The sequence below is a fragment of the Pristis pectinata genome, chromosome 25 (assembly GCF_009764475.1).
Source record: "Pristis pectinata isolate sPriPec2 chromosome 25, sPriPec2.1.pri, whole genome shotgun sequence".
NCBI classification, from domain to species: domain Eukaryota; kingdom Metazoa; phylum Chordata; class Chondrichthyes; order Rhinopristiformes; family Pristidae; genus Pristis; species Pristis pectinata.
Genome location: NC_067429.1, coordinates 12,169,594 through 12,313,772, shown reverse-complemented (window position 1 = coordinate 12,313,772; position 144,179 = coordinate 12,169,594). Strand labels below are relative to the sequence as shown.

At 39.4% G+C, this 144,179-nt stretch overlaps 2 protein-coding genes across 2 annotated transcripts; one reads left to right on the top strand and one right to left on the bottom strand.

Moving 5' to 3' along the window:
* Positions 1–10,457: 10,457 nt before the first annotated feature.
* On the bottom strand, positions 10,458–15,427 carry LOC127582818 (trafficking protein particle complex subunit 6b-like). The gene is made up of 2 exons (XM_052038384.1): positions 15,352–15,427; positions 10,458–10,885 (listed from the first exon to the last, which is right to left on the bottom strand). Exons 1-2 carry the CDS (start codon positions 15,425–15,427, stop codon positions 10,458–10,460), a joined length of 504 nt encoding a protein of 167 aa, XP_051894344.1.
* A 21,496-nt stretch (positions 15,428–36,923) lies between these two features.
* On the top strand, positions 36,924–143,975 carry LOC127582961 (signal transducer and activator of transcription 5B-like). The gene is given in 22 exon segments (XM_052038619.1): positions 36,924–37,086; positions 84,281–84,336; positions 102,884–103,021; positions 110,691–110,847; positions 111,549–111,573; positions 111,576–111,637; positions 114,251–114,422; positions 116,601–116,659; positions 116,661–116,738; positions 119,332–119,483; positions 123,207–123,362; positions 123,827–124,006; positions 126,077–126,164; positions 127,032–127,154; positions 127,253–127,345; positions 128,254–128,460; positions 130,041–130,135; positions 130,475–130,617; positions 131,296–131,451; positions 131,824–131,875; positions 133,938–134,045; positions 136,948–143,975. Coding segments are annotated over 20 exon segments (2,361 nt in total). The 5' UTR covers positions 36,924–37,086; positions 84,281–84,336; positions 102,884–102,893; the 3' UTR covers positions 137,075–143,975.
* The last annotated feature ends 204 nt before the right edge of the window (positions 143,976–144,179 follow it).

Genomic DNA, 144,179 nt, shown 5'->3' with positions numbered 1-144,179 from the left:
AGTTTTGCTGTGGGAACATTTCATTACACCTGAAGGACAAGGGTTCTGGAACACACAAAGGAATGTTTGTTTGCATTATAAGTAAAGTCAGCTTTATGATAGCTAAAGGGAAGTAGAAGAAAAATACCTACATCAATTTTGAACTTTGAAAAGTTCTCTTTTTATCTCCAGACAGTTTTGTGGTTGATGGCTGCATTGAAGAACTAAATTGAATACTCTGAAAAGAGCTCAATTAGATTGTTTTGAAGGTTTTGTTATTTTCATCTTGTCAATTGATAACATTTTCCACTGACAGTTCACCTGTTTTGTGAGCTCAATTCAAACGGTTTTTCCAACAGCAGAGACCTTTTGTTTGTCGTTTGTGAATTGGTGATTGGTGGAAACCAACCATCCCAGAACTGCTTGCAACTTTGTCATTTATAAACAAAGGGAAACAGGACTGTAAATGGGTGAAAGCATTTCACGATCTCGAAAAGTCGTAAAGCATTTAATAGCCAATAGAGGTAGTACTGAGGAGACACAGGAGACTGCAGATGCTGGGATCTGGAGCAAAAGTAAAACTGTTGGAGGAACTCAGCGGGTCAGGCAGCATCTAGGGAGGGAGATGGACAGTCGACGGTTCAGGTCAAGATCCTTCATCTGGACATCAGAGGTGGTATTGTGGTTATTGCTAGACTAGTGTCCAGAAGTCTGGACTGTGGGTCCTTAATCAGGAAATCAAATCCCACCTTGGTTGCTGGGAAATTTTGATTCTGGTAATTAAATAAATTGACATTTATTGACAATACCATGTAAGTCAAAAAGTTGGATGGGATGGTTGGAGTCATAAGACTCAAAGCAAGCAGTTTGTAATATAGCAGACAAAGCCAATTTACTCAAAAACCTGATGCTGTTAGAGACTGGAGAAAACTGAAATCTGGGGGTATTTTCTTATTGGGAGTAATTTCTCCCAATAAAAGCAGATTTATTTTGCCAATAAACAAAGGTAATTTTTGTTACATATAAATAATGTGTGTAGAATCACTCAGTCACTCACAGAAGTATGCTCACCATAACTTAATGGACATGGGAGTTACATAGTCATCTCCAGTCTGCCTATAGTGTTGCAACCACATCCAACCTTAAACAAAACTTGCTGGAATTAGATGACAGCCATGAAAGTTCCTGATTGTTGTAAAATCCCTTCTAGTTCAGTAATATCCTTCAGTGAAGGAAATCTGCCATCCTTACCCAGATTGGCCAAAGTAAGTAAATGAGTGTTCACCAATGTGGTCGACTCTTAGCTCTCCTCTGAAATGGCCAAGCAGCCTTTCATTTCAAGACTATTAAGGAGAGGACAACAAATCCTGGCCTTTCCAAGGACATCAACACACTTTGTATGAATTAAAAAATAAATAGCGTTTTGAACAGTTGTAATGTAGGAACTGTACCAGTGAGTTTATTCACAGTATGCTCCTACAAACAGCAATGTGATAATGACTAGATAATAACTGAAGAACCATAATGAAACATCCCTCAATGCACCTAATGCTTTGTAGCTTGCCAATGCTCATGTGGTCAGTCCCAGTGCTCCAGTTAGGGTTACACTTTTGACAACTTCTTCACGTCTTCCAGGCTTCAGCACAGTTGCACCGGCTTTTGTGTTGTCTCAGATGCTCTTTTCTTTCACCCAGTGATATACTGAGCTGCCTTAGCGGCGGCTATCCTTACAGCCAACTGCCTGCAACTTTGCCTAGAGTTAAACAAAGAGAGGGGAAAGCCAGGAAGAAAGTGAAGCAGATGATGGTGAGGAAGGTAGGGGAGTGAAAAGTGAGACACTGAAAGCAACAGAGAGAGAGAGTCAAAAAAGACATGAATGAAAAGGCAGAACGAAGAGACGTGGCGATGGAGATAGAGGGAAAAGAGATGGTGAGGGGGAACATGCCATAGGTAGAGACACAGAAAGGATGGAAGTGCCTGAGACAGAAGGGAAAGACTAAAGGTGGAATGGAAGGAAACAAGACCTACCAGTTGTGGATGTCAGACCCCACTTGGAGTACTGTGCTCAGCTCTGGTTGCCTCACTACAGGAAAGATGTGGAAGCCTAGAGAGGGTGCAGAGGAGATTTACAAGGATGCTGCCTGGAATGCAGAGCATGCCTTATGAAAGCAGACTGAGGGAACTTGGCCTTTTCTCCTTGGAGAGACGGAGGATGAGGGGGGATCTGATAGAGGTGTATAAGATGATGAGAGGTATTGATCGGGTAGATAGTCAGAGGCTTTTCACCAGGGCTGAAATGGTGGCCACAAGAGGACATAGGTTTAAGGTGCTGGGGAGTAGATATAGAGGAGATGTCAGGGGTAAGTTTTTTACTCAGAATGGTGAGTGCGTGGAATGGGCTGCCGGAAACGGTGGTGAAGGCGGATACGATAGGGTCTTTCAAGAGACTGTTAGATAGGTACATGGAGCTGAATAAAATAGAGGGTTATGGGTAAGCCTAGCCATTTCTAGGGTAGGGACATGTTCGGCACAGCTTTGTGGGCCAAAGGTCCTGAATTGTGCTGTAGTTTTTCTATGTTCTTTCTATGTTCTCTGACGTCCTTGGTTACAGAGTTTAGTAGTTTCTCTTTTGTGAAGGTGAATTAGTGAGTCCAGTACTGCATTACTGGACATTTTAACATTTCCAGCAGTCAACTTCTTCACTATCTCCTGCTCTTTTATATCATTAATAGCAAATTACCATATAAATTTCACTAGTTAAAAAATTCAAATGCAAGTGTTTACATGACACTGTACAGAGAATCTGACCCAAAATCTTTACTGACTTTTCTTCTTGAGCCAGGTCAACCACATCTGCTTTTCTGGGTCCTTATGTATCCCTTATCTTGTCTTCCCACTCCCATTGCAAGTCTTCTGAGGAACTCCCCCTTTCCAGAACAAGGTTTTCCTACCACGCTTCATTTCAAATGCAAATGCCAAGCAATGACTCCTTGGCTTTGGACAACGATCAGATTGCGGTTAGATTGACAAGGTCTAAAGGCAGTTTACAATTTCAGTAGTCCATCCTTATTGGCAACCATCCCTGAAAGTGTGAACCAGTGGCTGAGCAGCCATACACAGCATTACAGCACAACAGCATTGACATGATGAGAGTATATCGGCAGTGTTAGTAAGCGTATATTAATGGCAGCTCGTATTAATATCAGACTTCATTGTGTGGAAGTTAATGAAAGTGATAAGGAAACTGGTGCATTTAATGTGCATGCTGCAAGTATGGAAAGTGAATATAGGGTAAATCAAGATTTTAAGGCACAAATTTAAATCAACAAGCACTTCATGATAATGACTGGTACTGCTGTAAACTGATTTATTATGAGCTAAGATACCTATTTACTGAATTTCAGCAGTATCCCTATAATAGAAAATTCAGTCCAGTTGATGTATTTAACAGAAAATCTCCAGACAATGGGACAAATGAAATGCTTAGTCAAATACATTACTCACTGCAGGTTGCTGCACATTATTATGGCAAAGTATGATGAGAAAGGATTGGATACATCAACTGAAAGTGAATTGGGTTATCTGTAGACTCTATAAGCAGGTGCACATTCACATTAAACCAAGTGTGAAACCTGTCTATCACTGTCTATCACTGTCTGTCACTGTCACAAGTCACAGTTTGTTATGCATTGAAAAGCCAGTTTGAATAGAAATTGAGTAAATTGGAAAGAAATGGAGTTTGGTGAAGATGTTTTGAGGTGATTTGACCGCAATAATTGTAGTGGTACAAAATGATGATAAAACAGTGAGATTCTGGCTATCCTTAAAACGATATCTACAGGTATATTTCTGATAAAAGGGACATGACTAATGTATAGTCCACATATATACAACTGTATCTAACCAAGAATGTTCTGAATCTGCTCCTATAGAGAGATCATTTTGGGTCAACAATCATATTCAAGTTTTGGATCCCCTGAACATGTTCAGTAACAGGCATGAAGTGGGGTTATTGTACTGCAGTTTTGAATCAGGACAGTACAGTATTTAGCAGCGTGTTTTAACCAGTATTTGACTGAAAACAGTGGATATTTTTCACTTAATGAGCAGAGTTCACAAATAATTTTTTCTGGAAAATTACACAATCTCTTCTTTCTCTGTGCTCCCTTATGGATGTCTTACTTTGAACTGTTACAAAGCGAGAAAACTTCCAAAAACTTCCTGAAACTGGTGAATACGGGGAACCTGAGCATAACCACAGCAATAAACCTTTTCATCTCTCCGTTGTTCCCTTTGGAAAAAATGTTTGTTATCAATGCCACCCATTATGTAACCCAGAAACACAGCTTGCCAATGCATACTGCTACAATAACAATTGTTGGAATACTGTGCTGCATTGTGCACTCCTTTACACAACTCATTTGTCAGTGAAAAATCCTCTCTGCTTATTTTGTACAGTTCTTTTTCACCTGAATATAGATTCATAGAGTAATACAGCACAGAAGCAGGCCCTTTGGCCTAACTCATCCATTCCAACTAAACTCGTCCCATTTGTTCACATTTAGCTTATATCTTAGAGTTCTCTGACAATGATAAGTCACCTGAACTCAAGGTTTACCTTCCTGCCAAGCCTGCATTTAAACTGAGGGCTCTCCCAGGGACTTCTTTCTTGTAAAGGCCATTTCCATCCTCATCTGAAAGGACTTGTAGCATATATTTATTTATTATTTGGAACTGACAGCTATAAAAGTATAAGAGCTGCCACTGTTAATGAAGAAGTGTTCTTTTACCACAAAGTGCTTTACAGAAAATTTGATTTACTCCAGAAATGGTAAACTCTTGCAAATAAAATACAGAGATTTATATGAACAGATTAGATTGCAAGCTGATCCTGATTTAGTATCCTTTCATATAAATAACCTTTAATAAATATGATAAATCTTTCAAACATACATAATTTGACCTGTTTTCTGCCAAGGTCAGTCGTACAATCCCAAGCAATCTGCTCTGTTAGATTACCATTCAGGTGGCTGGGACAAAAATATACCCAGGCATATTTGAACTAACCACTGTTCAGTGGGTAACATCTGTCATAGCCTTATATATGTGTACCTTTGTCCTACAGGCAACAACCTTCCTGAACTGCAAATAAAAGGTTTACATTTTCTACATAATTCATCCCTGTTTATGGATTATTGCAGGTCCAAAATGTCAGCTGACATTTCACTTCAACAGTAATTGTCGAGTACTTCAGAACATCAATGTGACAAATGGTCAGGTAAATTTAAGTATTTCATCTTTTTTACTGATGCCAATTGTGCAGCAGTAAGGAGCATTAATTGATACTTTTCCATGTTCACTAACACAACAAAGGAACCTGCAAACTACTTTTCTTCTTCTTAGGCTGCCCCTTAGGATTGAAAAAGACTCTCTTCAATCCCAGAGCAAAAAGCAAACTGCTGGAGGAGCTCAACGGGTCAGACAGCATCTGAGAAGGCAGAGAGGTGGTCAATGTTTCAGGTCAACCATCAGTCCTGATGCAGATCAACCATCTCTCTGCCTCCACAGGTGCTGCCTCACCTACTGAATTCCTCCAGCAGTTTGTTTTTTGCTCCAGACTACAGAATCTGCACTCTCTTGTGTCTGTCTTCAATTCCAGTTCTGTGGGTTCCGACGTAGATGATGAGGCCAATGTGGTGCCCTGTGTCAGGATCAATGTGGGACTCTGCCATAGGGAGGCCAGGAGGTGTTAGATAGGTTGGGAGGATGGGTAGTATAGCAAGTGCTGCATTCTTTCTACCATTTTTGCTAGCTCTACTCCAGCTGAGGTAATGTTGTGGTGAGAAAGACTGAGAACAGTGTTAAAGCGATAACGCAGCCTTACCTGACATCAGTCTGCACTTACACTGGATCTGCAGTGCACCTGTTGGTTAGGATCACAGTTTGCATGCCTTCACACAGTACTTGTGGGATGGAGGTGACTTCCCTGGGGCAGCCAAACATGCTGAGGATGCTCTTTGACTAACTGTCAAAGCCTTTAGTGAGGTTGAAAAAGGCCATGTACAGTTATTGATGCTGCTCCCTGTATTTTTCTTGGAGTTGTCCATTATGCTTCTTAATGAATGGAGTCCAGGCTGCTACACAAAGATATACTCCCCACCACTGGGAATCGATAACTGAGAAAGAACCAGATGATTATTTTCCCAGTGGCAAATAGCAGGGAGACCACTTGGTAGTTACTGCAGTCAGATTGGTCTCCTTTCCACCCAGCCATATTGTAGTTCTCTCATCAGAACACGGGCTGAAATCAATAAACAACACAGGAAAGCAACCGTGGTCTCCCTATTTTGCAAGTAGCTCATTCCATATTAGGCAATTCATGTGAAACAATCCTTACAACAGCATACAAACAGCATAGTGGTGCAGTCGGTACAGATGCTGCCTCACCGCTCCAGTGACCCAGGTTCAATCCTGACTTCCAGTGTTGTCTATGTGGAGTTGACACGTTCTCCCTTTGACCATGTGGGTTTCCTCTGGATGCTACGGTTTTCTCCCACGTCCCAAAGATGTGTGTGTTAGTAGATTAATTGGAGACTGTAAATTGTCCCTAGTGTGTAGGTGAGTGGTAGAATCAAGGGGAAGTGAGGGGAATGTGGGGAGAATAAAACAAAATTAGTGTAGGATTCATGCAGTTGGATTTTCGATGGTCGGTACAGTCTCAGGCCAAAGGGTCTGTTTCCATGCTGAAAGACTCTATAAGATATCTTTATTAGTCACATGTACATCGAAACACACAGTGAAATGTACCTTTTTGTGTCGAGCGTTCTGGGGGCAGCCGCAAGTGTCACCATACTTCCTGCGCCAACGTAGCATACCCACAACTTCCTAACCTGTATGTCTTTGGAATGTGGGAGGAAACTGGAGCACCCAGAGGAAACCCGTGCAGACATGGGGAGAATATACAAGCTCCTTACAGACAGCGGCCAGAATTGAACCCAGGTCATTGGCGCTGTAATAGCGCTACGCTAACCACTACACTACTGTGCCTGCTCTATGACACTCTACTTGTGAACTAATAAAGCAAAGTCTAATGGAACAATGAGAACATGGTAAAATGCCCCAAAGAGCTTCATAAGAGCACTATCGAGCAAAAATTAACACTCAGCCACAGAAGGGGATATTAAGGCTTTGCTAAAGAGAAATGATTGAAGGAATATCTTGAAGGATGAAAGAAAAATAGAAATTTGGAGAGATTTTGAGACGTAATTCAAGTGATACGGGCCTTGACATTTGAAGACACAGCTAACAATAGTGGAGCAATTGTTTGTGATTGATGAATTGACTGGAGTGGGAGGAGCACAGACATCTCAAAGGGGAATTGCAGATTATAGAGGCATGGGAACATTTTAACATCAAGACTTGTCTTAACCAAGAGCCACTTTAGATCACCAAGCATGCAAGTCATGGATGATTTGAGTTTCAGAATTTTGGATAACTTTTCATTTATGGACAGCAAAATGAAGGAGGTCAGTCAAGAGTGAGCTGAAAAATTCTGAGTAAACCATGGAAGTTTCAGAAGAAAAGCAAAGATAGCTGGTTAAAGTGTTCACTGACTGGAGGTTAATTTAAATTTTAAATTAAATCCAAATTAAATTTCATAGCTCACAAAGCATTTCTGTTTTCACCGACATCTGAAATCTGTCTTCAGCAGTTAATGAAAGTTGTGTTTGAACTGATGTATGTAAATATTATAAAATAAATAACTAATTAATAAGTAGATTAAACAAATAATTGACTGATTTCTGCTGAAAGCAGGAATCTTAAGCGTGGTGAATGTCTGCAATAATAAAGTGCTTGTTATCTGCTAATGACTGTAAAGAATGTTCTTGTGTGTCTTCTAGTGGCTTGGAGGGCTTTTAGCTGATCAAGGCACAGTATGCAGCCTTGCACTTTAATCATCACTGAGTCCCCATTTGAGCTCAGATAAGTAGTGGAAGATTAACTATTTCTGCTCCATCTTTTATTCCCTACTCTTTTGAATTAGCCACCTGATCCCCTCTATATTTTATAGTGAGAGACATTACAAGCAACTGGCTTCAAAGCCAAATCATTAGTCCAGGTTTTTGTGCACAGTTACTGGTTTTCCAGCTTCACTTACTTACCAATTCCTACATCAATTTATAGAGATAATTTAGATCCACAAGCTATGTAAAACCTCCTGTTACAGAGTCATCATTGAGATGTGTTCCCAGTTCCATGCACAATCCATGCATTTCTCACTTGGCCTATTTTAAAGTATCAATTTAAAATTTCTTGAGGAAAAGCCATTTCTCACTGTGCACATATGTCCGTACCAAAAATAGCACATTCTACTTCATGACATCACTAGAATGAATCTTATAAGTTTAGTGTATTAAATAGGCACCATGTGGAATCACTATTCTGCAAAGCTGCCCAGCACCAATATTCTATTATGCCCTCAGTGTCATGGGAGACGCATGAAAATGCATACAAAGGTCTTTCCTACACCAACTCCACCACTGCAGGAGAAAGGTCACTGAGGGAAGCAGTAACACTGGGGCAAAAGGACGGCATCAGTGAAAAGTACATTGGGATGGAGCATCAAGGAGTAGATAAACAATCAAATGGTCAAGGGCTGAACATGCGAATGAGGTAAAGGGAGTTATTGAAGATGTAATGGGAGATGCAAAGAATATTAGCAGTAAGGATGAAACTAAATACCAAGTAAAATTCACAACTTTCAAATGAGCAATTATTTTTCCAAAAACATACTTTATTTGTAATACATACAGTAACTACAATCTGGACATGCCTTTATCTACATTCATTGCACCAGCAATTCAATTCCCTCTCTTACAATGTGTCAATGAAAATTACTTTTGCAGCAGTGACATCCAAATATGTGATGCTCAGGCATTTGATGACATTGTGGATGCATGGATATATTCACACAGAGGGCCTGAAAAATGTTTTTGAAAGTGCCTGAATCAGGCACGAAGAACATTATTTAACAATGGGGTTTTAGAATAACTTCCTCTGCATAGTATGCAAAAGCATTGTATAATTGATAAGAGTTTCTAGCTCTGCATGGTTCCATGAAAAACTATGGTAGTTGGTGATATGGCTGTTTATTGGCAAATTCACTCGAGTTTGTGCCAACTTGAAGCTACAAGTTGAGAGAAACTGAATCGGTAAATTTTGTTTCCTGTCCTTCAAAACCTATTTTTATTCCTGGTGTCTGCCTTCTTCCAATTCATTGGCAAGGAACTTGTCAATTTATTCACAAATAAGACAATAGATGCTTTACTCACCATACTTTCTGACATGATCGTTCTAGCATCGTCTTTTCTTCAAATGTTATGTTAGTGCTTTGTGTTGTTTTTGAAAGAAGTTGTCACTGCAATAAAGAAGTGACCTAAAATAAATATTGCTCTTATTATTCTGGTTGATTTGCATAGCTAAATTCATAAATTCTATATAAATCACAGATGATGACATAGAAATGTTGTATTTTTGGCACTGAAACAGTGGTGTAGATTCCCCTAAAGCTGTTTTTTGAAAGTCACATGAGGAGTGAGAAATTTAAATGTGTGATTTTCCGGAAGAGTATTATCGAGCTTCCCTATGCAATGTTACACTGCAACAACATTGTCAGTGTATTACAAGTTCTCACAGGTGCTACAACATAACAATGCAGGTGGAATCCTTGGACCCTACTCTTAAAGAGATGTAATACTATATGAACAAAACTCTTCCAGCTAGTGGAGAGTGTTGCCAAGAATGAATGGGTGCTGCAGTGCTGGGAGAGAGTTGGAAGAGAGTTGGAAGAGTACCAGGACAGGCTAGTGAAGAATACTCCCCACTGGAAGCGTGTTCTTTGTGCATGGAATCACATTCTGACTGCCAATTCTGATGCCAGTCTGACGCTCCTGCCAGAATTTACCAGGGAGGTCTCCGTAAATGCCTACATTTTGAGAAGACTGCAATGGAGGCAAATACCAATGCTCACTCCGCCTATTCCTGAGGCCCAAACAAAACAAAGTCCCTTTTGCTTGAAAATGAAGTTTGGGTAATTTTCTCAAGGAACTCAGAAATGTTAACCCAGTTTTCATCTGCACAACACCTTTGTTTTGGGTGCTTTGTGAACAGATGTTATATAAGTGGAAATTGTATTAATCAAAATTGTGTTTAGAGTAGGGATATTAGTTATCATAGAATCATAGAAAGTACAGCACAATACAGGCTCTTTGGCCCACAATGTTGTGCCGACCTTTAAACCTCACCTAAAAACTATCTAGCCCCTTCCCCCCACATATCCCCCTCTATTTTAAATTCCTCCATATGCTTATCTAGCAATCTCTTGAATTTGACCAATGTACCTGCCTCCACCACCGCCCCAGTTTTCTTTAATAAGCTTCATTACTCCCTCTTTGGTCCTTGTCCAGCCACACAGAGTCCTAGGATGTCTGGATCACAACGTGAAATTTACATGGTGGCATCACAGAAACCTCCGCTGTGACTGTGCTGTCAATTCCCAGGTTGGACAAAGCACCTCTCAACAGTCCACAGGTGAATGCCAAGAACTCTGGCACTTCTTCCAAGTATTGTTTCCCACTGGACACTGGAGTAAGGAGACGAAATCGGTTATCCTGAAGCACATAGGTTCCCCGGTGATTTGTCCGCAGGTTGTCAATCTGTTTTTGGAAGAGGTTTGTCCAGAATTCCTTACAAATAAATTTCATGATGTCCAGCTCATCTTTGAACAAAGGTGTTTCTTTAGTGAATCTTTCGATCAGACCTTGTCCTGCACGGAAACCCATTCCTTCCAACGTGGAAATGCATTTTCCATGGCCTCGGTCTCCAGGCTCGGCCTCGCAATTTTTCCCTCAAATTGATATCCTACCCTTGTGAAAACATTCTTTTCTATGTAGTAGCAATCTGACTTAACCTTGAGTAAAGAAATTTTGGGCACTTTTCTAGATGCCTTAATACTCATGAAGACATTTTTGGCAGGATTTTTATTCCCCCCAGCACTTTTATTCCAGTATAAAACTCCCCTGAACAATATCGACAGTAGTGCAACATGTAAAATTCACTTGCAGTTAAATTTTCAACCTCGCTGGTTTAAAATACCACTAGCACTTCTCATCTCCAGTATCACTCCAAACTGAATATTATGCGGTATTGAATCCAGACAGGAAAGTCATTCCACAGTATTCAAACCTGGAGTGAGAAGAGGGTTAACATCAAGCCCAGAACCAGGCGTTATCCAACATGTGCATTTCTGGAAGGGATTGCTGGAAGAGATTATAAAATGTAGGAATTTTAGCTGCTGTTCCTTTCCTTTTCCGGGGAGTGTGTTGGCACATTTGACTTCACAGAGGCTGTGTTCCTTCTCTGCACAAATCTAACATATATGAATTGAATTCAACTGAGCCAACGTAGACTTGAGAAAATTGGTGTAAGAAATCTTGGTGGTGGTAACTATTATGCTCTTGAAGTATATTTTACAGATTAGAAGGCTGAAATTACAAAATTATAACTTAATCCAATCCTAAAAATTTACAACCAATAAATATAGTTCAAATTAAATAAACCACAATGCAATTATGTACTCTTTAAACCAGTACTAACACATGGCAGACCTCAAACTTTTGGATTAATTTTAATTTCTTCTATTCTTAATGGAAGTTTCTCCTCTAAAGGGTATAATTTTGTAATGAGTTATTTCAGCCAAATGATTTCTTATTTTTCAACGTGATGCAATAGCTAATGCATTGTAGAAAACCTACATTCTGACAATATTGAAGAACTTCTTTCTTCTTTCTGTACAGCTGCTGCTGTTGTAAAAAACCCAGTGATTCTATTATGGGGCAAGTTCTACAACAATTAAAATATCTTTAAGACAATACCCTTAATATTTCTACTGAGACTGCAGAGAAAACACCACTAGTGGTCACAGAAAATCCTCCATGTGACTTCTCTTTTACATTTGTATAGCAAACTTCAGTAAAATACATCCCACTTGAAAAACTTGATAATAAATTCAAGGCTAACTGATGAAGTACCAAGGCATGATACACTATCAGAGGCACTGACCTTTAGATCAAATGTAAATAATCTCATGGAATGCTCCTATAGTATATGAAGTTTACCCAGTGCCCAAGCAAACATTTATCCCTCAGTGAATATTTTTGAAAACCAGTTATCTAGTCATTTAACACCTTGCTGTTGTAGAACTTTTGTAAAATATCCTTTTCCAGTGATCGCAGATTACCCAAAAGGCTAAGGAATAGACTGGTGTGTTAGTCTGTGAGGAAATGACAGTTTCACAAATCAGAATACAATTATATTAAATATACATGTGACCTTTAAAAGGTAGAATAAGGTGGTTGACAGTAGTAGGGTAGCCCAATCTTGGCAGCTGCTTCTTAACTGGTTATCTTCTTAAGCTAATCGAGGTGTTAAATCAAGGAAAGCTAAGACATACACGGATTGACTCCAAAAAAACTCTTTCTCCTCTGCGCCCTTCTCTTTTCTCCTTTTTCACTAATTCCCTTGTCCTGTATTGTGCTACATGTCACATACAATGCAAGCCATTCTTTAGTTTTCAGGTAATCTTCAAAACTGCATCAGAGGAAAAGGGCAGTTCTCTTAAAATATTCATAGACAAAGATATAAAATCCTCCAAGGAAAAAGTAATTGATAAATATTCTTAGCTATACCTTTCCTAACTTAAAATGAATATTGATTTCTGTGAGTGAATTATGGCCAAGTATTTTAACCCAACTCAGAAATAATTATGGAAAATTTCTCATTGTTGGTGTAATTTCTATGTTTGTGATTGAGGATATAAGTTAAATCCTCTTAATCTGAAGTTCTGGAATAATCTTCCAGCCCTATAAATTATTTTTATTACACCTTTAAAACATTGATCAGATATTCCTACTTGGTCCCAGTTGTTCTGTTGGATAGTGTCATGTCCTGATATAATGTGCCTTTTTCAATTTTTTTCTTTCAACATCCAAACCTAAACATTGTTGATAGGTTTTGTCAAGACTTACTTTTGTTTCCTTTATTAAAAATATGCTTCATCATACAGAGCAATGTTTCCACTCTCCCCTCCAAAGTGAAATTTTATCAATCAAGATTTTGTCATTCCCCTCAACCTCTGATAAACTCCTAGGTGTAGTTTAATTTGGAAAAGTAACAAATAACCCTAACTGGTTAAGTTCAAACCCTCAACAGGCAAAATCCTAAACACAGGATGTCACCATACTGTGCCATTTGATGCTTGCAGTCAAGTTCCCAGGTTTCCAGAAATGGGTCTCCAGTTATACCTCCTGTGGTTCAAAAGTGTTAACAATACATGTATTTTTTTAAAACGCTATTATGGCTTTACTTGGGATCCCAAAGGGTTAAGCTGTCCAGTTAGGGAAGTAGACATTCCTTGTAACTACCAAAGTCTGATTAAATGTTTCCATAGAATCAAGGATTAGTCAGGGCAACAAAATCACCTCAAAAATCCCAAAATGCCAATTCCTATTATTCAATTGATGCCTTTTTTTATTTTGTGGAAACTTCATTTACAGATATTTTAATTGCAATTGCTCATGGCGATTGTGGTATCCAGGTCCTTATCTTCCATAGTTCAGGTTACTGTTTTATAAGAGGTAAAACAATACATGGAAAAGGGACAAAAGAAGCTTATGCTTGTAAACATCCCAGTGATTGCAACATGGTGTTATTCTTTCCTTGGGCAGCTTTGGGTTTCTGAAGATAACTAAAAAAATTGAACATAACTGGGCAAAATTAATTGTCACTCATTTATTGTAATTGACACTGAGTGAAACAAAATCAATTTCCAGCTACAGCCCAATTACTTTAAAACCAAATACCACAGCTTAGAATTGAGACTTCAGGGCCAAAATTTATCTCTGGATAATAAACCCTAAACATCATGGAACACTCACACGTGTTAAATCAGTTCCAAACCAAATAATGACTCAAGATCTCATAAGTAAAAATGAATGCTGAATCTTTCCCACAGCAAATGTAATACTACAATCTGAAGTGACTGATACTGAACACAAGGAGTAGGCACATTTTAAAGACGTAATTTCAAACAAGGAAAGACAAGGCAAACTTCAGACATACTTTTATGCAAATAGAATCTCGCTTGCTTTTACTCATGCATCTTCATGTTATCCTCTCCTTACATCAATAGTTCATCGCCTGTTGCAACTTTAAATATCTTTTAGGGACTCCTCTTCTGGGTCATGGGAGTGTTTAGGCTCTCACTTCAGCTTGGTATTGGTCAGGACTTGGTGCAGGTCAATCCTCTCTATTCTCAGTGCTTTGAACAAGACAGCTTTGATGTTTACTATCAGGCCCTTGGTCAGGACTCCCTTGTCCATCTCTCGTTTTAAATCTGAGGAATATGCAGCCAAAAAGGGTCTGGTGTCCACTGTCAGTTCACCTTTCAGAACCTGACCTTCAATGAGGGGCTACATGTGGTGGTATTTGGTATTAGTGGCCTCATTGGCCACTGTGGTCACTTAGGGTGTAGTCTTCATCTTGGCCTCAGGCTGCTTCTTCCTGTTGTTGGCATTTTGCCTCATCATGGGTGACCAGGCACAATGGGATGAGCACATCTGCTTTACTTCCACATAGGAGGTATTCTTTGTCATTCATGCTACCTCAGCAAGAGCCTGGAGTCTCTTGCATCCATTCTGGAGAAGGTGGTCACAACTGTTAGATGTTGATTTACTTGTTGGAGTTTGAATTTTGGATCTACCTTTGGGAATCGCTTCACCCAAAGCCCTCCCCATCCCCAACTCCCATGCCTTTGAATTTCCCTGTGGTACACAGCATTCACTGTTGTTTACTTAGACAAGCTACGTGCTCTTTCAAGAGCTGTTTGCTGCAAATGTAATAAATTCTGTGAAATATCCACACACCCAATTGCACCTTCTGGATGTCGTCCTCTGTTTTTTTAACTTAAATGTAGCGCACATATGTTAGCTCTGAATATCAGCTTATCTCAGCCTTGCTTTAACTTAATTATTTACTGCTGAATGTACTCAGCAAGTTTAAAAGACACACATTCAAAATTCTCACTATATCTGTCTACAAGTTTTAGTGTGTCTTTAACCCCAATTTCACCAGTCTTTTTCTGCAAGCTCTCTATTAGCTGCTCCCTGTGATATGCCAATGCTGCAGTATCTGATTTCACTTTTTTCCAGACTCAGGCACCAGTCCTCTCTTTCAGGGTCTACTTGAAACCAAACACCCAACTTTTGGGATCTTTACACGTGCATCTCATTCTCCTCTCAGGAGCTGATAACTAACCAGTAAAACCTTGCCTCTTTTCCAGGAAGGACATTTCAACAGTCACACCAGCATCTAGTATGGAAATCTCTCTCATTGTGTAACTTCTAATCCTATCATTCTGGACAATTGGTCAGCTTTCATGCACCAGCTAATATTCCAGTCCTTTTACTGTGAATCACCAACTACAAGATGTCATCCTTTTCTGAAGACCACAGGTTACCAAGAGAGTTAAGAAATAGAGCAGTTTATTGTTCTGTAAATAAATTACTGTTGCCGTAACTGCAACTACAAAGAATATGTATACTATGATCCATAACAGATGGAACTAAGTGGTTAACAAACAGTGAGCCAGTTTAGTCTTGGTAGATGCTTCTTCTTGGGCACCTTCTTAAACTGGCATTAAGCCAAGACTCGCACGGATGGACTTTGAAAAACTTTCTCTTTGTCTTCGGGTACCTAAATACAAAAAGAGCTTTTCAAGGTGTGGCGACTCACCGTTTAGTCGGGCGAACCGGCTCGGCAGTCGGGTCGCGCGGCGTCGGAGCGACGAGGCCCAAGATGGCGGCGGGCCTTGTCTTTCCGAGCGATGGGGAGAACCCGCGCACGGGAAAGTCTTGATGACGTAGTACTTACGTCATTGCCGGTTGTTTTGGGTGGGAACTTTCTCCCTTAAAGGGCCCATGCAAGGCGGGAAAATAAACCAGTTCTTGTTTGGCAATCCTCCGACTAGTGTCTTGTTTTATTCCGCGGTAGCAACTGCTACATTGGTGACCCCGACGGTCTAAACGGCTTTTGGACCCGCGCAATGGACGACAGCGCAACAGCCAACGCAGTGGCCCTCAAGCTGCCCACCTTTTGGACACTTCGGCCCAGCATCTGGTTTGACCAGGCCGAAGCGCAATTCCACCTTCGGCAGATCACCTCCGACTCCACGAAGTACTACCATGTGGTTAGCTCTCTGGACCAAGAGACAGCTGCCCAGGTTGGAGACTTCATCCAGTCGCCTCCGGAGGAAGATAAGTACCCGGCTTTCAAAGACCTTTTGATTAGGACCTTCGGCCTCTCCTGTCGTGAGCGCGCCGCCCGCCTGCTTCATCTGGATGGCCTGGGGGACAGATCCCCATCCGCCCTAATGAATGAGATGCTGGCATTGGCCAAGGGACACAAGCCATGCCTGATGTTCGAACAGGCCTTCCTCCAACAGCTCCCCAATGACATCCACTTGTTGTTAGCTGATGCCGACTTCAGCAACCCCCGTGAGGTGGCCGCCCGGGCAGATGTCCTGTGGAGGGCCAAGCGCGAGAGCGGTTCGTCCGTCAGTCAAATCACCAGGCCGCGAGCCCAACGCCTGCCTCGCCCAGCCCCAGCAACCGAGCAGCCACACCCCAGGAACGCAGACGACGACACGGGTGACCAGCTGTGCTTCTACCATCAGAGGTGGGGTGTGGAGGCCCGTCGATGCCGCCCACCCTGCAAGTTTCAGGGAAACGCCAGGGCCAGCCGCCGCTGATGGCTACGGCGGCTGGCCGCCGACAGAGCCTCCTCTTCGTTCAGGACAAGAAATCTGGACGGCATTTCCTCGTTGATACTGGAGCGGAGGTCAGTATTTTGCCCCCGACCGGCCGCGACACTCGTGACAGGCCACCAGGTCCTCTACTCAATGCCGCCAACGGTACAACGATACGGTCTTTCGGCACCCGTACACTTCAATTACAATTTGGCGGCAGCCGTTTTACCTGGACCTTTACCCTTGCCACCGTCACCTGACCACTCCTAGGAGCCGATTTCCTTCGGGCCCACAACCTGTTAGTCGACCTGCAAAGGAAGCGGTTAGTCCACTCTAGCACTCTCCAGACCTATCCCCTGGGAGAAATCAGCCCACCAGCCCCGCGCCTGGACTCCATTTCCCTTTCTGGCGACGATTTTGCCAAGCTCCTAGCCGAATTCCCATCAATTTTGGCACCTTCATTTACAAATTCTAGGCCCAAACACGGGGTACGACACCACATCATTACTACAGGGTCACCCCTTCATGCCCGAGCACGACGATTACCTCCAGACAAGCTCCGCCTGGCAAAGGAAGAGTTCCGTCACATGGAGGAGCTGGGGATTGTTCGCAGGTCAGACAGCCCCTGGGCCTCCCCCCTGCACATGGTCCCCAAAGCCACCAGAGGGTGGAGGCCCTGTGGCGACTACCGCAGGCTGAATGACGCCACCACCCCGGACCGCTATCCCATCCCGCACATCCAGGACTTCGCAGCAAACTTACACAGGGCCCGCATCTTTTCCAAAGTGGACCTCGTTAGGGGATACCACCAAATCCCGGTCCATCTGGATAACGTCCCCAAAACTGCGATTATCACCCCATTCGGCCTGTTCGAATTCCTTCGGATGCTGTTCGGCCTTAAGAACGCCGCGCAGACCTTCCAGCGGCTGATGGACACGGTAGGCCGAGACCTGGACTTCGTGTTCATTTACTTAGACGACATACTGATCGCCAGCCGTAACCGCCAGGAACACCTTTCCCACCTCCGCCAGCTGTATTCCCGCCTCCGCGATTTCGGCCTCACGATCAACCTGTCCAAGTGCCAATTCGGACTTGACTCTATCGATTTCCTCGGCCACAATATCACCAGCGACGGGGCAACATCCCTACCCGCCAAGGTGGACGCTATCCGCCATTTTGCCCGCCCCAACACAGTCAAAGGCCTACAGGAATTCCTTGGGATGGTCAACTTTTACCATCGGTTCATCCCTGCAGCAGCCCGTATCATGCGCCCTCTGTTCTCGCTGCTGGCTGGTAAGGGCAAGGACATCACCTGGACTGACGAGGCTGTGGCTGCTTTCGTTAAGGCCAAAGACGCCCTGGCAGACGCCACGATGCTTGTACACCCCAGGACTGACGTCCCGACTGCCCTCACGGTAGACGCGTCCAACACCGCGGTGGGTGGGGTACTGGAACAGCTACTCGAAGGCCGCTGGCAACCCTTGGCATTTTTCAGCAAGCACCTTAGACCGCCCGAACTGAAGTACAGCGCTTTTGATCGGGAACTTCTAGCGCTGTATCTGGCGGTCCGGCATTTCCGATACTTTCTAGAAGGCAGGCCTTTCACCGCTTTCACCGATCATAAGCCTCTGTCCTTTGCCTTCTCCAAAGTCTCCGATCCCTGGTCAGCTCGTCAGCAGAGACATTTATCCTACATTTCCGAATTCACAACTGACATCCAACATGTCTCCGGAAAGGATAATGTCGTTGCTGATGCCCTTTCCAGACCAACCATCCACAACCTATCCTGGGGTGTCGACTACATGGCCCTAGCTGACGACGAACTGCCCAGCTACAGAACTGCAGTCTCGGGTCTGCAGCTCCGAGATTTCTTGGTTGGTCCAGGTCAGCGGACCCTACTTTGCGACGTTGCGACGGGTCAGCCCCGCCCTATAGTCCCTGCAGCCTGGCGGAGATGCGTTTTTGACTCGGTACATGGGTTGGCGCACCCGTCCGTCAGATCTACTGTCCGACTGGTCGCCAGCAAATTTGTCTGACATGGCCTGCGCAAACAGGTCAGTGAGTGGGCCAGGACTTGTCCGCACTGCCAGACGTCAAAAATCCAGCGACACACCAAGGTCCCACCACAGCAGTTCGAGCCTACCCGTAGGAGGTTCGACCACATACACGTCGACCTCGTGGGCCCTCTGCCGGTTTCAAGAGGAGCCCGGTACCTCCTTACCATCGTGGATCGGTTCACGAGGTGGCCTGAGGCAACCCCCCTGACTGACATCACAACTGATTCCTGCGCCCGGGCGCTGCTCACAACTTGGGTCTCACGTTTTGGTGTTCCGGCCCACATCACTTCAGACAGAGGCACCCAATTCACTTCCAGTCTCTGGGCTGCATTAGCGAACCTGCTAGGGACGCAGCTGCACACCACCACGGCCTACCATCCTCAATCAAACGGGTTGGTGGAACGTTTTCACCGCCATCTGAAATCAGCCTTGATGGCCCGCCTGAAGGGTCCTGACTGGGTTGACAAGCTGCCTTGGGTCCTGCTCGGCATACGCACTGCCCCCAAAGAAGACCTCCGCACTTCGTCAGCTGAGCTTGTGTACGGGGCGCCCCTAGTTGTCCCCGGGGATTTCATACCTGCCCTTCGGGACCAAGGGGAACAACCCCCAGCAGTCCTACAAAGACTGTGCGAGAAGCTTGGCAACTTGGCCCCGATTCCCACCTCACGGCACGGTCAAGCCCCATCCTGCCAGCCCAAGGAACTACGGGACTGTAAGTTTGTTTTCGTTCGCAGGGGCATACCTCGGGCGCCATTGCAACGACCATATGAGGGACCGTTCCGAGTCATACGGAATAATGGATCCACCTTTATTTTGGACATTGGAGGCAGCGAACAGGTTTTCACGGCGGACCGCCTCAAACCGGCCCATTTGGATCTGCAACAACCTGTCGAGGTTGCAACGCCGCGACGCAGAGGCCGGCCCCCTAAGCGGCAGCTGGCACAGCCCACGGACCTTGGGGACTGTATCGCCGGTTCTGGGGGGGGTTGTGTGGCGACTCACCGTTTAGTCGGGTGAACCGGCTCGGCAGTCGAGTCGTGCGGCGTCGGAGCAACGAGGCCCAAGATGGCGGCGGGCCTCGTCTTTCCAAGCGACAGGGAGAACCCGCGCGCGGGAAAGTCTTGATGATGTAGTACTTACGTCATTGCCGGTTGTTTTGGGCGGGAACTTTCTCCCTTAAAGGGCCCGCGCAAGACGGGAAAATAAACCAGTTCTTGTTTGGCAATCCTCCGATTCGTGTCTTGTTTTATTCCGCGGTAGCAACCGCTACAAAGGTCTCTTAATCTGGGGACCCACACTGGAATACTTAATTTTTTGTTTTTGTTTCTGAAGGTCACCAGCACCAACCCTTAATCAAAACTGCTGTGCTGTACCAAGGTTTGCTTCTAGTTCATGTTGGTGTTCCATTGAAGTCTTGTGTAGATATTTGCACTATAGCTGCCAAGACCACAGTGACGTAGCACAAACAGCATTGTTATCCATTGTGTCTATGTAATATGTAAAAAGGAACTGGCCTCCTCATAAACTATGAACTTTCAACGAACCTCTAATGATTTTGCTAGTTTTATGAATAATTAACCATTTTATCTTAATTGCTCTGATACAATTTTTTCCACCTTGGGGTGCAACAGGTGGCAGATTCAACTCCTGACATGACAGCAGTGGCTACACTTCAAAAGCATTTCATTGGCTATGAGGCACTACAGGACAGCTGAGGTTGTGAAAGATGCAATAAAATTACAAATTCTTTTTTATTCCATAAATTTATTTGAAAAAATATGCAACTTAAAAATACTAAATATCATTACATTATTGATTTTAGATTTTAGGGGCATTCTAACACACATTATAAGTTAAAGTGAATGATGAGCAATATTTAACAAATTAATTTTCAAAAGTATGGACAGTTTTTGCATGTAGATTTTGAGAAAGTCCAGGAGCAGAAAATAAATGAACATTTGATGTGCCAAAATACTAGAAACTGAAAGTCAGGGCATGGGGATATCTTGCGACATGACTTCAGCACTTTAAAAAATAGTATTGGAGGAAGAACTTGAATGCAGAAGTTACAATAAAAAGGTTTAATTCAGCAGCCTTCATGAAATTTTTTAAAAATTGCAACTTTACATGGTTAAAAAGACCAGCACATTAATTCACATTTAGGTAGATGTGGGAGGCAAAATGACCAAGAGAGGGAGAAACAAGAGTTGCAAGAGAATGAGGTCCCAGTTCAGGGCTAAAAGTAGGCTGCTGGTCATCCAATGCAGAGGTCAATTCCTCCTTCAGGCTTCTTCCTGGCAGAACAGTTTCTCCAAAAATGGAGGACTCAGCAGCACCAGGCTTGTACATTCCTGACAGCTCTCACAGGGCTGTGATATTTAAATGCCAGCTTTCCCTCAACCCAGGCGTCCATGGCTGATTTAAGTGCAAGGCCAGCCCATTGAGATGGATGTAGGGAGAGGAGATTTAAAAACAGCAGCTGGAGCCGAGGTTGAAGCAGGATGGGCAATCTGCCATTTACATATCAGTATCGGAGGAGTAGAATAACAGCTGATTGGACTACGGTGTTGGAAATGCAGAACAGACAACATGCATGAATGCCAGATGACATGAGGGTGAGAATCATTGCTGGATAGAAATATTGTACTGTGAGCTTGATTACAACAGCACCAACAACAACTTTCAATTGATTTGCCACAATAATGTTGAAAGCTGATTGCAGATGCTTTCACAGACTTTATTAGGAATATCTAAAAAATTGGTCCAAGGTGTGGAATTTAAGGAGGCAGTGAAAGGGAGGTAAAGGAATGAGACGGGGGGTAGAGGGTTCTCATTGGCAGAAGGCACTGAATGGTTCACTGAACAAGGAGTGGTGCACAGCAGATCATACAGTGTCATTGATTTGGCAACCTAGTATTAGGAATGGGCAGGAAAGATACAGGAATGGGCACTCCACTTCTGATGCTCAATTAGACACCATGTGCCAGAGATAGATATTCAGGACAACAATTGGAGTGATCAGTCTTGCCTGTTGTCACCCAATAAAGGATATAGAAATCCCTCTTGCAAAGTACCGATACACCTGCTCCATCTAGTCCTATGCAAAAAATCCATCGCTGACTTCCACAGTGGACTCCCTAAGACTGACTTTTAATGACTGTCTGAGCAAGTCTTCTTACTTCAATTAAGACTTGCCTTGCTGATCATGCTTTTTCCCAGTCAACTATTCACACTCTAACATTGCGACAGTGACATCAAACTTGTGTTGTATTTTGATTACCTTATGTACTCCAAGTCTGAATCTTCCATGCATTGGTTTGTATGCACATGAAAACATAAGTTTCAATTTTCCATTATGTGAAAACACGATGGATTTTATGCTTTACTTCAATGGTATAGAGCATAAAAATGTAGAAGATAGAATTTCTAAGCTTTTAATTTCAACTCCAATATATTAGTAGGCTTTACTAATTAAATGTGTAATTTATTGAAGCAAATCCACTGATGGAGACTTCCAGATGGTCAATTCAGTTAGCACACAATCTCACAGCAGAACACAAGAGAAATACTTACCACAATCCAAGAAAGTTGCCCATCTGTATTTTATTGACATTTTAATCTGGATGGCACAGGGAGCTTCTTTCCACTGTGAAGAAGAACAAAATCAATATAAGATAGTCAAGAAGAAGTTGAATTCAAATGAAGCATCCTTGCCTTCAGAGTGAATGTGGAACTTGCTACCTCAGAGGGTAGTTGAATAAATAGGACAGATGCATTTAAGAGAAGTTAGATAACCACGTGAGGGAATAGAAGATTATGAGAGTGAGATGAGGAAGGATGACACAGGCTTTAGTGGCCCATAAGTGGACTGGTTGAGCTGAATGATCTGTTTCCAAAGTGCTTATTCCAGGTAATCTTTATGATTCTATGTAACAAAAAAATAGGAAGTGGATCATTCCTTCCAGTAAGAGCCAGCCTACAAATGCAAGGAAAAAGTAACAGCATCAGAATATTCCCTGAAGCACTCAAATGGCATGAAGCAAGTTCTGGAATGTCCCAATCAACAGAGAGGGCAAACTGTGGTCAAACTGCTCATCTAACTATGCCTGGATTCCTTAAGCATTCAGGTAGTTCAGGGGTGGTTTTAACTGAATCTGAAGTGAATTAAGTCTAATGACAATCTTCTGCTTCTCCCAAAGGAGAACAGAGAAGAGAACTCTGGACATCTAATGAGATTTGCAAACTATTTTTATAAGCTTTCACTCCAAATTTAGATACACTTCACTAATTCATTAAATCTGTTTGAAATTCTCCCTCATATGTTGGCATGCTGATGTTAATCTACCTATTACTTTGAATTGCTTTTACTCTGTTTCCTTGTCTTTAAACCTGATTATGAGGTTTATATCTAAGATATTAACTGACACTTCAGAATAATGAATCATCATTAAAGGTTATCACCACAAATCTTCTTGGGGTGGGTGGTGGGGGGGTTCTCCCAATCAACCACTAGAACTTCAGAGGAAGACAAGGGGAAACCCCACTGGTGATGATTTTAGGATTTCCTCCAAAATTACATCAGCAAGTCTGTGGGTGCCCCAAGAAAATTCCTGGCCACATGCTGCTTTGAGTCAGTTGAATTGACTGAAGTTCTGATCGTGCATCTAAACCAACTTATTTCCAGTTTGTACCCAAAGAGCAGATTTATTCAGCAATGTTCTGCCTCTCCTCAATAACCAGTGTCATTGTTGCCTTTTTCAGGAACTAGCTACATAATTTCAGATGAAAGAAAAGCATTTAAAAGGATAGAGGAAACACTCTAAAAAGCTCCACAAATCATCGATCAAGTCCTTCAGTGGCATTTTAGGTACATTATGTGCAAAAACTATGCCTTTCAGTGCATGCAAGTAATGAAAAGGCTTTTCTAAAACTAACAGGCTGGGATGGAAGGACACAATCCAGAAACGTTCTCGTCAAGAAGCAAAGAAATAGAAAAATTAGTTTTGTGAAATATATTACCTCCATATTTATGTGAAGGGAAACAAATGCTTAAAAATATCATCAGAAGATGATGAGATTCACAGTTGGAAATTGATTCAGGAAGCAACACAGAGTTCCAACCACTACTAAATTAAAAGAGAAAATTAGGGTTAACTGTAGAATCTAGTATGTCCTTGTTCATCTGCACCACGGAACCATACCAGAGTGCTGGAGGAAATGGTCCGTATTTGTGGCTCAAATCGCAATAACTTTTTTTTAGTAGCAGCACAAGTCTAAACATCATCAAAAGCTATTAATGGATATAGCAGGGCAGATAAACACTGTCTATCAGGTTTTGGCAAAGTGACTAAATTATTATTCAGCATTAGTCCATACTCCTCTTGATATGCTATTATTCCACATGCTACTTATGGACAAGCCTTATGAGTAGTAATATCATCTTGGTCAAGTTAGTGAAGTTCAAAATTGATAGGGGTTCAGAGGCATATAGGTACCCATGGTGATTAAAAAGATGTAATTGACTTTGAGTGAGCTTCTTGCCTGCATCTTTCAGTCCAAAGGGATCAGCCATGATCATAGTGAATAGCAGAGCAGGCTTGAGAGCCTGGTGGCCTACTCCGGTTCCTATTTTCTTATTTCCTTGTATACTTTTTAATTTATTCATTTTTCTGCAATCTGGACATAGCTGCCACAGCAGGCTTTTATTGCTCATATTTAATTGCCCTTGAGAAGATGATAGTGAGCTTCCTTCTTCAACTAGTACAATTGTTCTTGGGAAGGGAGTTCCAGGATTTTGGCCCAGTGATGATGAAGGACCAGCGACAAATTCCAGATCAGGATGGTGTGCGACTTGGAGGGAAGCCTGCAGTAGTGATGTTCCCATGCACCTACTGCCCTTGCTCTTCTGAGCAGTAGAGGTTGTGTGTTTGAGGGGTACTGTGAGGATGGCCTGGGCAACTGTGGTGCATTTTGTAGATGATTCATGTTGCAGTGCTATAGTGGAATGAATTGATCAGATTGATTGACGAGGTACCAAGAAAATGGATGGATTTGTCTTGGATGGCATTGATCTTTTTGGGAGTATTAGAGCTGGACTCATTCAGGCAAGTTGAGAATATTCCATCACGCTTCTGATGGAACTGGTGGAACTGGGTCCTGGTGATATCTAGAATTGAGACACTAAACATTTGCCTTGCTTTTGTAGCCTTGTTATTTATGTGGCTCATCCAGTTGAGCTTCTGTTCAATGGTGACCACCCCCCCTCCCACCCCCCAGGTTGGAAGTTGGCAATGGCAGTGCCATTGAATGTCATAGATGGATGCTTTGACTCCCTCTTCTTGGAGAAGATGATTGTATGGCATTTTAGTGATACAAATGTAACCTGCTGCTTATTAGACCAATCACCTAGGTTTGGTTGCATTCAGGCATAGATGGCTTAATTTGCTGAGGGTTTGCAAATAAAGTGAGTATCCCCACTTCTGACCTTATGATGGAAGGACGGTAAATCAGGAAAAACCTGAAGATGGTTCGACCCAGGACACTGCCCTGAGGAACTTTTGCAAAGTCACCACAGTAGTGGATGATGGGAATCCAAAGGGTATTATCTAGCTGGACCTTCAGAAAGTGTTTGCTAAGATACCTCACACTAAATTATTTCACAGCCTGAAATTCTGAGGTAACTGGGCAAATCTGAAATGTTGAATTAGGAATTCACTATAATCTGGTTGCATGAAATTTGCTGGGATTCAGTTTGGAGGAGTGATACAAGTGGCATTGTGTGTTTTTCACAGTCTTTATTAATGATGTAAACAACAGCATTAGGAAAATGGAAAGTAAGTTTGCAGATGGCTCTGGGTTCTGTACAACAGTCAAAATGGTGGAGAAGTCCAATCAAGTGCAAGGATATTTAAAGAACAGACAAAGTGTTGGAGGAACTCAGCAGGTCAGGCAGCATCTGTGAAGAGAAGTGGACAGTTGAAGTTTTGGGTCAAGACCCTTCATTAGGACTGGAAAGTAAGAGGGAGATAGCTAGCACAAAAAGGTGGGGGGAAGGAGTGGAGCAAGAGCTGGCGGGTGATAGGTAGATCCAGGTGAGAGGGGGATGACAGGCGGGTGAGGGAGGGGGAGAGTGAGAATGATGTAAGAAGCTGGGAGGTGATGGGTGGAAGTGACAAAGGGCTGAAGGGGATGGAATCTGACAGGAGAGGACAGTGGACCATGGAATAAAGGGAAAGAGGTGAGGAGGGAAACCGGAGGGAGGAATGTGTGGGTGAGAGGCAGATCGAGAGGGTGGGGTAGGTGAAAGGGAAGGAGAGATGGGGCCGATGGGATAGGAAAAACAAAGGGGGGGGGGGACAGAGGGCAGTGGTTCCTGGAAATTAGAGAAATCAATGTTCATACCATCAGATTGGAGACTACCAAGGAGGAATATGAGGTGCTGTTCCTCTAATCTGCATCTAGCCTCAACTTGACAATAAAGGAGGCCGTGGATAGATATGTCGGTTTGGGAATGGGAAGTGGGATTAAAATGGCTGGCCACCAGGAGATCTGGGCTGTACGGCAAGGATATTTAAATATGCTAGGGATTTGGGCCAAATTGGCAAATGAAACTTAATGTGTGGTATCATACAGGTTCTTAAGACCAACACACAATCCTGTGCTTGAGGTCAGTCCCTGTGCTCTCTCTGCAAATGCAGTGACATTTTGTATCTGTAAGCATCTAAACAAGTTCAGGGCCTCATTGCTGCAGTCATCCCATAAAGTGGAATTATCCATTGCCAGCAACTAGGCCTCAGTCCCAAAGTGCCAATGGCTTTAAATGTCTCTCAAATTCAAACAGATCTAATAAACAAAATGTTGCAAATATTAATTAAAATGATAAATTTCATGTGAATTAATTAATATTAATTAAAATAGAGAAAAACACAGACCACTTACCATCACTTATCTTTTCATACAGGTCAGCAACCTCATTTAGATGAACTAAGCAGTGCTACAAATGCCCGAGTCAAGAGAGGCAAAAATTGAAGTGTATCTGGCCTCTTGGGTCACGGCAATCCAGTTGTGAATCTAGATGTGGAGTAAGAATTCAGAAGTACTAACTCGTTCCTTAGCTTCCACATCCAGCCATTCTGCACAGAGTTGCCAGTAAGCCATGAGTATGATCCAATCCAATACCCTGCAGGTAATCATGCTGATTAAGGTTAAAATAATGTTTTTGATGTTACTGAACAAACATCATTGGAAGTTTGTGACCAGTGTAGGGAATGTGTAGCTAAAGCTCACGGGATATTGGTTGAATTAATAGAATCTCTCACTATAAACCATTTTATCACTGCCCTGGTCTAGATTATTTTGCTCAGTTACCCAGTTTTAGCCGCCCGAAGTGTTAGATAATATAGCAGCCCTGGGAAAAGCCAAGTGGAGAGAGGAAACATTAATCTCTATCTTAAAGAATCTCAATTTTAAAAAGCCTCAAGGAGCTTGGTTGGCTCTACAAAATAAATAAAAGGCTAGATAACATCCTGGTTACTAGATTAATAGACTTTAACTAGAACATAATTTTAAGCAATATAAGGTTAGGAATGAGCGAGATATTATTAGCTAGTTCTTAATTTCCCAGAGAATTGTGAATCCTTGTACTATTTTGCCAGCTGGCTGTCTACATGCTGCTAAAAGAGATTTGGACCAGTTCCTGATTATGCCTGAGATTGCATAATAGAGAAGTTAAGTTTCTTTCTGGAGAACGCTTGACCCATGTGATCTCCTGGACCGATTTCAATTTTCTGATGTATTGGAAATAAATTTTGCAGAGTAATATTTCCCTCGTCAGCCCCAGAATTTTTTGGTCTGTTTTCCTGTCTTCAGCAGAAAGAAACCCGACTACAAGTTTGGGTATGAGGTGGGGAAGGAACGGGAAGACTGAGAACAGAATAATGTTGCAAGAAGATTTAGGATGCACTTGATTGAACATCTGGCATGTTTCTGCAGTCTTCATGCAACATCATGATAAAATAAGGAATGAGGTAATTTCTTTAACAACTAAAGTGATTGTTTCATTCCTGTAGATATATGAAAGACTGAAGAGGAAAGCAAACAACTTTTGTTGATTGTGCATTTTCTTAACAGGCATCTGTTTGTTAGCTCATTGGGGAAAAAATTAACCTTAAGCACTTTTAGACCTTACTATGAATACATTTATAATCTAAAAAGAAAAAGAACAGCAAAGTGACATGTGGTTTCAAAGCAGATTAATCAAACCATCCCACGTTTAAAAAAAACACTTCAACAACTATTATGTTCAGGTTTAAATGATGCTCTCAATTTGCTGGTGAATTCCTTTAGTGGATTTTGTAATCCTTACAACTTGTATAGTGCAATTTAGCATTTAGTCACTTAATGCATGCCCCAGGGCCATAACCATGGAACCTTCTGAATGCAGTCATTCAGAACATCTTCCCAAACAAGTTTTTCTAGCCTATCAAAAGACGGGCGATGAAACACTCTAATACAGTTAAGTCAAGTGCAAACTAAGAAAATGGCTTCTTTCAAGCAACAAGAAAGGCAGCATAGTGATTAACCTGCTGAACAAGTAATCCAGAATCAGGAGTTTAAACCCCACTATGGCACCTGATGAATTTAAATTCAGAAAATTAAATGATCTGGAATTTTCTTTTAAAGGAAGTTAGCATCAGTAATGGAGACCAGGACACTACTGATGCAGGATTTCGACCCGAACCATCAACAATTCCTTTCCTCCCATAGATCCATTTCGATCCACTGAGTTCTTCCAGAAGATTGTTTGTTGCTCATATTCCAGCATCTGCAGTCTCTTATGTCTCCAAGACACTACTGGATTGTGTCCTTCAGGGAAGAACACCTACAGCTCTTCCCTAGTCTAGTCTTTGCAGAAATAAAGACTCGCTTCAATATAATTCAATTACTCTAAACTGCCTCTAATAACCAAATAAATACAGTTAATAAATAATCTAATAATCTAGTAATTATAATTAATAAATAATCTAATACCTATGATCCAGTAAGCCACTGGGTCAAACTGTTATATCAACAAGGTGACTAGCCATCATTTACTTAGTGGTAATTAGGAATGGGCAGTAAACAGTGGCCTTTCCAGTAATGCCTTTGTCTTCTGACTGAATAAAGAAAGATGTAAAATTCTGAACCCTGTAATTTTTGGTCAAATTTTATCTCTTTTGCTTCTTGCAACAAGGTAAATTACATAGGAAGATAATATGGAAAATCTGCTTCACAGACTTCTGATTTCTGAATTAATTGACATTAACCTTAGGAAGAAAATGCTCTGCACTTTTCAAACTTGCTTATCGTTCCCTTCTTCCCCAGCCCAAGAATATATGGATTACTTGCCCCCTTTTGGCTCCCTCAGCTCCATGTGTGGTTTACTGCATTGCCACCTAAAGCCAGTATTTTGAATCAGAAAGTTTCACCCATGGAAACAACATGGCCGTTTTAATTAGACTCTTCTCTGCTCAACGATGAAAGGCTGTTCTTCCTTTGCCAATACAGATAATAGCCCCCTCACTGCCTCCAAGTAATGTGGCATGCAAGAAATACATGTTAATAAACTTTGGTACTGATTTTAGCTACTGACAGTGAGAAAAAAAAATGAATGATAGTGATCTAGTGTTTTCCTGAGATCTTCTGTTTCAATTTTCCCTTATTCATTCAAAGGATGTGGACAGCCTTGGCCCAGTTAACATTTGTTGCCTGTTCCTAAATACCCCTTGAATTGACTGGTTTGCTGGGCTATTTAAGAGTCAACCATATCGGTAGGTTTGGAGTCATCTATAGATCAAACAAGGTGGAGAAAGCATATTTCCTTCCCTGAAGGAAATGAGTAAACCTGATGGAATTTTTATGACAGTCCAGTAGTTTCATAGTTGCTGTAATACATTCTTGTTTTTTTAATAAATTCCAGAGTTATAGCATGGCTGAAACCATCAAATATTTTAATAATATTTCTATTCTCACATCTGCTTAGTCACATTCTCTTCAGATTTATAACCTTCTACAAATGATGCAAGCATGCTGCATATGAACATAGAACGTGCAAGTTAGGAGCAGAAGTAGACCACACTGCTCCTTGAGCCTGCTACACCATTGATTAAGCTGGGAGGGCACAAAAATGACTCACAAAGATGTTGCCAGGATTTGAGAACTGGAGTTATAGTGAGAGACTGGATAGGTTGAGACTGTTTTCCCTGGAGTGAAGGAGGCTAAGAGGTGACCTTACAGAAGTTTTTAAAACCATGAAGGGCATAGATAGGGTAGATAGTCACAGTTTTTTCCCCAGAGAGTGGAGTCTAAAACTAGAAGGCATAGGTTTAAGGTGAGAGGGGAAAGATTTAAAGGGAACCTCAGGGCAAGGTTTTCACATAGAGGGTGGGGGGTATATGGAACAAGCTGCTGGAGCAGGTGGTAGAGGCAGGTACAATTACAAAGTTTAAAAGATATTTGGACAGGTATATGGATAGGAAATTTTAGAGGGATATGGGCAAAACTCAGGCAAGTGGGATAAGCTTAGGTAGGCACCTTGGGCCTGTTTCCGAGCTCTGTAACTCTATGACTCTATGAATAAGATCATGGATGATCTAATAATCTCAACTCTGCATTCCCACCTACCCCAGCAATGGAGTTCGCACTATAATCTTACACTTGTTCCTTCCACTTTTCAGGTAGGCAGAGTGGTGAAGAAGGTGTCTGGCATGGTAGCCTTCATTGGTCAACACATTGAGTGCAGGAGTTGGGACGTCATGTTGCAACTGTACAAGTCAGTGGTGAGATCACATTTGGAGTATTGTGCTCAACTCTGGTCGCCCAGCTATAGGAGGGATGTCATTAGGCTGGAAAGGCTGCAGAAAAGATTCACAAAGATGTTACCGGGACTGGAGGGCTTGAGCTGTAAGCAGAGGCTGAATAGGCAGGGTTTTTTTTCCCTGGAGCATAGGAAGCTGGGGGGGGGGGGGGGGGCGGTGGGAGGGGGTAGTTGACCCTATAGAGGTATATAAAATCATGAGGGGCATAGATAAGGTGGATGGTCACAGTCATTATCCCAGGGTAGAGGAGTCTAAAACTAGAGGACGTAGATTTAAGGTGAGAGGAGAAAGATTTAAAAAGGACCTGAAGGGCAACAACTTCCTGCAGAGGGTGGTATATAAATGCAACAAGCTGCCAAAGGAAGTGGTTAATAACGAATTAAAAGTCATTTGGAAAGGTACATGGGTAGAAAAGGCCTCGAGGGATATGGGCCAAACAGAGGCAACTGGGACTAGCTTAGATAGACATCTTGGTCAGCATGGGTGAGTTTAGCCAAGGGGCCTGTGTCCGTGCTGTATAATTCTATGACTCAATGATTACCCCAAGAAGTCAATCTGGTCAGATTGTGTGGTATGAAAAAAGCAGAGATGATGAATGCACTTTGTCTACTGGCTTTATGTTCACACCCAGTGGCTCAGATATTGACAGTACATAACTTTGAGAATAGCATGAAGGTGTGATCTGCTGCTGTTGCATAGGAATGCTGGAGTAGACAAAAAGATGTGGAAAATAGGCAATAAGTGATGCACAGGGGGAATTAGTTTAATTTACTGTGCAACATGGCATGATTTCATTCATAAAGTTGATTTGGAATGTTTATTTTCTGGTAGCTTTTATTCTTGCATTGTGGCCAGTGACATGCTATGATGCTCAGAGACAAAGGAGAGATAATATGTGGAACTGTTGGTGAATGGGAATTGGGATGAAGTTACTCCTACTGCACTCGGATGGGTTATTCACAGACCACTGGGCAAAAAGTGGCTGTCTCTGTAGCTTGTACTCTTTCCCATCCTCTTCTACTTCATCCTGCTTTTTCTTCTCCTTAATTGCTTGCAGTACAGCTAACGGTGAGGGCTATTCCCTTATGATACCATAAGATAAAGGAGCAGAAGTCGGCCGTTCGGCCCATCAAGTCTGCTCCGCCATTCTATCATGAGCTGATCCATTCTCCCATTTAGCCCCACTCCCCCGCCTTCTTACCATAACCTTTGATGCCCTGGCTGCTCAGATACCTATCAGCTCTGCCTTAAATATACCCAATGACTTTGCCTCCACAAATTCCACAGATTCACCACTCCCTGGCTAAAGAAATTTCTCTGCATCTCTGTTCTGAGTGGGTGCCCTTCAATCCTGAAATCGTGCCCTCTTGTACTAGACTCCCCTACCATGGGAAACAACTTTGCCAGATCTACTCTGTCCAGGCCTTTTAACATTCAAAATGTTTCTATGAGGTCCCCCCCTCATTCTTCTGAACTCCAAGGAGTACAGCCCAAGAGCCGTCAAACGTTCCTCATATGTTAACCCTCTCATTCCTGGAATCATTCTAGTGAATCTACTCTGAACCACCTCCAACGTCAGCACATCCTTTCTTAAATAAGGAGCCCAATATAGTATTGGGATACTGTATAGTTTGCAACAAACTTCGACAATCTTAACCGCCATGCAGCCAAGTACGGTCGAGGCAGCAGAAGCATTGTTTTAGCATGCAAATAACCTGCTCTATCACATTGTCTGTGGAAGAATGACTTTTATTGTATCTACACTGCATATACGTTTGTGTATTATGCCCTAGAGTCATCAGGCATGCCATCTGCATGTAGCCCTTGTGATCCAGCAGGCAACCTTTGATCTTCAGTAGCAACAAACAATTGACTGGAGGAAGTCAGCGGATTGAGCAGCATCTGTGAGCCTTTTCCAAGGGCCATTTGGCACATTACAGACCCAGGGAGTCAAGGGAAGTGGTTGTGTTACAGTCTGAGGAAGCATGTCTAAAATTCAGTGATGTCCTGGTCTACTGGCTGCAGTATCCATGAAATCCATGGCTTCCATCAGGGGAGTACTGGACAGTGCAAGAGGAATAACGTCCTGGGATAACACTCAGGCAAAAATGGATTGAAAGACTTTCTTGTTCATACACGCTACCTTAAATTATACACCCTAACAAAGATGCAGTTATTGGAAAATATGTGGTGAGGAAGGGAACTCAGAAACGAAGTCTGGTTATGTAAGGCTTCAGTTGCGAGGATTGTAGCAAATAATGCATAAAAATAAGTAGATTCAGTTATCTGCAAAACAAAAAATACTTTTGTTGCTGCAAGAAACTATTGATGTCAATTTCAAAATCAAACTTTGAAAAAGCAGTGCAAAAAATTTAAATAGTAAAAATTGTAATAGTGCATAAAGTTTTAAAAGGTGGAAAAACATCCAGTGGTTTAAACATGGAACTAAAATCAAGATGTGTATTGTGTGAACCTTCCAAAGATTTGGAACATTTTTCTTTTGTTTGGTGAATGGGGGACTCTACACATTGAGCCATGGGCATTTACTGCAAATGTGTGGTTTTGTTAGTATGCCATCAATTAACCTTAAAATTTTTGTCTGCTATATAAAATGATATTGACATCAGTGTTAATGTATGTTATTTTTTGCTTTGCTTTATTATTTGTACCTGATATAGTGTGTTCATTTATGTTTGTTTACCAAAATCTGAAATGTCAGTTCTTGTGGTGACTCCACCCTTCTTATTTAACTGTAGTTTATTTACCTGGGACCACAGACCCACCGTTGCTCTGCTCTTGAATTTTGTTACAAAGCAGCCTTTTCAGATCATTGAGTCAGGTGTGCACTCCTTAATATCTTTAAAACGCAGCATGCTTTGCATTCCTGTGAATTTTAATCGTTAGCTGAGCCTCGGACCCTTCAAGTTTTTGGACCCAGCTAGGTGGATACATTATGGTGTCAATCCCCATGCATCACCAAGCTGTTGAATGTGTGCATATGGCCCCATGGGGCAGGTGGGGGCGGGGGTTGATTGGTATGGAGAGCGCAGACCTTTCTCCCATGGTGATCTGAAGTTTGCTTTGATGCCTTTGAATTCCACTAACTTTCAGAGTTATTGGAGAGTTTGCTAATTTTGTTGACTTGTTTTTTTTGTAAAACAAAATAATTTTGATGCTTAGCTTACACTAGTTATTTTTGCTGTGAGCACAAAATGCCCTTTTGTTACTTTATGAGGTATCTCCATGTGTCCACGTTTTCCTGGTATGGTGTGCAAGTTATTTATGGTTGCATATGTTTCGCGTGATCCATTACGTGCAGAGAGTAATGTAAGCAGCACTAAGATAGGAAAATATCCGAAGGTACTTACTTTCCAGAAGCAAAATAAGACAACAGGATTGAGACTGACAAACAGTTGTTACCTAAAAGCTTGGACACATTTTTAACTTTCTTAATAAACTGAAGAATTAGTGAGTCTGAAAGGTTAAAGGAAGTCACTGCAGACGCTAAAATCTAATGGTGGAGCAAAAAGAGGGTTGAAACTGAGCTGGCATTCAAAGAAAATTAGGTGGCATTCAGAGCAAATTAGACAAAATATAATTAGACAACTTAAACATGAAAACATAGAACATTGAACAGTACATGGAAAAGATATTTTTTAGATAGAATGTTCAAAACGTTAAAGCCTATAAGCTCTTTGGCACCAATACAGGTGCATTAATTCACCGAACTGCAGCCCCAGAGCTTGAATGTTCAGGAACGCCTGAGGCCCAACACCTTGGTGATACTGCAGTGACCTTTTCTTTTTCCCTTCCTTTGTCGTACCAGTGCACAGCGCATAAAAGAAAACAGCTAAGTTCAAGGCTTGGGCTGTTCAGAGGGTTTGAGGCACAGAGGTCCAGGGATGGAAGAGAGGGTAAGCTTTGGAGGCGAGTTGCAGGGAGGGCCCACCTTGTGGGAGAGAGGAGGGGTGGGGCGTGTGGTGATTGATTAGGGCTTGTGATGTTGAGTCAGACTGGTCGATGGCTGATCAGTGACTTGCATCAGATTGGTGGGTAAATGGGGTTTTGGTACCATGGTGGAGGAGGGTGAGTTGGGGGAAGGATAATGAAGGAGAGGAGATAAATTGGGCAAACAATCTGTAGTACTAGTTTGGCTGACAACAATAATGTTTTAGAATTATGTTGACTAGTTTCTTGTGGCAATAAACACTTTTTATTCATGCAATACTGATAATAGCAGTACCATGCAAATGAATTAATAGGGCTATCTGTTTTTAATTGGAAACAAAAACTGTCTTAAATATGATGGATCTTATTGGAATTCTATCTCTTTTAACTATCTGCACATACGAAAGTTGCTTATAAGAATGAGCAATAGATTTACTGGATGAAATCTTTTATTTTAAGATAAATACAGCAATGCTATCTTTTGCAAAGCAAATTGCACAATTTGCCTGTATTGAAGACTGGGGAAAGGGTGGAGAAGTTCAGGCTAAGGTTGTTATTTACCCAAGGGCAGAAGGTGGTGAGGGGAAATGGGGTAGGCACAAGGATGAGAACAACAATAAGCCAATAGGTGTATAATATTTGCTTTTCTGACTAAAGCCAGCCTTCAAAAATGCTTAGATAAGAAAAAAAACAATTGTGATCATTATGCTCTGTGTAGCTGGTGAGATGCAAGAGATCACCACGTTATTATGAAGGTAACTGTAATTTGTATCCATTTTCAGACACAATGTTGATTTTGTTTCTAAGGACAGAAATAAGGAAACATCTGGGAATGAAAGAAATAACGGAGCATGCGCTAAATAGCTTGTCTTAGTGATTCTAGTCTTTCTACTGAGCTAGAAAGTTATGGGTTTTGTCTCCACTCTGGGAATTGAGCTCATAGTCTATTCTATTACTTCAGTACTGTATTATATACTATAATGGGAAGAAGATGTAAATATATGAGGCAAACAAGTGATGAATGAGTAGTTAGTGAGAATTTCATTAAAGAAGGGAGAGTTAGACATTAGGGTCTGTTTCCTTTTTCTTTACATTTCGTTCTTCCCAAAAAGATGATATTTTGATTTATTTGGAGTGCCTCATCATAACCTCTGACCAATCGTTAAACTGCTTCAGCCTGTGAGAAGGATGCAATAGTTTCACCGATCAGGCCATGGTTAAAATGCCATCCGAGTTCTTTTCATACCACAGGAGTCCAATTAGCTCCTATGCACGAGGTTCCTAGCTTTGCTAACATCCAGTAGCACAAAAACCAGAACCTGATGTGCATAGACTAAGAGATGGAGCTCATCAGATTTAATTTTATAGTTCAGTGCAGTGCAAAAGGAGTGTTGCATTGTTAAAGGAACTGCCAACTTGTGATGATGCCTTAAATCAAGATTCTATTTACAATTTTGAACCTAAAAGATCCAGTGCTAAGCACACTTTGTAGTTGCAGCAGAATTTGCATTCTACCTCCAAGATTAATTTCATTGGTTGTCAAAAGAATTGAATTTCTGAGGCAGGGTGCAACAAACTGACATATCTTAATTGCACATATAGTACTATTGACCAAGGTTGAACTTGGAGTTACTGATGTTGATATATATAAGGACAAGAGATTTTTCCCAATAACCTGGACAGCATACTTTCTCAATCAACAATTCTGTGCTCTTGGTGAGATTTTTCCATATACAATGTGACTACTTTTCAAATGCAATCCAACTCCTGTGAAGTTCTAGGGAAATATGTCAAATTCTATTTGCCTTCTTTCTTTTGAATATCGTTAACTGACGTCTTCAAAAAGCCATAATAGTTTTAGAAAGATGAATGCTGGAAGAAGTCAGCCAGCCAATCAGCATTTGTGGAAAGTGAAACTAGTAAACGTTTCAGGTTGAAGACCCTTCCTCATCTCTACCCCTCGGTCCTTGAAACATCTGCAAATGGTAACTTTTTATGTCAGACGGTTTTCAGCAATCCAAGTACAAAGAAATGCTTTCGATGCTGCAAATGACTAATAACTATTTCAGAGGGTTAATTTGCATCATTGCCTTTGGACTAACTGCTTTGCCGTGGTGGATTTGGGGACGCTCTTTGCGCGGCCCTGAGGAAGCGTGTGTCAATCAAGCAGCCCCGGCGCTGAGGGGCGGAAGTGGAGCGGAAGTGGGAGGGAGGCGGCCGGGCTGCGTCAGCGTGAGTGGGGCCGAGGGCTGGAGCGAGCAGCCGAGAGAGAGAGAGAGAGAGAGAGAGGAAAATAAAACATTTAAACCCCAGCAAGAAAAATAAAAGTAAAACTCCAAGCAAAACCCGGGCGCAGACCAGAGCCGGCGGCTTTTTACCCAGCCAGGTAGGAGGCAGCGCAGCCGCCCGGCCTGTTTACTTGATGCGTGAGCTTTCGGGGCCGTTTTTTCAAGTCAGGTTTCCCTCCCCTTAAATATCTTTAATTTTCTTCTTGAAAAAGTGAGGTAAAAATTTACCCGGGTGACAGTGAAAAGCTGAGGGAAGCCCAAGTCCGTTAGCAGCACGCTGGCCGCACGCTTCGAGTTTCAGTTTTGCATTCGGTGGCTCTCCTTTTTCTAAAAAAATATTCGGACTAATTGCGGATCAAACTCCCCTTTCTGCCCGGAGTCCGGTTTTGTTTCTTGTTTCTGGTGGAGTTGACGACTTTTTGTGTTTGGAAAGGGGGGGGGGGGTAAAAGTTCTGCTGTGCGGAGAGGTTGAGTTGTGTGTTTTTCTCCTCAGGAAGGTCTGACTGCTTTCCTCTGGCGGGAGGGAGGGAGGGCGGTCGGGGTTGTGTGGAGCCTCCGGTCGGCCGTGGTGTCCCGGCGCCGAGCCCCTGTGGGCTGGGGTGGGTGGTGAGGTTGGTTAAAACTTGACTGGAGGGAGGTGGGTGGAGTGGAATTGGAAGGGCAGGGAAGTGGGATTGTAAAGGGACGGGGTGGGATGGAGGAGGTCTGGTTGGAGAGAAGGGTTGGAGGGAATGGTGGAGGGGAAGGGAGTGTGGGGATTTAAGAGGGGGAGGGACGTTGGGGTGGGATGAGGATGGAAGAGGAGGGTTGATGGAGGGAGTCAAGGATTGGAGGAAATGATGGAGGGGGTCAGGGGAGGAGGAGGGGGTTGGAAAGGGAGGGATGTTGGGGTTGGAAAGGGAGGGATGTTGGGGTTGGATAGAGGAGGGGTGGAGGGAGTCACAGGTTGCAGGGAATGATTGAGGGGGTCGGGAGGAGGAGGCGGATGGAGGAGAGGATGGAGGGTCTGGGGATATAGGGGCAGGGAAAGGAGGATGGAGAAGAGAGAAGGGTTGGAGGGGATGGGGATATAAGGGGGCAGGGGAGGGGGGATAGAGGAGGAGAGGGTCTGTATGAGGCGGGGTGGAGGGACGGACAGAGTGAGATGGAGTGCTGGATGTGGAGGGTGAGGTGGGATGAAGGGAGGGATGGGGAGGAGGAGCAGGGAGTGTAGAGGCAGAGGGGGGAGGTGGAGCTGGTGGATGGGGAGAGGATGCAGAAAGAGGTGGAATGTGGGGCGGATGGGTGGGGAGGCAGTGAATGGGGGTGGGGCGGAGGGTGCAAGGCAGAGCAGGGTTTGAGGGTGATAGGCACAAAATGGAGTAGCAGGGTAGAGGGGAACGAGACGGAGTGTGCTGGGTTGTGGAGTGGGGCGAGATGAAAGGTGATTTGCATTGTGGCAAATTTGAAAAGGAGCAGGTGATTGAGGAGGGGGTGCTGCTGATTTGTGAAATTGGGGAAGGTGACGTGAGTAGATCTCGTGCTATTAGGGCCCGCTTTTCCTTTCCTGCTTTTCCTGAAAACATGCTGAAGAATGAGTCTGAGAAGTAACGAAGAATTGGGTTAAAGCAAGTTTTGTCCTTTAATGCAGGGAATGGGATGGTAATGTTTATGCCTTTATGTCTTGCACTGTGCTGCTGCCTCAAACAACACATTTATTATACGTCAGTGATAATAAACCTGATTCTAATTTGGGGCTAACAGACTGTCTTTACTGCTGTAGAAAAGCTATGGAGCTAAGTTAGCTTTGGATATTTTCTTTATTATAGTTTAGAGTCCAAGTGGTGTGCAAGGGTTGGATATGCAGTTTTGTCTTGTGTAATTGTCCATTAAGTGTGTTAATTGGTTGTTAAATTCATTGTAGCTAGGTTTTGGTATGTGATTTATAGTGGCATGTGTTACTTCTGTAAACAAGGATTTGCATTCATTATTAAAGTATTTGTCTTTGGAAAGTAATGATTTTAATTACTGAAATTAAGGAAATTATTTAGAGTAAACATTTTCATATTGTTTAAAAATCAAAATTTGTAGGAATACTGAATTGACTACTATGCTGTCTTTTAAAGAAATGCTTTCACTACTTGACTAAAATTGTGTGACTACAGAGATACATGCACATCATGTGATATGTGATGGCTTTGTGTAAGGAGCTCATTCAATGGTGTCCTCATTACTCACCCACAAACTTTTGGAAGTGTAATCCTCAATTAAAATTATGTAGACTCTGCATCATAGAAAGCAGCTTCTTTGTCTCTCGGGTCTACTACTAGCAATGTACACAAGCCCCACTCTTGCTATGATCTCCTCTTCCCACTGTGTATCTGTTAAGCTTCCCTTTAAATGTGTCAGGACTGCCTCTGCAGCCTTTTTATGTGGCATGGAGTTCTAAGTTTTCATTCCTGTGTAAAGAAATTCCTCATTTCTTTATTTGATATTTCACAAAAGCAATTCTCAATTCGTACACAAGTTAAAAATGATTCTCTCCATCTGTCCTTTTGAACTTAATATTTTTAAAGATCCCTCTTGAGTCCTGATTCAGGATTTTGACCTGAAATGTTGATTATCCCTTTTACTCCCACAGATGCTGCTTGACCTGCTGAGTTCCTCCAGCAGTTTTTGTGCTCCAGATTCCAGCACCTGCAGCATCTCTTGTCTTCTATTAGATCCTGCATCTTCTGTTTTACTGATGAAGAATCCAGGCTGCTGGATATTTTTTGGTTGCTGCATCCCCTTGCTTCTGGCATTATCCATGTAATTTGAGTAGTTCATTAAGTATGTTGAAGAGCTTGAAAGCCACTGTTTCATATCTTGCTCTCCTGACCTGTGTTTCCTAAAAGAAAATGAAAGTGACATTCAAAGAGACTCAAAGTGGGAAAGATTCTGATTAGTGACTTCCTAAAGATCAATGTGAACCTGGAGACACGAGACAGCAAATGCTGGAATTGGGAGCAAAAAAAGAACTGTTGGAGGAACTCAGCAGGTCAGGCAGAATCTTTGGAGGGAAATGGACAGTCCATGTTTCATGTTGAGACCCTTCAGCTAGACTGAAAAAGTAGAGGGGAGATAGCAAATATAAAGATGTGAGGGGGAGGGGTGTGGCAACAGCTGGCAAGCGACAGGTGGATCCAAGTTAGGAGGGGTTGATTAGCAGATGGAGTCAGATGGGGAGGCAACAAAGGGCTGAAGATCATGGAATCTGATAAGGAAGGTGAAGAGTAACCAAATCAGGGAGGTACAGTTGGGAACATTGGGGGGATGGTATAGAGGACCCTGTGGGAGGAGAGTGGGTAACGTGTAAGTGGGGGAGGGGAAAGGTACTGGGTGATCAGGAGCTGGGGGGTTGTTGTGGAAGGGTGTGTATGAGAGGGCCAGGGTAGATCAGAAGGAGAGAGAAATGGAAAGAAGGGGTGTGGGTTACCTGAAATTAGAGAATTAATTGTTCATGTTGTCAGGTTGTAGCCTATCCAGGTGGAATATGAGGTGCTGTTTTTCTAGTTTGCGTTTGGCCTCACCCTGGCAAGGGAAGAGGCTGAGAAAAGACTGGCATGGGAACGGGAATTAAAATGACTTGCAACTGGGAGCTCCAGGTGGCTGTGGTGGACTGAGTGCAGGTGCTCAGCAAAGTGGTCACCTAGTCTGCACTTAGGCTCACTGACCACTGAAATACATGACTTGTCAAAACCCAGGGCCAACTTGAGCTAAATAAGCAGATTTATAGTTTCTAGTAGGCCAGGAACAAGAATGTACAACAGCATGAATACCCATTAAATGCTCTGTGAAAGTGATATCCTCCGAAGCAGAATGTCACAAGGTGGAATATAATGGAAGTACAAGTTAAAATGCAAGCATTATATTCAAAGATCACTATATAATCAGAATGCAAACTGCTAAATTATATTTAAACATCAACCATTAATGCTAAATCTTCTGTTAAAAATTGTTTTTGCCTCAAGATATTCTAAGGATGTATGGATACTCATATACTGCATTTCAGAAATTAAAAATACTGACCTCCATTTTCTTATTTTGGGTTGCAGCCTTCACGCAACATTCTCCATGTTTTAAGGTTTAAAAATAAGCTAAAAACAATACAAATTGACTTTGAAGGCCATGGCTGTTCTACCTCTTGGTGGAAAATGCTTTTAAAAGCTATCCGTAAAGACTAATAGAAAAGATTAACTCCTTGCATTTGTTTAAGAGGAGATAACAATATGATTCATTATTTGATATTCCCACTCAAAATCATGATGGAGAATGTTATGGAAAATATTTATGACAACATATCTCCTCTGAGACAGTATTGAAGTAATGCCATGGGAAATATGTGACTTATGGTACAAGATGGAATGAAAACTGAAGAGCACTGGAATTGTCTTTTTTTCCCTAAGTAAGTGAACTACAGACAGTGAAGTCGTACCAAATCCAAAACGTACAAGTTACTTTTGCTGTTCTTTGTCTCTGCATAGAACCCTAATCCATTAACATAATTTGTGTATTAATGCTCAGTATTTTACCACCCATTAGATGGATTGGGTGTGAGCTTATTATCTGCTGTTCATTTCTGTGTATGTTGGGGGGGGGGGGGGAGGTGGAGATGGAGATAATTGTGTACAAGTCACACATTTGCTATGGCATTGCTTACGTACTGCCTCAAAGGGAACGTACTATCATAAGTATGGCACTATTCCACATCTAAGCGATAATAGAAGACGTGCTTAATGAAATTTATTGTTGGAAACTCCATTATATCCGCACGTCCTACAGACTTGGGATTTTCTAGGTATGCTTTGATCCATATTGTTGCTAAATTAAGAAAGAGATGTGTATGTAGAGGATGAGGGGAAGTAAATTCTATGGCATGAAACCTGAAAATTGGAAATGAGATCAGGCCTGGATTTGCTTTTTTTTGTAAACCATTTGGTCTTTTCGTTAAATCATGAAATGCTAAGCTTTCGGTGGTAAACAAAGATGAGAATTGAGTGTACAATGGCACACTAGTAAAGGTGCTGCCTCTCAGTGGTAGTGATCTAATTTAATCTTGACCTCCAGTGGTGTGTGTGTGTGTGTGTAGACTTTGCATGTCCTCCCTGTGACTGTGACTTTCCTCCAGGTGTTACGTTTCTTCCCCACACCCCGAAGATGTAGGTTGGTAGGCTAATTGACCACTGTAAATGGCCCCTGGCATATAGATGAGTGATAGAACCTGGTTGTGGGGAGAAGAGTTGAAGGGAAATATAGGGAGAATAAAAATGGGATTCATTTAAATGGGTGCTTGACGGTCGGTGTACATTCGGTGGGCCGAAGACCCTATTTTAGTACTCTGTGATTCCATGACTCTTTTGTAATTCCATTTTAAATTAGGTTACCTTCCAAAGAAGTAGTATTTTTCATCATTAGCTGAAGTATAAATATTTATACAGTGCAACCTTGATATATTGTGGGTGTCGGTTGACATCTTTGACATCTGCATAATAAGCTTCACATGTAAGAAGTTAAAGTAATACTTATCGATACACACATACCCATTCCACCCCTTTTCTCTTCACTCTGTCTTCATCATCTCAATCACACAGCTATGATTTGTACAACAGATTCTCAGTACTGTTGTTGTCAGAGGGCCTTTCAGACAGGAATCTGTTGCATTATTGGGAATATTATTGCCTTCCTGTGACCCTTCTGTAGGGTATGTGTCTCATGGGCACTGTCCCTTACAGGGGTACAGTTCCACACACTGAGTAACAGGTACACAGATGTTGGATAGGGGTCCCATTGATCCTGATTCTCAAGATTCCACATTGGCCTATATTCAAATCCATTTGTAACAATCCATCCAGTCACTTAATCTATTAACTTCTCTCTATCTCATACAGTCTAATTTAACCCAACAACATAGCTGTCTTGGACATGCTAATGACCTGCTGTATATCCAAAGTTACAATATCAGGTTCCTCATTATATCAAAGTTGTCTTATAATACATTCCAGATCAAATGTAACAAAGGAAAAAGTTATCTTCCTTATTAGTAATCCCACATGTACAGCATAGCCTATCTCCAAAACAAACTGATTCCTTGTTCACTCCTGTATGATCAGCCATTATATCTGTGTCCTCCAGAACACTTTCCCCAATTAACTTTTGCCTAAACCAGCCAATGTTTTCATAAGAACCTCCTTAAAATCTCATTGTTTTCCAGATTGGAAGGTAACAAATGTAACCTCACTATTCAAAAGGGAGTGAGACTGAAAACAGGAACTACTGACCAGTTAGCATGACATCAGTAGTAGGGAAAATGCTCAAATCTGTTGTTAAGGAAGTGGTAACAGGACACAGAAAATAGAAGGAAGATCATGTTTAACAAATCTGTTAATTTTTTGAGGGTGTAACTAGCAGAATTGAGAGCAAGCCAGTGGATGTGGAGTAGTTGGACTTTCAGAAGGCCTATCCACATAAGGGGCTGTTAAACAAAGTTAGATCATGGGTGTATGTCGGGAGTGGTTAATGGACAGAAAATTAAGAGTAGGAATAAATAGCTCATTTTTGGGTTGGGAGGCTTTGACAAGTGGGATACTACATGGCCCCAACTGTTCACAATCTATGTCAATGATTTGGATGAGAGTAGCAAGTTTAATAATCCCTGTTTGCTGGTGATATAAATCTGAATGACAGTGTGTGTTGTGATGAGTGCAATGAAGTTTCAAGAGCATATTGATGGGCAAGGACATGGTAGATGGAATATAATGTCAAGAAGTATCAAGTCAAGCACTTGGGTAGAAAAAATAGAAAAGATCTTTAAATTGTAAGGACTTGCTGTTCAAGAGGGGCCTGCCATCCTCGTACACAAAGCACTGAAAGTTAACTTGCATGTACAGCAAACAGGAACACAAATACTAAATTCTTAGTAGCAAGAAGATTTGAGCACAAGAGTAAAGATGTCTTACTGTAGTTATAAGACTCCATTGAAGCAGCATTTGGAATATTGTGTGCAGGACTAGCCCCTGTGTAAGGAAGGAATATACTTGAATTAGCAAAAGTTCATCAGATTGATCCTTGGGAAAGGGGAGCCTATGCTATGAAGGGAGATTAAGCAGACTGGACCTTGACTCTCTTGAACATAGAAGAATGAAAGGTGATTCCGTTGGAAAAGTACAACATTCTTGTGGGCTTGACATGGTAGATGCAGAGATTCATGTTTTCCTTGGCTGGTATATCTAGAATCTGAAGTCACACCTTGAAAATAAGTGGTCGACCATTCAATCCAAGATGAGACAAAATTTGATTACTCATAGTGTAGTGAATCTTTGGGATTCTGTTGCCAAGAGGGCTGTGGAGGAATAGTCATGGATTATATTGCAGACAGATTAATATCTAAAAACCTATCAAAGGAACAATGGAGTTAGTGCAGGAAAGTGGCACTGTAGTAAAAGGCCAAACACAATCTTATTGAATGGATCAGTAAGCATGATAATAGCCTACTACTTCATGCATTATACCCTTGTTGATGCCTTGGGCAGCACCTTCCAAACCCATGATCTCTACTAGCTAGAAGGACAAGGGCAGCAAAAGCATGGGACACCACCACATGCAATCCTGACTTAGAAATATATTGCCATTCCTTCAACATCGCTTGGTTAAAATCCTGGAACTCTCTCCCATGCCCACACCTTGAGGACTGCAGCAGCTCAGCATCATCTTCTCAAGGGTAACTAAGGATGGGCAATTAAATGCTGGCTCAGCCTGTGAAATCCACATCCCTTGAATGGACGTGTATTTATAAACAAAAAATTCTCCATCCTCCCTTTGTTCTCCAATATCCTTGATTGTATTATGCATGGAGGTTATGCTAGCACTCCATATTTACATGACAGTTTGAGTACTACATACATTTCTGGTCACACATTACAGGATAGATATGTATGCATAGGAGAGGTTGTAAAAAAGAGATTTATAAGGATGTGGTCAGGGCTGGAAAATTCTTGATTTGTTGAAAGATTGATCAAGCTAGGGTTGCTTTCTTTGGAAGAGAGGAGGATGAATGAAAACTTAATTGGAGTACATAAAGTTATGAGGTGCCTTGTTGGAGTAAAGAAGGACCTATTTTTCCAAGGTTGAGAAACCAGGGGGCATAGAATTAAAGCTATTGGTAGCAGGATTAGAAGGAACACAGAGGTGTCTGCAACGCTAACATGCCGAATTTGTGTCTATCATACTTGGTGTTGCATGTTTAAATCCCTCTAGATTGGTTTCTGATCCTACTGCAGAACTGAAAGATTGCAAATTAAAACCACAAATGGCACTCTTTTTGATTGTGACAAATTAGATGTGGTATTAGATGTCTTCTGCCTCCAGCACCCCTATGTTGTCCAGGTGGATGGGACCTCACTTGATTGGTTTCATTCTTGCATATCTGGTGTACATGCTGAGGGACGCACTGAAGCTGTGTGCAGCCAACACAAGGGCTCGGTGGGGAAGGACTACAGTTTAGGGTTCTTCTGCTACTGGAGAGGGAGGGGCAGAGTCAGGCGAGGAAGCCCCTTAAATATTGTAAATATGGGTTTGGGGTATCGCACCAAGGAGTCACATGAGTGGCATCGGTGCTGTGGTTTTGTTTTTAATAAAAAAGATAACACTAATGATTGATCTGTACACAAATGTAAAGGTTTGCGCTGTTTTATGGTTGTATATAGTTTGTTTTTTTATGATGAATAAAGTTTATTTTGGGATTAAAAAAAATCTGGTTGTAGCCCAAGACTTGTCAGTAATGACTTCTGTTCCTGTATGTTTGCCATTACTTCTGACCAGGATGTATTCTTGGCTCTCTTGTTTCTCATGTGCAGGCTGTGCTTATAATCTGAAAGCACCAATTTCCATGTAAATGTTGCTAACACCCAGTTTACCTCACTACAACCTCACTAGATTCCCTTCAACCATCCAAATTATCAGATTGTTTGTCTGACGTTCAGGGCTGGGTGAGTAAAAGTTTTCTTCTTTTAAATAGTGGAAAGAGCGAAACCATAGTGTCTAGTTCTTAAGTTTTGTTTCCTAACCACCAACTTCATTTCTGTCCCTAGCAATTCTGTGAAACTGCACCAGCTTATTCTCAATGTTGATGTATTTGACCCCAAGTTGAATTTTGTTTCTCACATCCATGCCATCCTAAGTGCCCATTTCTTTCTGTGACATCACCTAACTCTGGCCTTGGCCTCAGCTCAGCAAATGCAGCCTCGTATTTTGCCTTAGTTATTTCCAGGTTTATCTATTCCAATTGGCTTTCTGTTGGCACCTCTTTGGTCTACTCTATGTAAACATGAGAGCATTTAAAAAAAAATCTGCTTAACTTCCTTGAAATCCCTTTTAGGTGCTTCTGGCCTATTTTGGTTCCCAGATAAACAACTTTGATTTTTTTAAAGGTCCTCATTTTCAATTTTCTCCATGGTTGTATCCCTTGCAGCCTTAAATCCTCTGACTGTGCTCCTTCACTTTTGAACACTTGTCCTTTGCTGCATTTGATAGCTCCATCATTGGTGGCTGGGCCTTTGGCTGTTAATGTTCATGACTCTGCTTCTTGAGCTCGTTATAACTTGACCTCCATGACCAAGCCATTTTTCAGCTGTCCTAATATCTCCTGTGAGGATCAGTAACAACCTATTTTTTTTATATAGTACCTTTGAATTTCCTAGGATGTTATGTAAAGTGTAAATGCTGGGTCAGTGGAAGATGTTGCAGTTGTTTCACTTGGTGTCTAACCTGTTCTGATGAAGGGACCCGAACCGTTAACTCTTTCTCTTTCCACAAATATTGCCTGGCTTGCTGAGCGTCTCCAGTATTATCTGTTTTTATTTCATGCCTGACCTTATTGTCTTCCATATTTCCCACTGTCTTGTAGCCACTGCTTTTCATTACTTCTACAATTTATTTTGACTTTGAGAAATATTGTACAAAAGTCATAAGCTGACATGCAGTTTACATTCTGTAGTTCAAAGTGATCTTGGTTTGGGAGAGAAAAATTGTCTAGTCAATACAACAAAATGTGAGCTATTTCCTTAGTATTGCTACTTTGACCATCTCAATTTAGTCTTGCAGCATTGGAAAGTGAAATAGGTAAGCAATTTTGTTTTAAAAAAGTTTAAAAAAACATTTTTGCGCATTCTGTCTATCCACAGGATAGCTTTTAAATTAAACATGCAAAACCATGTAATGTTTGTTTAGTAATCTTGGAGGAAAAAATAGTATGTTTTAAGAATTGGTTTTTGTGGCAGCTTAACTGGTGAGTGCACTCTATAGCGTGCTCCTGAGCAAGTGAGTCGATGAAACCTCAGAGCAATGCTTGGCCTGTGCTCTTTGCTGTTCTTAGCCAGAGCATTAGTGGGCATTCTAATTGATAGTGAGGAGTTGCAATATAGAGACAGGGAAGCATTTGATTGTTCAAAAATTCGTGTACATATTTGAGTGTGCCTGTCTTTGCCTGTTCCTTCTTTCCAAATATAAATACTCTGCTCACAAACAAGTTCCCTGCTTCAAGAAAATTGAGGTCAGAATAACTTAGCAATACTTCATTATTCTGCAAGCCACGAGTTGTTTTCATTTATTCATTCACGGATGTCACTGACAGGGGCTGGTGTTTTTTTTTGTCTGTCCCTGATTGCCCTTAAACTGAATAGTTAGTTGGGATTCAACCAAATTGGTAGGCCTTGAGTCAATTGTAGGCCAGACCAATTAGGATGGAAGTTTTTTTTTGTTTGGAAGGTCATCACTGAAGCAGATATATTTTTAAAACTCCTTGATTTGTTGTTACCTTTGCTGATACTGACTTTTTTTTAGAGCATAGAATGGTACAGTACAGGAACAGGCCCTTCGGCCCACCATGCCTGTGTTGAGCATTATGCCAAATTCAACTAATCCCTTATGCCTATACCTGATCCATATCCCTGCATATTAATGTGCCTATGTAAAAGCTTCTTGAATGCCACTATTGTATCTGCAATTCCAGATTTATTTAATTCCAGATTTTAAGTGAATTTTTAAATTCTCCATCTGCCATTCTTGTTACTGGAGCAGGGCTCTGGATGCACATGTTACTCTAGGGGTGGCATTGAAATGAATTTGGTCCCCAATCCCATGTCTGGCAAAGAATCATGGAGACAAGGTTCCTGGGAATTCCAGTAGATTGAGCTCTACTGCTGGACTCCATGTCCTGTATCAGAGAATACTCATTAAGTCCCAGACTTTGCATGGACTTTGTTCCTAGGAGAATTACTTGCAGCATTAATTTCTGTACCTCCCTTGATATGCTTGGGTTTCTAAGTCCCACACATTTTCTTTGAGCAAGATATTTGACCAGAACCTTCGCTGCCTCCCTGACGAATCCCATTGCTTTGATGATGATTTTAACTTAAATACTTGTATTTCAGCAAAAGTGGATTAAAACATCGTGGCTTAGTAAATTGGGTCTTTTACTTGTGGTCTTCTTTTGCTCTTTCTATAACTGCTTTAAATTTAACTAAGTTCATACTACCACCATTTAAGTGCTTTCCTACTGATGCCTCTTTTTCCTGCCCATTCTCATTCCATAAAGATGAACTCCAGAGCTGCCTAATTTCTCGTTGCATTTGCTAAGAAAGTGCTCCTGAATATATTTCAAGAATTTTGCACTCTGTATTTAAACCTGATTCTCTTCAGTTTGTTTTAGAATTGTTAATGTTTCCTGCCACTTGTGGTCTACCTACTACTACTGTATTTCATAAATTTGCCTGCATAATTGTTCTGTTTATAAGAACATAAGAAATAGGAGCAGGAGGAGGCCATCTGGTCTGTCGAGCCTGCTCTGCCATTCATTAAGACGGCTGATCTGGCTGTGGACTCAGATCCACCTACCTGCCTTTTCCCCATTACCCTTAATTCCCTTACTATGCAAAAATCTGTCTGTCTGAAACATCTCTCCTTTCTTCCATACACAGAGACACACAACTTCCAACCAAGTTTTGGATTGATGGTACACTTTTTGTCTCTTTGATAATTGAAGGATTTTTTTTAAAAAAAGAGCTATTCATCTATTCAAATAACACATCTTTGTTTTGGTGCAACTAGCCTCAAAAATTCAGTACTGGTTTGGTTTCCATACGGTAGACTGATACAGTGAGTAACTAATTTTCTTCCAAGTTGTGAAAGAATAGGTGCTGTAAATATACATTCTCAATTCTTGCATCCATTTATTGATTTGGCAGTTTGCAGCTGTCTATGATTTGATCAAGAAAATCAAGCGAGGGCGTATTTAGGTGTCAAAGTATTGTGTAATACATTTTCTATTTTATCTCGAAATTGTAATAAATTATTTACTTAGAAAGTGAAACAAACCTTGGATAAAAGGAAGCAATTTCCTTTGTGGGGAATCATCTTGGGAATTACTAACCTGAAAAAAAATGTTACAGGAGGTCAGATTTATACTGGACCACGCAAGTTGGGAATGTGCTGACTTATTGATACTTCGGTACAGGTTTCAGGCTACATTCTTATTGCAGTGCTGGTCAAAGTAGTAGAACTTTGGCACTTAATTGGCATATTGACTGCAGCAGTGCTTTTGGGGTTTCTTTTTATAGTTTATCCTTGATGAACATTTAAAATCGCTTGCAATTCCACTGATCAAAAAGTGAATTTGTGTATATGGTGTTTGACAATATAGTATCACCAATGATTAATGTTGTTGTTTTTGATTTGCTTATATTGACATGAAATTCTTATTTGTTTTAGATGATGAAAGAGGAGTACATTTACCAGACCATGCACATTAATTACTCCATAAACTATAATTAAAAATTAAGCTGGTAAAAGTTGCTTTGGCAGATTTTAATTGATTATAAATTGCTAATTATTTCTCCAAGCATGCAGAAATAATTGCACAATATATTGATGTTAATTTAGCTTCTCCAGTGCAAACTTTTGTGAAGGTTGGTCAATCTTCCAGGTGGATACACGGAGACTCCATGACATGGCTGCAGTATTGTGCAGCTGCCTATTGACAGACCCTACTTAGGGGTTCTGTGCAATTTTTGTGGGAACATGGTTAGGAAACTTCAGTTCTGGATAGCCTGGAGAAGTTCCAATCAGTAATTGAGTAGTACAGCTAGATTTTGGGCAGATAAAAATGAATTTTGCCATTAGCAATGAGAACAAAAGCAATTTGGAATGTTCAAGTGAACAATCAGCATTGCGTAGTTTGCTGCTTATTGAGCAACTATATGAAGAATTGGGTTTTCCCAAATGGGACAACCCAAATGTGAATTAAGCAAACCTAAAGAATTTTGAAGTCCCATATGCTGTTTCAGTATATTGATGACATCAAAGGAGTACTTCCTGTTAATGTCATTGCCTTTTGATGTCACACTTCCTGCAACATTAGGCTAGATGGTTGTGAGGGAAGCAGCCTGATGCTTTACAATTTGCTGTTGGTTTAAATACTCTTCTCCTCTATGCTGTATTGTTATTTTTACATGCACCCAATAACAGCAATGAGTTTTGTCATTTGTTTCTACCATTTTAATTTATCTCCCTTCCCAAATCTTTGGCTTTGGCTATATTCCTCTCTATTCTGCTGCCTCCTTCAGTAGGCTGAGGGCAAGTAACATTTAAATCATTAATCACATCCTCTCAAAATTCTTTGCAATTCTGCCAAAAACCAGACCTGTTCTGTTTTCTGTACCTCAAGATTTCTAACCTCTTCACCTCTGTTTGTCTTTATTTCTCACAGACTTGAATATACCACTGGTGAGCATTCTTTAGATCAGCATCTCACACAAAAAGTACTGGAGGAACTCAGCAGGTCAGGCAGCATCTAGGAGGGAAATAAACAGTTGACCTTTCAGGTCGAGACCCTTCATCTGTTCTGATAAAGCATCTCGACCAGAAATGTTGACTGTTTATTTCCCTCCATAGATGCTCCCTGACCTTTTGAGTTCCTCCAGCATTTTTTGTGTGTGTTGCTTCAGATTTCAGCATCTGCAGAATCTCTTGAGCCTCCTTTAGATCAGCATGATTTTTAGTTAACTTCTGGATATTTTCTTCTTCATGCCCTTGAACTATGGCAGCACTTTATACGGAACTCCAAGATTGCTTGGACCTTTATCCTATTTCTGGCAAAAATTTAGCTCCCACCTTTCTTTCCCCAGACCTCCAATGATAGTCCATCTGGGTGTTGTTAATGAAGGCAAACTCCATCCTACCCACTACTATTGCCACCCATATATGACTAGGTAGTTGATACCTAATTAACATGTAAATCCTATCTGTAATCTTGTTGGTATTTTACAATCTAGAAAGATTATTTTTGGCTCATTGTCTCTGCTGATTCTTTGAAAGAGCTATCTAATTGTACATCCTAGAATCCTTCACTGGAAATGAGTCCTCTTCAAATACTTGCCTTTTGGCATTTTCTTATGGAATTAAGTAATGAATTTTGTAACATTTGTTGTGTAAAACACTTTTTATTTCTACTATAATGTTTTTGTCAATTTTAAAGGAGACTTGATGCAAGGGAAAGATGGACACTAATTGTGATTAACCTAGCAAACAATACTGTTGTCCAACAACAGTTGCTATTAAATAGAGCAACAATCTGCTGGACCCTGATGCAGGATTTCAACCTGAAATGTCAACAGTACCATTCATCCCACAGATGCTGCTCGACCTGCTGAGTTCCTCCAGCAGATTGTTGCTTCAGATTCCAGCATCTGCAGCCGCTTATGTTGCTATTAAATAGAGTTCCTTGTGTACAAGAATACTTGAGTGCTGTTGGAGGGGATGTGGTGGTCACCAAATGTACAGGGAAGACGATGGATTGAATGGAGAGGATCTTGCACACAAAATACATTATATGTTCCAACCTTGGTACACCTTACAGTGCTCTACATGCATCCAGTTTATGCAGTGTAAAGCAGGGAAATGCTTCTGCCAGTTTGGTCACAAAGCAATCACGTGCATAGCAATAAAATGAATGACCAAATAATCATTTTATGGGTGGTTAAGTGATGAATGTTCTTGTGACATTGGGAGGTGATGCTCTATTTTTTGCTGGGCTTCTGTAAGCTCCTGGTAAGGGGACTGTAGGTTCTCAAAGCCATTGCAAGTGGTTCTCCTTCATTTTGAGTGGTCTTGGGACAGTGACTCCCATAGTTTGTGAGGATGTTACTCCTTTTCAGGAAGACTTCACAGATAACTTTGAATAGCTTCCTCAGTTCACTTGGTAATCTCCTTCCAGCTTTGAGTAAAGTGTCTGGTTTGTGAATGATGGTGGTGGCTGAGTGTTACTAACACCTCATTTCTGTGGTGGTTGGCCTGGGAGAGAACACATGTATCAATTTGCTTATTCTGCCAGATTTTTCAGAGACAGGATTGGTCGTATCTCTTTAGTGCTTTGGGGCATCTGCTATGGGTTGTCTTGTGTTTCTGAAGAATACTGGAGAGTGGGGATTACTACCAGTAAACTATGAGTTTTGAGTCAGGTTTAACATCTCAATTTTTAAATGTAGTTTTTCTCAGATGGCCAAAGGCTGTGGTGGTGCACTGAAGGTGATGGTGAATTTCATTGATATCTCCCTTTATTGGTGGCATTCAAGGTATGGAAAGTGATCCACATTTCCAGAATTTTGTTGTGGGCCTTTATCATCAGAATTTGATGATGTCCAGCAAGGCAGGTTGCTAGATGACTTTCGTTTTTGGATGTTTAGTGTAAGATCCATTCCCCTGTAGGCTTCATTGGTCAAGATGATGCTGACTTGGAACTAGGCCTTGCTTAATGACAAGTTGGAGTGATCTTGGATCTGGAATGGAGATGATGTATGTCAAAAAGCTTGCCATTTATTCTTTAAAATAATTCTTTTGCAGTGGGAAGTTTGTTGGAAGTGAGGTTTATAATGTGGTGAGGAAAATTAAGAGGTATTGAGGTGTTGTTGCAGCCTTATTTGACACAATTCTGCACTGAGACTGGGTCTGTTGTGGTCTCCTTGATTAAGGTTGTTACTTGCATGCCATCATTTAGCAGATGTAGAATAGACAATTTCTGGAGCCAACTTTGAGAATGATGCTTCACAAGCCAGATTGAAGGAGTCAAAGGCTTTTGTAAGGTATAAGAAGCCATATACAGTGTTGATGCTTCTCCTTGCATTTCTTTTGGAGTTGTCATGTAGTGTTGATTGTGTCTCTATCCTTGATGAGCTCTCCCTCATTCTTGGCTCTCAGCTGGGTGGTCCCTTGATGGTTAAGCTGTGGATGCCATTGACAGTAGCAAAGAACCATGTATGCTGTATAAGTGAGTCATGAGAGCTCTTTTATTTGTTCCTCCCACTGTCTGCTCTTCAGGTCACAGATTTTGTTTCTGTTGGCTTTTGGTATTCAGGTACTTACAGAGCTGTTATTCTTCCCTTGAGGTATGGTGGAGTGTCCAACCCAAGGATGCCTTGTGGTTGTGATTAATTAGGTCCTGGATCTCCTGGTCACTTTCATCAAACCAGTCCTGCTATTTTCTGTCAGTGAAGTCTCCTTAAAGTTGCTAATTATGGTGGGCTTCAGGACAGTCTAGAAACTGTGGACACTTTGCAGCTCCTTTGTTTGGGAGTCAACAGGTTGTCTGTGTGATGCTCTCTTACAATGTGAAGCACTTCAGTTTGTTTCTGTGTGAATCAAAGTCAGGCATTGACACTGGAACAAATAGAAAGATGTTGAAAGGGTGACAAACTTGTTTTAAGTAGGAGTTTATAAAATAGAACAGGTTTACAGAGGGAATTGCAGAGCTAGAGGCTGATGTTTGAAGGCATGACCATAATAGAAGGAAAGAGACTTGGGGGCAGTTCTGTGTACAACATGTAAGGGGAATGGATGGAAAGGAGGGAAACAGCAGAGGCAGTTCTCACTTTATTGATGACAAAGGTGTGTTGGAATTGTTAATGACAAGGGAAGGTGTTTAAGGGATGGTTGGCAGTAGGGAAAAGGATCATTGCATTCTGGCATGATCATGAATGGTTTTGGCAGATGAGTCATGCCAGGTAGTTATGTGATTCAGTCAGTTCATGGATTAAGAGGGCCTCTTTCACAAGAAAACTGATATTTTGGAGGGAGATGCGCAGCGGGTTGGAAGGTGAAGCACTGGCAATCCGTTGGGTCAGTACTGAGTGGGAATGAGATTGGCAACATTAGTTTCCAACAAGTTCATGAGGTATTGAAGACATTTGATACTACTTCCAAGTTTTCAAATATTTGAACCGTAATTGACAGATGACATTTTCTGATGTTAAAGGCACGATAGCAATTATTCATTTTGCAGTTATTCATTTTGTCCCTTCCTATTAGGTAATGGATTGACGTTTGCAATTTTCTAATACACTCTCAGAATTCACACATCGAATACATTTGTTTTTTTTATTATTATGGAACACTTTGGAGTGGAAACCCTGAGTCCCTGTCAATTTCTGCATCTAAATTCAATTTACTTCACTGTTCATTTTCTTACATCAAAGCCACCATGTTCTTATCCTTTTTAAATTTCCTAGTATTGCTGATATTTTGTCCTTTACTGCCTAGAGTGTTTGATTAATCTGTCTTAGACTTGTTGGCCACTGTGGTCTAGGGTGATTTTTTTTTCTCTCTCTAATGGCCCCCCCCCCCATTCCTTTTAACTGCACTTTTTCTGAATGTATTTTTGCTTTCAGCTTTGCTATCTTTTTCCTATTCTAATTTTAAACTTCAATATACTGGAGTATAGCTTATTTACTTCCTTACATGGTGAAAACTTTTCTTCAATCTTGCTACTGTGCAACTTGTTAGAGCATTATTACTTGTGAAGCCTTAATTTACTAACACTAAGTACTGATTTTCTTTTCTACATTTGCTTTGTCCTTCATTTTGAGTGATAGCGAGTGATGCACTATTGAAAATGCTGCCCTTCATTTGAATTGTTAAATTGAATCCCTTGACTTCAAGAGTGGATACAAAAGATTCCATGGCACTGTTGGAAGAGTTTGGCACTTCATCTGGAGTGGTGATCATTCATCCCTTGCAGAACACTATAGAAACTCCCTGTGAAAGGCGCTGGTTTGTTAGTTGGTAGGTTTACCAATTAGCAGGCAAATTATTACATCAGTGTATAGCTAATTTCACATCACAACTAACGTGATTACTTGACCTGTGAATAATTGGTGCTGGCTAAAAGTCGACATATTTCACTCTCCAGCCTCTTTGGTCCTAAATTCAATGCAAAAGTGTTCGTAAAAACAATCTTAGCAAGGTTTGCTGTTTATCTTTTAGAAATTTATAGTCAAAGCTTATTATTATGCATCATTTAGAATGCTTAATCGGTTAGGGGAAAAATGAGCTCAAGTTGTTGATCAAAATAAAAATTTGCTTTCAACTGCAGCAGAACAAAAACAATGACTGTTGAAACAGTTAAAATAGATTACTAGTGTCAAAATAACCTGTTTGTCTGTTCTTGTCTGAAGCATCCGCAATAGTAAATGCGTGGGAAGGTCTCTGCAGCATAGCACTTTCTTCTGAAAACGCTTAATAGATGTAGTGCAGGCAATGACTTGTCAGCAGACTGCAGTGTGAAACATTTTAGTAACCACACTAATCTATCAGAACAATGAGGAGGCTACTTGCATGATCCAAAAATTTATCGAAGGTCATAATCACCTCAGGTATTATCTGATGCATGGTTTTTTTGTTTTTTTTTGCCCATAAGACTACTCATTAGAGCTTGTTCTTCTATGTGAAAGTAAATCAGTTTTCAACTTATTTTTATCAGTGGAACTAAAATCCATGCATTTATATTTGATTGTATGTTATTGTTTTCATAATTTTAATCATTGGAAATTGTACCTCCATATTTCTGTTAACAATTTGTGTTAAATATAAGCTGTCGAAATTATAACTTAAGCATTTTTTGGAATTCAGCGTCCTTGGACACTGCTAGATTTGAGCTGGGCCTCAACCAGACAGAATAATGTGCTACAAAAAAGCACTAAAGGAGGCTCATCCAAGTGCTTCCATTTTAAAAGTTAAGAGACTGGTGCAGACATTATATCATCCATCCTCCAATATCTTGGAAGAATCTACTCAGTTGAATGTTTTGTCTTGAAAGTTGCCTCACTATAGAACTTGCAAACCATTTTTCTTCTGATATAAATTGACTTCTCAGATCAAGATAAAATTGATTCTCTTACTTGGATTCATTTCAATAGTTTGTTTGCTTTTGTATTGCAGCAATACCATAATTTTAGCTTTATTGACCCAGTTCCATTGTTTACTGAGGAGTTCGCCTTGTAGAGTGAAAATTGGATATATTGTATTTTTTATTTAAAGTTTGGAATTTTAGTGCATTTATAAATGTTTTAAATGATAACTTGAATTCTTTTATGTTGGTTAGCTAAATTTTAATAGATTAATCCCTGAGAGAAAATACTTTAGGCTGAGCTGCTTTGTTTTCGCACAGCATATGCAAAAACAAAAGATATAACTTCAAAAAAAAAGCAAAATTTTGTCAGGGCTTGAAATATGGTGTTGAGGTAAAGGATCAACCATGATCTTTTCCAATAGCAGAACAGCACTTTGGCACAGCAAGTAGAGTTGCTGTCCCATAGTTCCAGTGATGTGGTTCAGTCATGACCTTGGTTGTTGTCTGTGTGGAGATTGCACATTCTCCCTCTGACTGTGCAGGTTACCAATTATTAAATGGTTGCATATACCTGTTCATCCATTGATGTCTGTTTCAGCAAAGAAGGTTGTCAGAAGCCTTATCCCTCCCTTGAATTTGCAAATTATTACCACTTCTGCAGTCAGTGTTCTATTAACTGGTGAGTTAATGACAGTTGTTTGAAAATGTATAATTCATATGTTTGTGTGTGGAATGAGTCACGTGCTTTGAAAATTAGAATGAAATACGTTAGCACATGAAACTGTTAACATCAAATTCTTCTACAGAGTATATTTAAACTCTTCAGAATTCTTTTTAAATTTAAAAAAAATTATTTACAGCGTGGTAACAGGCCCTTCTGGCCCAACGAGTCTGCGCTACCCATTTTACACCCCAAATTAACCTACCCGTACGTTTTTAGAATGTGGGAGGAAACCGAAGCACCCGGCGGAAACCCATGCAGACACGGGAGAATGTACAAACTCCTTACAGCGGGAATCGAACCCGGATCGCTGGTGCTGTAATAGCGTCGTGCTATTTTTATATGTAAGGTTAATTTTATGTTAACATGAGACCATGAATTCAAGTGACAGTTTTGGGTGAAAAACATGATGCTGGACGAACTCAACAGGCCAGGCAGCATCCATGGAGAAAAGCAGGCGGTCAGTGTTTCGGGTCAGGACTCAGAACCCTTCTTCAGTACTGAAGATAGGAAAAGGGGAAGCCCAATATATAGGAGGGAAAAGCAGAGCAGTGATAGATGGACTAAAGAGAGGAGGTGTGGTGAGCACAAGGTGGTGATAGGTAGATGCAGGTAAGAGTTAGTGATAGGCAGGTGCGGGTGAGGAAGGGAGAGCGGATCCACTGGGGGATGGGTCAAAGGTAAGGAGAGAAAGGAGGGAAAAAAGGCTAGGAAAGGGAAGAAGAGAAGCATGGTGGGGGGGGGGGGATGATAAATGAAGTTCTCCATTCTTGCTTAGGATGTTTAACTTGTACCACAGGAAGATGCTGCTTTTCCCCTCTGACTGCAAAGCTCTCCAAAGTCTTCAGATTTTACAGTGGTAACAATCAAGAGTGTTTATAGAAGGAGGTGCCCACAACAACATTCATGACACATCAGGGAGGGGAGAGGTTTGTGCCAGATTCTCTGTACTACAGCACTGTGAGCATCACACCCTGTTTATAATGTTTTAATGAATCTTTTAGCACTGATTCCACTCAAGTCATTATTCTTGGGAATGCATTCCTGGCTCTTAGTAAGTTACCAGTGTATTTGTTATTTTGGACTGTTATCTTTGGTTGCCAAAGTATCTGAATTTCACTTCTCAGCAAGTTGTGATGCTGAAATGTAACATATTGCCTCATAGCACCCCCATTTGAAAGAAGAAACTCATTGTTGGCACGATAGAGTTCTGATTATTTTGTAGATTTAGAACAATTATCAACTTGACTGATTTTGTATCCAGGCTCAAGATGTGTAACCCAAACACTTGTCTGATCTCATTAACTCAGAACTGCCTGCATTTGTATAGTGTTTTTGTTGCAAAATACAGAAGGATAAATAAGACTTTGGGAATGAGTTTAGGGAGAAAGGTTAAGAGAAGTTCATTGAAGCATATGGGCCTTAAACTCAACATCTGCAAAACAAAGATCCTCTGTCAACCTGCCTCCACAATAAAGCTCAAGTTAACACATGCCTCTCATTCACCTCCACCTCCCCTTGCCTGCTGCAGTAACCCTTTCTAGCCTTGCAGGAAAAATCAAGCTCCAGGCCTCAGTGCTTGGGCTGTTCTTTGAGGGAGAGTATTCCACAAGCAACAATTAAGCCACGTGCTGTCAAAATTCTTTTCAGCTGTTTCTAAATCTTGGTAATCAGAGACATTTAAACACAGTTTAAATAGTTTTAAATAATGTTATTGGAAGATTTGAAAATACTGTGTGTAGCTGACATTACTATAACATGTAACAAAGTAATTTAAAATAAGACTGGCCTAAAACTGAGGGGCGGTAAAATGGGTATCCAGCCCCACAGCTTAGCATCACTACCCATAGACTCGGTTCTGCATCCAGCAATGGTGCAGGAAGAAAGATGAGCCATCCCTTTCAAGACTTCCATGCTGCAATGTGCAGGCATAGAATTCAAAACCTCACTGATCCAGGAACATGACCTTGACTGTAGTCCTCTAAAGCACTGACAGCAAAAATAAGGTATATTTCAGCCCAGTAATAAACAAAATATATTTGATTGGCTATGGAATTGTTTAGCTATTGACTTTTGTTTGAAAAGAGTATTCAGTTTTAGATGTATTTCATTTAAGTGTTTTAAGTTTAGGATATTAGAGTGGCTTGGGAAACTTTACCCACTTGAATGATTCAAAAGTGATAATGTCATGACATTCTTTTTGTATTATTATCTTATCTGCCTTTAAAATTTTGCTATTTGCTGTCTGCCAATAATCTTTCCCTCATTTTTATTAGTTGCAAGTTTTACACCATTCCAATAATGCAAGAAGGGATCATATCCAGAATATAAACTCTGGAAGGCATTTGGTGTTCAACATAATTCATTTTCTACAGTTTGATATTCATTTCCTTGTCCCTCCTAGTGAAATCTGAATCACTTGGTATTTCTCTCAATATTGTTGGTATTCTCTAGTTTCTTTTCCCCAAATGTCAAGGGTGTTTTAACTTTGTGTGCTTGTCTCTTTAACACTTAAAGCATCTGTCATGAGCAGCTGCAAATACACATTGTTTATAAGAAAAATTATTTCCAGCAGCATCATTTCATATAGGTTGGATTTCGAGTTCACATGTAGGTGGAGTAGCTGAAATTGTGTTGCCACATTACAGGAGCTAAAGTTTGTTTTGCTGTACCCTATGATTACGTTTCCAACTGGGTAAGGAATCTCTTTTGGTAATGGTAGGGCACAGGAGGATTTGTCCTTATGCAGGGGCTGACAATCTAATAAATAGACTGGAAGTCAAAAGTAATTTGGTTAACCTTCAGTATTTTCACTCTACAGTGGAAAAGTGTTCTATTTAAGCAACAGCCGAATTCTTTAATTCAGTAAATATTATAATAGTTTGGCTGTTGAGCAAGAGAGGTTTGCTGCTAAAGCTTGCATTAATATCAGATTCAAATACTCAACAATGATGTTGGAGGAAATTCTCCACCTGCTTGTAAATTGGGCTGCAAATTTCCCATTGTTCAAATCCTGTTGAATTGCCCTCAATGCAGAATAAAGCAAGAGCAGATATTTGACTCTGTTCAGTGTTCTCCTTTAAGAAAGCTGTACCCTATTGTGTAAGCATGTTTATTTGCTGTGTAAAATCTGATGTACTTAGTGTAAAAACAAGTTGATTGAAAATGCTGTAGAGTGTACAATATTTACCAGGAAGATGCAAGAGGTCATAATATCGATGGTAGATGCCATATTTCTCTGTAACAAAACAAGATTTTGTTTGATGTCCTTGATCAGAGTGGTATGGATTTCTGACTTTTGCCCTTCCATATATCTAAAAGGAAACATGGGTGTCTGCTTGCCTGATTAGGGCAGTCTTTAAACTCCTTCATTGTGTTTTCTTTGGGGAAGCACAAATGGATTCTAATCTTTTAAAATATGCTCTGAACGTGTAATATGCTGTCTTTTAAGTTTCTGAAACTACAAGATGGCATGTAAACAAGACTACCTTCAAGAATTCATCTTACACACACATTAGATAGTTACGATTCACTAGTTGACTGCTTTTCTGTGTCACCAGGAGAAGAAACTTGCTATTGCAATGTGAAAATTCATTCTGATGTGCTTTCCAAAAAAGGTGCAATCAGCTGAGATGGCTGCAGCAGAGCTGCTTTTGCACTATTGGAGATGAGGACAAATGTACCATTAACAAAGTGGTATAGTGAAAGCCTCTTTTGATATCACAGTATCATAGAACTTTAGTTTTAAAAAAATGAAAGTGATTTAGTTCAATCTGAAATTAATGTCTTAAATTTGAATAAACAAACTGAAGGCATGACATATGAGTTGCTGTGATAGATCAGACTACATTAGGGTTATGACAGTAAATGAGTAATGGATAACATTCGAATAGCTTTAAAGTAATATGTCATTTTTAAAGTTTTAAAAGGTGATCTTGCTGTGGCTATTATTAGAATTTAAATATATTAGTCAAGAGGAAAAGGCTAATAATGTTGTAAAAGGTGCACTGAACCAGAGGATTGGAAAAATAATATCTGAGTTCAATAAAAAAAACATTTTGTCTGCTTTTATAATCACATTAGATTACCCTTCTATTTTACTTGTGCTTTCCTTGTTAATTCCTTGTATGACAATCTCACAAACCAACTTGCTGAGCCTTTCCAGAGTTCCTTGAATTGCAAGTGTATCCTTATTTAGGGAGACCAGACCAGTCTGAAATATGGTCTCACCAGGCCCCTACTTCACTGCAACAAGATTTAAATCCTCTAAGTAAAGGCCAATGTACAGTCTTCCTAATTGCTCATATTATTGGAAAATATGAAATGGCAAAACATTAAATATTCTGTCTGCTGTTATGGTGGAAGATGCCCAAAAACTGGAGAAAAATAGATCTAGACTGAATGAGGAGCTGAAAGGAATTGGCATTGCTAGAAATTAATGGCACTGAAAGGTAATAAAACTCCAGGATCTGATGACCTGCATTCTCGGGATTTTAAAGGAGGTGATGGCTCATTGTAGTTTCAACACTTCATAGTTTCTGAAATAATTCTCACAGATTGGAAGGTAGCAGCTATAATCCAGTGCTTTAAGAAAGGAGACAAAGAATGGGTTGCACCAGTTGGCCTGACATCATTTGGAGGAAAAATGGAAAAGGTGGCAGGGCACGTAGGACACTAGAGGGTCGGGCTGAATCAGCATGGATTTATGGAAGGGAAATTATGTTTCAACCAATTGAAGTTGTAACTAGCTGAATAGAAAAGTCCAAAACAGTTGTGATGTATTTGGATTTTCATACAGCCTTAAAAGTGCTCACAAGCAATTAGACAAAATTATAGTGCACAACATTAGGGTAATGTACTGGCTGGATTAAGGATTGTTAAAGGATAGAAAGCATTGCAGAAATATTCAGTTCATTTCACTCTTGGGAGGCTGTGAATAATTGGATGGTGCAGGGATCAGTGCTGGGGCCTTGCTGTACACAATCAGTATAAAAAAAATTTGTCTGAAGCAATCAAGTAGAAAGATTCAAGTTTGCTAGGAGGTGGTGTGAGTTCGGGATGCAGAGAAACTTCAGGGGGATATAGGTGGGTTAGGTGGATGAGTAGATGGGATATATTTTGCAAAGTGTGAGGTTATGCACTGCTCGAAACAAAAAAGAAATGGGAGAAACCGAAAGGCATAGGTATTCGGAGGACCTGTATGATCTAGTGCATGAATCACTGAAAGTTAATGCATACGTAGATGAGCAATTAGGAAGACTGTTAGCCTTTGCTGAAAGAGGATTTGAATCCTGTTGCAGTTATGTAGGGGCCTGGTGAAACCATATCTACAATGTTGTATACAGGTCTGGTCTCCCTCAATAAGGAAGGATACACTTGTGATTGATGGAAATTTGGAAAAGTTCAGCAAGTCGGTTTGTGAGGAGAGATAAAGCAGGCTGGGTCTGTGCTGTCTGGCATTTAGAAGAATAATTGGTGATCTCATTGAAATGCATAAAATTCTTATGGGGCTGTCTAAGATAGATGCAGAGTTGATTCCACCCCCCCTCCCCCCGTTGGGATATCTGGAATAGTGCGTTTTAAAATAATTAACCATTCAGAGCTAAGAAGAAATTTCTTCATGTAGAGAGAAGTAACTATATGAAGTTCTCTATTTAAGAGGGCTGAGAAGGATCAACTGCTGAGTATATATACAAGGCAAATCCATGGACTTTTGCACATCAAGGGAATTGGTGTTAGTGGAAGAAAGAAAAAGTGATGCGGCAAGAGATCAACTATGTATAGGGCAAAAATGTCATCATTTCCCAAGCAAAATTTTTGTTATAGCAGGATCTTAGATTGTTGGGAAATTTGATCAATGACAGAGCACAACAAACTGAATAAGGAGGTTAAATTTTTTTGCTGTTTGTTTTGGACCTTGCATAATTTTACCAACAAATGTACTTCTATGGAAAAAGTTATTAGTTTAGTAAGGAGTGGTATGATAGTGTGGCAGTTAGTGTAATGCTATTACAGCACCAATGATTGGGGTTCAGTTCCCGCTGCTCTCTGTAAGGAGTTTGCACGTTCTCCCTGTGACTGCATGGGTTTCCTCCAGGTGCTCCGGTTTCCTCTTCCCGGGTGCTCCTGGGTTAGTAGGTTAACATGGGTGTGATTGGGGAGCGTGGGCTCGTTGGGCCAGGAAGGCCTGTTACTGTGCTGTATAAATAAACTTTGTAAAACTTTTCAAAACTTTAAGGTTTTCTATTGTGAAAGTTAGTTCATTCCTCCACCCCCCCCAATTCTTTCAACTCCCCCCACCCTTCCCCACAGGCACTAATTTGCTCTTCTGCCATTTTGAATTTGGTATGTTTGCTGTGATGTGCAGAAGGGGCAAGTCAAACTTTATTGGGGGGGGTGAGGTTAGTGGATTTGTTGGTTTGTTGCATGCTTGGACTTGGTGCTTTTGGTAAAAAAAAGACTACTAATTATTTTCCTCGATGCCTCTTTCCCATTTTGGATGGTCTTAGGCCAGGGATTTGGGTTAATTACTTTGAGAATGTGCAAGAATGTGTTTTCCCTTTACTTATAGAAGTCACTTACAGTGATTGACCTTGGAGTAGAGTATTTACTTCAGGAATCTGCTGTCAGATAAATGGGTGATGTGGTTGGTTAAAATGTGATCAGAGTCTCAATGCTGAGCATGTTGCCTAGGCTGAGGACATTTGTTTGCCTATCCTGCAAAGATTTTGTGGGTGCAGCATTCATGATATTTTGGTGCTTTGCGGTACCTGCTGTAACTTGTGCCTTCAATGCATTGGAGGGTGGGATTCCTACTGCTCAGTAGACTGAGCTTGGTGCCAGATTGAGGTCTTGGTGTAATTGTTTCCAAATGTTCTGCTAACTCATTGAAGGTCATGTCTGCCCATGCTCAGAAGTAGGAAAAGATCTACATTCATCATGGTCTTGTCATGAATCTTGAAAATCTGGATTGGTGTACAGCAATTGCGCCAGATTGGTAGACCTTGGCCTTCCAGATGTTTTAGTATCAGGCTTATTCATTCAGACACTTTAGTGAAATAATTGAAAATGGTTTGGAGCTCAATTCCTGAATGTGCACTTATGAAAGTGTCATCAGTGTACTTGGTGACTGAAGTCAGTGTGATCTTGGTTCTGAAATGGAGGTGGTGTAGATTGAACGGTTTTCAGCTTATCCTGTAAAAAGTAGCTCCACCCCATGGGATGAAATTTGAAGAAATGAAATGAAATTGTGCAGTGAGGAAGATTTGAGAAGGGGGTTGGTGTACTGACAGTCTGAAGTAGGCTTCAGTCTGTGATGGATTTGTTGAAGATCAAGGCTCGGAAGACATGGAGCAGATGGGGATGAATTTCTAGGGGGAAACAAATTTGATAAAGTTTCCCCATAACCCCCACCGTTGTCCTGTGTCAAAGGTCTTTGAGGTCATAGGCATAGGCACCCATGTACTGTGTTTGATGCTGCCCCCTGCTCTTGGGTTTGGCATCATGTCTATTGATCCTCTCGATGAATGGGAATCTGTATTGCTTATCTGGAGAATCTCCTTGGGCACTGTGAAGAGATGGTTTTGGAAGATTATCATTGCAGGCAGTGGGGGGACACCTCTCAAATTACCACCATCAGACTTGTTTCCTTTTTTTTTTTGAAGATGGTTCTGATTCATTTTTCTATGATGCACTGACATGCTTTCCTTTCCAAAATGAAGTTAATATGTGTCAGAGGTAGTTCAACAGCAATTCAACATGCTGATTTTAATATTGGAATAGATTTAAGCTGCCAGGGGAAAATAGTTTCAGAAAGCAGATGACCAATCAAATGAATTGTTAGTTTTAATCAAGTAAGCAAAAATTAAAATTTAATAGTTAGATTTAGCATTTCAGTGAAAATACTATAAAAAAAACTTTCAAGAAGGGGAAAGTGCAGTTGCTTTCATTGATTCACTTGCTGATGTCTTTACTGCCCAATATGGCTGTTCTGTTTCCTTCAATTTTCCTTACATTTACTATTGTGAACAAACAAATCATAAGAGTTTCAATAGGCTCCAATTAGTTCTTTGAACTTTAGTTGTTTCAACATTTTGAAGCTTAGCTGTCGATTGCATGCTATTTCGCATGCATATAGTGCTGAGAAGGGCTTGAAGTTGCTTTGCCGTGTGATGTGACACAGTCTAATGTGACTGGTCTATATTTTTTTTCCTCCTTCTCATACTTTTAAATATAATAGAATGTTATATATACAATTTGTATCATTTTGTACTGGTTGCTAACTAAATTATATTAATGTTTTTCCTTAGTGTTTCATTTGAAATAAAAATGTAGTTTAGTTACTGTTTGTTTTGAGCCCTGAGGGTTCCTGTAAAGTAAAATTTTTGACTTTGAAATTAATGTAAATGTAAAATGCTGAAGATGCTGGAAATCTGAAATATAAACAGAGCTGGTTAGGTGGTGGTTGTGGAGGGAGAAACATAATAAATATTTCAAGAAACTGTTGATGAAAGGTTTTTAACCCAGAGTGTTCACTTTGCTTAATTATGCAAGTTAAAGTAAGAAACTAGTCTTACTACTTGCATTGTTGAGTTGTATTAACAAAGCAGGTAAAATTCATTTGCAATGCTCACTTAGTGTATACTCTAATCAAGATGACTGTTGTCCATGATGCCCTAATATTTAATTCCAGTGCTAGCAATGGAAATAAACATTGGTGCCTGCATATAGTGGGCTGCTCATCTCTTGCAGCCAGATTTGGAATTTTCAGCTCAAAGTTGCTAAATTAATTTTGTATTAGATTTTGTTTTGTTTTTCTAAGTTCCATATAAATGCTGCAGTTTGGATTTTTGTTACACAATGTACTTGTATTAAGGTATAAAAAGAGCTTTGAAAAAATAATTTATATAGATGGTGGTTGCATGTACTATTAAATTTTCAAATACGATCATTTTGTTTACTGAACAGGAAAAATTCCATATCTAGCATCTTGCTGTCATTATTTACTGGCACAGATGGATAGCCTGGCAGACTTTTGAAGCATTACAAAGACTTAATATTGGATTGTCGTAAAAACAGCTCAATGAGGTCAGTAAACATAGTTGAGATCTTTGGAGCAGAGAGAATTAATTTTAATTCTTCAGCATGTAAGATACCTAGGAAGCTTGATTCAGATTACTGAATCATTTTTAGTGGATTTTTCATTTGTAAGGTTATAGCCAGCAATTTAAATAACAAAAATAAAAATTTCTTTTTAAATTTTGACTTCATTGTATAGATGAAGGTTGCCCTCAGTACAGCTAAGCATTTTTCCATGTTTTGTTTACATCAGTTTTTTTTTCCACTTCATTAATTGGAAGATAGATTAGGGTAGTTGAGTACACACTGGAAGCAGCAGAGTTTAAAGATAGTTTTGAGACATTCAGGGCTTTCTTTCATTGAATGGAATTTCATGATTGATCTTTTGTGTGACCATCAATGGAACTGTTCTTGAGACCTCATCAAGAACATCCTAGTGATCATCAATACAGTATCTAGAAGTGTAAATGCACCATATTAGTATGTAATGAGTAAGTAGATTCTGTAGCATCAGCTCACCTTGTGTCCACCACCTAAAGGTTAGAGTTAAAAACACAATATACTTACCAGGATGAGTACAGTTGTAGCAATAGTCGTGCTTGACACCATTTAAGACAGTATTGCTGGAAATCAGAAATAAAATGAGAAACTCCTGGAAAAGTTTAGCAAGCCATGCAACATTTGTGGGGAGAGAAAGGGGTGATGTTTCACACCAGTAACCTTTCATTAGAAGATCATGAACGTGACCTACTGAGTATTTCCAATAGTCATTTTGATTGGTTAGCCTGCCTTAATCTCAATTATTGATCTATTAACCTCCTGTAGTTTTGTAACTAGTACCCCATATGTTATGCAAGTCTAATTTTACAGAATTCTCAGAATTCTACTATTTAGAACAAAGTAGCAAATTTAGGGAGACAGTCTACTGCAAAATTTCCCCTAAATTGTACACATCCCGATCTAGACTTGCTAATTAGTGTTTTGCCCTTGTTAATCCTTTTATTAGATATCTGTGTTCATCATTTAAGAGACACAACAAGTTAGTCCTCTTCCTGCTTTTCCTACATGAAAAATTATCATGTGGATGTTATTAATCCTTGAGTTTCTTATACTATATTTAAGTCTCTTGCTACCAACCAGTAGGGGAGGAGAAAACAAAATATAAAACTAAAATAAAAATGAGTTCTATGCTGAAGTTCCACAATGTTAAAAAAAAATTTAGTAATCAATGACATATTCATCATTTTTATTGTTCTTGTGATGTTAGCACTTTTAAGCCATTGTATTGAGTTGACTATTTTCATTTTGTGGTATTAGTAAATTTGTAAACTTTATCAATGGTTTTTAGTAAGACAGCAATTGAAATGCTCAAATGAGATTTGTAAATGATTTGTTCTTTGCTCAGGAGTCATGAGGATTTTTAATCAAATCTTATTACTCAAAACTAAAATTAATTTTTATTTTTTGGCATGGAAGAAGTTTGTTTTACATGTATAATTTTTTTCCCAGCAGTGTTTGTGGCTTTTTTCCTGATTTGCATCAGTAAAGCGCTATGAAATTTGTTTTCTGATTTTAAGCTTCTGTGGAAATGAGAGTTATGAAGGATTTGCTTTTGTTGATTTTTGCACACAACTAACCGAAAATTACAGAATCTGGTTAGAATTTGACTAAAATTTTCTGATGGAAGTAGTAGAAGTGTAGGTACACTATTACTGCTATGTAGTCCTATTTATTTATCTGGACTGATGTTTAATGTGAAGACAAAAGAGACTGCAGTTATTGGGATCTGGAACAATAAACACTGGAAGAAAGTCCTGATGAAGGGTCTCAACCCGAAACATTGACTGTTCATTTCCCTCCATAGATGCTGCCTGACCTGCTGAGTTCCTCCAGCATTTTGTGTGTGTTGCTCCAGATTCCAGCATCTGTCGAATCTTTTTTCTCTGTCTGGAAGAAATTCAGCTGGATAAGCAGTATCTGCGGAGGTAAAAGGTGTAAGTCATTATCTTGGGCCAAGATCCTGCATCAGATCGGTGTTATCCAGCAGCAGAATAGTGGCAGAAACCACAGGGAACAGTGAGACACTCGTAGAAGTCCTGATGCAAGGCTCAACCCAAAACATCAGCTTGCAACTTTTGCCTCCACGGATGCTGCTTTACCTGCTGAGTCCTTCCGGAGTTCTGTTTTTGTTCCTGATTTTTTTTTAATGTGGTCTTGTATTTAGGGACTGATCACATTAAAGTTTGTCACTTTGCACTGCTAGGTTAAATGTATGCAAGTTTCACAATAGTGTAATGGGTTGCATCAGAAAATCTGAAATAGTTTGCTATGTATTTGCAAGGGTACATGTTCTCTTGGTCAACAGAGGGTTCAGAGACGAACATATTTTAATACAGTGGGGGTTGGGGATATAATACAGCTCTTAATCTGCATTGATGTAGGTTTAACTTGTGCTTCTCAATGATAAATTTTTAATTTTGTTTTCTTACACTAATATTGGAGATTAAGCTTTCCTCATGAGCATCAGATCAGATTGCCTTTTTCATTTGTGGTTTGTATTAGGGCATGTATTCAGCTGTATTTATAATGATCCCAATTTGTGGGGGGGGGGGGGGGGAACAATCAACATGTAGGTCACTCTAGTGCTGTGTATTGTGTGCAATATGTAAGCAGACGTATATTTTGATTGACAAGTAAAGTTTTGTCTTGTTTTTATTTGGTATTTAGCATGGAATAACATATATTGAAGGGTACAGGCAGTGATTTTAAAAAAAACTTACACTCCAGCTTTACTTTGAAACTTTAAACTGATAATTTCTTGCATTGATTGGTGGGATATTGTAAGAAAGTTATAAAAGTGCTTTTGATTGGTAGTTTTACAATAGAATTTACAGTCTAAGCAGTACTTGGATATTTATTTGTAATTGCTAATTGTAAATTAGTTTGAAATTTTCATTTTAATTCCTTGAAATATTGTTGAAAATCTGTCTTTGAAACCCTTTTGGCTGTGAGCATGGAATGAAAATTTTATTGTATATTGCAAACATAAGGGACAACTTAATATGCATTTAACATTAATCTGAAGTGTAGTATTAAGTAATATACAAAACTAACAAAGTGCACAGTTTCAACAAAATTTGTAGGTTTCCTTTATTTCATTTATGAAGGCAATTTTTAGATAGGGGAAATTTAATTTTCACCTAAAAGAGCTTGCCTTTTTTTTCAAACTGTTGTCTGTAACCTTTGTCCCCTCAAAAAAAATACAGTGCAAAGACCTTGCATTGTCTCTGTTAAAGTGCTTCTTTTAGATAGAAGAATACCCCAAAAAAATACCTTTTGTTCTTCTATTATGAGTGCAACTGTGAATTGGGTAGTATGCATTTCAAATCATTCTTAAAATATTTTGCTGATGACTGAAGAAATGGAACAGAAGGCTCCAGCTGTGCCTTGGGTCTTAACCATCGCAAGAACAAGGTGCTGGCTGTTGGTGGGAAGGTGAGGGTTTAATAGTTTTAAGAAGTCAAACTTCTGTCAGTCTTTCTCAAATTGAAGGGACTGAGTGAACTAGGAGCAATTAATTGTGATGATTCAGATCTGGATTAATTGTAATACAAAGAATTGCTTTGCTGTAAATCCAAAATGTTGGTGGGTGGGTGGTGAAATATAATTTCTGGAATTCTGCAGTCAAAATTGTTTGGAAAGTCAATTTCTCTGAGGAAAAAAATTGCTGCGTAATTTTAAATGCAGACTTTAGCCACCAGTTACAGTCAGTTTACTCAATATTCCTGGTTTAGGTAGTTGCATTGACAGGCCAGGTGGAGTTCTTTGTTGAACCACATTACATAAATTGGCTCCATCTAGCTAATATAAGGAGCTGTCTGGTGATTCCTGTTAACTGACACACATTTCTCTGCTGCTCTTGATCTGTGACCCAGGTTTTCCAGACTGCTGTCCCAGCAGGAAAAGTTGAACAGAAATCTAGTGTATAGGTCATTGGTGGTGACATACCAGTTTCCTTCCTTCCTTGAACCTTATTACTTGGTTTCTTGTGTAGTTATGAAGCTTACTGTAGATGCTTTTTGGCTCAAATAACGTATATGATAGAGATCCATATTTTCACCCGTGAGTACTGTTCATGCTTTCTATTTTCCATATGACTTTAAGCAAAGAAAAGGAGTTGCAAATAGCCATAAAATCTCAGTGTGCTTTAGTTTTCACTTAGGTTTTCTTTTGTTCTTATTTTGTTTTAATTAAAGTTTGTTTTCCTAAAGTACACTTTTTCTCTATCTTCAAAGAAGATCATCATAGTCATACAGCATGAAAACAGGCCTTCTGGCCCAACTCTTCCACGTTGACCAGTGGGCACCTTTCCATATACCATCTCCCAGTTCTTGGTCCATAGCCTTCTATGCCTAGGTGAATCAAGTGCTGATCCAAACACTTTCAATGCTGTCAGCGACCCATTTTCAACCACTCTCTGCCAGTGCCTTCCAGGTACTTATCACTCTGGGTGAAGAAGATCCCTCTCATATCCCATCACTTGATGCATAACCTTCTATGCCTCAGCGCAAGTAAATAAGGAGTTTTTTCCAATTGGTATCAGCAGTGTTTGGTTAAGGTTTGGAATGCCCTGTCTGATAAGCTGCTGGAGACAGATTAATTGGGCAATTGAATAAATGAGAAACTTGTAGAATCTTGAGGTTGCAGTAGGGGAGCTGGTAGTGCGATGAAAGCATGCTAGCAAGATTGAGTGTATTGTTCTTAACATTTGGGACTGACTCATTGGATTGGGTTGACTCCTATGCTCTGCTAGTCTTATTTCATATCCTGTTAAAGGTACTCGCTGTGTCTTTGTTGATATCTACATTTTTTTTTTACTGAAACACAACTTCATATTAGAATCTGAGGATCTGTCAAGGACAGAATGGCTTTACTGTAGAAGTCCTCATTATTTCAGAGTGAAAGTGACAAAAGAGTTGTTTTTCAATTGATTCTGTAGAAGGCATCTATTGAGGCCAACTAACGTAGATCTTTAGCAGATGACTAAAAGCACCAAAGTTTGACTTATCCCTGCACAGTGGAATTCATTGTTTGGCTCATGAGAGAAGCTAAATTATTGATACTTTGAGTAGTAAAAGCAGTAAATACATGGCTGCAGACATCTCCAAGACTAAAGAGTCGTGGACATTCTGATTGCACAATTCCCCTGAGCTTGTTAACTGAACGTGAAACTTTTGCACTCCTCCATCTGTTCCATTGAAGACGTGTAAACTAGCAGTTTTTACCTCTCAAGTCTTTTTGATATTTTGCAGTAACATCACAGATGTGTACTCTACAGTTCAATAGTGTATGTTTGGCTCTGTGCATTTAGTTATCAAAATATGTACAAAGATGAAACATTCCACCATTATCTTTTCAGGTCAGTTACGAATAGGTAATAAATGTAGTATCTGTTTTATAAGATGCTAAGACTAAATAGGCATGCAGTATTAAGGCTCTGTTATCAAATTACTACCATTGTTGCAATTTGCATAACATTTCATGCAACTTGAAATAACCAAGTTCATAGGCTAAAATTATATTTGTAAGCACACTATTTTGTGATTTTTTTTTTTTCTCAATTCACTCTCTTGTTCGAGGGCAATAGAATTATGCAAAATTATGCCTACTCCTAAAAGAACTAGCTAATACTGGTAATACTGGAAAAAAAACCTGTCCCTGTAAAGTTAATGATTAACATAGTATTGACCTGTATTTTGTTACCTATGTGTGCCTTCTATGGAAAATAATCCACTTTTTTTAAGATGGTGGATGAGTAAATTGTACATTGTGATGTAGGCAGCAGCAACCCTGAATCTGCAAGGATCCATTTTATTATTAGTCTCTAAGTTGTGTTCTTAAAAGAGAAACATAGTGGGACTGTCATTCCAGCCAGGACACTGTGCCAGTAATTGACTATGTACCAAGCTTGAATGCAGAGAGCCTATCTCGCTGACCTTGCACAGCCCAGAGTCCAGCAACCTAATCGGAGGTGGTGCAGAGAGAAGGCCCTGCTCTGAAACGTTTGTTTTTTGTATTGCCTTCACAACATGCAAAGTTGGGGTGGGCCTTTGTAAATTTCATCATTGATTTTAAATATTTTTAAATGCCTCTGGCATTGAACAATGTTTAAAAATATTAAAATCAGAATCAGGTTTAGTATCACAGATTTACATGACGTAAAATTTGTTGTTTTGTCAGCACAGTGTAAAGCTATAAAAATTACTGTAAATTGCAAAATGGTGCAAAAAAAAGAATAACGAGATGGTGTTTATGGGTTAGTGGACAATTCAGAAATCTGATGGTGGAGTGGAAGAAGCTGTTCCTAAATCATTGTGTGTGGGTCTTCAGTCTCCTATACCACCACCTCTGGTAGTAACGAAGGGAGCATGTCGTGGATGGTGAGGGTCCTTAGTGATGGATGCCACCACCTTGAGGCATCGCCCCTTGAAGATGTCCTCGATAGCGGGGAGAGTTGTGCCCTTGATGGAGCTGGCTGAGTCTACAACCCTCCTGCAGCCTTTTGTGATCCTGTGCATTGGAGCTTCCACATGAGGCTGTGATACTACCAGTCAGAATGCTGTCCGCCGTAATCTATAGAGATTTGCAAGTGTCTTTGGTGACATACCAAATCTCCTCAAACTCTGAATGAAGCAGAGCTGCTGGAGTGCCGCCTTCATGATTGCATCAATGTATTGGGCCTTGGATAGATCCTCTGAGATGTTGACACCCAGGAACTTGAAGCTGCTCACTCTTTCCACCACTGACCCCTCAATGAGGACTGGTGCGTGTTCTCCCAACTTCCCCCTTCCTGAAGTCCACAGTCAATTCCTTGATTTTGCTGGTGCTGAGTGCGAGGTTGTTGTGACACCACTCAACCAGCTGATCTGTCTCACTCTTGTATGTTTCCTTGTCGCCATTTGAGATTTTATCAAAACCTGCGAATTTATAGATGGCATTTAAGCTGTGCTTAGCCATAAGGTCATGAGTGTAGAGAGAGTAGAGCAGTGAGCTAAGCACACATCCTTGAGGTGCGCCTGTGTTGATTGTCAGCAAGGAGGGGATGTTCTTACTGATCCGCACTGACTGTAGTCTCTCGATAGGGAAGTTGAAGATCCAGTTGCGGAACGAGGTACAGAGGCCCAGGTTTTGAAGCTTGGTGAATAATACTGAGGGATGATAGTGTTGAATACTGAGCTTTAATTGATGATAAACAGCCTGATGTATGTTTTGCTGTTGTCTAGGTGCTCCAAAGCAGACTGGAGAGCCCGTGAAGTTGTCTGCTGTAGACCTGTTGCGGCAGTAGGCAAATTCCAGCGGGCCTGGGTCCTTGCTCAGGCAGGAATTAATTCTAGCCATAACCAACTAAAATAATCATAACCAAAATAATAAAATTAAAGTAAATGAACTAAAAATTAAAACACATTAAACAACAATCATTTTTAGTAACTTTGTCTTATAAATTTTTGCCCCACAATAAGTAGTTAAAGTAGGCTGGTGCAGAGTACTGCTAAGAAAATGGTGCCTTATCTATTGAGGTAGATGATCCAAAGTTGAGTATCACATTTGGGCCTGCTGCATCATTGAGGGGTGAATGGAAACAAATGCTGTGAGTGGGGAATGAACAGAGTATGGTAATACTCTCGAGCTGGGATATGCATACACTTCCTTTCATTTCTTCAACCATTCCTCGAACAGCGGAAACATCACAGCTTGCATGGCTTGTGCCCTGCCCAGTTTTTCATTTACTCTGTAGTATTGGCCTGAAGCAGGATCTTTTGCATATTTAACCAAATTCAGGAATGGTTTATGCAGCTATGAACATGCTCATAAGAAATTTGCGTCAACGTGAATGCATTAGGAACCAGGATCACTTGCCCAGAAGTTTGCATGTATTGCACAACTTTTAATTTAAACGAAGGACAAAACAATTTTACCCCAGCGTGTGCAAATACCTTTTTCTAAATGTGGTCGATGTTGGGTACCAAAATGTTTTTCAATTTTAGCTTTTTCTATCAACTATACCCCCAATGTAATCATTCTAAACCTTATTCTTAATTTTTATTAATTTAAAATTAATTAGTTTTCTTCACTTGTTTCCTGTCTCAATCTGGATAGGAAGAATTGGAAAATTTCAGAGATTAATTTTTAGCCAGTCTCATGGCAAAATTTGATCTGTTCTGTTTCTGTTCTGGTTTCCTTGTCATCTTTTGAAGGTGGTGACTGTTCCTATTTTGGGTAATAGCAGCCCTCAAGTAATGTCTATATGGACACCTTTGAGTCTGGTCAGTACATACTGGATCATCTTGTATGATGGAATGATTAAGCTTCATCCTCTCCTTGCATGATTTTTGTGATTTTTAAAACTGTGTCCAAACCCACCCGCATGTGCGATATATGCAGTATCCACACACCAACTGCATCTCTGACTAAAACTAACTATGTATTTGCATCATCTGCATGTATAGTTGTTAAAGCAGGTTGTAATACTCTTTAGTGGTTGTACTATTCTGCTGCCTTATCAACCAACTGACAATCAGGATTGAACCTGGAACCTTTAAAATTCATTGTTTTAATTACAAGTCAGATTTGCCCAGTTTCTTCACTTTTGTTGCATCTCTTCTAAGGAGAGCTGCTTCCATTTCTGGGCTTCCAAAGATGAATTTTGTTTTCTTTCTATATGGTTTATTTTCCACCAGTTGCTGAGATGCTCAACTACATCTTTTATTTAACACGCTCATTTTAATCCTCTTCTTCTCCCACCCAGAACAATAATAGCATTCCCCTTTACTTTCCACCCCATGAACCTCCATTTTCAATGAATAATCTTCAACTTGATGCCACCACAAGTCATGTTCTCCCTTCTCCCCTTCCAGCCTTCTGAAGGGATAGTTCTCTCTCTGACTCTCTGCTTCCCCTTCTCATCTCTGCCACCATGCACTCACCTCCTCGTAGCACCCGCTTGCAATTACAAAAGATACAACACCTGCCCATTTTACCTTCCAGGGATCCAACTGCTTCTGGATGAAGTAATGATTCATTTGATGCTTTTTTTCAGTTTAGTATACTGCAGTCAGTGCTCATGATGTGGTTTTCTTCATATTGGATGACCAGTTTGCAGAGCATTTCCATTCTGTCTGTTTGGGTAATCTTGAGCTTCGAGTTGCCTGTCACTTTAATTTTCCAACCCACTCCCACTCTAACTTCTCTCTTTGGTCTCTTGTATTGGTTCAACAAAGCTCAATGTAAGCTTTAGGAATGGTCTTTTAACTTCAAAGTTGGTTCATCCTTCAGGACCTTTGAATTCAACAACTTAAGATAACCAGCTTTTCAAGTTTATAATCAGAACTAGACAGTCTGATGAAAAGTCATTAATCTGTTACATTAGCTCCATTTTCCTCTTGACAGATACTGAGTCTTTTTGGCATTTGTTTTATTTCAGATTCCCAAAATCTCTCCCTTCTATTTTCTTCTATTTGCATCTCATCTCTGGATCAACCGCAATTAACAAACTTCCACTCTCTCTCAGCTGGCATGACACCATTTACAGTATGTCTTTCAATCTCTCTTGGTCTCCACCCTATAGCAAGCATTCCTTTTTGTTCTCTCAACACCTCGTTTTCGGCAACTTAAAAAAAACACATTTGCTTTCTAAATTTACTTCGTTCTGATTAAAGAACCTGAAATTTTTTAATTTTCTTTCTCCATAAGTGCTGCTTGATCTGACTATATCCAGCATTCTGTTTTCAGGTTTTACTCATTATTTGGACATCCACATCAGATGGTACTAAACTTGCAAAGATGTAGTCAGTCAAGATATGGCATACTAAGTTAGGAGAGCATAATTCAGTATGAGTTTATATAATTTGCTTCATCAGTAGCCAAATTGTTTATGATAAGGCATTTAATTGTGCTGTAGTCTTCCTGGTTTGGTGAAGTTCAGATAGAGGCCTGGCACTTTGTATATCGGGCTATTTTAAATTTTTGATAAAACTAGAGTTTTAAAATTACTGCTTTTTATGTACTGCAAAATACAAATGCATTGCATACTTTCTAATGTGATCTTATTAAGTTTACACTGCTCATGGAGCACTTTAATTATGAGCTAATGTTTTGAAATCCAGAGGTAAATTGAAATTAAATTGGTTATCTCTAAGATTTAAAAAAAAGTGTACTTTCATGTTAGTTGAGACCTTGCAGTACTGTTCATGTTTAAAAGGAACCTGTGTAACCAATTTACAATGCAATAGTTATCTAGCACAGATCTGAGCACTTCCTGTCTTTTCACTTTCATATCAGTTCAAAACGTAAGGTGCTGGCATACACTGAATGGCACTAAAAAGTGAAACTGGCTCACAGTGAACCTATTATATTACGTAGCTAAAAGCTGTAGCTACAGAATATTTTGAGTTTAAAGAGTACAGTGAATAAAGCCTCTGACTTCAATCCAACCTTTGGTTTAAACAAAGAGCTGGGATTTGGAAAAGTCTTCAGGCTAAGTAAAATGGTAAGTAATAGTAACAGTGTTTTAATTATTTTTATTGTTAGTTGAATTAATCTACTAACTAGAAGCTCTTCATTCCAGTGGGATGCATATTCTGCACCATGTGGGATCTCCATAATGCTTTCTAGATCGCAGAGAACCTGAGGTGTAGAAAATGTCAGCTACAGAAGTACCAACTTTGGCTCTTACAAAAATGATGTGTTTGGATAACACATTTCAGATGCTAATCGCCCCACATTTCAAGAATGCAGGGCAAGAGGGAATGGGAGGCTGCCAAACATTAAAAAAACAAAGAGCAAGTAGATGTCTTGAGAGAGACACTTTACTCTTGAACCAGTATTCACTTGAGTCTGATGGGGGAGGTTTCCCATGGTGAGTGCAGCTAGAGTCAAGACCATTGCACCATGTTTGGCTCAAATGTAAAGGAAAGAAGGGAGGTTGAGAGACCAATAATTTCAGGGCATTTTGCATTTGGGGAAGCAGACAGGTGTAACTAATACCAGGATGTCAGGTTGCATCCCTTAGGTTAAGGATATCACTTTAGAAAGGGAGAATGAAGCAAGAAGTTGTGATGAGGTCTTCCAGATATTCTTGTAAGGAGTTGGGAAACACATTTGGAAGTATGACCTCATGTTGTAATCTCCAGATTACTCCTGTGCTAGAACTTGAGGTGGGGGTGGGGTGTGTGGATTGCAGAGGTGGCACAAGTAAATATGTGGCTGGAGAGAGGGTGCAGAGGAAAGGCATTTTTTGGATTTCTAGGTAATTGGAACCAGTTCTGGAAGAGGTGGATTCTGTACAGGACAGTGGTTTAAGCTATTTGGCAGAATTTAGACACACAAAGGTAACACTGGAAAGGAGAAGGAAAAGAAGACTTGGAAAGATATAACACCACAGCAAAGATTTGTTTTTTGGACAGAACAAAATGAGTGAGCACTAAATGGTTTAAGAAGTTTACAGTATGTATGTAAGTGAGAGAATCCTATTAGTGGTTGGCTGGCTGCAATGTAATTAACCATGTGAGATTATGATATAGCAGTAACAAAGACCTGGCTAAAAAGGGAAGGAAAGATCAAAATGTTCTGGAACATAAAGTTTTGAAAAATGATAGGGAAGGAGGAAACACAAGTGGCAATGTTGATTGAGGAGAGTATTGCGGTGCTGGAATCCTGGAATGCGCAAGGGCATGATCTATCTGGACGAGCTAAAAATTGATAAAATGGAGGTCCTGGAAAGGCTAGCTGCATTTTGTGTCTAAATCATCTGATCCCAAGTGATTTTGGGGGGGGGGGGGGGGTGGGGATGGGGGGGACATTGCCAAATTGCAGGGTTTCTGACCATGATCTTCTATCCTCTGTTGATTTGGGGGTGAAGCTTGATGACTGAAAAACAGGAATATTACACTTTTGTTCAAGAAGATTGTAGGGATAAATCCAGTATGTATAGAGGAGTCAGTTGTGGGGAAGCTAAAAGAATGATAATCAGGAACAGAATTGGCAGAGAAAGGCACCCTAAATTTGTTAAAAGGCAAATCATGTCCAACTTGAAGTAATAGAAAGGGTTAATAGGGGAAACGGAGTTCATGTTTTTGTATAGGCTTTCAAAAGGCATTATAGGCTTGTCATCAAGATTGACGGCCACTAAATAAAAATGCCTGTAGAAGCACAAAAAGAAATTGACTAAGTAACAGGAAACCGCACTCGTAAGTAGTAGTAAAAGATTGTTTATCAGATTGATGAGGTGACGGTGGGATTGGGTACCAGGACCACTGCTTTTGCTTAGGTGTACAGGACATAATTTCCAAAATGGCAGACAATACAAAACTTTGAGATGTAATGAACTGTAAGGAGAAATAGTAATAGACTTCAAGAGCTGGAGTGTTGTCTGTATTTCCTAAAGTGCCACATTTAGGAAAGATGTCAAAGCTTTGGAGAGGGTGCAAAATTGATTTACTAAAATGATCTTGGATGAGAAACTTCAGTTATTTGACAGACTGGAAAAGCTGACTGTTATTTTCCTCAGAACAAAGAGCTTGCAAGCAGATCTGATAGAGATTCTAAAAATCATGAAGAATTTAAATAGAGAAGATAGAAGAAACTAGTAATGAGTTCATAAACTAGGAGACATAAAATGTAGATTATTGGCAAAAGAACCTGTGTTTTTTCCACACAGTAGGTGGTTAGGATCTGCAATGCACTGCTGGGGCTAATAGTGGAGGAAGATTCAATTGTAGCAGTTAAAGGGGAGCAGGATAGATATCTGGGGGGAAAGAATTTTCAGGGAGAGGACGAGAGTGAATTAACTGGATTTTGCTTGCATCGAGCTGGTTGCAGGCATGTGTTGAATGGCTGCCTTCTGTGCTGTAATAATTCATCTTTATTACCATCTCACAAAGAACTTGGAAACTATTAAATACAACTTGATCTAAATTATGTCAACACATTAAGAAAACTAGAAATCTTAAAAGGTAGAAGGGTGGAAGGATTAATATTATTAACAAAATGCCATAATATGTGGGCATAATGAAAGAGGACATGAGCTATGATGGAAGAGGAAAAGAATTCCGAGAAAAAGATTGCGATTACTGATTGTAAGCTGTTGAATACAATCAATGCACAGAGCAGTTAACTTTATTTATGAGATGAGATATTAGTCACATGTACATTGAAACACACAGTGAAATACGTCTTTTTGCTTTGCTAAGAATGTGCTGGGGCAGCCCGCAAGTGTCACCACTCTTCCGGCGCCAACGTAGCATGCCCACAGCTCCTAACCTGTACTTTTTTGGAATGTGGGAGGAAACTGTAGCATCCAGAGGATGCAGACATGGGGGGAACATACAAACTCCTTACAGGCAGCAGCAGGAATTGAACCCAGGTCGCTGGCTCTGTAATAGAATTACGGATGTGGGCTTTGCAGTGGATTTTTTCTTGTTGGATATCATCATTGCCCAGCACCTGTGTGGCATGAATGTTACTTGCCACCTCTCAGCCCAGGCCTGTATATTGTCCAGGTCTTGCTGCATTTGGTTGTGGACTGCTTCAAAATCTGAGAAGTTGTGAATGGTGCTGAACATTGTGCAGTCCTCAGTGAACATCTCTACTTCTGAGCTAACAACTGAAGGAAGGTCATTGATGAAGCAGCTGAAGATGGTTGTGCCTAGGACACTACCCTGAGAAACTACTGCAGAAATGTCCTGTGGTTGAGAGCTGAGATGATTGACCTCCACCACAATCATCTTCCTTAATGCTAGGTATTATTCCAACCAGCGGATGGTTCTACTACCACCCCCACCAAATTCCCATTGACTCCAGTTTGGGCAAGGCTCATTGGTGTCATACTTGATCAAATACTGCCTTGATGTCAAGGGCAGTTACCCTCACTTCAGCTCTGTTCTCCACACTTGGACTAAAATTGTAATGTCGAGAACTGAGTAACTTTGGCAAACCCAAACTGAGCTCCTGTGAGCAGGTTGTTGCTAAACAAGTATTGCCTAATAGAACTATTGATTATCCCTTCCAATCACTGAGAGTAGACTAATAGTGGTAATTGGCCGGGTTGAATTTGTCCTTTTTGTAGACAGGATGTGTTTGGGCGATTTTATTTTTTTTTCCTTTCTTTCACATTGGTATCTACCTGACAATGTGTAGCTGTACACTTGTAACAGCTTGGCCAAGGATGCAGCACGTTCTGGACAACAAGCCCTCAGTACTATGGCCGGGCTAATTAAATATCAATGTGCAACTTAAAGTTGAAAAAGCAAGAAGTTTAAATTTTGGCTGTTTTTGGCAAGTTGCTTTTGGAAAGACTTTGAAACATTTGAAGAAGGGAATTCTGGAATCAGTACCAAAGATGTTTCTGGTGCTTCTGGGTCTAAATTATAAAGAGACTGGGAAGTTATTTTTGTGAGAAGATCAGTTGAGTTTTGGAAGATAATGGACATGAATAAGAAGGATGTGTCTAGGTACTTAAGGCTTAATAACTCCACTGTGCAGCTTGAGTACAGAAAGGTACAGTGAAATGAAAACTGCTTATAAAAGTAGACAATTGAAATTAACTCCAGGAGTCTTTAAACTGAAGGCTATAATGATTGAAACAGGAGTTATCCTCTGGATTCAAACTCAATCTCATCCTGCCCTGGCAACGCTACAAAGCAGTCAACTAAGTACTGCTGGATATCACGTTTTGGCTCTTCTTGAATTGTATAGTTCAATTTATCATGGTTTATACATTTACTACAATATAACTTCAATAGTACAGTATTCATTGCAATTATCCTTATTAATCTTGTATTGCGCCAAAAGTCCAGAAAATTAAGCACTGTTCTATAATTAACATAATTACGTATTAAATAATATACTGTAATTTTCAAAACTGATTATGAACTTAAAATATTACTGTAATTTATAATAAATTTAAATTATACAATTTTTTTTAAAGTCATTATTGGAAGAGTTTTAAAGTTCTGTTCTGGAAACAATTGCAGTGGTATTTAAATATTTCTAAATATTTAATACTTTCCTCAAATTTCCATCAAGTATTTTACTAAATAAAGTTTGGTTTCAGTCAAGGCAACTTGAATGCCTACCTCATTAGTTACCATTCAATACTTAGATGAAACTGAATTCCAGAGTTACGAAAAGAGCGTAACCACTCTTGACATCAAAAGAACATTGAACTGAGCATGATGCTTAGGACCTCCTGTAAATAAAAAAAAATTAGAATCTTCGATGGAGGAATTTCTCCAGTAGTCCTGGGCCAAAGCATAAAGGTGGTCATTATTGGAGGCCTATTATATCAGCCCCAGAACATTGCTGCTGTACCACAGGGCAGCATCCTCAGCCATACTACTTTGGTTGACCTCAGTTTCTCTCAATTATGACACAAGTGAACCTGTTTGCTAATAATGTGTTCGGCTCAATTGGCTTTGCCTTCAGCTGCAAAACATGGGCAATGTCTATGCTTGGTCTAACAAGTGGCATATAACGTTCATACCACAAGTTCCTAACAATGTCTTGCCAATGGAAGACTGCCTGTGAACTTCTTTTAAAAAAAAATTACCATTGCTGAGTTCCTAGTCATTGTCATCCTGACAATCAACATTGACTAGAAACTCAACTAGAATAGCCTCATAGATGCTGTGACTACTGGAGCAAGCAAGAGGTCATGTATTCAGCAGTTTGTCTCAGTACCTTTATGGCAAAAATCAATGTGATGAAGTACTCTTTTAGATGCTTGGATAACTACAGCTTCAAAAATCACTGGAGCTGGGACAAAATTACTTGCATCACTAGTTTCTAAATCCTCTCCCACCATGACTTGCACCACAGAACATTGCTAAAATTTTGACATCCTCCCAAATCTCCAGTTTCTAGAAGAGTAAGGCTTACAAGTCGATGGAGATGCATTGCTTCCAAATCCCATTTAGTACTGATTTGGAAATGTATTTTATTATTAAGGCCAAGAGATCAAAATGTTGGAGCTGCCTACCTAAATAAATTTTCCTCATTTTGCTAGATGAAGTGCAGTGGTTCAAGAAGCGCTACCATTCTCTTCCCAAAAACAATCAAGGATGAGAATAAATACAGCTTTATCAGTGATTATCAGATTATTATTCAAAACAAATAGTGGGACTTGTAATCTTGGTCAAATTAACTTGTAGAAGTTTTAGTTATTCATATAAAATTATTGCTATTTCATAAATTTGTATGGCACATATTAACCTCCAGCCTTCCACTTATAGAAGCCAACTAAGAGTGGAGAAAGCTGGCAAGGTAAAACTTAGATATACTAATACTGTTATAATCTAAACTTGGAAAGCTAACCACATTGCTTCACTTGTTCCCTTTGGAATTTTGTTAGCTGCGCAGTTGAGCTGTGTGAGCTACACAGCTGCTATCAGCTACAGACACTCCCAGTTTTTCATATTTGTAGTGGTTACTTGTGCATGTGAAACTTTGGAGGCAATACATCTTTTCTGTAACAAGCCCCCATTTGAATGTACTCAAGTTTGTAACATGTATAAATGTTCTTCATTTTTGAAGTTCATATATGTAATCCACAACTGTTTAAGGTAAATATCAATAGTTAGTAATACCCTTAGAAAAACAGCACTTATGTTTTAGGTCGTTGTCCTTTCTCCTCACAGATTCTTGTTGAATACTTGCACCATTTTTGTGTGTTTAATTATAAATTTCCAACATTGCCTTTTTTTGCTTTTCTCCCATTAACCAGAGAAGGCAGCCTTTCTGGATTTCATATTGTGGTCTCCTGGATTACAAGAATGACATGCTAAACTGGTAATCTTGGTTGATCACTTAATTATTTCAAGGCATGGTATTGACTGAGTCACAGACATTCATTTAAGTCTTGCTTTTCGATTGCAGTTAGAATTCTTTTCCTGAGAAAAGTATTTTGTTACTATATTTTACATGCTCTCCCAACTGCGGTTTTGGAAAACAAAGGGGGACAGACAAAATGGCACAGTTCTTGAGGATGTACTGGGGTAATGAGATGTGTATATGTGCATATATGTTTGAAATTACAGAGCTCTTTGAGAGGTGATTCGGTAAACATTTGGGATTCTGATTGTAATTTATGCCTCTATTTGCAAAAGCAGGGAGGTTATGTTGAAAGAAAATCAAAGTGCTGTAATTACTAAGCAGGGTAGCATCTGTGGAGGGGGAAAACAATGTTAGCACTTCAGGTTAATGATTCTTCATCAAAGCAAGTGTTATGATGAACCTTTGTAACATACCGATTAAGCTAATTCTGGACACTAATTTTAGGAGATAACATGAAGATCCTTGAGACAGTCCCTAACAGACTTAACTAAAACAGTTCCAGGAAGAGAGCTACAAAGTTGAATGGAATAATTGAAACTATTTGCTTTGAAGAAAAGAAAGATGCGAGGAGATTTGACAGATGTACAAAATCAAGATGCATTTGGGATAAATAGGAATTATTTCCATGATCAGATAACTCAAGGACCACAAGACACAATTTCTAAGGATTCGAAGGAGTGAGACCAAGCTTGAGAGAATATGATAAATGCAAGTTTCTGCAAGAGGGTTTGATTGACGAATGGGTGTGAGAGAGACAAAAGGTATAATCAGGGGAATGTCATAAAGTATTTGTAGATTTGGAACAAATAAATATAATTGTCTTGTAAAATATATTCATACAAACTTGGTCCATCAGGTGAATGTTCTGCTTTTGTGCTTATTTAGCAATATAATTGAAAACTCCATTTAATTTATTGCTGGAGATATTATTGGTTTATTACTGTTCTATTTTGCCATGTTCACAAACTCAGCTTGCACAACGCCTAGATCCTTTCCACCTACACATTTTTATGCCATCTATAGTATGTGTGACATCCATTTTGGATTCCAGTTTGTACTGAATTTCATCCATCACTAATGTAGCATTTATAGATTTTATTTAGTTTTTATCAGTGTGTTTGTTTTCCTCCAGTCCCCTACTGGTTTAGTATAGTAATATGAAGAAATGTTGTACCTGTAGGTTGATAGTTATTAATATTTGTTTAAAAAGGTGTGCATCATTCACGAAATTCTGTAATAAAGTGCTATCCTCTAAATATTTTTTTAGAGATATAGTTAAGCCGTATGATTTCACAAAGTTCAAGTTTCCCATCCTCCTCCATTGTTACAAAGAAATGTCAATTTCTAAAACTTGAATACTATTTCTAGTTGCGAACTTTTATTCAGAAACATTTTCATCATTGTTTTGATACAGGTTCCAGACGTTGTCCACCTTTGTCTTTACATGTTAACACTGGCTGCAATTAAAAGGTAAGGGCATTATTTCTTAATGATACACAAGTATTAGTGTCACTTAGTTTCTCTAGTGTGTTACCTAATGATATGGGCTGGAAAGCATGCTAACATGTAATTCAGAGAGTAATGTGAAATTATATGTTACGAAATATCAGTTCTTTAAGGCACTAATATATTACATTCTTGATTGCCAGTGTGGGTGCATTAATTTAACAAAAAAGTCTACTTTTTGTCCTTCATGAGCACTGATATCATTAAACCATATATTTAAAAACAACGTCGTATGGTTGATTGTTCCTCAACTGAAATTTGCCTCCCTTTATGTTAACATATTCCAAACCCCGATTTTCAGCAGGCCTCAACACTTCCTTGCAATTCCCTGTCCTGATGGTACCTGTGATTCCTACACCAGTACTCTGTTGCCACCACCATATAATCTAAACATTTCCATGAAGGCTGTGGGATTTGCTGCTCCCATTTCCTCAATGACCTGAATCCTCCCAGTATTCAGATTCACTTTGAGAACTTCTACTCTTTCAGTACTTGGAGTGCTTTTTCTTCCATTAATGGTACCAAAACCAGGCCACTTTGAAAGTCTTCCCAGGGCACTGACTACTATTCTGCCAAGGAATATATGATCGTCTCCCTCACCTAACAAACTTGCAGTTTACTTTCACCCAACCCTTTCAACTTTAGCCACTTGCTTTTTCTAGCCTTCTGCACTATCCTCCACACTATCTCTTGGCATACTGTTCCCCAAGTTACCATGATTCCATGTCTTAATGTCTTCTGCTCACCATGACATAGTGTATGTTTTGTATCACCATCCTTCTTAGTGTGTGTATTTTTTAAGAAAAAGACAGAGCTAGAAACTAGAAAATTGTGAAGAAACTGTATGTGAGAACGGAGAGTATACATGCCTACTGGAGAAGAAACTTGCATCAATATTTGGGGAGAAATGATGAACAACGTGTGATTAAATAAAAGGTCCAGTGAGGAGTAGAAGGACTTTTAATGTATACAATATACTTTACTAGCTTAATGTCTCAAGTACTTTACAGTCTGTGTGGTTGCTGTGTTCAAAAATACAATCTGTTAGTTCCATTTTGAAATCAAACTCGTAGAAATATTATTTCACTTTGTTTTTGTGTGTTTTGATCATTTTTGTGAATATCTTTGTTTAATCGGTGGGTTATTTTTTAAATGACAAAATGTGGCTACAGGCAGGCAAGCCGAAAATGCAATTAAGATGAATTGATAAGAGTCTTAGAAAGGCAGGTGTGAAGTTGGTGCAAAATAGTTATCTCCTTCACACAGTGCTAAATTTATACATCTTGCACTGAAATAAACTTGTGAATGAAATCTGGTCTTGTAATTACAGTGCAAGAGGTCAGAGTGGAAGTGGGATGGAGAATTAAAGTGCCATTTTTATTTTGTGTAATTTAGACTTTCACTTGTATGGTTTACTCTGTCATCTGCATGATAGACATGTTCCTCATGAACAAAGAACATTCCAGTCATTGAAAAGGTGTGTACACATATATACAGTACATGCAAATGCTTTAGAATCAATGAAATGGTTGTGTTGTTACATATTCACTGTTGGAATGGAATAAGCACAGCATAATTTGCTGCTTGCGGCGTCTTGTTATATGCACAATAATGACCAAATCATCTTTTGTGAAGTCTTGGTGGATAACTTAACTGGCTCTCTACAAAATAGCATCATGGTGTCCTTTGCATCTATCCAAGAGTGCAGACTGATTCTTGGTTTAATGATTTATCAGAGAGATGGCACTTTCAATTTTGCAACTATCCTTCAAGAATCCACTGCAGTGTTAGTGTAGATTTTTGTTGGTATCTCTAAGTCAAGTTAATGCAATGCCTGAACCATGATTTACACATTCTATTTGATCCCAGCTAGTTTGCAGAAATGTCACATTGGTCACGTAAGTGGGTCCTCCACTGCAGATTGTTATTAGCAATGTAAGGTTTTGTGGAAAATCCTCAAATTTCAGAAATTGAAAAAGTTATTTGTATTATGTTTAGTATTTATAATATGTATTTTACAATATATTGATTTTCAAATGTTGATAATCACATTGTAGAATTCATCACATCATCTCAAATGGTTTTAAAGATGTTTAAAAATAAAACCAAAGAAACTGAAGTTATTTTCAAATTGGTTAATTTCCCTTGAGTTCATGCTGCATACCTCTGGAGTAGGACCAGCTTGTGAAGTGTTGGTGAGAGTTGAGACAGGAAATAGTGTTTTCATGGAGAGAGAGGAAAATCTAACTGCCAATGTGAAGGCCCCAAAAGGGTTGGAAGAGATCCAAGTACTATATTCCATTATCCAAGATCTGGAAATTGTTGCCCATAGCCAGGTTGAAAAAGTGCCCCATAATCAGGTGGGGGAGAAATATAAATTAAAATATCCTGAAGTAGTAGGTTTTCTAAGAAAAACAAAATATCTAACCGATACATACTGTATGCCATGAGGTAGAGAGCTATTTGTGGCTGGGGTCCTGCAACCATGTGACTGATAACGTCCTGTTACTGTGAGGCCCAGGGAGGAGGAGGAGGAGCAACAGAGACCATTTAAAAAGTGTGTATCAGGTGAGGAGCTGCTTGTCTTGTTACTGTGAAAGAGGAAAGATCAAGCAGAGTTGCTATTGAGGTTTGAGGTGTTACTGTTATTGGCCAAAGTCCATGCTTTGGTGAGGAGGACGAGCAATAACAAAGTAAGTCAAGGTAGGATTTTTCATTGTCCTCTTTATAAGAGGCACGGCTGTGTAGGATGTGAGATCACCTGCAGCTCCTCTCGGACCATGTGAATCGGTTGGAGTGGCAGATGGGGTCATTGACCAGCATGCAGGAGGCAGAGAATGTTAAAGACAGGAGTCTCAGGGAGGTAGTCACACCAAAGATCCAGGTGGATACCTGCACTACCTGCCTTCCCTGGAGGGAATATAGGGAGTTGGGCAAAAGGTTAAAAAGCAGGATTTCAAGGGCAGTAATACCTGGATTACTCACATGCAAGTGAGGGTAGGAATAGGAGGTGTAGGGCAGATGAACGTGTGGCTGAGGAGCTGGTGCAGGAGGGAGGTATTTAGGTTTTTGGACTATTGTGATCTCTTCTGGGGCAGATGTGTCCTGTACAAGAGGGATGCATTTCACTTGAACTAGAGGAGGACCAATATGCTGGCAGGGAAATTTGCTACATTTTAATACAAGAAGCCTGATGGGTAAGGCAGGTGAACTCGGGGCATGGATACTATAGATATTGCAGAAACATGGTTGAGGGATGGATAGGACTGGCAGCTCAATGTTCTGGGGTACAGATGATACATGTAGGATAGAGGTGGGGTTAAGAGAGGAGGGGGAGTTGCTTTTTTGATGAGGGAGAACATTGCAGCAGTACTTGTACTCCTAGGGAATAGGCCAGTGAGGCTGTATGGGTGGAACTCAGAAATAAAAAGGGAGTGATTACATTGACTAATGTTGTGCCTTTATTTAAGAAGAGCTGCAAGAAAAAGCCCAGGGAACTACAGGCCAATGAGGTTAACATCAGTGGTGGAAAGTTACTGAGAGACAGAATCTACCCGCATTCGGGAAGGGAAGGCAAGGCAAGGCCTGATTACCGATAGCGTGACTTTGTGTGGGAGATGTCTCAAATTTGAATGATTTTTTTGAAAAGATGACCAATAGGATTGACAAGTGCCAGGCAGTAGGCGATGTCTTCATGGACTTTAGCAAGGCCCTTGACAAGGTACCACATGGTAGGCTAGTCTGGAAAGTGAGATCACATGGGATCCAGCATGAGCTAGCCAATTGGATGCAGAATTGGTTTGGTGGAAGAAGTCAGAGGGTGGTAGTGAGGGTTTCTTTTCTAGATTGCTGGCCTGTGACCAGCAGTGTATTTGCAGGGATTGGTGCTGGGTCCACTATTGTTCGTATCTATTATTAACAATTTGGATGAGAATGTAGTTGGCATGGTTAGTAAGTTTGTGGATGATACAGTGGACAGTGAAGAAGGTTATCTAAGATTTACAGCAGGATCTAAATCAACTGAAAAAGTGGGCCAAGGGCTGGCAGATGGAATTTAGCTCAGACATCTGTGAAGTGTTGCATTTTGGTAAGTTAACCCAGGGTAGGACTCTCGCAGTAAATGGCAGGGCCTCGGAGAGTGTTGCAAAACAGAAACCTAGGGGAATAAATATATAGTTCCTTGAAAGTAGTGACGCAGGGAGACGGGGTGATGAAGATATTTGGCATGCCTGCCTTTGTTGGTCAGCACACTGAGTACAAGAGTTGGGAGGTCCATGGTAGAAGTGTAAAAGATGTTGGTGACACCACACTTAGAGTATTATGTGCAGTTTTGGTTGCCTAGCTATAGGAAAGATGTCATTAAGTTGGAAATGGTACAGAAAAGATTCACAAGGATATTACTGGGGCTTAAGTTATAAGGAGAGACTGGATAGGCTGGGGCTTTATCCCTGGAGTGAACAAGGCTGAGAGGTGGCCTTATGGAGGTTTATAAAATCATGAGGAAGTGGTAGGTGTGAATACAATTATAATGTTTAAAAGACATTTGGATAGGTACATGGTCAGGGAAAGTTTAGAGAGAGATGGACCAAATGCAGGCAAATGGGACTAGCTCAGGTTAGACAACTTGGTTGGTATGGATGAGATGGGGCGAAGGGACCGTTTCTATGCTGTATAATTCAATGACTCCAAGATGCTGATGACATTATTCTTATGGTTTTTGAGTAAATGTTAAATTGTGTTTCAAGAAATGTGTATTGCACACCACCTTTTCAAAAAAAAATATAATTAAGATGATGGCAGGGTGGAAGGTGCCATTTATAAAATGGGTCCTTTTGGCTTACTGAATCCACACCTACCAACAACCACCCATTCACACTAATTCCTCCCATTTTTTTATTCTCCCCACATTCTCATCAACTCCTTTCAAATTTGACCAGTCACTAAAACACTGGGGGCAATTTACAATGGACAATTAATGTAACAACCTGCACATATTTAGGATATGGAAGGAAATAGGAGCACCTGGAGGAAACTCGCACAATCACTGGAAGAATGTGCAGACTCCAGACACAGCACTGGAGGCCAGGGTTGAACCCAGGTCTCTGACCCTTTGAGGCTAGGTCTCTGACCCTTTGAGGCTGTGTCTCTGTGGCTTTGTGTTGGCAGTTAATGCTGGATTCATTTCACATAAAAAGAAGTCTCCTTTATGTAGCCAGAATCTGGGTAATCTGTAGTAGGACAGAGAGCAAACACAAAATTTCTTGTCAAAGTTCTTCAGCTTTACCATGTAGCTTTCTTTCATCAGACTGTTATGCCTGAAAGCAGTTTGTTTATTTAACATAAACCGATCAAAAGAAGTGATTTACAAATTTTATTATCTGATGCATTGAAATCAAAACAATATTCTTTGGATTGAATTCCATTCATGGCTTTTATGACCAGCTAGCCAATCTGGACACACAGAAAAAACAGAATCCAAATGAATGCTTTTTTTTTTGCTGGTTTGATTCATGGAGGGTATTAATTGATCTTAGGAATTCCTATCTGGAAATTCAAAGTTTGTTTCCCACTATGTTCAGTTTTAAAATCCTGGAGATTCCTATTTTACTTTTCAGTGTGAATTTATTGTATCAATATTAAATGTGAAATGCCTTAAAAGATAACACTAATGTTAGCTGTTAATATTTTTATTGGATTATATAATATGTCTAAAAATAAGACTTGTGGTGTCAATTTTCCTTGTTCAAATTCTGAAAGTGGGTGTGTTTGTGGTTATGAGTTAACTTTAAGTAGGAGTATATTAAAGTGGAGCATTTAGCTCTTTAGATAAACAGTCTTGTGGGTTAATGGCGATACCATCTTTATGGAGTTTCTACGGGCAATTGTTGATCGTGTTAATGTGCTATACAAGTGCTAAGAATTAGTTTCTGTGCGTCATGTTGAGTCAAAATTGCAATGTGGAGGAAGAGATCGTTTGTACTTTATTTCATTTGGATAGTGCAGTCTAGGCAGCAACATGCAGGGAAATATGTTGCTGTCTTTAGTTTTTCTGTAGATCATTTTGATGAAATTGATATCTTAGCAATATGTTGGCAATACCTTTAATTATGTAAACAGGTACTTCCACTGCTGGAAAAATTCTGGCTTGTCATTTTGGAGAGTTGGCAGATTGTACCAACAAGCTTTATTATTTGGTATTGATGACCCTGTTGCCTCAAAATTGCAAGTTAGTTATTCAAGCATCTCAAACTTGGTTATTTTTCATTTATGCATATGCTGTAAACTTTTTCCTTGATCAGTACTCAATAGATGAAAATGTTTTGAATTAATGTTTTCTGATCATTAATTGAATGTTTAGTCAGGCTGGTCAATTCAGTGGCATCCTTGTGACTTCTTGAATAATAAGTAGTTGTAAACTGATTCCATGACTATAATTTGCTTTGAGTACTAGTAGTCTTTCCCAGTAGACAAATTACTTGATTTGTGATTCTTGCCCAATGCTTAAAGTGTATTACATGCTGAAATTCCACCACTAAAGCCTGATTTGATCAGACTCCTGGTAACCAGAATATTAAACCCGAATTTCCAATGATCAAGAAATTTTGGGACCCATTTTTACTAGTGACCCTGAATAAAGTATTTATATGTTTTTGGGACCACCTATTTGTGGACTGCTAATTAACTGTTTTGTCTGGTGATTAACCACAATGTGTCAATTTTGTTATACCATTATTTTTAATAAGAGATAACACTGTAGTTAATGATTTAAAGCCTATTTGGTTTACATAAAAGTAAACTGCTGAGGAGTTTGAATATGCAAAATTGGTCTTGTGACTTTTGCACACACTCATTTTCATCGAGCTTCTGTTCAGCTTTCAGTTCCCATGCATCATAGAAGGGAGCCATTTTGACCCATTGAGTCTGTGCTGGCTCACGGAGCAATTTCATTCCCCTAGAATTTTACCTGTAACCTATTCTCACATTCTTAGCAATTGCGCCCACTTCCAGAAGTTGTTCTACTTGCCTCACACTAGGGGCAATTTACAATGGCCAATCCACCTACAGACCAATGTGATGTGAAACCAGAGCACTCATCGGAAAGCCATATGATCACAGAGCGGGCATGCAAAGTCCAAAGATCAGGATTGAATCCAGATAGCTGGAGCTATGAGGCAGCCTCTCCACTAATTCCCACACAGTGCTCTTCACAAGAACCAGCAATCAGACTAATCATGAAAATTTCTTAGAGTAATGCAGTGCAGAAACAGGCCCTTTGGCCCAACTCATCTGTGCTGACCAAGATGCCCATCTAAGCTAGTTCCATTAATTTAACATTTTGAAGGTTAAAACAGAGTGGGGGGAATGAACCTAGCTGGATTACTCTGTACCAACACAATGAGATGACTGACCACCACCTGTCCTGTAAAAATTCTATTTGAATCTATTTTTACTTTGGTACCTAAGGAAATGCACACTTGTAAGATTCTGTTAATCTTCTGCTATTTACTTTTAATGGACCTGTCAAAATTTGAACTTTATGGTTTCTATTCAAAGTTAAATAAATGTGTAAAACAAGTGTAATTTGTAGAAAGTCTGAAGGAATGTTATGTTAATGATTTCTTTCACATTCTAGAAGGGAGGGAGTGTTCTTGGGCATTTGTAAAGTGTGACTAATTACTACACAATAGTTTCTGTCAAACTTGGCATGTTGGTGGTGTTGACATTAGTTGCTGATGAAAGCTGAGCTGAGACTGCTCCCCTGAACAACTGCAGTCAATATGATGATGTTGTCACACCACTGTTGGGATACAGTTCCAGCTTTTGAAGAAATAGTGATAAGTGTCCAAGTTCAGATAATGCCTTACTTACAAGGGAACTACCAGGCGATCTACACAACTGCAGCCCTTATCTAGATGGCAGTTGTTGGTTTGGGAAATAGTTTGAATTGTAGATTAGTGTATTCATTAAGTCTAAATATGGTAATGATTGAAGGAGTGGTTGTATGTCATTGTTTTTTTTAACAAAAACTATTCATAATAAAAAACTATATACAATAATAAAACAGTTTAAACCTTTAAGAATGGAACTGTACACAAATGTAGTGTTACCTTTTGATGTATAAAAAACACAGCACCAATGCCACGTGTGGCTCCCTGGGGTGATACCCCAGTCCCATATTTACAATATTTGAGGGGCTTCCTCACCTGACCCCACCTCTCCCTCTCCTATGGCAGAAGAACCCTAAACTGTCGTCCTTCCCCACCGAGCCCTTGCGCTGGCTGCGCCCAGATTCAGTGTGTCCCTAAGCATGTACTCCTGTAGCCTGGAATGTGCCAGTTGGCAGCATTCAGTTACCCCACATCTATTTGGTTAGCTTTGAGTTCCTTGCCTTTGTGGGACCTGCACCCATTCAAGAGTATTCCATCACTCTTCTGACTTGTGCTGAGTAAATAGTAGAGGGGATTGGGGAAATTGAGACACCAGTCACTTCCTGCAGAATGAATAACCTCAGTCCTCTGATAGACTTGAACTAGGTAAATGTTACAGTTCCATTCATAATGCATTGTGGTGATTTGAACAATGACAAATGTTAAATACTTGATTGGTAATGCTGTTTCCAAATAGATTTGACAGTAATTGGAATTTTGTGTTCAAAATTTCACATAGGTGATTAAATACTTCTGTCAATGGCAATAATGAGAAAATAAGTAGTTATTTTTTTGTTTCTAATTTTCTGTATAGTAAAAGGCTTTCAGCCTTCTGTCTGCATTTAATATGTAGAAAATATGCCATTAATGTCCAGCAGTAAACTGGATAATGAATAAGCAGATACAAAGGAATACTCAAAATCTGCAAGATTGCTTTGGGATGCCTCCCAGATGCATAGAATCATCAAAATTTGTGTCTCAGAAACCCACTTGATCCATTAGAAGACCCATCCAATCCAATGCAACCTCCCAGCTTAATGTTGTAAGGTATGGTGTATCCAAGTTTCGTCGACTTCAGCTCAGCATTTAACACGATCATTCCACAAGAGCTGGTGGAAAAGCTGAGGCTGTTAGAGGTGGATACTGGAATTTGCAATTGGGTCCTCAATTTCCTGATGCTGCAGCAGCAGATAGTTAGAGTTGGCAGTCATATCAGGAATCATCTCAGTGAGCACAGGCTCACCTCAAGGCTGCGTCCTGAGCCCTTTATTGTTTAGCCTGCTCACACACGACTGCATTGCTAGATTCAGTACTAACTACATCATTAAGTTTGCTGATGACACAGTAGTGGTGGGTCTCGTCACTGACAATGATGAGTCTGCACATAGGATGGAGGTGGAGCAGCTAACAGCATGGTGTAGATTCCACAATCTCACCCTCAATGTGGACAAAATAAAGGAGATGGTGATTGATTGATTTTAGGAGGGCTGGCAAGCATGATCATACACTGCTGACTATTGATGGTGCTGCTGTGGGAGAGGGTCAGCAAAATTAAGTTCGGGGGGGGGGGGGGGGGGGGGGGGGAGGGGGGGGGGGGGGGGGGGGGGGGGGGGGGGGGGGGGGGGGGGGGGGGGCGTGGGCGGGGGGGGGGGTCACTTAGTGGATGATCTGACCTCCACTATTAACACTACAGCCATCGTTGAAAAAGCCCAGCAGCAGCAGCAGCAGCAGCTTTACCCCCTCCGGAGACTCAGGCAGGCCTCCCTATTCCATACCTCATCACTTTTTACAGGGGCACCATTGAAAGCATCCTGACCTACTGCCTCACCTCCTGGTTTGGTAGCTGCAGGCTCACGAACAACAGCAGCTCATAGGATGGTGAAGACAGCTAGCAGGATCATTGGTGCCCCTCTCCCCTTTTGATGGAGATCTATCAGCAATGCTTGTGTTTGCATAGCTACAGCCATCATTAAGGACTTTCATCACCCCACTCAGGAGCTGTTTTCCCTCCTGCTGTTGGGAGAGATATAGGAGTATCTGCTCTAGTCTAGTAGGATGCTGAACAGCTTTTTTGCCCACAAGCAGTCAGGATCAATAAATGGACTGTGTCCTCTTCCACTTCCACCGAACAAGCTCTCCCTCCAACACACACACATACTCACATCAATACAGAAACAGTTGATAGTTACCTGATACATTGAACTTCATCTCAAGCTGAATAAGGTACTTATTAATTATATAAACACACTTATTACAGATATGAATATGTGTGTTGATATGTTTTAAGTTTTGTTTGAGATGTTTTTAGACTATTTTAGATATTTATCACTGTTCTTTTTGTGCACATATGCAGCTGGTGAGAACAGTATTTCATTTTTTTGTGTATGTTAAATACTCCAATGACAAAGCAAATCTGAATCTATTTAAATATGATGGAGACTTCCCACTCCATCACCCTTTTGGTGAGTGAGTTCATGTGGTTTCTCTCAGTTTAAATATCAAACAGAGGCACAGATTTAAAAATCAAGAATGTTTTGTACATTGATCATCACCTCTTTTCTAAGGTAGTAAGTTGCTTTTTTTGAGCCACTGTAGCTATTTCAGTTGAATTAAGAAATTCTTACATTTTCATATTAAAACAACAATTATAAATCAGGAAATGGTAACTTTAAAGGAGTTCTGGAGATTGTGTTTCCATATCCTTGTTCAATGGTAAATTTCATGATTCAGGGAGATGTGTGTAAGGTGTACAACTTTTTACATGGTTAAAAGTTCATGCTGGATTCAATGATGCCTTTCATTCAAATACATCCATCTTTTTTCCTTAACTGTAGTTGAATGAACTTTATCAGGGAGTTTTTTGTCATAGTGGACAGTAGTAGTGGCCAAACTCTGAATGCAGGAAATAAAATATTTTAAGTTGTTGGAATACTTGAGGGTTGAGAGTTGTAAATGGGAAGGCCCTGCATTTAACTTCAGTACAAAGTGAGTTGACTGTCTGCATCAATGCATTAACAAAATGAAAAAGGACATTGATTTATATAGTTCCTCCCAATTCCACCTTTTGTTCTGATTACCTCAACTCAAATCTCATTTGCAGTGTCACATTGGTTGTGAGGGATCACATCATTGACTGACAATATTCAAATACCAAAACCATAAAGTCATTGGGCTAGAATTGAGAAAGGTCAAAGGTGAGCCAGGCTCTGTACAAGTTGCCCCATTTTGACATTGACCCCCTGTAACATAGAACACTACAGCAGTGCAGGGCCTTCAGCCCATAATGTTGTGCTGACATTTTAGCCTGCTCTAAGATCCATCTGACCCTTCCCTCCCACACAGCCCCCTATTTTTCTATCACTCATGAGTATTCTTAGCTGTCCTTAATGTATCTACCCCCACAACCTCTGCCAGCAGTGCATTCCACACACCCACCACTAAAAAAAACTTACCCCTGACATCCCTCTTGTATCTTCCTGTAATCACCTTAAAATTATGTCCCCTCATGTTAGCCATTGTCACACTGGGGGGAAAAAAAACTGTCCACTCAATCTATGCCTCTTATCATCTTGTACACCTCTATCAAGTCCCCTCTCATCATCCTCCTCTCCAAAGAGAAAGCCCTAGCTCACTCAGCTAATCCTCAAAACAAGCTCTCCGATCCAGGCAGCAGCCTGGTAAATCTCCTCTTGCACCCTCTCTAAAGCTTCCACATCCTTCCTATAAATGAGGTGACCAGAACTGAACAAACGATATGTCAAGTGTGGTCTAACCAGAGTTCTATAGAGCTGCAACATTACCTCATGGCTCTTGAACTCAATACCCCAACTAATGAAGGCCAACACACCATACGCCTTCTTAACAACCCTATCGACCTGCTCAACTACCTCAAGGGTAACCTCCAAGATCATGTTTGTTCAATTTTTTTTTATTATCCAAAATAAACTTTATTCATAATAAAAGACTATACAATAAAACAGTGTAAACCTTTACACTCATGTAGATCAATTTTTAGTGTTACTTTTTACACAAACCACAGCACCAATGCCACTCGTGTGGCTCCCTGGGGTGATACCCCAATCCCATATTTACAATCTTTAAGGGGCTTCCATGCCTGACCCTGCCCCTCCCTCTCCTGTGGCAGAAGAACTCTAAACTGTCATCCTTCCCCACCGAGCCCTTGTATTGGCTGTACCCAGCTTCAGTGCATCTCTCAGCACATACTCCTGCAGCCTGGAATGTGCCAGTCAGCAGCATTCCCCTACAGACATCTCAGTGCTGGGAGACCAACAAGTTTCAGGCAGTCCAAAGGGCATCTTTCACCGAGTTGAAGACCTTCCAGCAGCAGTTGATGTCCGTCTGTGTCCCCCTGGGAACAGCCCGTAGATCAGAATCCCATTACGCAGCTGCTGGGGATAAACCGTGACAAGGACCCTTGCATCTTTCACCACTCTCCTCACAAACCCACAGCCTGTAAAGAGGTGGGTGACCATCTTGTCCCCAGCACAGTCCTCCTGGGGGGCAGCGTGCTGTGACTGATGTTCTGACCATGCAGGAAGGATCTGACTGGGAGGGCCCCTCTCACTGCCAGCCAAGTGAGGTCTTGGTGCTTGTTGGTGAGTTCTGGCAATGAGGCATTCTGCCAGATGGTCTGAACTGTCTGGTCAGGGAACTACCCCACAGTATCCAGAGTCCTTCTCCTGTGGTGTCTGCAGTATGTTCTGTGCTGACCACTGCCTGATGGACTTGTGGTCAAAGGTGTTGGTCTGGAAGAACTTTTCCCACAAAGGACAGGTAGTGCAGCAACATCCAGCTGACTGGGACATTGTGGCTACGGGGCCAGGCCCATCCTTTGCAACAGCAGGGACAGGTAGAACCTTGGTGCATAGTGACACTTGGGGCCCACATACTTGGGTTCCACACAGCCCGATGCAGCCACAGATGAAGGTGGTCATCAGGATGAGGGTGACATTGGGGAACACCTTTACCCCCATTGTCCAGGGACTTGTGCATGGTGACCTGTTGGACCTGCTCCATCTTGGATCCCCAGATGAACCAGAAGACAGCACAGGTGATTTCCAAGCCAGAGAAGCAAGGAACAGGCCACACCTACACCAAGTACAGCAGCCCTGAGAGCACCTCATACCTGATGACCAAGTTCTTCCCAGTTAGAGAGGGAGCACTGTTCCCAGTCTCTGCTTCACCTTCCCAATCCGCTCCCACCAATTTTTGTTGCACGTCCCAGCTCCTCCGAACCAGATCCCCAGCACCTTCAGATAGTCAAACCTGACAGTCACCTATGTAATGTGTATCTGTGCCCCTGCCTTTGCATGCTTCAGGCTTGTGTATTTCAATGCTTTCTTGATTGACCTTTTGCATACCACCTTTCCATCAACATGAAATTATCCAAAGGTGTTTTACATGCATCTTAATCTGCAATGTTCATTTTACCTACTAAACATTCTTTGCCATAATGTATTTTATCAGAGTTGGCTCTTTGGCAATATTCAAATCTGTACATGGTGTGACTACTTCCTAACTATCTCCAGCTATGCAAGATTACTACACTCATCCAATTTTGGTTTGTTGCCCACCTCTTGTTTCCTGCATTCTGCACTCACACTTAAGATTTTGGCAACCCAGGCTTGAAGCTCTGGAATTCCCTTTATGTATTTATAATTCATCTCTGTACTCTTAAGTTCCTCAAAATATAACCACCAAACTCTCAATCAGCTCAAAATGTGTTGAATAGTGTCCCATTTTATTTTGCAATCTTGTGTACTACATTGTACCATTGAAAGCACTGTTTAAATTCAATGGGAATTCAGGCTTTGAAGATACAAAATAGACAAATGGGGGGGGGGGGAAGGAGAGAAGGGGGAAATGATTTAAGTGAAAATATCTAGATGGCTCAAGATAAAGCAATAGGAGGGGTGGGGGCTGGTACTTGGAGGTTTAAAGGGCAGTGGGAGAAGTAAGTGATGCTTGGGCAAGGCTGGAAGGGGAGGGAGTGCTTAGAAGGCAGGAGGGAGTGGCTGCAGCAAGGCCAGAGACTGATGCAAGTTCGGAATTGGGAGCAGACTGGGAGGAAATTGTGACTTTTGCTTGTTCAGCCAGGAGGGAAGCAGCAAAGGCAGCTCAGGACAGCCTTGAATATTGCAAATGAGGATAGAACAGAACAGTATAGCACAGGAACAGGCCCTTTGGCCCACAATGTTGTGCTGAACTAATTAAGCTAATGACACCTAATCTCTTCTGTCTGCATGTAGTCCTTGCCCCTCCATTCTCTGCATATTCATGTACCTATCTGCCTCCACTACTACCCATGTATTCCAGGCACTGACCACTGTTTAAAAACTTGCCTTGCACTTCTCCTTTGAACTCTTTCACCACCCACCACCCCCCCACCTGAAATGCATGCTTCTAGTATTAGAACTTTGACCCTAGGGAAATAACCAGCTATCTACTGTTTCTCATAATATTATAAACTTTCTATCAGGTTTCCCCTCAGCCTCCTCCACTCCAGAGAAAACAACCCAAGTTTGTCCAACCTCTCCTTATAGCATATGCCCTCTAATCCAGGCAGCATCCTGGTAAACTTCTTGCACTCTCTCCATAGCCTCCACATTCTTCCTATAATGAGACCAGGATTGAATGTAATACTCCAGATGTAGCCTAACCAGTTTTATAAAGCTGCATCATAACTTCCCAACTCTTGAACTCAGTGACTAATAAAGGCAAGCATGCCATACTCCTTTACTACCCTGTTGACTTGTGCAGCCACTTTCAGGGAGCTATGGACTTGGACCCCCAAGATCCCTCTGTACATCAATGCTATTAAAGGGTCCTGCCATTTAACTGTGCACTTTCCCTTTACATTTAATCTTCCAAAGTGCAACATCTTGCACTTGCCCAGATTAAGTTCCATCTGCCATCGCTCCACCCATATCTGTAACTGATCTATATCCTACTGTATCCTTTGGTAACCTTCCAACACCATCTACAACACTACCAATCTGTGTGTCATCAATAAACTTACTAGCCCTCCCATCCAACTCTTTGGAGAAGGAAGAGGAGATTTGTAAGAAAAGGGACTGAACACATTCACCCCAACTTCTGAAATTCCAGTTGTCACAATGTTGTGGAAGTAGAAAAATTGATTTATTATTGTCATATGTACAGAGATGGTGGAAAAACATTTGCATGCCATCCAGACATTATTCCAAAACAAGTACATGGAGGTAGTACAAAGGGAAAAGCACTACAGAATGCAGAATATAGTGTTGGTTGCAGAGAAAGTGCAGGTAGACAAAGCAAGAGCCAATGACTAGGTAGATCGAGAGATTAAGAATTCATCTTTATTGTACAAGTAGTCTGATCAAGAGTCTTACAGCAGCAGGATAGAATTTGTCCTCAAGTTTTGTAGCTTTTGCCTGATGGAAAGTGGGAGGGGTCTTTAATTATGTTGGCTGCTTTCTAAAGGCAGAGGGAAGTGTGGACAGAGTTAATGGAGGGGAAGCTGGTTTTTGTGCTAGACTGGGCTGTGTTCACAACTCTGCAATTTCTTGTGGCCTTGGTGAGAATAGTTGCCATACCAAGCTGTGATGCATCCAGATACAGATGCACCATGGAAAGCATTTTAATTGAAGGTGATCAGGGACACACCAAATTTCCTTAGTTTTCTGAGGACAGATGCTGGTGTGCCTTCTTGGCTATAGTGTCTATGTGGACCAGGACAAGCTATAGGTGATATTTACACCAAGGACAACTGTCTTCACTTCAGTACCATTGATGTATACAGGGGCCTGTACTCTGCTCTGCTTCCTGAAGTCAATGACCAGCTCTTTTCTTTTGCTGACATTAAGGGAAAGGTTGTTGTCTTGAAACAATGTCACTAAGCTCTACCTCCTTCCTGTACTTCTCAGATTTTAAAATCTGGACAAGTACCTGAAGGGCCATGACCTTCAGAGATATAGACAAAGAGCTGAGAGGTTTTTTTGCCAACATGGATGCAATGGGTCAGCCTCCTGTATTGTAAATTTATGATGCCATGATGTGTGCTTGATCATGGAATTTTATACAAAAATAATTGCTGCTTCTGCTGACAAAAGCCTTTGGACTGTTGTATGTTTCTGATCAATGGGGTTTACTTAAGTTCACTTAAATGCTATATACATGCAGTTACCTCTCATTAAAAACAATGACTCAGTTGAAATGAATGAGATTGTGTAGTGTTGGGTTCTGTGGCACAGTGGGAGGTTGGATGTGCTGGTATCTGACCTTGACTCTCTCTGGTCTCTGATGTAATGTGCAGGCAGAGAAATTGGAGGTGAGCTGACCTGTGAAAGCAGAGTCTGGAGATTCTAAGGAATTGCAAACAGTTATGTTTCAGATCTGTCACCCTTCAGAATTGAAACATGTTGCAGGTTTAACAGGTTTCAAGCAGGTGCAAAGAAGGGCTCTGGAGTGAGGAGAGGACCAGAAGAACAGAGTTTGAAATTGGTTAAATGAAAAATGGGATGAGTAAAGCACAAGAGTTTGGTAGCAGGGAAACTAAAGAAAAGATACATCTGGAGCAGTTGCATCTGCTTTGCGATTAGGTCCTTTGTACCTTCTGGGCTCAACCTAGATTTCAACAATTTGGATATAACCACTGTTCCTTTTTGTTAAGATTCATAGAATTATATACAGCATGGATCCAGGCTCTTCTGCTCACCATGTCCATGCTGACCATTAAATACCAATCTACACTAATTCCATTTACCAGCACTTGGTCAGAACTTTCTATGCTTTGCCACTTCAAGTGCTCATCTAGATAAAGTGTTGTGTACCTGCTTCTACCACCTTCTGCATTCCAAACTCCAACCACCTAGGTGAAAAAACTCTCCCTTCTATCTCCTAAACCTCTTACTCACAAACGCTTCCCTCTGGTTATAAACACCTTAAGCTAGTGGAAAGGTTTATTACAGTCTATGCTACCTATGCCCTTCAATTTTTGTTTTACACCTATCATCTTCCCCATCAGCCATTGCTCCAAAGAAAACAAACCTATCCTATTGTTTCTCTTCATAAATCACTCCATCCCAGGCAATGTCCTGCTGAATCGCCTCTGCACCCTCTTCTGTACTGTGGCAACAAAAACGGCACACTATTCCAGATGTGGCCTTGAAGTTGTACCATAGCCTCCCTACTCTTGTATTCTGTGTCCCCTTTACCACACTATCCACTGGTACTGCCACCTTCAGATATTTGTATTTGTTTGTCAAGGTCATTTTGTTCAATACTCCATAGGGCCCCACTATTCATTGTGTATGCCCTACCCTATGATTTCCCAAAATGCAACACTTCACACTTACCAGGATTAAATTCCATCTGCCATTAATCTGCCCAGTTTACCATCTGATCAATATCTTTATGCAGCATGAGATGATTCTCTTCACTATCCACATCAACTTTTGTCATCTGTAAACTTATCATTAACACAAGTTGTTAATGCATATAACAGCAAGGATCCCAGTACCAATTCTTGTGCTACACCATTGGTCACAGGTTTCTAATCACAAAAATAGCCCTCCACTATCACCTTTTGATATCTCCTATTACCAAGCCAGTTTTGGACCCAAATTGCCTTGGACCCACTGACTAAACCTTTGAACGAGCCTTCCAGGTGCTACATTGTCAAGTGCCTTGGTAAAGTCCATGCAGATGACATCACTGCACTCTTCATTTACTTAGTTGCATCTTTGGGAAAAACTCAGTGAAATTAATCACAGGATATCTATGCAAAAAACCTACTACCCCATAACATATTTGCACAAGCTCAACTGAATGGTAGGTATTGTAACTTTATGGGTTTGAAAGTTTCTCAATTAGGAAAGTTACTTGTAATTAGTTATGGGGTTACACAAGGTAATTTGGTTCTTGAACTAATCACTTGGGAATTTACAATGCTTAATCAAGTTAAGAGGATAGGGATTAGTTTAGCTTTTATTATTCAATCACCATTTTTGCAAAAAGACATTTTTCTTAGCAATGCTCCACAATATTGTAATTTAGCTTGTGCAAAGCATCACTAGAGTTCAATTGTTTTTGGTTCATGTTCTGCTTCTATTTAACAAAATCTGTAGATTTTAATTGAATAATTTGCCAAGAGCCTTTAATGGATCTTAATTATACAACTAATATTTGAGAAACAGAACTGAATATTCAATCACATGCTAATTAACTGTACAACTTGGTACAATTAAATGCTCAGTGCTACACATAAGTAATTAAGTGGGGAAAGATTATTCTTTAGTTGGCATCTAATAAATTAAAAAGCTTCCTTCCTATTATAGTGAAAGCTCCTTACTTGTGGGGGAAAAATTCCAATTCTGTACACATTTATTTCAATAGCTGTAAGCACTATGAAAGTTTAAAACAAACATTTGGCAACTTTAAAAATTACATTGCTTTTAGGACACATTTGCTTTAAAGAATACAAGATTTTGTTCTCTCATTAAAACTGATTTTTGTAAATACATATTCACTTTAATTGGTTGTTTCCTATGTAGCTTGTTAAGTGATTTTTATTTACCTTTCAGATCTTAGACCATGTCAGTATGGATTCAGGCCCAGCAGCTTCAGGGCGAAGCTCTGCGTCAGATGCAGTCCTTGTATGGACAGCATTTTCCAATTGAAGTTCGGCATTATTTATCACAGTGGATTGAAAGCCAGGCATGGTATGTACAATTCAGATGAAAATGTTCAGGTTAGATTTGTCAATAGTTACTGATATTTGGTTACTATTACAGTGTGGTGTTAGAAAGGTTAGTTATACTTTGGCAATCATTTCAAGCTTCAAACACTTGGATATACAGTACTTTTGAATTAGCCCTTTTGTTTTAAAATCTTTTCCATGCCCAGGATAGCTGTACTCTTAATTAGTAATGTTTTTCTTAATTTCTTGTATCAGTTTCAGCCTGGACAATATTTAGATTTACATTCATTTTGAATGTTAACTTTCAGTCTCACATTTGTTGCTTTGAATTTAAATCTTTCTTCATTTCTTTATTAGATAGATTAGAAATTAAGTTGATAATATTGTCAATGTAGTGTTAAAAATCACTTGAAAACCAAACCACTTAAAAACAATTGCTTCTACAAAATAAGTTGTGAGTTTGTCAGTGTAAAAACTACTTAGATTAAAAACAATTATACCACACCTTTTCATGACCCCACTACTACTTGAAGTACTTCACTGTCATTTAGTTTCTGGCTAATTAATTCTTGAAGGAAATGAGCCCATCTTCAGAGGGCTGTGGATGTTGAGTCAAAGTAGTTAAGGTAGAGATCAATATATTTTTAATTCATGAAGAAATGGAAAAATCTGAGGACTAGGTTAGCTATGATTAATGAAAAATGTGGAGCTAAAAAGCTAACTTCCTGGAACAAGCTTTCTGGGTTCCAAACTGATTGGGATATAGGCAACCCCCATGTTATGGTCATTTGGGTAATGGAAATTCACCACCCAAAATTGAGATGTGGAATAAAATTCACTCACAGAATTTAGGTTTAAAAGTAAATTACATTTTTCCCCCCAACTTGCTTGACAGTTGCAGATGCCAGTTTCACGTTACAGAAAAATCACCATTATCGCCAAAGATACCACCCTCCCCACCTCCCACTCTTTCTAATGCAGTCACTTCTGATATTTCTTCAGTTTGATGTTAGAATGGCAACAGCACTGATGACCCAACTGACAGCAGTATCCAGATACATGTTGGTTTATTCTCTGGTATAACATCTGTGGTAATCTGACATTTAACCGAGGCAATACTACTGTCATGGGTAGAGCTTCTCATAAGATTTCAAACTGAGACCTCACTGCCCTCCTAGTTGCACTAATCTAGTTGATGTTTGAAGAATCTGTTCTCCTACTGTCCTACCCAATGTTTATTCCTCAACAAATTCCTAATTATCTGTTACACATAATATAACAGACCTTGCTGCACAAGTTAGCTGTTGCATTTCCAACATTACAATAAGGGGTTTGACTTCAAATAAAGTGATTGGCAATGAGGTACTTCAGAAAGCATTGGGGTCATAAAGGTGTGGTATAACTAATCATTTAAATAGTTTTTTCAGACTGAAACATGTTGCATGTGCACAAGAAAATACAGTATTCCTTGAAGTTGGTCACAATTTTAATGTAGGAAAAACTCCACTGGCAGGTTGTTCCACACTCACCACCCTTTAAGTGAAGAAGTTTCCCCTCAGATTCCCCTTAAATATTTCATCTTTCACCCTAAACCTATGTCCTCTAGTTCTATTCTCACCCAACCTTAGGGGAAAAGCCTGCATGCATTCACCTCATCTATACCCCTCAATTTTGTATACCTCTAAGATCTCCCCTCATTCTCCTGCGCTCCAGGGAATAAAGTCCTAACCTATTCAACCTTTCCCTGTAACTCAGGTCCCAGCAACATCCCTGTAAATTTTCTCTGCACTCAAGCTTATTGACATCTTTCCTGTAGGTAGGTGACTAGAACTGCACACAATACTCTAAATTCATCTTCACCAACATCTTGTAGAGTTTCAACATAACATCCCAACTCCTGTACTCAGTGCCCTGATTTTTGAAGGACAATGTGCCAAAAGCTCTTCACAGCCCTGTCTGCCTGTGACACCACTTTTGAGGAAGTATGGATCTGTATTCCCAGGTATTTGTTCCACTGCACACCTCAGAGCCCTACCATTCATTGTGCAAGTCTTACCCTAGTGTGTCCTCCCAAAGTGCATCACCTCACTTGTCTGCATTGAATGTCATCAGCCATTTTTCAGCCCATTTTCTGATCTGATCAAGATCATGCTGCAAGCTTTGATAGTCTTCCTCACAGTGCACTACACCCCCAGTCTTTGTGTCATCTGCAAATTTGCTGATCCAGTTTACCACATCATCTAAATCATTAATATAGATGATAAACAACAGACCCAGCACCTATCCCTGCAGCACACCACTAGTCACAGGCCTCCAGTCAGAGACCACAATCTACTACCACTCTGGCTTCTTCCACTAAGCCAATGTTGAATCAATGTTGTGGGCAGCATGGTAGCATAGCAGTTAGTGTGACACTATTACAGTGCCAGCAATCAGGGTTTGATTCCTGTCACTATCTGTAAGGAGTTTGTACATTCTCCTGTCTGCATGGGTTTCCTCCCACATTCTAAAGATGTACGGGTGGGTTAAAATGGGCAGTGCAGACTCGTTGGGCCAGAAGGGCCTGTTACCACGCTGTAAATAAAATTTTAAAAAAGCTTAATTTAAAAATCCAATTGACTGCTACTTCCTGAATGCTTTCTGGACTAGCCTTCCATGAGAGACTTTATCAAAGGTCTTGCTAAAGTCCATGTAGACAATATCCACTGCCTTTACGTCAATCTTCTTTGGTAACCTCAAAAAACTCTACAAGATTGATTAGACATTACCTATCACCCACAAAGCCATGTTGACTATCCCCATCTCACCATGGGGCAGCATGGTAGTGTAGTGGTTAGTGTAATGCTATTACAGTGCCAGGAACCCAGATTCAATTCCTGCCACTGTCTGTAAGGAGTTTGTATGTTCTCAGTATCTGGGTGAGTTTCCTCCCACATTCCAAAGACATACAGGTTAGGAAGTTGTGGGCATGCTATGTTAGCACCAGAAGAATGATGACACTTGTGGGCTGCCCCCAGAACATTCTCAGTAATGCAAAAAAAGCATTTCATTCTGTTATGATGTACATGCGACTAACAAGTATCTAATCAGACCCTGTTTATCCAAATACTTCTATATCCTGTCCCTTAGAATACCTTCCAATAATTTACCCACAATTGACATCAGGCTCACTGGCCTATAATTTCCCAGCTTATTCTTAGAGCCTTTCTTAACAATGGAACATTAGCTATCTTCCAGTCCTCTGGCACCATCCCCCAAGGCACAAGGTGCTTGAGTATAATTATAATCCTAACTGCCTATACCTCATATGCACCTTTTTCTTGACTAGAGCTTCAATATCTCTCAATAATAGAGGTTCCCTAAACCTGTTAGCCTTGCCTTTTATTCTAACAGGAATATATAGATTCTAAACTCTATTTCACTCCTGAAGGCCTCCCATTTACCAAGCATCTTTGCTGGAAAACAACCTATCCCAGATCCCTTCTGATGCCATCAAAATTGGCCTTACTCCAATTTAGAATCTCAACCCAAGGACTAGTCCTATACTTCTCCATAATTATCTTGAAACTAAGGGAATTATGATCACTAGATCCAAAGTGTTCCCCCACACACACTTGTCACCTTCCCTGTCTGTTCCCCAAGAGGAGATCCAGTATTACACTCTATGGGACCTCTACATAATGATTAAGGAAACTTTCATGAACACATTTGGCAAACTATCCCATCCAATCCCTTCATAGTATGGAGTCCCAATATGTGAAAAGTTAAAGTCTTTTACCTATTATCACAACTTTATTTTTCTTGCAACTGTGCTACTTCTCTACAGATTTGTTCCCCTATATCCCACTGACTATTGGGAGGTCTATAATATACAGTGGCATGCAAACGTTTGGGCACCCCGGTCAAAATTTCTGTTACTGTGAATAGTTACGCGAGTAGATGAACTGATCTCAAAGTTAAAGATGAAACATTCTTTTCAACATTTTAAGCAAGATTAGTGTATTTTTTTGTACCATTTTAGAGTGGAAAAAAAGGAAAGGAGTACCATGCAAAAGTTTGGGCACCCCAAAAAATTTGAGCTCTCAGATAACTTTTACCAAGGTCTCAGACCTTCATTAACGCTATGGCTTGTTCACAGTCATTGTTAGCAAAGGCCAGGTGATGCAAATTTCAAAGCTTTATAAATACCTTGACTCCTCAAACCTTGTCCCAACAATCAGCAGCCATGGGCTCCTCTAAGCAGCTGCCTAACACTGAAAATTAAAATAAATGATGCCCACAAAGCAGAAGGCTATAAGATAGCAAAGCATTTTCAGGTAGCCATTTCCTCAGTTTGTAATGTAATTAAGAAATGGCAGTTAATAGGAATGGTGGAGCTCAAGTTGAGGTCTGGAAGACCAGGAAAACTTTCAGTAGGAAACTTTTTTTGCGTTACTGAGAACGTTCTGGGGGCAGCCCACAAGTGTCATCATTCTTCTGGTGCCGACATAGCATGCCCACAACAAGAAAACTGCTCGTAGGATTGCCAGAAAGGCAAATCAAAACCCCCATTTGACTGCAAAAGACCTTCAGGAAGATTTAGGTGACTCTGGAGTGGTGGTGCACTGTTCTACTGTGCAGTGACACCTGCACAAATGACCTTCATGGAAGAGTCAGAAAACCTTTTCTGCATCCTCACCACAAAATTCAGTGTCAGAAGTTTGCAAAGGAACATCTAAACAAGCCTGATGCATTTCGGAAACAAGTCCTGTGGACTGATGAAGTTAAAATAGAACTTTTTGGCTGCAATGAGCCAAATGGAGAAAAAAGGGTGCAGAATTTCATGAAAAGAACATCTCTCCAATTGTTAAGCACAGGGGTCAATCAATCATGCTTTGGGCTTGTGTTGCAGCCAGTGGCACAGGGAACATTTCACTGGTAGAGGTAAGAATGAATTCAATTAAATACCAGCAAATTCTGGAAGCAAACATCAGTCTAAAAGAGCTAAAAATGAAATGGCTTCCACAATAGGATAACAATCCTAAACACCTTAAAATCCACAATGGAATACCTCAAGAGGAACAAGCTGAAGGTTTTGCCATGGCCCTCATAGTCCATCCCCCCATCCCCCCCAACCGACCTAAACATCATAGAAAATCTGTGGATAGACCTCAAAAGAGCAGTGCATGCAAGAATCTCTCAGAACTAGAAGCCTTTCGCAAGGAAGAATGGGCAAAAATCCAAACAAGAATTGAAGACTTAGCTGGCTACAGAAAGCATTTACAAGCTGTGATACTTGCCAAGGGGGTGTTATTAAGTACTGACCATGCAGGGTGCCCAAACTTCTGCTTCAGGCCCTTTTCCTTTTTTGTTATTTTGAAACTAAAAGATGGAAATAAAAAAGTAATCTTGCTTAAAATGTTAAAGAAATGTGTCATCTTTAACTTTGCCTTTTGGAAGTCAGGTCATCTTTTACTCGCTTAGCTATTCACAGGAACAGAAATTTTGACCGGGGTGCCCAAACTTTTGCATGTCACTGTAGTCCCATTAACGTGGTGATCCTTTCTTATTCCTCAGTTCCACCTATATTACTTCAGTGGACAAGCCCTCCAGTTATGTCCACTCAGAGCACTACCGTGACATTTTCCCTGAGTGTAATACCAACCCTCTCCCTTTAATACCTCCCACTATCATGTCTAAAACATTAGAACATTGAGCTCTGTCCTGCCCTCCTACAACCAAGTCTCTAAAGGCTACAACATCATAATGCCATGCTCCCCCACAACTAAACCACACACACACCACCACTGTCAAACCTTCCTGCAAGGATATTGGTCCCCCTCTAGTTCAGGTGCAAACTGTCCCATTTGTACAGGTCCCATCTGCCCTGGAAGAGAGCCCAATGATCCAAAAATCTGAAGCCCTCCCTCCTCACCCCATCTCCTTAGCCATGTGTTAAACTGTACTATCCTCTTTCTTGCCTCACTAGTATAGGTGGCAATCCTGAGATCACCACCCTGGAGGTCATGTCTTAACTGTACACCTAACTTCCTGAATTCACTTTGCAAGGCTTAGTCACTCTTCTTGCCTACATCATTGGTACCACTGTGGACCACAACTTCTGGCTGCTCATCCTCCCCCTTAGGAATGCTGTGGACTCAAGACATCTGACCCTGGCACCTGGGAGGCAACATACCATCCAGGAGTAATGTTCTCATTCACAGAATCTATCTGTTCCCCAAACCAATGAATCTTCTATCACTACCGCACTCCTTTTCTCCCCCTTCCCTTCTGAGCCAGAGACCTGGCTGCTGTGGCTTTCCTCTGGTAGGTTATCCCCTCCCAACAGTATCCAAAACAATGTACTTGTTATTGTGGGGAATAGCCATGGGTACCCTGTACTGACCACTTATCCCCTTTCCCTGTCTTGACAGAGACCCAGCTATTTGCATCCTGCAACCTAAGTGTGACTGCTTCCCTATAACTCCTGTCTATCATCTCCTCAGTTTCCATCTCCAGTTCCCTACATAGTCAGTAAGGAGCTGGAGCCAGATGCATTTCTCACAGGTGTCATCAGGAGGGACATGGAGGTCTCCCTGACTTCCCATGAGGAGCATACCAGTGCCCCAACTGCCATTTCACTGCTCTGTGGAAGAAGAAAAAACCTTACCTGAACCTCACCTTCACTCAACAAAGCCTCCTGAACAAAAGCCAAGTCAATGATAACAAAATAAAATAATTACCTGATCTTACCAAGGCCTTCTCTCTGAACCCTCTTTCCTGATAAGCTGCTCTCATTACTCCAAACTTAGAGCAATTTACTCCGACCCATCATCACACCAAAGCTCCAACTCTAACAGTGGCCACTCTATTTAACTCTAACTTCTTTTTATTGGCTGTGTCAATTAGCTGATTAGGCCAATCAGCTATTAACAATTTGCAAATGTGCCAATTGTAGGGGTCCTGCTTTGTGAAACTGAACAAATCCCAAGATTTACCTGCTTGAAACTTTTGCTTCTTGCTCTGAGTCCCATCTCCTGCTAAGTGAAAGTCAACAATGAAGTGTTTTCCCCGCAACTGAAATTTCAAAATAATCATTTGACTTACACAATATTAGCCATATGAGCCAAAAATAAAATATTCTTTCAGCTTTGCTAATGGATATGTTCCTTGAATTGTTTCTTTACGATGCTTGGAGTGGATATAATTGAGGTGCAGAAAATTATGTAAACTTAGGGTAAACAGTAAGAATCTGTTCATCTTGGCGGAGGGCATAGATTAGTTATAGAGAGATTAGAGGAGAGTTGTGGTGGGGGAGTGTGTGGTGGTGGAGTTATTCACTCAAGTAGTGGGAATCTGGAATACTGCCTGGAAAGGTGGTAGAGGCAAAATCATTCACCACATTTAAGAAGTATTTGTTGAGCATTTGAATTTGCTATAAATTTCAGGATTATGAATGAAGAGTTAAGTCGGATTTTGTCTGCAATGGACAGGGAGGAGTGAATGATCTTTTGTCCACAAATGTCGATGCTTCTATTGTGATTTTCTTGTGCTTTGCTTCCATAGGTGTCCAAACAAATCCAGCATTCCTGTTAATGTGTGTTAGCTTTGAAACGCAATCCATCTTCGGGCAATTCTCTCATGTTGTTTTTTTTATATTGATTGGTTAAGAGTTTCAATTAAAATATTTTTGTTAACTCATTTCTCTTTAGGGACTCGATAGATTTGGAGAATCCACAAGATGAATATCGAGCACAGAGGTTGCTTGAGACATTAATACAGGAGTTGCAGAGAAAAGCTGATCATTTAATGGGTGAAGATGTTTTTGTACTAAAGTTGAAATTAGGGAATTATGCCACTCAGTTAAAGGTAGGTGTTAATTTAAATATTGTCCAATATAAATAAAGCACTTATTTTTGTGACTCTGTATATCAATGAATTATTACATTTTTACATTATAAACCAAATAAAGGGTAGAATTTTTATTAATGTTTTCCAATATTGATATTTTTTTAGATAATTTTGCCTTTACTAGCAATTGTTCAGTCTGTCACCTACATCAAGTATGCTTAATTTTTCTTCCTCCATTGTTTAAGAAAGTTATGATTGCTGTCTATTTCATGGTTTTATTAACAATCATATTGCATTATTTCTTTCTCTTCAATTTTATTTTTTACCACTCAAATACAAGTAGTGGAAGGAAGTTGCAAAATTACATGCCTAGTGCCAGTTGCTCAGCTATTTTAACATCTCTGAGTAAAAATGCATTCCCTAAAATATTTTTTCTGGGGGAAACAAATAATTGCCAGCACTGCCCATCTAAATTTGTTAAGTGATTGCCATTGGCTAATTTACTGGATCTGTATAACTATAAATTGACAAATCTGCCTTCAGCTAGGGACAAGATTGAAATTTCAGAAAGAATGCATTTTGCTATTAAATATATTTTTCTCACGTCAAGCAGTTTGAGAGATATGAATTTAGGCTTTGAGAATTTCTTTGTATAGATTTCAGTTTTGGAAGATGTAACTTTTGTTGACTAGTTTGATGATTCTTATTATTCTTTCCAGAATACTTATGACCGTTGTCCACTGGAACTGTTCGATCAATCAAACACATTTTGTACCATGAACAGAGACTAATTAGAGAAGCTACAAATGTAAGTACCAAATTAGAGGGGAGAAATTTCTTGATAGTGCTTTAGGTCTATTTAATAACTGGTGTAAAAAGTAACAGAGAAGCTTTTCTGAATTGAGGACTAAGGTGAAGGCTCACCAGGATTCCAAGGAATAAATGAGAAGATAAATCATTTGGAAAGTAGTGATTAGTTGATCAAGAATTGGTTTAAAAGCCTGAAAACTGTAGGAGGCATGGAAGACTGGGGTAGATAAGGAGTACCATAGTACAGAGATCCTGGTAACGGATATGCCATCACCACATCCAGGGGGACAGGAGAGGAGGAAGCATGTAGATTATCGTATTTAGAGCTACAAAGAGCAGCAGAAAGTAATCAAATGGTGACAGAACAGAAATAGTTTAATAAAGTAGAGAAATTTCAAAATTGATGTTGAAATCTTGGGTTTAAGGCATTTGTTTTTATTTTAGAAAAAGCAAAGAAATGTCAGGTCATCCCCAGAAGTGAAGCAGTAAGGACGGCTTTTTAACAAGGAAGCTTCTTTCCTTGGAAGCTGTAAACTATATGCAATTTCAAACAAGGACAGAGGAAATAACAAAGTCAAGAATGTGGTATATAAAGGACAAGGAGCGTAGCATCAAACTGGAGGGGGAAGTTGGTAATTTGACATACAGGAGAACTGAAGAAATAGTCTTCTAAGAGTTAAAACATTTTAAAGGTGGTCTTAATGTTGAAATGATATTTGAATCCATTTTTCATATACCAGCTGCTATATCTGGCATTGCTTGGTTTATTGCAATAGTGATCATGATGTTTGCACACAACCTTGGCAATACATTGTTTACATGGAATTCTGTCAGAAACCTTCCCTTTTCTTTGTGGCATCTTAGGGGCAAGTTTTATAGTTTGGTAAATTGACGCAATACCAGACGAACAATACAATTGTAGTGGTGTACTAGTCAAAACAATGTTTATCATTTTGAAAATATATTGAAATCTTGGGTGATTTTTTTGGTCTTGTTACTGAGCTAGTATATTCTCTGTAGAGTGCAAAAATGCTGTGGGTGTAATATATTGAGAATTTTGGGCAAGCTCAAAGAGAATTTGCTTCGTAAAAATGTACTCTTTGACCATTCAATGCACACTTAAGTGAACAGTCAAAACAATGTTTACTTTCAAAAAATATATTTAAATCTTAAGTGATTGTTTTTAAAAAACATTGGGCACATTGATTTGGCTGATTAAAGAGAAAAGGATTGGCCAGTTTTAACTCCTTTATTAATTTTTTCCATTGAAAATTAATGAGTTTTGGAACCCCACGACCTCTAAAATATTTTAGGCCATGCCATCGTTCGTATATCTTTAGATTAAAGCTCCTGCTCTGAATTCAGGGAGAAAATCTCATCAATTTCAATTGCGAAATTTAAATTAGGCCCCCTTTGGGCAATGGAGGACTTTGCATTGAAGTTTTAGAAAAACTAAGAGTGTAATGCACGTCCTTTGTGCTACGCCTAACTTACAGGCAAAATTTCAGATTTCTAGGTTGTTTCATTACTGTTATTTGCGGGACACTCTGACATTCTTTATTTTATATCTTGGGATGTCCCTTGGCTCAACTATTGGAACAAACTATACTTTTGATAAAATACACATACGAAGTGCCCTAAATGTGGAATGATTATGCTTGTACCTTAGAAAATTTGATAAAATAATCTTGATTATGCAAGAATCATAATAACCATCATATTTGATGAAGATTGAAGATGGTTGCTTGCAAGTCTCCTTAAAACAGAAGTGCATTAGATGTATAGTGTCACATATGAGTTTATCTCATATGTGCATGACCCCGCTGAGTTCCTCCAGCACATTTGTTGTTCCAGATTCCAGCATCTGCAGTCTTGTGTCTTCATGAGTTGATCTAGGTTTATTTACTTGGACAAAATCACCCAAATAAGTTGTTACACCAAGGTTTACATGATTCTGCTACCTTAATGGAGCTCTTTCTCTAGATGCGTTATCTCTTTGATTATTTGTTCAATTATGTTCATGAAGAATTGCATTCCTATGAAAAATTGATACTGAGTTTATGTAGTTGTTCTGCTTCACAGAATCCAAAGTGTTTACCACGATTAGGCAGGTTTTTTTTGGCATAGCATTTAGTGACATACAGAAAATTTGAAAAAAGGAAAAAAAATGAAGATTACAACAGAATATAGCTTGTCTGTAATCTTCATTTTTGAATTTATCTTTCTTTTGGTTTAGTAGAATGGTTAATTTCTTTTTAGATGGGTTGAAGGCCAAGTTATTCATTTATCTTGAGGGTTAATAGTTACTGTTATAAATGTTTACTGAATGTAAACAGGATGAAGACTAATTTCTTCCTTTGAATATCATATTTGGTGGATAGAAAAAAGTACATTTTTTGTTTTAACAATTGATTTGTCTGTATCTGGAATGATTATACTAGCTTTGATTTATTGTTTGGAAGGATCTGTAAACATTTTACTTTTAATCCTTGTCCTTGGTGATATGTAGATGTAATAAAACACAGCTGAGTTAATAGAGATATGGTTCTTTGCAATGAAAACTGCTGAGTAGGCACCAGGGATCTCAACTAATGCTTCTCTTTAAATATAGCCGAGTTCACCAGTAGGTTTACTGGACTCCATGTCTCAGAAACACCTTCAAATAAACCAAACGTTTGAGGAACTAAGACTAATGACTCAAGATACTGAGAATGAACTACGAAAGCTTCAGCACACGCAAGAATACTTTATCATTCAATATCAAGAGAGTCTACGGATACAAGGTAACTGGGGTTTTGTACCAACAGAATTTTCAGTGGATTTAACTTTCTGCAGATGAAGCTTAATCTAATTGTTTCATTTTAAAATCGTGTAAGTTCATAAAGCTTTCATCATATTACCACGACATCTACAAAAATTGAAGCATTTTATGTTTTTGTCCATAGGATCTTGATGGTAATTAATGCCGATTTACGAGCAACAGCCGCATCCAGTTATATAATATTAATATGCAGAATCTAAAAGCAAAGGGGAATGAAAATCTAGTTTACTTATAATGCTTATTTATAAAAGCAGCATAAAATGTGACTATTGCACTAAGTTGCAATTTCCAGATGAACAGGAAATCTTCCCAATAGGAACATCTCTCATTGCACCCCGTTCTCCCACCACCAAACGAAAAACATGGCTCATAATAGAAATCTGAGTAGAATTGTGATTTTCCACAGATGGGCATGTTAACAGTGGAGTGAGTGAGGATCATCAAAGTCTTGGTTCTTTGAGCTGCAGCTGCCTGAAAATTGCATAATTTTATGCAAAACTAAAGCCTTTTTCCACTATGTATCTTGAAAAATCTCTTCAGTTCCCGTTCCATTGCCTTTAAATAAAGTGGCCTTACAATGTTGCAAAATTCTGACAAACAGGACCAGACAATTTATGTAACTTGACCTTTAGTCCTTTCTCATTCATTCATTGGATGTGGCTGTTGCTAGTAAATCCAACATTAATTACCATCAAGATCCTACATGCAAAAACGTAAAATACTTACATTTTTGTAGCTGTTGCGTTTATGCTTCACACTGCCAGATGCCAAGACAAAGGACTGTTGGTTGAAGTTGTACAAATTAACTCGCTTGAAATCAGACAGTACTGAGCAATTGTGGATCAGGCCTGTTTGAACAGGGTTAACTGACACCATTCAAATATTGCATTCTCTGGACAACGGAATTCTCCTCATTGGAGTTCTTTTCTTTCACAGCCTGACAACCCTCTCCTATTTATGAGTTGTGTCATTTCAAAATCTGTGTGCCCTTCAGAGTTTTGGGCCTTCTCAACCTTTTCCTTGTCTTGCTGTTTTTTCCTGTCTTGTGGCTAGGAAATGCAAAAATGCAAACCCCATTCCTTGCTCTAGTGACCTCAGCAGCAACTGGGTGCCCAGTCAACTTGTGCTGATTGCACCCCCTGGTTATTGCTGTACTCAACAATGACACAGAATTGTGCTCTTGCACCTACAGAATCATTTCATTCAGACCACAAGCCTCTGTTACCAGGGCCAATGATAACTGAGGTGAGGCTTTTTCTTGCAGTGTCAGCTTTAGTTCCTGCAAGAATTAGTTAATGGATTGGAGTTTATGAACAGCCACAAAGATTTTGTAATGGGTGAGCCATTTAAGTTATCTCAATGGACTCAGAATAGGCAATGGCCTGGATTTTGTAGTCAGTCCAACAGTGATGGCATTTGCTGCTGACCCTCATAAAGCTTACCACAAATACCTAGTAATCCCTGTGGTGTGGCTTCCCCTTTTGCCCAGCACTGATTGTAGTTGGGCATTGGTTCAGAGAGATCCCTAGTTTCCCAGGAGCCATTATAAAGAGTAATATTATGGATATTTTGGAGGGATTACATGTGCATAGAACTTCATTTTTGGATCAGTTTTGAATAGTAATTATGGCTTAGTACATCATTTCAAAACTCACTTAAATATACATATCCAGTGCAGGGTGTTTTGTATAGACTAGGTTATACTAAGTTTTTATTAATTCAACCAATGTTACTTGATATCATTGGGAAGGCTGCATAACAGGGCTGAATCACTGACAGCTACTTTGGGATTTCCATCTCAAGCCATTAGTGATTGGTCTGCTTAATTTCTTGTTTTTGACTTTTGCAAGGTTTGGTGGGGGTGCATAGTAGAGCGTTAATTTCTGAATTCTTATTAGTGGAGAAATTCTGTCATTAAGATCGTCACAGGCACAACTAGTGCAATTTTTTGATACGTGCTGGCAGCATGTCCTCTCTGACATTGGTTCATACTTAGCAAATTATCCCATAGTCTCTGTACAAGTGGAAAGTGGATTATTCTACAAGTGGTTGGGCAATAAGACTTGTACATAGGTTAAACTATTTTAAACATGAAAATTTATTTCTATTTAATACTGATGAGAAATTATTATTTTTCTAGCTCAGCTTGCTCAACTTGCACAGCTGAGTCCGCAAGACCAGAACCGTATCTTGCGAGAACAAAAGCTTGCAACAAAAACGGACATCTCTGGAGGGTTGGTTACAGCGAGAAGCCCAGACACTACAGCAATACAGACTGGTATTTACAATTTCAAAACATTTTCTTATAACGAATGTGCTGCTTTACACTTTCTGAACAATACCCAAGAAAGATAGAAATTTATAATTAATGACTTTAAATTGCAGGATATTGTGGTTTCAATTACATTTATTTATTTTGGTAGAATTTTGTTCCCATGAACATGAGAAATGAATTATTTTCAATTTCAGAAACCAGCTGCTAAAATCAATTGTTTATCTTGGGTATAAAACATGAAGATGTAAAATGAATTGACCCTGAATGCTCACTTTGAGTGACATTGCCAGTTGATGAAAATTTAAGCGCAGTTTTGTACTGTGCACTTGTAATTTTTTGGGATAGACATAAATGATGTCAATTAGCCAAATCTTCTGCATTGTTTAGTATACTAAATACACCAGTAGGATTTCTTCAGATATTGACTATCTTGTATATATTGCATTTCTTGTTTTTGATAATAAAGGTCATATTGAAGGAAGTAGAATGTATTTTAACTTTGAGGGTCTGGTGCTCACACTCTCTGATTAAGCTGCCCAATTTAGAGATATTGGGCTCAAATGTGAAATAAAATTACTTCATATTTTCATCCAAATAAGTTTGGCTCTGGATTCGAACACAAAAGTAATATACTGCATTGCACAGAGTTGATCATTTAGCCCAGTGTACCTCTCCAGGCTCATTGTAGAATGATCTAATTAATCTCACTCCCTTGCACCTTGCACATCACATCACCCTGTCAATTTTTTTTCCAACACTGAAAGTATTTATCCAACACTCTGAATATTACTATTGAATTTGCCTCCACTGTATTTTTAGTTGTTGAATTCCAGATTTCCATGGGTTTTGTTTGTCCATGCGCCAAAACGTCTTAAATCTGTCATCTGTTATTGACCATTCTGGCATGGGGTACTACTTCTACTTATTAACTAATCAAAAGTATTCAAATTTTGAATACTCACCAAATGTCTTAATAGTCTCTGCTCTAAGGAGAATCGATACTTTTCCAATCTCTACTTATAATTGAAGTCCCTCAATCCTGACAACATACTTCATCTGCACTTTTTCCCAGGCCTTTTCATCACACTATAGGAAAGAGATCCAGAGTTGAACATAATATTCCAACAACAATCAAGCATTTTGCAAATGTTTGCTTTTATATTCTATTCTGTTCTCAATAAATCCAAAGATCCCACATGCTTTTTTGACAGCTTAATTATTTTGTCCAGCTGGCTTCTATAATGTATAATTTCCCTGCACCACCTTTAAATTGTGCCATTAGTAATTAGTTAATGTTGTCTTTCCTCATTCTTCTCCAATGATGATTTTCTTGCTGCTTCTCTCTGTTAAGTTTCATCTGTTTGTGCTCATTAAGCCATGTCATCCTGAAGCAAAAAGTATCCACCGACATGTTTATTGCATTTTCATGTTTTGATCTTCTACAAGTATTAAAATTTGCCCTGTGTATTCAAGTCCAGATCGATTACATATATCAAAGAGTGGTGATCTCAGCATCATCTGTAAAGTTCATGAGTGTTAATTTTCAGGTCTTTTTTGCCAATCCATGCTGTTTTAATTTTGTTAATTTGTCTTGATTGCTGGTACTTTTAACCCAAAAACTCCAAATCACACTACCTTTATTATTCTCTCCTGTTACTTAATCTAAGTACTTGATCAAATTAGTCAAACAGAACTGTGATTTTCATTTGTCTCATATCTTGTCAAATGCCAATTAACTTCATCTTAGATTATTATGCCTAAACATTTCTTGACCACTAATTGACAGGTTGATAGGATTAAACGTTTCCCCTTTATATGGTTGTAACGTGTATCGTCTTTTAATACCACCCCTAATCAAGGAGGTATTAGAAAAATTGTGTCGAAAAACATTGAGTTTTCCATCATCCCTAGTTTCAGTTCCTGGGATGCATCCTATTTGCACTTTCCTACTTTGCAACCTGCCTACTTTAAAATAGGTCCTTTTAATCTGCCTTTAAACTTTATAGCATTTTTGCTGCTTTATTTTTGTGCTAAATTTGTTGCATTCTCTTTAGTTAAAGTGAATAATAATTTAACACTTCTTAGATCGCTAATTAATCATGTACTCTTTTAACTGCAACTGCACATTAAACTATTTACCCAGTACTGTAATTTAAAAAGCAAAAATCTTCAGATGCTGGAAATCTGGAAAAAAGTAAATGCTGGAGATGCTCAGCAGGCCAGGCAGCATCTGTGGAGAGAATTAACAGTTCAAGTCAATGAAAGATCATTTCATACCATTAGTGTTAATTCCAGCACTAGCTATTGTAATTTCTTTCTGTGAAATTATGAAGAATTTGTATTGTAAATCTCTGTCAGTTCAGACTTGGTTTATGATTGCTTCATCTCTTTTAGTACAAAGCCATTATTAATCTGATAGAAAAATGAAGGCTTGAATAGACATTGTACTTATCATCAGAGAACAGTTTCCTCAATGAAATTCAATCAATCGGTATTTTGGTTCCTTTAAAAAAATACCTTGGAGTGTTTTTAACAGTCACCATAGACATTAGCAATGCAATTTCTAACCAAAGTGTAAACTCCTATGTACTTACAGGATTTAGCCGAGAAACACCAAAAGACATTGCAGTTGCTCCGTAAGCTCCAGACAATTATTTTAGATGATGAATTGATTCAGTGGAAACGTCGCCAGCAGTTAGCAGGGAATGGTGGTCAGTCTGAAGGAGGTTTAGACGTACTTCAGTCATGGTAAGAAATTCATACTTGATTCATTATATTTCACTTGGATATGTATCAAAGTAGCAAAACTATCAAAAATGTGTCTGTAATTATTAATAGGATATGATTGAGCTCCATTTATCCTCCAGTACATGGCTGAGATTGGAAGCTTTCAAGGTTGGGTGTGATGGCTGAAGTTTTTGAATCATGGATGTGTTCTTTTCATCTCATTCAGTAGTTAATTGATTCATAGAGGAGACTGAGGAACAAATCTGCAAGAAATTTCAGGGAGATATAAATAGCCAGTACAAGGTGGAGTGATGAGGCTTTTTATGCCTATATTTTATCACTTGTATCTTTCTGAAGTTTGCAAGCATGCAAAATTTGCTGGCCAACTCTTTCCATTATTTAGTGGACTAAGACATGTTCCCAAAAGTGTAACTGCATTTTAATTTCAAATAGGTTCTGTCTTTGAATCCTCGAGCATGTCATCTTTTCTTAAACCTTAACCATATATTTACATACATTCCAGGCTTTCCTTTATTTTGAACTAATTTATAGTTTATTACCAAAGCAAAATTCTTCAGATGCTCAAAATCTTAACAATAATTCTGGAAATATTTAGTGGATAATGGAGAGAAGGACAGAGTTAACATTTCACAGGTAAGACCTTTGAACAAAACTGGGATAAAAGTTGAAAATTTAAAAATAATTGCAAGTTGCAGAGATAATGTTTGGAATGGGGAGAGAATGAGAACAAAATGGAAGTCTGTGATAGGTGAGACAGGGAGAGATTGAATGATGCAAGTGGTTGGAGGTGCTGGCTGGAAGATTGGTATAGGTTTATGAATAACAAAAGATATGCCGAGAGGAGGTGTAAACTGGAGGAATGAAATCATACCAGAAAGGGAGAGGGGAAAAAAATGCTGGTAATGTGAGATAATAGGTGCAAATGGCTGATTGCCTGATGTTATCGAATTCATTGTTGAGTCTGGAAGACAGAAATGTGCTAAACCAGGAGATCAGACTTATATGCTCAAACTTGCATTGAGCTTCATTGGAATAGTATTGGAGGCCAAGTATAGAAGAGGGAGTGAAATGGAGGAAATAAAAGATAAGAAAACTGTGCAAAGGTGATCTGCAATTTATCCGTAACCCATTTCTCTGCCCACGTTTCCAACTGGTCTGTATCCGGCTGAATCCTTGACAACCTTCCTCACTATTCATAGCTCTGCCAATTTTTGTGTTGTCTGTAAACTACTAATCAGCCCACCTACGTTTTGTCCAAATCACTTTAAACGACAGAGGTCCCAGCACTGATCCCAGACCTCCAGTCAGAATACCCCATGCCACTACCCTCGTCTTCTATGGCCAAGCCAATTTTGAATCCAATCTACTAAGTCTCCATTGATCCCATGTGCCTTAATCTTCTGGATCAGCCTCCATGAGGGACCTTGTTGAAAGCTTTACTAAAGTCCATGTAACATCCACTGCCCTGCCCTCATCAATCATCTTCATCACCTCGTCAAAAAAAAACTCAATCAAGTTTGTAAGACATGACTTCACCTGCACAAATCCATGCTGACTACCCCTAATAAATCAGTGCAAGTAGCTCCCATCCCTCAGAATCTTCAATAATTCCGTACCACTCATGGTTCACTGGCCATTAATTTCCTGGCATGTAATAGCCTTCTAAAATCCAACATTGAATTCAACCATGTTAGATAATCAGCCTTTCTAACCTGGTATTTCATTACCAGCATTCAGATTTTTTTTTCACTCTTATCAAATGCAGAATTCATTGGTTTCCTTTGCACCTCCTCTCGACCTGCCTTTTGGTATTCACAACCACTTGTTATTCAGTTTCCAAGCCTCTATCCAACTATAGACTTTAATTTTGGTTCTTTCATCCCCTCTTATCTTTCTCTGCGATTTAAGATCTTTTTTTTATTTCCTTTGGTAGAAAATTCCAAAGAATCTGTACCCTCTGAATGAAGAAATTTCTTCTTATCTCTGTCCTAAATAGCTAATCCCATATTTTGGACTGTGTCCCTAGTTCTGAACACACCAGCTATGGGAAACATCATCCCCTGCACCTTCCTTGTCAAGACCATAAGAATTTGTTAATTTCAAAGAGACCATTTCTTGTTCTTCTAAAATCCAGAGAGCAAAAGCCCAGCCTTTTTAAGCTCTCACTGCTGGACAGTTTTGCCACACTCCTCCCAATTCCTTTGTTTCTCTCCCCTTTCCATAACTGAATCCTTTCTCGGGTAGGGAGACCAGACCTGTATGTGTTATTCCGATGTGCTCTCTCAGAGCCTTCATAATTTTAGGAAGGCACCGTTGCTTTCGTACTTCAGTTATTTTGCTAGGAAGGCCAACATATTGATGGCTTCTAATTTGCTCACTGGATCTTCATGTTAACCTTCAGTGTCATGTACAGGAGTACCCAGATCCTTCTGAACATCGATTCCATTCAATCTCAATATCTCATCACTTCAAAAAAAAAACTATTTTAATTTTTCTATGCAAGAGAATATAATTTTTTTCTCATTATGTTCCATCTGCCATGTCCTCATCCATTTACTTACTCTGTCTATATCCCCATAAAGCCCCTCTGCATTCCTTTTGGAACCACACTAGCACCCAGCTTTGTTTTGTCAACAAACCTGGATATATTGGTCGTGTTTCTTTTATCCACATCACTGATCTGCTGGGCCCCAGCAACAATCCAAGCCAGTATGTTACCCACAATTCCACGTATTCTAATATTTCTTTAATCATCTCATTTTACCTCTTTACTGTTTTATCTCTCCCTTTTAATAAGTAATGGGTTCCATTCCAATCTGTGGAAACCACTCTAGAATCTGGAATTTTGAGATGATAAGTAGTGCATCCATTTTTGCACTGATGCTTTTTTCAAGACTTTGGGATGCAGGTCATTAGGCTCTGGAACTTGATGGCTTTCAGTCCATTGATTTCTCATTTTTTTTGTTTACAAATGCAAATTTCTTTCAGTTCCTTTCTTTCTCTAGACCTGTTGTTCTCCACTATTTCCAGGAGGCTTTTTTGTCATCGTTTGTGAATAGAGACACAATGTTTGCTTAGTTTCTCTGCCATTTCCCTATTCTGCAATGTTATATTACCTGTCTCGGTTTGTAAGGGGCCACACATTAAGCTTTGTCATTTTTCCTTTTTATATACCTGCAGAAGCTTTTATGGAGTGTTTAGTGTTCCTTGCTGGATTATTCTTGTATTTTATTTCAGCTTTCCTTTTCAAAGTCTTGTCCTCCTTTGCTGAATTTTATATTTTCCCATTCCCCAGGCTTGTTTTTTTCCCCCTTTGATCCAAGCTATAACTCGTTGGTCATGGCTGTACAATTTTTTTCTGTTGGGTTCTGAGCATTATGTTTTAAAGGTAAAGTTAATGGCACATGTTTTTAATGCCAAATTAAAACACCCAGCCATAATTATTGAAAATCAGTTGTTTCTCATATTTGCAGATTTTGAAATGTGCTGATCACAGCCTGATATTTTCTTGGTGGGTTTCTACAATCAAGTAGCATATTCTTTAGCAAGCAAATATGTTTAGGAAAAGTGATAAGCATGTTCAGAAAATTGCTGTATGTCCTTCACCAGCTTTTAGAATTGTTACAATGTTCAACTATGGTCCAATTATAATGGTATGTAACCAGGCGAAAAGTCTCTTTATATTTGCCGTGCTGTTACTGGGAAAACTTGTTGCACTTGTAGGTGTGAGAAATTAGCAGAGACAATATGGCAGAATCGTCAGCAGATCAGGCGAGCTGAACACCAACGGCAGCAGCTTCCCATCCCAGGCCCAGTGGAGGAGTTACTTACAGAGCTTAATGCAACAATTACGGATGTAATATCTGCACTAGTTACAAGGTCAGTAATGTTAACATGCCATGTATTTAACATTTCACTGTAAACAATGTGCAATATTACACTCTTGGGATCACAGCCACCCAATTCTTACACTTAGTATTGCTCAATTAAGACTCGATGTAAAATATGATTTTTCAAACAAATTTTCATTCCAAGATCTGAATTCTAATAAAAAACATTTTAATAGAATACGCTTTACTTTTGGATGTTCCCTATAATGTTAAAGAGCTATTTTAGCACCAGAAATTGCAGGATTATAGAGAAACAGCAGGGGAGTGGAAATATTCTTACATAGAGTTGGTATGGTCACGACAGGCTAACTAGCAGCCTCCTGTGCTGTAAACATGGCAAGGAAATATGTTTTTGCAGATTAAAACTATTTCATAATGTTTAATTTGTCATATGCTTAAGTATTTAAATAGAACAGAATGTACTAAGTAATTTTTCATTTTTCTTTTATACAGCACCTTTATAATTGAGAAACAACCCCCTCAAGTTTTGAAGACTCAGACAAAGTTTGCAGCCACCGTACGTTTATTAGTTGGTGGAAAGCTGAATGTACACATGAACCCACCCCAAGTGAAAGCAACTATTATCAGTGAACAGCAAGCAAAGGCACTTCTGAAAAATGAAAATACAAGAAAGTAAGTAGCTCATCCATGAAATCCAGAACTCAGTTTACCTTTTCAGAGTGCATGCCATTCACTTGTATTTTAGTATTGATCTATCCTTTTGCCCTCAGTTCCTCTGTTCTCCCATTAGTTTATTCTGCCCTTCATTGCTTTCACAACTTAATGTTTCTCTGCATGGAATTTTATCTGCCCTACACTCAATTTGAGACACAAAAGACTGCAGATGATGGAATCTGGAACAAAAAAACAAGCTGCTGGAGGAATTCAGCAGGTCAAGTAGCATCTGTGGAGGCTGATGGTCAATGTTTCGGGTCGAGATGGTCCTGATGCAGGGTCTTGACCCAAAACATCAACCATCCCTTTGCTCTACAGATGCTGCCTGACCTGCTGGGTTCGTCCAGCAGTTTATTTTTCCCTAGACTTGCTCAGATCTCTAAATATCCAAAAGCATTTTCAAATTCTTTAATAATAAATGGAAAGAATGATCATCATGGCATATCCTTGCACAACTTAAAAACATGAATTTACTCTTTTTTCTTCCTTGTCATCCTTTTTATCCAAGCAACCATATCCCCACTGTTATTAAATAAATGTTTTTTTAAGTACACAATCCAATATTCATTTAGCCATATTAAGAATTTTTTAATTATTCATTGAAATTTCATCAAAATGTGCCCATTGTGAATATATTCTACTAATTCCTAAGTTAGCCTGAGCCCTGTATTGTAGACTCTAGAGTTTTTTGTACATTTGTGGAACATTCATTTACTATTTACTATCTGCTTAACCCCATTCAGAAAGTTAGGATGATATCCGTTATCTTCCAGTCGCAGTTGTGGCATTGGTAATTCCTCACAAAGTCCAGTATTCTGGGATTCAGGCTATATAAGCTGAATGAATTTTTTTTTAAGTCCCATCAGTTACTTTTAATTTTTCTTTTGAATATTTCCTGTCTGTAGTTTTCTTGATCCTCAATTTTACGTCTTGGATTTTTAAAGAAAGTATACCATGTGGGAACCTTTATTAAACATTTCCTTCCTTAAAATTATGACCTTCCTACTCCCTCACTATTCTTTTCATTTGTTCATCTTTTATGACATCCTTTACCTTGGACTACACTAATCAAGTCAAGTTGAGTTTATTGTCATATGCACAAGTACATGTATGCACGGGTGCAATGGAAAAACTTACTTGCAGCATCATCACAGGTACATAACATCATATAAGCAGCATTCACAAGAAAAACAAATTAAACATAAATTATACACAATTTTTGCAAGAATCATTTTTGGCTCTCCAAATATCCTCTGATTAATTTAGAGTCCTAGACCAATACAGCACGGACACAGGCCCTTCAGCCCAACCAGTCCATGCCAACCATGGTGCCTACCCAGCTGCGATCGGCCCATATATCTCTGAGCCCTGCCCCTTCATGTACCTATCCAAGTGCTGTACTTGATATTTCTGACTTGTTCCTGTTTTCCTCCTAAACCTAAAATTTGTAACTATCTGTCTAAGACATTTTTCTTCAACCCTTTTGTCAATGAGTCCTGCTTGATAAGGACACTCGGTTGCCATCACAGAGAGGGTGCAGAATATTTTGTAGATGGAAGGAGTGAGGGCTTATCATTGATATGAGCTGGATATTTATGTTCTATGATGAGACTTTCAGGAGCTGGGGGAAATTTAAAAATTAGAAATTTGAAGCTAGTATTTTCTGGATTACTTGCAGTGCCTTGCACCATAAGGAGTAGAAATAAGGATGATCAGTGTGCAGCTTGAGGCATCATGCAGGGTCGAAGGCTTCAAATTCATGGGGTATTTTGACTGGTTCTGGGACAGGAGGCATCTGTTCAAAGGCTGCATTTCAACAGGACAGGGATCCGTGTCCTCAAGGAGAGATTCACTTATGGTTGGGAGGGTATAACTAATTTAAGGGGATCGATGCCAGCATGTAGAAGTGTAAAAGAGAGGTACATAAAGGAAGGTGTGTATTGAATAAGACAAGAGAAGGAAATAGAAGTATGCTAGGAAGGAATACGAGGAATACCAGCACTGAATTCTTTCTTGTGTTTCTGGTAGTGACAGCAGTGGTGAAATATTAAACAACTGTTGTGTTATGGAGTACCATCAAGCAACGGGAACCTTAAGTGCCAACTTTAGAAATATGGTAAGTAAAAATCTTCAGTACAACATTTGGAATCCCTACTGCAGTTGCAGTTGATTTGGAGGCCAGTTACTTTCTTTATCTCATTTTTTAAAATTCTCCCCATATTCTAATAAATTCACTTACCACTAGGCTACACACCAAGGGCAAATTTACTGTGGCCAATTAACCTACAACCCACATGTCTTTGAGAAATGGGGGTAAAGCAAAGCTCCTGAGGGAGTATGTGCAAACTCCACACAGAGAACACCCGAGATCTCTAGCACTGTTAGGCAGTGGCTGTATAATTACGCCACTGTGCTACCTAAATGTTATCAAAAGATCTGAGCTGTATCATTTGAAGTGCCATGATCATATTCCTTCATGACTTCTGTTCATTCATGGCACGTGGATGTTGCTGGTGCTGCCATAATCTATTATTCGTCTCCAATTTCTGCTAAGCTAAGGTGGTAGTTAAGACTCAACCATATTAGTGAGTCTGCAGTCCATCAGGATGGAACAGTTGGGTGTTTTGGCAATATATTTTACAGTTGCTATTTTAATTCCAGGTTTAATTCCACATTTGAATTGAATTTAATTTCCCCAGGTGCTGTGATGGGATTTGAATCTGTGTCTCTGCATGTATGGTCCATCAAGTTAACCACAAAAACACTTCTTCAATGTGGTGGGAGAAACAATAGGAAGTGGATGGAAGATTCTTTTTAGTAAAATATTTTTGGGTGCACAGAATGAGTCAAATGCAAGGGTCCATATTTTTATAAAGAAAATAGGAAGGGAATTTATATGTTTATTTCATAAATTCTGATAGTGTTGTAGAAGTTCATAACATACAAATATCTTGATGCCACCTTAATTTTAATTATGTCTTAGTCGTTGAAACGAATCAAGCGTTCTGATCGACGTGGAGCAGAGTCAGTCACAGAAGAAAAATTCACAATTCTTTTTGAATCACAGTTCAGTGTTGGTGGAAATGAACTAGTGTTTCAGGTTAAGGTATGTTGTGTACAGAACTTGCTGAGAGATTTTAACAGTAAATTGTTTTATGCTGTTGAATCTAATTAATGTCCAAGTGATTGTTTCCTTTCTGGCAGACTTTGTCACTTCCAGTGGTAGTGATAGTTCATGGCAGCCAAGACAACAATGCCACTGCCACTGTACTCTGGGATAATGCATTTGCGGAGCCAGTAAGTTGAATATAATTTGTCTTGTGTTGAGTTTAATATTGTATAAGTCTATAGGAAAGCTCATAGAAAAAGGGTTGTAGTGAATGTAGATCAATGAGTGTGTACACACATGTAAGCAACCCTCAATTTATTAAAAACATTTAAATTTAGGCAGTATCTGGGCTTTAGTAAGACAAAATTAACCATTTTATTTTAAAGTTGCGCAATCCTGTGTTTTATTTGCAAAATTATCAGTGGAAAAAATATCTTTAAAAGGTATTTTGAGTTTTAACTGATAGAAGACTTGTAAAATAATCATTAAGGAGGACACTTCTATTCAAAGCAACACTCTCCAATTTCTAGAACAAAATAGCCTTTTTGATAACTAATTAAAACATATTGCTTCCTACTGACTAGAAGCAATTTTTGAGGATCTGTACTGCTCATCAAATTAAGCCGTAAGGATGTATACAGATTTCCCAAGCTATAATCCTCTTTTGAGACATCTGATTCCAGAGCAACTGACAGCTTGATATATTCTTCTAACATGTATGTAACCAGAGGGGCTTGATATCAAATCCCTCTCCAGGTTCATCATCTCAGTAATAAACTTGGCACTGAACTCATCATTAATTAGAGTTTTTTTTTAATTCTACAAGATTAGAATAAAGATGGCAAAGAGAATTTACTTCTCTTTCCAAATAACGCACAGAACTTCAGATTGTATATTCTTTTTAAATTTAACCTCAAATGAGATGGGTCATTTATCTTAGCTGGTTTGGTTAACAAATTACTTATTAAACAGCTTGGTTTTTTTCCCTGTATGTGCCTATTTAGAATTTCACTGTTTTCATTGAATGGCTGATCTGTTATTGTGTTAAAATGAAAATCTTAAATGTTCATTAGTTCATATCGGTTTTCTATTTCAGGGTAGAGTCCCATTTGTCGTTCCTGATAAAGTACTCTGGCCACAGTTATGTGAGGCTCTCAATATGAAATTCAAAGCAGAGGTTCAGAGCAACAGAGGATTGTCAGAAGAAAATCTTGTTTTCCTGGCTCAGAAAGCATTCAGCAGTTCGGCCATTCATCCAGATGATTACAGTAACATGACCATATCCTGGTCTCAATTTAATAGGGTAAGAAATTATCTTAGCCATTATGCAACTTTTGTTGTGTACATGCCAATGTGAAAGACTTTTGAACGCTGGCTTGCACAGTTCCAGAAAAGTTAACAATGGGGAAACCAGCCCTTCCATAGACCTAAAAATTGAAATTGCAGCAGAGATGTAATGAACTTGTTTATATTTTGGCTACACTTGTGTTCCATATTTTAATACCCTTGAAGAGAAAATTGTAATACAATGTTATTTCCACATTCCTTTCTGATAAATTGAGTGTTCATTGGTACAATATTTATCATTAACATTTGATAAAATATTTACGAAGTTGTAAAAGTGACAATCATTTCAGCCTTTCCTCATTCCCACTTCCTTGCTCATACTTTTCTACCCCGCTATGGTGCACTTAATACTGGCAATCTTTTCAACCTTCCTCTGATTTCACAGTTGCTGATTTCTTTCCCTAATTGCTAGTACAAGATAACATTTTTTACTCTTGTCAACATTCACTGTGGCACTTTTTATTATGTTACACTCTTCTCTTAGTTTATAGTGACCGTCATAGTTAATTCCTTCTCCACTTTTACTGACAGTCTTCATTCTTGTCCTGAGTTTGTAATGTCATGTACCAGCAACAAAAGAAGCACACCGAGTCATGTATAAGTGTTAAAAAAACTATTTTATTAATAACTACTTATGATAATAAGAAAAATAAAAGTAAAAATGTTAGAATGTTAGGAGTAAAAATGTTAGATCTTAAACATTAACCCCAAAACTAAACTTGAAGTGTGTGTGTGGCAAATTCCCAAACTCCAAGTGCAGAAATAGTTCTCAAAGTTCAGTTCAGCAAGCCATAAGGTGAAACGTGAGCAAAGGCTTCTGCAAAGCCACTGTTGACTGAAGAGGAAATGTAGAGAGAAAATAGAGAGTAATTACGAAATCCAACTGTCCTATCTTCCTTTCCATATACATCCAATCACCTCATTTCATACTGACATAGATCACCTTGAATCCTATCTTTACAGCTCTTTTTAAGATGGTAATATTCTTTTATTTCAACTGTTTTCATGCTATTTCTTTGAAGTGTTAGCCATGATCCAGGTGCTGGCACTCTTAATTTTGAGTCAAGAAGTTTTGACATCAAGTCACATTCCAGAGTCTAAAAGACAACAGTCTAGTCTGAAGTTCCTGATACAATGCAGAGATGTCCACTTTTGGATAACTTGTTCAATTGAAACCCAACTATTATCTTCTGGATATAAGTGGCCCATGCCAGTACTCCAAATATAGCAAGGGAGGAATTGCCAGAGTTGGAGCCAATACTTATCCCTCAGTCAATATCATGCAAATGTATTAACTGGTCATTATCAATTATTCTTTGAAGTTTGTAGTGCTCAAATTAGCATATCTGGGAGCTTTGCTTTTGTTTTTTACCTGAGATCTTTCCGATGCACTCACAAATTGGTCTAGGCAACTGCTGTAGAGTTGGTTTTGCTAGAAATTACCCAAAGATTGCTAGTTTCATTTTGAAGATGGAGGAATAAACATAAAGGTGAATAGGATACTTTTAGAAACGTTTTGATTTTCTTTTCTTAAAGGAAAGTTTACCTGGTCGAAATTTCACATTCTGGCAGTGGTTTGATGGAGTCATGGAGCTGACAAAAAAGCATCTGAAGCCTCATTGGAATGATGGGTAATTTCTGTAAAACTGTAACTGTTTTACTATGTCTGCCTTTGCCAGATCTACATGTTCCTGTGTTTGAACACACAGCAAGCCAATCACATTAAAGTAATTTTCAGTTTTTGAAGACTTTATTTTTCTTTTTTCATTCATGCAATATTGGCAAAGATGATAACAGTTACTGCTTATTTCTGATTAATCATCTGACAGGAATAAATGCATAGTGAAAAAAAAATCAATAGTGTAAGGAACAGTGTAGTGTTTGGATAATAATTTTTGCGAAACAACTTGTGTATTTTATTTGAAATGAAGTTCTAGTACTATCAGAATGTTCACTTGTGCTTCATGCAGGGCAATTTTGGGGTTTGTAAACAAGCAACAGGCACAAGATATGCTGCTTTCCAAGCCAAATGGAACCTTTCTGCTGCGATTCAGTGACTCAGAGATTGGAGGGATTACAATAGCGTGGGTAGCAGATAATCCCAACAAAGCAGGTGTGATCATAGGAAAGTGTCTGTGTCCTTAACTTCTGTCTCTTGCAGCAGCTGTTACGGAATTAACTTTTTAAGCCATTTCTGATTAAATGTTAAAATGTTTAGATGTATAATTGTGCAAAGATGATTTATTGAAATAAAAATTAGTTTAATGTATTCTAATCTGTTGAATACAGACCGTCTCAGGGTTAAGAACGCTTGATTTATGGACACTCCCTGCATATGAACAAGCTTCCATAATATTAAATTTGGTAGTCTGATTTATGAAGATACATTCATTTCTACGAAAGACAGAACTATTCTTCTCTCTCTTCACTTTTCGTAATTGTTGCTTCTTATCAGTGTTGTGTGCTTTTGATGCCATTCATTACAATAATGTGGAGGTATGGTTACCATATCGAGTGACTTTAATGTATTTTCTAATTTATGAACAAAATTTACTTGCAGATATCTGTAAAAATGAAACGCATTCATTACCCAGGGACAACTTGTAACTGCAACCATCATGAGGTTATATGAATGGCATGTGCACTGCAAAGGTTCAATGAAACTGCTGTTTGTGTTCAATATTTGAAGCATTTTTAGAAAATTAGACTACATAGTTAGTTTATAAAAATACTGTGCTGCTTCTCTTAAAGCATAAATTATGTATTAACTTTAAAGTGTAATTTTTTACAGGAGAAAGGATGGTTTGGAATCTTATGCCATACACAACCAAAGATTTTTCAATTCGATCGCTGGCAGATCGTATCAGTGATCTCAATCATTTGCTGTATTTGTACCCAGACAGACCCAAAGATGATGTGTTTTCTAAATATTATACACCACCATTGTGTAAGTATCAATTCTTTTATTACTTGAACATGTAGTGGTTTGTGATGCATGAGAAACTCCAAGGAGAGAAAATGAAACCAGTCCTATAAACTGCATGTGATTAATCACTATTGTGAACAGATGCTATTACTTTGATAATTTTGTAGCTGCTTGAATTATCATCTACAAAACTAATAATATTTCATTAATTCTCTTATGCACTTCAAAGCAATCATGTTTTAAATCAAACAATAAAGTTATGGTGTAAGTGATCATGGCCATGTTTTATTTCTGTAGCAAAGATTTAAAGTATCTTAGTTATTTAGAATGTTTAAAGCTCTCCAAGTATTAATATGTTAATAATTTTGGTTGTCTGTTTATCCTCAATTGCAGCAAAAGCAGTAGATGGATATGTAAAACCACAGATCAAACAAGTGGTTCCAGAGTAAGTATTGCAATGACATGTTCAAGAACACATAAACTTTGTTTTACTTTCATACCCAAGTTCTCTACAAATTGTCTGTTGGATTTTTATCATCTACCTTTTCTATTCATTAACTATCTAATTAATTATGCTTTTGTATTTCTATTACATAGCCAAGATGATGATAAAAACAAAATGCTGAATATATTCATGAGGTCAGACAGCATCTGTGGAGAGAGGAAAAAGGATTAGGGTTTCAGATCAATGACCTTTTATCAATCACAAGGGGGAAGACCAAATTTTCAGAAAGCATTTGATAAGGTGCCACATCAGAGGTGCTTGTGGAAAATAAAAGCTCAGGAGGTAACATTGGTGTGGATAAAAATTTGCTAGCTAACAGGAAACAGAGCAGGCAAAAATGTTTCTGGGGGGGTTGAGAAGATGTGTCAAGCGGTATGCCACAGGGATCAGCACTGGATCCTCAGCTTTTCGTTATATAATATATATTTAGCTGAAGGCACCAAAGATATAATTGCTAAATTTGTTCATGACACAAAGATCACTAAGTTGTGAAGATAAGATGCATTAATTGAGTGGGAATAGATCTGTCACATGGAGTAAAATGTGGGTAAATGTGAAATTGTATATTTTGGTTAAAAAAAAGGAAGCATATTATCTAAATACTGATTGTCGATCCCCGAGAGGCATAAGGATCTGGGTGTCTTAGTACATGATTCTCAAGAGGCTAGCATGCAGCAAATAAGTCAACAAAATGTTATTGTTTACAGCTTAGGAAATTGAATACAAATGTGGGAAGTTGTGCATTAGTTACATAGGACCACATCCGGAGTACTAGATGTCTTTCTTAATGAAGAAGGTTAATGTATTGAATACAGTTCAGAGCTGATACGCTAGACTGGTACGTGGAATGGGAAGGTTGTCATATGAGGAAAAGTTGGAGGTGCCAGGTTTGTATTCGCTGGAGTTTAGACAAGTGAAAGGAGGCTTGATTGAAATAGGTCACAGATTTGTTGATGCTGCACAGAAACGGGCACTTCAGTCCACCTGGTCCGTGCCAACCATGAACCACCCACTTACACTAATCCCAATTTTTGTTCTCTCCACGTTCTCATTAACTCCCCCCAGATTCTACAACTGAACAGCACACCAGGGTCAATTTACAGTGGCCAATTAATTTACCAAGCTCCACGCCTCTTGGGATGTGGGAGGAAACCAGATCAACCAAAGGAAACCCAGGCAGTTGTAGGCAGAACTTTTAAATTCCACACAGACAGTGCCCAAAGCCAGGATTGAACCTGGATCACCGGTAGTGAGAGGCAGTGGCTCTACTAGCTGTGCCATTGTGTTCACTGTGTCCTGAAGTCTTGACTTGTTGCATGTAGAGAAAATATTTTGTATTGTGGGAGAATCTAGAATCAGGAATCATTGTTTTAGAATACATGGTTGTCCATTTTAAAACATATTTGAGGCAACATTTTTTCTCTGAGGGTCATAAGTCTCTGCAACTCTTTATTGGAGGCTGGAGGAAGCAGAGTCTTTGAATAATATTAAGGCATAAATTTTAGATAATTGATAAGCAAGATGGTGAAAGACTACTGAAGGTCGATGGGAATGTGGAGCTGAGATTACATCCAGAGCATTCAATTAAAGAGCAGAGCAGTTTTGAAGGTCCGAATGGCCTAAGGCAGTTCCTAGTTTGTTTGCTCATTAATGTTTTCCACAAATACTGATTGAGTGTTTCCAGCATTTTCTGTTATTTAAAATATAGCCCATTACTAAACTAGCATTATTTATTTTTATTGAAATAGCTATAGGGAGAATAATTTGATCATTCATAATGTGGGATCTTTGCAGAGATCTTCCCAAATATTTACCTCAGTAGAGGAACATGGCATGTTAGGATTTTGGTAAGTTGGTCACGAAAATTTTATGGTCCAATAAATTTGCATTTACAATATTTGCAAGTACCTTGTCGGGTGGCGGGGGGGTTGGGGGGGGCGAAGAGAGTGATAATTCAATCAACTACTGTACTGGTTGGAACTGATCACCTTGCTTGTTGCAGATTTGCTACAGCATCATCTGATGGAACATCAGCAAGTAGTACCTATATGGAACCAGCAGCATCACCTGCAGTTGGTCACCCACCACAGTATCCCCTCTACCCACAAAAGTAAGCTGTCTTTTCCAATTATTACTATTTTGAGGACTTTTGTTCAAACAGTTCAGGAGAGATCTCGTGTTTTTTTTTAATTGCCCATTTTTATCCAAATGATATAATTTTTATCCCATCAAGAAATGTATTTGATAGTTTCACTTTAAGCTTACAATGTGTATATTTGTTCCAAATTCTCTTGGAAGTGCAGGTGTCATGGAAGTCATGGAACATCTGTGTATAAATGAGTAACGTAATGACATAACAAATGGTATATATTAAAATTAAAGTATGCCTATAACATAAAGCAATACCCATAATGGGTTATCTGTCAGTCATAAGCACATCAACTGTTTCAAGACAAGTGTGACAAATTCATGAATTACATTCTTGTTGTTGCCCTGTTAGAAAATCCTTTCCTCTTGGATCTCTGCATCAGAGATATTAGCAATCATGCAGACCCATGCTTTTTAAAGTAGCCCTCTAAAGCAGACATCTAGGTTGGCATGGACAAGTTGGGCTAAAGGGCGTTTTCCTTGCTGTATGACTCTGACTCTTCCCCAATACCTGCTGTTCACTCCATGGGCATCAAAACCAATATTTCTGCTGTCTGAAAGGCTTCCTTTTTGTTTCAAATCAAATGATCCAAACAGACTTCCAATTAATATGCAAGCTAGTTTATTAAAGCAAGCATTATCATGCAATAAAGTATGTGGACTTCTTAAAAATAGAAAGCTACTTAATTATACAATAGACTGACTGCAAACTAATTTATTTCAAAGAATCCCCACAAATTGGTCTCTATAGATCAGATGTCACTCAAACCTTAATACAAAGGAATGTTTTATACCTTCTAAATAATTGAAGTTGACAAACAGAACCTCAGTTTAATATGTCATTTAATTGGTGGTACCTCCAATAGTACAGCACTTCCTCACTGTAATACTAATTGGCAACTTGTACTAGATGTAAAAATGCTATCAAAAGAAAGGCTCATATGCCACAGTATTGCTTGTTAGATTATGGGTGATTGAAGTTAAGTTGGATTCAAAAGACAAAATTAAATGTTATAGAATTTTAATTTTAATAATCGTTTCGTAGGCCAGCCATAATCTTTGTCCACAGTTACTGACATAACCTGTCATAAATTGATATTATTTTCTGGTTTTGTTCAGATTCATTAGATAAAATGTGTTCTGCATCCTCACATCAGCTCTGTATCTTTTCCCATCCCTTTTGAACCATACAGCACAAACAGGCCCTTTGGCCCACCATGATATCCCTTGGGTTCATGATTAGAACATTACCTGTGTGCTCTTTTTAAGCCTGACGTGATCTTGCATGCCTCTCTCAAATCTCATCACAGCCTCTGTTACTCCAACAGAAAGAAACTCCACTCTTCTAACCTCATGGATGAAATTTCGCATTAACTGTAACATCCTGCTAAATCTGTTCTGCACCTTTACACCTTTCCAGGATGATGACCAGAATTGGGGACACTACTTAATTTGTGGCTTAGCCAGTGTTTTATAAACATTCAGCGTAGCCTCCCTTCTTTTATAATATCTATGAAGCTCAGGATCCCACCTCTTTTTTTCTTTGATCATTTAATTAATCACACGAAATGATCAAAGTAAAGCAATATAAGTAATGCACTAACGTGTGAGCTTTCCTCTTGGTAGTCTTTTACATATAAGCACCTCAAGGTGTCCAGTCATCTTTGAAAGATTAATATACATATACCTGGCCACCTCTGTACTTGTGCAGCATATAGAAACGTACCATCTAATCTGTGTTGTCTTTGCTTGTTCTTTCTGCCAAAATATAGCAATTCAGTCTAAATTTGGTGCTGCCCACTTCGATAACCTATCTGCATCCTTTTGTATTCTTTAACTAGGCTCACTGTTTACCAGGTTTGGTGTCATCTGCAGTCTTAAACTTTACTCAGCACACCAATATCCAAGTCATTAATATTGTAAAATGGGGTGCAGATTACTGAAAGGCATAATTTTCCACTCCTCCCTACATGCAGGGAAGGTGCCAAAGGTCAGGAAAAATGGGAAGTATGACATCCCTAGAAACTACAGGCAGGTCAGTTTATGGTCCAGGTACTTGCCCGTGGAGAACTCAACTGTATAACATCCTCCAGCCTTTAATCCGGAACTTTATTAAGCACCTTCTGAAAATCCACATAGATGACTGCTATATAGTCCTTTCATCAACCTTCTCTATCACATCAAAAAATTCATTCAGGTTTGTCAAACACAGTCGGTCTTTAGCAATTCCTTGCTGGCTGTTTTATCAACTCAAATTTCTCCAAGTGCCCCCTGTTTTCTTGTGATTGTTTTGAAAAGCTTCGCTCTGCACAGATTAAACTGACCTGTGTATAGTTGCTAAGGATATCGTCCTTCCCATTTTTTTCTTTCCTCTGGCACTCTGCAGTATATAGGAAGGATTGGAAAATTTATGTCAAACCCATTTACAATCTCCATCCCCATTTTCAGTCAACCCATCTACTACTGTGAGATCAGATGGTTTGACCAACATTCAGTCCTAAATAAGGCACTATCTCCTGTAGCTAAATATTCTGAAGAACGAAGACATTGTCTTTGGTCACCGATGCAACTTGCTTTGACTTTTAATTCATCCCCATCTCATCTAATTTGAAATAGTGTCTGTTTATAACTGATTGCTCTTTGTAAAGTGGCATGGGGCAGTGTCCTAAAATAAAAGTGTATAAATGCAAGTTGTTGATATATTCAATTTGGGATGTATGAAGAAACAATTTGTTTTTACAAATTCTGTTTGCAAAGATGCATTTTGGAAAATGCAACAGAAATAAAATTCTTTTTACAGATAATATTGCCCTAATGAAAATCAAACCCACATTTATAATATTTCATGATTTTCTTTTATTCAGCCCAGACAGCATGCTTGATCCTGATGGTGATTTTGACCTTGATGATACAATGGATGTTGCCAGACATGTGGAAGAACTTCTGCGCAGACCAATGGATAATCAGTGGCTTCCTCATCAATCAACATGATTTACCATCCCCACCTCATAGAAAATTGTATCTTATGGTTTCATTCCATAAGTTGCTTCATTTCCAAATCGTTCATAATGTGAAATGTTAATATTGCTCGTGAATCTAATATTTTTGTGCATGTTGAAGCAGTGCAAATGTTTTTAAATGTCCTGATTGCTTGGAAAAAGGCTGCAGTTTTGGAGACTGCATTTATAGTTATTTTATGTTGTACAAAATGCAAGTTGCTATTTGCATGAGTTTTATTTACCCTTTCAGAATTTTAGTTACTTTCTGGTAAATAGTTTTAATTTGTATTTTAGTGTGCCAAGGCAAATGCCAAATTAAGTCCTAAATTTGATCATTGTCCTTACTGAGAAGCCGGTCAAAGCTACGTTATTTGTGCATGGATTCTACTTTTCAATTATTTACCAAGATAATTCTTTACATGGTTTATTGGAAATTATTATTCAGTTTTTGATTGAAGCTTTGAGCATTGGCTCGCAATTGGCACTGAAGGGCCACACTAACAACGATTTTGCTCTTTTTTTTAAAAAAAGAAATTGACTCATCACAATGTCGGTGACATATTGAAGAGATATTTGGGAGGGATAGTTTGTATATTTTTGTATCCCTGAACCATTTTGTTCATAATTGTATTTGTTGTTTCTATGATAGCTCTGAATTGAACAAGGTTTAAAAAAATGATCACGTATTTGACCTATTTCAGAATCAAGGTAGTTTTAGAGGATCTCTTTACATAATCTAGGCTATGTGGTTTGTTATAAGAAGTGCATGAGTTTGGAATGGCATAACTGTCAAGATTTACACTTTGCAAAATTAAGGCATGTATGTACTCTAAAGATAACTAGTTTGTGCTGTATCATTTTTGGCACAATTAAGTACTTGCTGAATTTGGTCGTGAAAGCTAGTTAACATTTGGAATATTTAAAATTCTTTGCAGATATTAGAAAGAAGCTGTACAAGGTGCTGTTTAATCACGTAAGAGCAGTGTTGTCCTTACAGGCCTACTTGAAGAAAGTATCTTTTTACTTTGGTTGCCTTTATGCCTGCATGGAAGACCTGTCTTCGGTTTGATGTAATGTTTAGCCAATACGCCATGCTGAGGTCAATTGAACTCAATATCTTGATCTCTGTCATGTGAATAATAAGGAATATGTGCAAAATGGTTTTAATGCATTTTGATCTCTGGTAGATAAGTCTCACAATGAGTAAAAGCAGCCAGACTTCTGAGATGCCTTAATAAGCTGTAGTGTAAGTTAGTTGATGCAATAGTTGGGAAGTATTTAAAAACTTAAGTATGCATTCTTGAATATGACTTGTCACTGTTGCTGATGTTGGCAATATTCGGACACAAGTTGGTAACAAAAACTATTTGTTGCAACAAAAGCTTTTCAAAGGGACCACCCGTCTAATAAATGTGTAAAGGGAATCTTTTTAATCTTTCATTTTTAAGCAACCACTATTACAATTTACATGGATTGAAGCAGTGTTTTTCTTAGAGGGGTGCCCATTCTGATATTTGCCATTATCATTTGTTCAGGAATGCCATGTTCAGCCTAACAGCCACAAGCAAACGGGAGGACATAAGCAGTGGCAATGTTTACATTTTAAATTAATAGATATGCTTACCCATATTCTAAAAAAAACAATTATTCTGGCTGCTTCTGTTCATTGCTTTTTTTTGTTCAAATGCCTGGGCCTACTGAGATGTAACAAATTTAAATTTAGTTACATAATTGGTTATCTTTAATGTTGGGAAAACTAACAAAAGACCAGTTTATTGCTACTGCCAAACTTTAATTCTGATACAATTATGTACTTGTACATAGTATGGTGAAAACATTTCTTCAGGACTTGCATATATTACAGACAATTGCTGAATACAGTACATACAGGAAAAGGTGAATTTCTATTCCTCTAAATTCTGGAGGCATACTCCCACTACGTTTTTTTATAAAATATTTCATACTGTATCTTCCATAATTCAGCTGTTATATTGGTGTATCTTCTCTTTGATAATCATTTCCTCCTGAAACTTCCCATCCAGACTTCATTGACAACATTATGTTAAATCAGTTCCTAATGCATATCAACTGATGCATGATTTGACTTGGATACAGTCTCATATTAGCCAGTGCACTTTTTTTTACAGAATTGGCCTTTGGCGAAGAATGCATTTCATTCCTTTTGCATGATATCAGAAAACAGTAGAATCATTTACTTTAGGGTATGAGTTCAACTTAGGCAGGAATGTGGTGCATTCTCTTTTCAGATCGTAAGGGTAACTTATCAGTTTGCTTTATCTCAGTTCTAGGTCATCAGTCCATATACAATTCAGTAGCACAGAGGGAGCATTTAAGATTGCTGGCTCAAGAACAGATCACCTTTGAAAGTGGGATGAAGATATATTGTTGGGATAATGTAGTGAGAGCAGTTACTCTGAATCTAAAATCTGTTACAGTGAATGTTGTCTGTTGCAGTGGCTGTTAACCACAGATTTTTTTTAAAGGAAAGTTCCGGCTCTCCTGCCCTGGCATTCATCATGACGATTAAAGAATCCTACTGTGATTCAAGTTCAAGTGATAATGTTAGTGTACGTAAAGTAAGAAGGAGAGATGAATTTTAGTGGAATATGATCAGCCTTTAAAGAATTGTTGGAGTTGACTGGAGAATCTGTTTCTGTAACACAGCTTGCTGATTTGCTGAAGGAGATATTTTCTGATGCAGAGACTGAAGCTTACATTAGTTGAATGTATCTTCAAGGCAAGGCATCATTCAGTGTCATACAGAACCATACAAGCCAGTGCTGGTTTTCTCCAGGAACCAAGCACACACTATTGGAGCATTTCCACTTTTGGTTGAAGAAATCGTTTTCCTCAATCATTTGGAGTCCCCTGCTTCCTCTATCATAAAGGTCTAGAACCTCTGTGACTTAGCTCAGTTGTCTGTCCCCTACCCGCCATCCAATCCTAGTCTTGGGTTTATTTAGTTAAGAAAGTTGTAGTCTCGAGAAAAAGGCATTAAGTGTATCCGACAGTTTTCAGCAAAGTGGTTAGTAGTGTACAATGTAGCCAATAAATGTCACAATAGTCCTCTTGCCTGGAAATTTAGTGCCAACGGAGGTGTGTTGAAAGCAGCATCCTGGATATCAACCAAACTGAAGCTGATAATCAATGAATGTGAGAGGCTGCTTCATATGCAAACTGCATGGAATATCACAGCATGTATTTTGCTGATAAATCCCAAATGCAAAAGTCCTTAGCAAAATTTGTCACTTCATCTTTTAGTGGGTCCATTGCTGGATTCCCTATGGAATACAGTGCTGGAGTTGGATTTTGCTGTGATTCACTGAATCAGCTTGTGGATCCAGTGCCAAGATAGACTTGGTACAGGTCCGCAGTGCATTGATTTCAATGGAGATTGTAGGCTGCAGTGAAAAATAGGTGTTCCTTTTTAAATTATTTTGGTTTGTTTAATGTCTATATATTTAAAGGTGTTTTTAGTTGAGTTTACTTTTTAAAGTTCTTTCTCATTTGTAACAAGTTTAAAATGTAACTGAAAGTCAAAAACGATCAGGAACATTTTAGAAACCCTGATGTCTTTCAGTTTGCAGAGCTGTGGGTGAGAGGATTAGGACTTCACCAGCTGTCAAAGGCATTCAGATTAGTTTCTCTATTGTATCATTCTAAGCTATGTTGCTGCTCAGAGTTTCAGCATCGGACTCTGGGAAGCTTTTGGGTCAGCACATTCAGATTAGGTAAGTCTAGGAATAGCAGCTGGCAAGTCTGTGTCAGCAAAATCCAGGTTAATATGATCACCAAACATTGCAACTTACATTAGGTAGAATGCAGGAAAATGCTGTTACATGCCCCTCACAATCACAAATAGAAGCAATCTTTATAGGCAGTCCACAGATGATGGAGGGGTTCCGTTCTGGAGAACTGTTCAAACCCGGATTTTTTGTAAATCGGGAATGAACAAAAACAGTGTATATGGGAGGATCATAGAAGCAGCTGTGATGGGAGAGCAAAATAGCACAGGAAGAGCAGCTGACCTCACTGACTCATTGAGCAAGTGAGTGCTTGGTGCTCCCAGCTCTGCCTGGCTCACCCCAGCCCCCCTATTGTTGTGGCTGAGTGGTTGGGGGGGGGGGGAGAGGAGGGGGGCTCCATTGCCATCCAGAAGAAGATGTTTGCAGCCCCACAGCAGCCGGCAAATCGATTCTGCAGGTCTCCCAAAAGCCCAGGGGAATGCCCTGCTCAGCTGTGATTTAAAAAAAATCACCTGCAACCTGCAGTAGCTGGCAAATCTATCCCCAAACAGACCTTGGAACAGCTGGCACAGCAGCTCAAACCACTAATTGCCTCTGCCTCAACAGCATACAGCTGCATGGTTGGGCTCCAACTGCACTGACTAACTCCAAATCACTTGATTCACTTCACACTCACCTGTGATGCTCTGCTATAGAGTTGAGGAAGCTTGTTTCAAAAGTTGTTTGAAAATTTTCAGAAGGTCAATAATTAGTAAGTCAGCTTGTTTGTATGTACAGGTGTCCTTAAATTGGTGTTCGCAACCTGGGGAGAACCTATATATTTTTTTAAAAACTTGTACTTTATGGTTCTTAAGCATGTGAAGGAAACTGGAAATAGAAATCGAGATCTACCTTGAAAGAATCATTGTCATTTTTCAAATGATGGCATCCCTAATGCACCTTGAACTCTCCTCATCCTATTAAACTTCGATGGTTAGAGTTTTGCAGAGAATTTTTCTTGGCACAGGATTAAAAATAAATGAGCAATTGCCTATGCCTTGGCTCAGTACATGTGGTTGGAAGCATGAGTTACTTGGGTGTCATCTTGGTGTGAGGGCCAAAAAGATACTTTTCTCAGAATCAGTAAGAATTGTTGTACTTTGTGTCAGAGATGCTGTGACCCTACAAGATATCTAGCAAGGTTGAGCCTTACTCTGCTGATTTAGTCTTGTTTTTCACTCCTAAACCATAACCAATAAGATGGTAATACCTCACTCAGTATTCACTTACCATTCAGTTGGAAATCTGTATGCCATTGGCTGAGAACAGAATTGGGTTTGGCTGTGACTTTACACAATTAGTTTTAAGCTCATCATAAAGAAAGTTCAAGTAGACAATGGGATTTTTTCCAGTGGTACTTTATCTATAGAACAAAGATGAAATTAAACTGACCTTGCAGACCAGCCAGTGGAGTAAAGAACCAAATTCTAGCAGGACGGTTACTCATCCAGATGTTAAAAACAATGCTTAAAAGTATTTTCTTGCTCAGGTTTTACTCAGTGTTGACCTAATGTTTGTGACGGACACCTAATACAAAATAGATTGTGAAGTTCAATTCACATAAGAGTGAGTGTACATTCAATTTTTTTTCTTTTTCTGTCCTTCAGAGAGTCTGATGCCAACTGGTCAGAAAAAAAACTAATTATAAAAGCATAAATGTGAGGTTGTGTCTCTGCCATGACACAGTGACATAGACTGATGAATGCATTCCTGTGTGAATTTTTTAAAGATACAAGTATATTTAGGCTTGCATTTTTATATGTAATTTAGTACATGAAGGATCCTTGTAAAATGAAGAGAGTGGACAACTACATCTTCAATGTACTTTCAACCTGTTCTACTTCTCACCTCGAGTGATCTACTTGTATTTTGTTTTTAAGGGGGAGGGACAATGTGATGGGAGATGGGGAAGAACAATTTGCAGCTTTGACCTGATTTTACTAATACCAGTTAAAGCAATATTTTTAATGGGGTACCTAAATTATGCTGTACATGTTCTTCATTGTGCTTATGCTGTGCACACCATAAAACAATACAGATTAACAGTGATAATTTTATGGTATGTTATCACTAAATCCATAATAACAACACACTTTTCATGAATTTAGTTACAAAAGTATTGTAATAACATAAACGTTTACAATCTAAAAGTTCATTTAAATTGGATAGAATGTATGTCTGTTAATAAGCTTTACCAGTAAATTGATTTATTTTTTAACTATCTCTGTTGTCTCAGTGCTTTTCTCATTTTTATACCTGATTAACTGGGTTTCAGTTGCAGCGAACTATTTAACATAAACTTGTGTCTACATTGACTCTTATAGAAGAGCAGTTAGTTATTTGGTTTTGTGGAGTAGGGTCAGCATTTTTTTTGTAGGCCATGTACCTGGATTGTGGTCAAATCGCCTGTCTCTAACTACCCTACCTCCATCCCCTTGCAATCAATATTTATAGTATACTAAGCTGAAGACAGTCAGCAGGTCAGGCAGCATCCATTAAAAGAAAAACAGTTAATGTTTCAGTTTGAAGTCCCTTTGTCAGAACTGGGAGAGAAAAATTAAAAAAGGCAATCTCAAGTTAGAGAAGGAAGCAGGAGTGATGGATGGGAACAGACAAAGGGTCATTTAGCTTGAAATCTTATCTTTGTTTCTCTTTCCGCAGATGCTGCCTGACCTGAGTGGTTCCAGCATTTTCTGTTTTATTTCAGATTTCCAGCATCTGCAATGTTCTGATTTTCATTCGTAGTTGCACTGCATTCCTGTACCAATTGAAAAAAATTTCATTATCCTGTTAGGTGATTCCTGAATGTCAAAACAATTATTTTCCAAGCCCTGCAATTTTCTTCCAGGTTTCCTTGCTGCATTGTTTAATTCCCAGAAAATACCTTGCAGCTCTGCAATTCAATTGAGACAGTACATGATGGAGCAAATAAAAATGCCTGAATTTCTAAGGAATGGAGAAATAATTTTATACTATATTTTGATCCGCTTAGGCAGATAAACAAGAATAGATGAAAGTTAAGATGTTATTGTATTGCATTGGCACAAAAGGAAAGAATTGTACTGTACCATAAATAAAGCCCTCAAATGAGACCTTGGAGAATGCTTGAGATGAGTGGACAATTATTGGAATGCATTTTTTTTGCAAAATTTATGGGGGAAATATGCTTTATTGCAGTTTGTGATCATTGAATCCAAAGCACCTTTGTAGTATTAAAGGATATTAGAATTCAAAATATTTATCTAACTTCAAGTTACTAGGGCTTATGTCATCTCTAAATATAACAATATT

What these genes read in the sequence shown, in the direction of transcription:
- LOC127582818 (XM_052038384.1), bottom strand. Translation starts at nt 15,427, where the DNA reads ATGAGAGAGATTTCCATACTAGATGCTGGTGTGACTGTTGAAATGTCC. An exon ending in AAAGAGGCAAGGTTTTACTG is followed by an intron (nt 10,886 to 15,351) that starts GTTAGTTATCAG and finishes TATCAATTTGAG; the next exon opens with GGAAAAATTGCGAGGCCGAG.